The sequence below is a fragment of the Lepus europaeus genome, chromosome 18 (genome assembly GCF_033115175.1).
Source record: "Lepus europaeus isolate LE1 chromosome 18, mLepTim1.pri, whole genome shotgun sequence".
Lineage (NCBI taxonomy): Eukaryota > Metazoa > Chordata > Mammalia > Lagomorpha > Leporidae > Lepus > Lepus europaeus.
In genome coordinates, this window is record NC_084844.1 from 60,715,372 (window position 1) to 60,859,550 (window position 144,179).

General features: G+C 45.0%; 1 protein-coding gene across 1 annotated transcript; it reads left to right on the top strand.

Moving 5' to 3' along the window:
* Positions 1–10,036: 10,036 nt before the first annotated feature.
* On the top strand, positions 10,037–112,849 carry LOC133746885 (leucine-rich repeat-containing protein 37A-like). Its single transcript, XM_062175123.1, has 15 exons — positions 10,037–10,064; positions 17,415–17,485; positions 18,227–19,448; positions 22,131–22,284; positions 25,184–25,255; positions 26,956–27,027; positions 29,668–29,739; positions 30,348–30,428; positions 53,215–53,286; positions 53,814–53,888; positions 61,794–61,912; positions 62,728–64,493; positions 64,809–64,913; positions 111,079–111,128; positions 112,756–112,849. The coding sequence occupies exons 1-15, from the start codon at positions 10,037–10,039 to the stop codon at positions 112,847–112,849; spliced, it is 4,053 nt and encodes a 1,350-aa protein (XP_062031107.1).
* Positions 112,850–144,179: the final 31,330 nt, after the last annotated feature.

The window sequence follows — 144,179 nt, forward strand, 5'->3', positions numbered from 1 at the left end:
GACTCAAAATGCTTCCACAGCCTTGGCAGCTCATGTCAAGAGCCTCAGGTGATCGCTGACGTCATACGTAAGAGTGTTAATTATTAAGTGAACAACAGGAGTCACTGTGCACTTACTTTCTATGCAGGATCTCTGTCCTCAGTGAGTTGTATTATGAGAATTAACCATAAAACTTGTTCTCAAAAGGTTTGTATATTTTGTGTATATGTGTAAAATTGTTGGTCTTTGTGTATAAAGTTATTTGAAAATGAATCTTATTGAAGAGTAAGTTTGGGAATGGGAGAGGGAGAAGGAGGTGGGATGGGAGTGGTGGTGGGAGGGCACGTTTAGTGGGAAGAATTCTATATTCCTAAAGTTGTACTTATGAATTTGTACTCATTAAATAAAGGTTTCTTTGGGAAAAAAAGTTGTACTTATGAAATTTGTATTCCTTAAATAAAAGCTTTCTTTGGCGAGAAAAAGTTAGTGTCACCACAATTAGATGGTACTGGCATAGAAACAGACATGCTGAGCCATGTGACAGAACAGAAAACAGAAATAAATCTATGACTGAGAATCAAGCGGTCTTTGACAATTGTGCCAAGAACATCCAATGATCAAAGGATAACTTGTCAATGAAGCAGGTTGAGGAAACTGGATATCCACCTGCAACAAAATAAAATAAGCCCCATATCTCACACCATAAACAAAATCAAGACAAAATGGATGAAGGCTGAGGAGGAAGGTTTCAAACTGTAAACCTAAACCACCACCAGGAAGAAAAAATAGGGAAAAGGATTCTTGAATTCTTGATGTTGAAGTTGACTGGGATGTTTCTTGGATTTGGCCCTAAAACCAGAGAGAACAAAAATGAAAATACACCAATGTGATTTCCTCCAACCACAAAGCTTCTTGACAGCACAAGAAACAACCAACAGAGTGAAGAGACGATCTACAGAACAGGAGACAACAAGTGTGAATCACTCCTCTCATAAGGGGTTAATACTCAAAATATGCAAGGACCTCCAACAGCTGTAGAACAAGACACCATGTAATTTCCTTTATAAATGGAGCAAAGACATCCACACGCGTATCTCAAAGAGTACATACACAAGTACAAAAGATACATGGAAATGCGCTCAACATCACGAATCCCCCCAGGAAATGTAAATAAAAACTTCTATTATATATCACTGTGCCTTTTTAATATGACTATGGTGAACATTACTGGGAACATAAACTGGTACAGCCATAATGGAAACCAATAAGAGCTTTCTCAAATACTAAAAACAACAATCCAAATAGGATAAAGCAATCCCTGTTTTGGGTACATACAGGTAGAGCCAAGGAAAATTAAATCAGCATGTCAAACATAGCTGTGCTCCCAAGTTCATAACAGTATTATTCACAATAACCATGATGTGAAAACAAACTAATTACTGCCAGAGCATTAAGAATTATCCATCTATCCATGAATATTTATAGACACATGATTTAGTATGTGACCATCATAGTACATTTTTTCAGTGTAGAAAATTGATATTTCTGCCAGTTGGAATAGTATTAAGAGTCTAGAATATACAATAGGGTAAGTGAAGTAACCTAGATACAGAAAGACAAGTATTGTATCACATCAGACACAAAAAATGTCAACTACATAGAAACTAAAGAGTAGATTGGGGCTTCTAGAGGCTTGAGTTTAAGGATATTGGGAGATGTTGGTCAAAGTGTACAGAGTTTCACTTAAATAGAATGAATGAGTTCTGAGATTTAACATAGAACTTGACTACAGTTACTAATAGCATAGTGTTAGAATTTGCTAAATGAAGGACTAGATCTTAAGAGTCCTTAGCACACAAAAACTTTCAGTATGGAAGTTGTTAGGTCAATTAGCTTCACTGCAGCCCTCATTTCACAATATATATGTGTATTTATGCATATACATTTTATATAGACATGTATATTTAGTACATTGTACTCACTAAATGTAGACTGGGAAGGAATCTAGTCTAGGAGTTAAGACACCAGTTATGTGACCAACGTCTCACACAGGAGTGACCGGGTGTATCTCAGCTCTGGCTCCCAATTCCACCTTCCGTCTCATGTGGACTCTGGGACACAGCAGATGAGGACCCAAGTAACCAGGTTTCTATGACCCTGGATTGAGTTTCCAGCTCCTGGCTTCAGCTCTGATCCACCCCAGCCTCGGCAGGCCTTGAGGAGTTACCAAGGGGAGGGGGACATTCACTCCCCATCCCCATTCTCTCTCTCTGCATGGCAATAAATACTTTTTAAAAAAATGTTTAAGATAGATACTCTGGAGGAGATTTCAGATGGCTGAATAGGGAAAAGCCATACTGCTTTAGAAGAGGGGAAAACAGCAAACACCAAAAACAAAACAACAGAGGAAGTGCATTTGCAGGGGAGAGTTGGAGCCAAGTTTGCTCTGGGAATCCTACTGAAGGAGAGGGACGCCGTGGATCAGCGTGGAAGACGCCGGCACGCGGCAGTGAGTGCAGACACCACCACAACCCCGCAGCTGAGAGCTGGGGATTTGCCCGCTTTGGAGAGTGGGGTGACAGGAGACGGGGGCAGCCTGTGCCCCCGGTGCCACTGCCACAGGGAGAACCTTGAGGACCACATTGTCCTCCACTGGCCTGGAGCCCTACCAGGGGGCAGGCACCTGCCTAATCCAGCAGAAGAAAAGCACATTTCTTTCTCCCCGCCTCCCCACAGGGCGCCTGGCTACTGGCGGGGAGAAGGTGCCATCTGACACCTTCAGCAGCTGCACGTGTGCGGTCAGGGGACTTCATGAGGGAGAAAACTTTGTGTTCCCCATCGACTTTGATTCAGGCTGGGAGGGTTGACAGGGCCTGGGCACCCACGTAGGACTGTGAGGTGACCCATCATCTCAACATGTCACAGGCTCTAGAGCTCAAACTGCCTAAGTGGAGCACCCACAGGCAGCTGGCTCTGGAAATATCTCTGCTCTCTCTGTGGACAGAACAGGCTAGCGGGGTGGAACTGATCCTCTGCACCTCCACACTCCATGTGGGAGCCTCGCGTGCTGTGACTCAGAATTTTCTAAGATAGGGCACAGGGTGTAGCTGGGTCTCTGGACAATAACTATGTCTGGACCAGAGGCTCAGAGCTCCCCCACTGCCTGGAGTGGGTCATTGCAGCAGGATCCGTGCTCACATTAAGGACTGCACAGATCCGCTGCATGGTTCATGGGGTAGTGCAGATGAGTATTACATCCACTGGGCGAGGCCTGGAGTGTGATCATTTTGGAAGAGAGGTGGTGAGAGTGTGATTACACCAAGAGAGGTGACCACACACCTCCCCCTGCTGACAATAGAGGAGATCTACCACGCCCAACTTGGGTGCCAATCTGGATATTAGCCCTACCCTAGAGCACTGTCCCGAGCTCCCTGGACACACCTATAGCTGAAAGAGCAGTCACATCACTGAGCCAAAGGGGGTATAGTTCAGAGATAAAACCCATCAGGATAGAAAACCAAGTATTTCCACAAATGCCAGAAGCAAAATCCATCTCTTGGGTAAGCCAGAGCTCAGATTCCCCCGTACTGACGGTGTGGTGGAGCTGGTCCTCTCCCCTAACAACATCCCCTCACACTGTGTTCTCAGTTCACCATGGAGGATACACACACGAATGGGATAACTGGGCACCAGGCTGCAGGGACAGCTCTGCCTGCATGAGAATCTTCTGGGGACTCACAAGGGCCAGGGAAAAGCCCCAGACCCTGAACACTAAGCCTATTAGAGAGCTGTCTGCCCGAAATTCCCTAGGCCGAGATAGGTCCACATAGCTACATGGAGAACCAGCTCACTGACTCCTTGGATCACACCCAGAAACTGTGTGTCTCAGGCCTCCCCACTTTTTAAGAGCACTCTGGACCAATGGCTTATTTACCAGCTCATATGGGAAACAGGCTGTGGGAATCCTACCTCACCAGGTCAGAGCCAGGACGCTGGGCTAGCACTGGCGGGTGCACATGGTGTGTGTAATCCAGGGCCATCCACTGCTGAATGAAAAAGGACCTCACAACTGCTAAGGGAGCGGGGATGTGGATGCCCAGGAACAAGGTCAGGAGTCAGTTGGACATTTCAAGGGTTTGCAGCAATTGTTCACATTTGTCCTGGTTCATCAAGGGGTGGTTGATTCCTGAATGATGTCCCCAGCAAAAATAATAACAATGGGCATATCCATTCCTGTGTCCATGTATGGAAAGGAATATCAATATTAAATGACTATCCAGTGACATCTACATGACTGCCTAAATATGTGTATGTGTCTATAAAATACAGAACATTTTCCTTTACCTATGCTTTTGTTGCCATGCACTGGGATGTTTCACCATCCTGGGAAGGAGGAAATCACGACTCCCATTAGTCCTTGAAATGCACACCTACAGAGGTACCTCCAAACATACATACCTGAGAAATCAATAAGAGAGAAAAGTCAACAAACCATTCCAAATACATGTGTTTATAACTAAGAACATGTGCATACAAAATGAATTCACACACAACACAAGAGAAAACACACAATCCAACTGACACCCAAATCCCTGGGGCGGGGGGCACTGGGTCTCCCTTCCCTGCTCCATGTGTGGGGGCCATAAGCAACCAAGGACACCCTTCACACCAGTCCCAGGGTTCCACCACTGACCATAATCCCCAGGGGTGTGCCCCTGCACTGCCCTAATAACAGTGACTTCACTCTACAGGGAGCTGGCCATTCTTGCCAGAGATTTTACCCAGAAGGAAAAAAACATTTTGAACAACCCAGGGCTCTCAGAGACTTGAGTGCAGATTGGAATGGATGAAGCTGGGCCTCTCCCCTGAGAACTTTGTCCCTGTGTCAGGATTTCTTTAAAGATTATTTGAAGGGCAGAGGCACAGAGAGAGATGGACAGAGAGATGGAGATGAGATAGAGATAGAGATAGAGAGAGAGAGAGAGCGAAAGCGGAGGGAGAGGAGAGAGGGATTTGAGAGCAAGAGATCTTCCATCTACTGACTTACTCCCCAAATGACTGCAATGGCCAGACCAAAGCCAAGAGCCTGGACTCCATCTGAGTCTTCTACGTGGGAACAGAGGATCAAGGACTTGAGCCATCTTCTGCTCCTTTCCCAGGCACATTAGTGGGCGGCTGGATTGGAAACGGAGCAGAAACTTGAATGGCACCCAAATGGGATGATGACACACAGGCAGTGGCTTAACCACTGGTGGCTTAACATCCTGTGCCACAATGCCAGCCCCTCACTCTGCATTTTAAGGCTTTCTATTTAAAAAAAAAAGATTTATTTATTTAATTGAGAGTCAAAGTCACATAGAGAGAGAAGGAGAGGCAGAGAGAGAGAGAGAGAGAGAGAGAGAGAGAGAGATCTTCCATCCATTGGTTCACTCCCCAACTGGACACAACAGCTGCAGCCGTGCCAATCCGAAGCCAGGAGCCAGGAGCTTCTTCCAGGTCTCCTACGTGGGTGCAAGGGCCCAAAGACTTGGGCCATCTTCTACTGCTTTCCCAGGCCATAGCAGAGAGCTGGGTTGAAGTAGAGCAGCCAAGACTCTAACTGCCGCCCATATGGGATGCTGGTACTGAAGGTGGCAGCTTTACCTGCTACACCACAGCACTGGCCCAATTAACGCTTTCTTACAAGCAATATGACACCTGGCCATACTGAATTTCTGTAAAAATCCAGTCTGAATGCAGACTAGGTTCTCAATTCTTTGTTGAGATGACCACCTGGTCTGTCAGGTGTACTCTCTTCATTGAACTTGACTAGTATACTGCCTGCTAATTTTTCATCCATCTTTAGAAAGAAATTTAACCAAATAAGTTAAAGAACTCTACAATAAAAACATAGAACAATGACAGAAGAGATCTTCAAGGACACAAAAAAGTGAAAACAAACTGCATGCCCATGGACTGTAATAACTAATGTAATTAAAATATCCATACTACCTAAATAATCCTACAGATTCAATGCAACGCAAATCAAAACACCAATGACATTCTTTACACAATTAGAAGAAACAACCAAAAAATTCATTTGGAATCACAAAAGACCCAGAAGAGCCAAGCAACCCTGAGCAAAACCAAACAAAAATGCTGATGGTGTCCCAATAGCTGATCTCAAAGCAAAGTGCAAAGGTACAGGACCTAAAACACCACAGAACTGGCACAATAGCCAACACACAGATCAATAAAGTGCAATAGAGAACTCAGAAATTAAGACATGTGAAAACAGCCCACTGATCTTTGACAAGGGAACCAAAAATATGGGGAAAGGACAGCCTTTTCAATAATGGTGCTGGCAAAACTTGATACATATATAGAAGAATAAAATTAAAGTCTTGTGGCCAGCGCTGTGACATAGCAGGTAAAGCTGCCGCCGGCAGTACTGACATTCCATATGGGACTGCTTCAAGTCCTGGATGCTCCACTTCTGATCCAGCTCTCTGCTATGGCCTGGGAAAGCAGTAGAAGATGGCTCAAGTCCTGGGGCCCCTGCACCCGTGTGGGAAGACTTGGAGGAAGCTCCTGGCTCCTAGCTTCAGATCAACAGAGCTCTGGCCTTTGCAGCAATCTGGGGAATGAACCCGTGGATGGAAGACCTCTCTCTGTCTCTCTCTGTCTCTCTCTATCTCTCTCTGCCTCTGCCTTTCTGTAATTCTGCCTTTCAAATAAATAAATAAATCTTTGAAAACATTAGAATCCTATCTCTCCAAATATACAAATCAACTCAACATGGATCAAAGATCTAAATGTTAGACATGAAAGTGTAAAATAGCTACTAGAAAACCAAGGGCAAGCACTTCAAGATGTTGAAGTAGGCTATGGTTTCTTGGATAGGACCCCAAAAGTGAGTGGATAAAAAAGATGTGGTATATACACACAATGGAACAGTATTCAGCCGTTAAAAGAGTGGAATCTTATCATTTTTAGCAAAATAGATGTAAATGCAGAGCAGCACACTGAGTGAAATAAGCCACAAAGAAAAATACCATATGTTCTCCCTCATTTGTGGAAACAAAATAAAATTCAATGTGAACACAGAATGTTGATTACTAGAGACTGGGAGCGGTGGGGAGGAGAGAAGGAATTTGGATAACAAATAGGGGAAGCTGGACGTGGTTCATTAATTGCAAAAACATACAATGCTAACATGAGATGTTAATAAAATAGAAATCTGGGTATTGGGTATACATAAACTCTTTGTACTACTTCACAAATTTTCTTTTGTAGATTAAAAACTGTTCTGGAACAAAAAGTTATTAAAACAAATAAGTAATACAGAAAAAAATACATGGCTCCCAAAATCATTATTGCTATCAAGAAAGTATCAAATATATGAATAACTATCCACCAAATACTTAGAAACACACATTATCCTCACACAGACACACGCACACACACACATACACACATACAGTCCATTTCTCCAGGGGTCACTGGTCCCACTGTACTCCTACTGGCAAATTTGAGGTCATAAACACCCAGGAAGGCCCTCCAATATACATATAATCCAAGAAAATACACAAAACCCATCTCCCAGGTCAAGGGCCATTGGGACCTCTACTCCCCTACAGGCAAGTGCATGGGGCATAAACACCCAGAGAGTCCCTTCATTGCCAGCCCCAGAGTCCCATGGCAGACACCACTCACTAGACACATTCCCATGCCATTGAACCATCCCTGACTAAAAGGATCTCACTCCAAGTGGTGATACTGCCTCTCTTCCCAACGGTATGCAACCATCTCTTCAATACATCTCTTCAATAAACCACCAAGGCTCCAACTTGAGAGCACGGGGAGGGGCTGGAGCTGGGGCTATCCCCTGAGAACTTTCCATTACTATGCACTGTCAGGTTCCTCTGGAGACAGGCAGTACATAAAAGCATGAGGTAACATGGTACCAGGCTACAGGAGTGTCATGCCAGGTAGGACAACAGTGGGGATGCTGGGGAATTCATATAGCCAGGCTAAGGCCACAGGCCTTAAATCATTTTGTCCTAAAGGCAGAGAACAGGTTACTTAAAAGACCAACTGACTACCTCTTTTAGTTATACTCCCAAGCCACATGCCACAGGCCTCCCCAAAGTCCTAGGTAAGAACAAGGGCCTGTATCAGCCCAGGTCACCGCTGATCTTAGCCCAACAAGGTATCCAGGTGTCTCTTTGTTCATCATTGAGAAGCTGAGACCTCTCTGTTGCCTATAACAACAATAACCCTCTTGGAAAATACTTGGCCACACACTCTTACAAACAATTAGATAAAGACAAGTACATAACTGGACAAAAAACTGCCTAAAAAACCTGGAAAATTGTTCCATTATCTGCGTAGCTACAGGATTCAAATGTGGTTGTACCACCATTCTGGGAAACACACCACATGAGACTCATCTCATGAGATCCAAGGCAGATCATTGGGCCTAATAGCCAGGTGGGCGCATAAGCACTGGGTCCAATCCAGAACCTCCACTGTTGGGCAAAGAGGAATATCTCAACTCCTGGAGGGTTTGAGGATGTCAATTGACAATGCACAAGCCAGGAGCTGGTTACAGCCTAGTGCTCAAGTCAACACAGGGTACCTGTGAGTTCAGGGTTGAACTGAAGAGCATCATCAATCACCTGCATCTGAGGAATACGTCTAGAATAATGCATTCCTCAACAGAACCATGTCAAACACTGATGCACTTAACACATTCAGTGTCAGAGTAACAATCTGTGCAAATATTAAATATCATAAATCCTACAGAGCATGTTCCCAGATCAAAATGCACACTCAACTGGCAATTCAAAATACAAGGGTGTCTGGAATATTCACAAACACCTTGAGACCAAGCAACAATTTGTGTTTTTTAAAAAGATTTACTTATTTATTTGTTTGAAAAGCAGAGTTACAGAGAGGTCTTCCATCCTGTTTCACTCGCAAAATGGCCACAATGGCCAGCGCTGATCTGATCTGAACAGGAGCCAGGAGCCTCTTCTGGGTCCCATGCAGGACTTGGACCATTTTCCACTGCTTTCCCAGGCCACAGCAGAGAGCTGGATCCGAAGTGGAGCAGCCAGCACTTGAACCAGTGCCCATACCGGATGCCAGCACTGCAAGGTGGTGGCTTTACCCACTGTGACACAGCGTCAGCCCAGCAACACTTATTTTTATTAAAAAATTCAAAACCAGGGCCTGTCAGAAATTAAAAGTATTATCCCAACAAATGAAGATGAATATACTACGCCAAAGTCACGATTTGGAAAGTGACTGCAGGTCTCCCGTGTGAATGGCCAGAACCCAACTACTCAAGTAGCCACTGTCTGCCACCAGGCTGCACCGTAGCAACAAGGCGGTCTCGGGTTGGACCCAGACTTTAGCTTAGGCCCTGATATGGAATGTGGGCAAACCAAGGGACACCTTAACTGCTGCCCAAATGCCTACTCTCATGAAGCTTTCTTTTTTACAATTTATGCAACCTCGGGTATTTTGTTAAAGCAATGAACATATGAAGAATTTGATCAAGAATGTGGGAGATTTTAAAGTGAAATTCCTAATAAATCAATTTTTAAGTTAATTTGGAACAATTATAAATTGCTTGATCTAGTCACCTGGTGACTTAAAAATGTCACAGGCTATTCATGGGATCTCAAATCAAGCATGGAATTAACCCCTCCTACTATCAACATGTTTGCCATGCCAGCCTCACACTGAAAATGCCATGATTGAAAACAGGTCATTTTCATTCATTCAAGTTACTGTCACAAGCAGAGAATGGAAGATGTGGGTCTTGGTTTCAGGTTTAGAAACAAATTTTGGGACTGTCCAATGTCACAAACAGTATAGCTGTGTAGACAGCAGCCCAGCATCACCTACAGTGGGTATGGCCTCACTCTGAAAACTATATGGTGGCTGTCACCACGGTAATGTGGTGAGTGGCATCGGCCTTCCGTTCCAACTGTCACTCTGTGAGCTGAGAGGCTCACATTTGAACACAGTTGTGCTGTCCCCATCTTCATGGCCAGAGTGGTCCGAGATGGGGAATCTCAACTGCTGCTCAGCAGGTAGGTCACACTGACCTCCACGGGGCTGCTTCTTCCACGGGGCCAGCACGTGCTGCGTGATACACTGTCCTCAGGGACGTTCACTTCCCCTACTCCAACCTGTCTACAGATCTATAAATCTGGAGGTTAGTATTACTTTCTACTTTCAGTGCTTCTATTTATTTGCTGTTGTAAATATTTCCTATATTTTGAAATAGACATTATTCCTAATGCCAAGTTTGCTCACAGCTATTGAGAGAATAGATGAGAGGGAAGAAACCACACTACTTTCATCAGGTCAGGAGAAATTTAGACCAATACTGTTGGGCACCAAAAAATATGTTGTGCCCAGATCATTAGATCCCCGCAGAGACCCCCAGAGAGTCGATCACACCGAACTGCAAAAGCAAGGTTTATTCGGGAGTATAAGCCACGACAGGGACCCCATCCAACCAACTGGCACAGCAGAGGAAGGAGTGAGGCCCCAGTCTTTGTTAGGGAGAGTTTTTAAAGGAAAAAAGGGCTACATCAGCAGGAAAAAAAGAGTTACATACAGCATGGAAGCTTTGGGCACAGGGAGTTACAGTGGGGGCTTACAGCACGGGAGCTTTGGGTGCAGGGAGTTACTTTGTTCAGCAATCTCTACTGTGCTGCCCTTGGTCTCCCGAGCTAGCTGTCCCTGGTAAGCTTTGATATCTCCGGAATGCCTGAATGCCTGCTTTTACAAGGACCCGGGTCTGGTATGGGAAATGGAGGCTGCTTTTTTTTTATTGTCTTAAAATGGAGTCACTTTGGTTCTTCATTCCTCCCTTGTTTTTTGTATATGTTTGAAAAACCCAATCTTGGGTTTTGGACTGACATTTTATAGATTTTACCAACATTTAAGGGTTTATATTGGGACTGTTGGACCGTTAATTGAATGGTACCCAATCTCTGTTTCATAAACTGCATGAGTTTTTTAACAATGTAAGAGCCAAACATTAAAATTAAAATTAGGCAAACAAGGGGCCCTATGAGTCCTGATAGTAGGGTGGCTTGCCATGGAGAAGAATTGAACCAAGACTCAAACCACCCCTGAGAGGCCTCCCATTCTCTTTTTCATTTTGTTAGCCCCTCCCTGACTTCAGCCAGCCATGTTATCTTTTATTAGGCCTGAGTGATTGGCGTAAAAGCAGCATTCTTTTCCAGAGTGGCGCACAGCCTACCACATCAGTCCCAGAAGTTCAAGATGTGCAGAGGGATGACTATCCATCTTTAGAGCCATCCCTGCTGATGTGGAGCAACGAGGCACTCTTCGCTGCCATGGGGCGATGTCTTAAGCCACTGTCTCCTGGATGGGGAGCGGAGCACGTTCCTGTAGTAGCATTTGGTTGACCGCCTGGTTGCCGAAGGCCTTGGTTCGCTCCATCATCAGCTGTAAACACTTAACCAGACACTGTAGTATACAGACAGGGTGAGAATAAAGCAGATTCCAGCCAAAACCAGGAGAAAAGTCACTCATTAGTGTGGGAGAGGATTACCAGTACACACATGTTGGGAGTATAAACAGCAATCTGCTACAGAGAACAAAGAATTTACAGAAATCCTCAGCATTTAATTTCTGCTCTACTTTTATACACAGAATAATGACTGTTATTTGTAGTATGTCTTTTAACTTTTTAACTTTGTGCTTTTCTTTTTCTGAACAAGGCGGAGCTGCTGCTGCTATGTGTAACTGAGACAGTAGTTGATATTTAATAGGAAACACTGCTCACAGAACTGTACTCCCTACTAGCCAAATTTACCGAATAATGAATTATCCTGATAACGGAGAGTAGGTACCATATGCACTAATTACACAGATGTTAAGGTCACAGTTTTAAACAAGGTAATTTACATTTTGAAGTACACTACTTATGGTAACACTGTTTAAAAGATACTACAGCTGCCCCCACAGGATATGTACAGAATGTCTGTATACCACTGACTTTAATAAGCAACAAAATTGCAAAGGAATGAGGCCCAGGAGTGGGCCAGACAGGGTCCAGAACAAAGGACAGAGTTGCTATTAGAGGAGTCAAGAAAGGTGTTGTCCAAGTTACAAATAAGTTTTCTGATTGAGAGGCAAAGAAAACCTGATAGAAGGGGCTTGATATTAACCTGGTGGGCTTTAGGCCTTGTAAGTTAAGGGACCTAGACCTATTTATCTTTTTATATAGAGTACATTTTAAGGGAGGTGTGAACCTCCTTGGGGAAGGCACCCTGTTGACTTTTATTACTTACCTGGCCTGGGAGGAGAGCTGGCCAGGTAAAGGCAGGTGGCATCTCCAATAGGAAATTTACTGCTCTGTCTGCAATGTTACTGACCCTACTTGGCCGTTCTCTTAACAGCGGTGGTCACTTTGGAGGCTGGGCTGAGTGAAGGGCTTTTCAGTTTAGAGCCAATAAGATCTGTGGCTCTGACCTGAAGTCCTTCGACTCCAGGGCAGGTCCATTTCCAGTGATCCAACTCTTGGCTGGCAGAGCTGCCAGGGCTCTTCATAAGCTGACTTCTGCTGAAGCCCAGGCTTACCACATTGAAAGCCACTGCAGTGGACTGGCCTATTGTGTCTCCCTGAGGGCAGATCACAGTACAGAACTGCCTGTAATAGGCCTGCTAGCCATCTTTACATTGCTTCTGATGCCCAGCTCTCTTTTCCTCCTGGTTCTTGTTAAATCAGACCAGAAAACGCAAGTCAAGGGAGTGCTCAGTCCCACCTCTAATTTTCGTTGCCTAGACTAGAAGTCTATAGTCATAGCATGGTTCTTATGAATATTTAGCTGGGCTGAGTTACTCTGATTTCTGAACATGGTTGACCTTTAACAGAACTGACTTATGTCCTTACCCAAATAGCTATGCAAGGATACTGCCAGATTGTCACTACAAAATTTTACCAGTTACCAGCCATGCTTAAAAAACCTTGCACCACCAGAGACAAAACAGATACATTACTCTGTGTGGTGTTGCCTGGCAGCGGCTTTAATTTTTTATACTAGTCTTTAATCCAAGTAATTAAGTAATCTTACAAGGAATAATCATATATGGCAATAGGGTCAAAAAGGTAGGGCAGCTCTTCCATGCACAAACATTTTAAGAGTAATATCAAATGAAAACTTAGCAAGTAGATTTAATTATTAGACAACAACTTAGGAAAACACTTACCAGAAGGTCCAATGTCCTTTACAAATGTTAAGAATACATGTACTTGGAAACATCTCTTAAATACCCAACATGGTGTAGCTTGTTCAACCAGCAAATTTAAGCGCGATATAATGTTTTCAGTTTTTTTTTAACAAGTTTACAGAGATTTAGGTTACACAAATTTTTTATTAACTTTAGCTGTTTAAACTTATGGGAAACATTTTGTTACAGATTACAATATAATCAAGCTCTACAGCAATATGAACACTTGAGATAACTTTCTTGTATACATAACATTTAGTATAGCAGAGACATTAGAAAAACATACATAAATGATACAGAAGAGTTGATTAGATAGATGCATTTAGTTTCACAGCAAACTATAGGGTCACATACATCAGAACAATAAAGCAGTTTCAGTGATAGTTGTTAGAATCTTTAACCTTTTTTATAAATTACCAATTGATTTGAATTACTTTCTGATCTTAGTAACCTCAGTTAACTATACTTTATCCCAGTTGGTACCTGTAATACATTATTGGCTTTATCAGTTTACAGAGTCATCCCAAGGTACTGAATACAATAGATGTAGCTGGAAAAAGTCCATTGCAACCTATAGGAGGACAGCTAAACACAGAACCAACAACGCTTTAGTTTTATGAGAGTAAATCTGATATACAAAACTGTGGATGACAAAAGACCTTAAGTTGTCATATTTAAAGTTACAAACTTGTTAACCAAGAAGAGACACTTGTTTACTTTACATAGCATTTTTGAAAGCACCTATAGGATTTTACAAGGCACACTTAACTTTTTTAGGCCTCTGGGGCCCCTTCACCAAGATGACCATTATGTTTAGTAACACTAGATTACCAGACTTTATAATTTTCAGATATTTGTATTAATACCATTTTATATTATAACATAATACAGACCAAATTTGATCATTGTTACAGGGTGATTATTTAAAGTTTGAAAATAAGCACATATTTAAATAACCCATAGTTCATAATAAAAACTCAGTTGTTTTTAAACAATTAGAATTTAACAAAGATATCAAGAGAACATAATAGATTAATTACTTTAACTTATTGCTTTAACAGAGAATCAGTAATAGCTTTCGTGTCCAAAAATTTTTTTCTTATAACTTTTTGTGACTTTTACACACTCTCTTTAACTTACTTGAAGCATTTTATTTTTATACTTGTCATGTTTTTTATCTGTCAATTTTCTTGCTTTACATTTGAAATAACCTATTAAAAATCTTTAAGACAACATTTTAAACAAGGTAACACATTAAATTTCAGCATTAATTACTTTTAAGTGATGTTGAACTATTTTTTATATAGACAATCTATGAAAACACGTTAGCAAATTTAAGTAGTTTTTCTGTAGAACATAAGGTGTAAGGTGTTGAAAGTACCAAAGTTTACATTTAGACACTTAACTCATTTGTCTTTACCCAATTTAAATTAGCAGTTACACCTAAATGACCTAAGATCCTGATATTATATATCTCTATCTGAATTTAATTAAAATTAAAATTGTGTTTATCTAAAACAAGTGCTAACTACCTATTACTGTTTCATTGAGTACTGACCACCCAGAAATTTTTAAAAACAAATTGCAAAATAAGTTCAGCAAGTTACAAAGCAATATTTTCTGGCTTGTACAAGATAAAACAGAAGAGCCATCAGAAGGGTGGGATACCCGATTTGTTTCATTGATAAGACAAGGAGAGTAGACTTTGGACCAGACCTGATTTTAAGATAGAGTTAGTTCAAATTCTGAGATAAGGCAAGGGGGAGGAGAGTTACCCAGTCCACGCCAGTCTCTAAGGCCAAATTCGAATTTTGCGCCAATCTTGCGCGCAGCACCGCTGCTTTGAGACCCGCCAACAGAGCCTGGCGATAGACATGGAGTCTCTCCTTTACAGACATTAACCCAATTGTAATTGTCCTTTTTAATATTTACATAGTTTTAACATGCCAGAGGCTGTTCACCTTGGAGACCTGTTGCAGATGTGGGTACGGCCCAGTGTGAAATTTACACCCTCTCCCCTGGATTTTTAAGGGCCAGCAAGAGCTCACTGGATGCCGCCGCCGGCCCCCCAGGGCTCCCGCTGGCTTTTCTGTGCTTTATTGAATTTTCTACTTTGACATTTAGAGCACTGGGCAGAAATCACATCACATCAACACATGCCACGGGCCCTCAGGATACTTTAACAACTGGATTCCGCTGGTTTGCATCAGTTCTAAGTTGGCTGTTAGGCGCTGGCCAAGGCGAGCCGCTGCACAGAACCAGGGCCGCAGGGCTGGGCCTGGTGCGGGGGAGGGGCCGTGCACCTGCGTGGTACCACGGGAAAAGGAGGGGGTCTCCTCCTGGCACCCCACCCCAGGAGCGTCTGCCAAACTCCCCAAAGGCAGACGCAACTCCCGTTGCAGCTGAGGCGATCCATGGGAAGGGCCCAGCTTTCGTCCAGAATCCCTGCCACCTGCTCCCCAGGTGCCTGGGAAGGGGAAGGAGGCGCCTTGTCCAGCAGTGGTGCACACCCAACTCCGCTTTGTGCTCCAGCCCAACTGACCCAGCCCTTAACCTACATTATTATGAGCCACTTTTTTTACATTTTTTTTTTACTGTGCAAGAGTTAGATCCAGTGGAGTCGCCCCCATGTTCTGTCCAGTTAAGTCAGTTGTCAACAGAAATAACACAAACACCACTTAACAAAAAGACGGACAAACACGGGGCCTGTACAGAATTTCTACAGACAGATTCAGATGGTCACATTACCGAAGGTCTCAACTGCTCCGAGGGCAAACTTCTAGGAGTCTGAAGAAGACCAAAGACCTTACAGATGGGATGAGAACTCTGCAGCAATCCATCTTCTCTTCGTCCCCAGATACAGATTGGACCTTCCCAGGTCCCAGACGAGGAATCGGGATGTCTCCCGTTTCCTCCATGGTGTGCCCTGTAAGCATGTCCACTTGGGCAGTGACCCTCCACAGATTTAGAATACAGATGCAACGGCTGATGCTACAGATTCATTGTCTAATGAACAAACAGACTAACAAACTCACCCAGTCGACTGGAGCAAACCTTCGGGGTCGAGGTCGCTGGGGGGCTTTTTGGGGATCACAATCCCGGACGAGCCCCCAAATTATGTTGTGCCCAGATCGTTAGATCCCCACAGAGACCCCCAGAGAGTCGATCACACCGAACTGCAAAAGCAAGGTTTATTCAGGAGTACAAGCCACAACAGGGACCCTGTCCAACCAACCGGCACAGCAGAGAAGGAGTGAGGCCCCAGTCTTTGTTAGGGAGAGTTTTTAAAGGAAAAAGGGGCTACATCAGCAGGAAAAATGAGTTACATACAGCATGGAAGCTTTGGGCACAGGGAGTTACAGTGGGGACTTACAGCATGGGAGCTTTGGGTGCAGGGAGTTACTTTGTTCAGCAATCTATACTGTGCTGTCCTTGGTCTACCGAGCTAGCTGTCCCTGGTAAGCTTTGATATCTCCGGAATGCCTGAATGCCTGCTTTTACAAGGACCCGGGTCTGGTATGGGAAATGGAGGCTGCTTTTTTTATTGTTTTAAAATGGAGTCACTTTGATTCTTCACCACCTGGGTCTGTGACCCAGATCCTGCCTTGTGATGAGGGATGATGAGGCTGTCAGGGAAGCAGCTGTCGCCTCTGCATGGGCAGTGGAGGCTGGGGCCCAGTGGCTGTAGAAAAAGGCTGCCCTGGCTCAAAGCAGAAGAGCCCTGGAGGCGGAGCCTAATAAAGAATGTGTAAATAAAGGTCAGGTGTCATAAAGGGTGGGGCGGGGTTCACAGTTGCTAAGGCATGCCCTCTAAGGGGCTGCCATAATTCATTAACTCATGCTCAGGGCATACTGTGTGTGCCCCAACAGCCTGAGTTACTGTATCCTGAAAATTCATTAGCTCATGCTCAGGGCATACTGCATGTGCCCCAGCAGCCTGAGTTACTGTATCCTGAAAACCCTGTCAATGACCCATTTGTGCCTGTGGGTCACATGGCTCCTCTTCAACTGGCAGCCTTTGTGGCTACCAGTCCAGGCGACTCAGCCTCTGGAGAGGGCCCAGGACCTGGTCCAGCTGACCTCCAGCCTCCCTTGGCTCTCTGAGCCCTGGTCTTCCCACTCCTCGAATGCCCCACCTGAATCACCTGACGCGCTCACACTCCTGGCAGACCCCGGCAGCTTTGATGACCTGCGGTCTTCTGCTCCCTCTCAGATGCTGGCCTCACCTCAAGAGTCCACTGTGAGTTTTGTTCCTTTTCTGGACATGGATTCAGCTCAAGGGCTGCCCTCAGAGTCAGAACAGCTTGCTGCTCCGTACCAGTATTTCAATAGGTTTCCTCGACAACAAAGGCTACCAGAGGCCATTCCCGTGCTAGACAGGGATCAGGATCAGCCCCTAGTTCTGCCTCCTCGACTGGAAGGAAAGGTTCACCAGTCATTTGAAGCACTCGTTCTGCCTCTAGACAGTCAGAGTTCACAAGGAAACAAGTTGATTGTTTCACGCCTGATCCCCAAGAAAGATCTAGCTCGGCTTAGACGACTTCCTAAGGTTGGTGTAGGAACTCCAGACAAAGCGGCCAAGCTTCAGGGTCAAAATCAAGTTTTGCCAGCTGACAATGTGGTCTATCCTGGTGGTTTTCCTACGGAATCCCAGGAGAACCCAGGGGAACCTGCACAGCCTTCTGAGCAGGCTGAACCATCTCAATTCCTGCTGGAGGGCCAGACTCCAAATCCAGAGACCCAGGAGCCCATCCAATCCTCCTCCCCACAGCAAGAAGAACAAGCTCTGCCTCCACAGCCCATTGAAACCGATGAGCCTGCTTCAACCCAGCAAGAGGTCCCAGTTCCAGAACTACAGCAGCCCGAGGAAGAAGCATCTCCATGGCAGCAGGAGGCCCCAGCTCAGAATCCATTTGCTACTGCAGAAGTAGTAGGGCAGGCATCAGTGCATCACCATCTTCACACTCCATCCTCACCTCAGATTGTAGCTCTCCAAACAAGCTTCCCCAGTGTCACACTGAAACCTGCAGACACGGAGCTGACAGCAGCCTCAGAGGCCGGTGAGGAAGTTCAATCTACTCCAAGCACGGAGCAGGCTCCAGCGCAGCCTCTGGAGCATCCTGAGGAAGTGGGACTCCCCTCAACCCAACAACAGGCCCCAGTGCAGACTCCAGAATTCCCTGGGAAGGTGGAATCTTGGACTCAAGAGGGTCTAGCTCAGACTTCAGAGCTCCCTGAGAACACTGGACCTTTCTCTACCCAAAATGATGCCACAGCTCAGCCTTTAGAGTATGCTGAGGAAGTCAGCCCATCTGTAGCCCAGCAGGGGGTCCCAGCTCAGCCTCCTGGCCTGCCGGTGACCACTGAATATTCCCCCAGCAATCAGGAGCAGCCTGTTCAGCCTTCTGAGTCTCCCGAGATTGAACCTCCTAGAAGCCAACTGGAAGCCCTGGAGAAGTCCTCGGAACTCCCTGTGGAAGTCAAATCTCCAGTACAGCAAGATTCCCGAGCTCAAGCACTAGACTCTCCTGAGGAGAACATCATAGCTCAGACAACACAGATTCAGAAGGGGACAGACTGGTCTCTAGATCAGAATCAAGTTCATGATTATAACCTGCCCAACGTTACCATCAAGCCTGCAGATGTGGCACTGACCATAACTCCGGAGCCTACTATGGAGCAGGACTCTTCTCCAGTGCAGCAGGAGGGCTCTGCTCAGACTCCAGCCCCTCCTGTGGAGACAGAACCTTCTAGTGAACAGGAGCAGCCCGCTCAGTATGTTGAGTCTTCTATAGAGAACAAACCCTCTCCAGCCCAGCAGGAGACCCCATATCAAACTCTGGGCCCTTCCCTGGAGACAGAAGCTTCTCCAGCCCAGCAGGAACCCCCAGAGCAGACTCCGGTCCCTTCTGCAGAGACAGAACCTTCTCCATTCCAGCAGGGATCCAGAGCTCACACCCCAGGCCCTTCCGTGGAGGCAGAACCTTCTCCCCGTGAACAGGAGCAGATAGCTCAGTATGCAGAGGCTCTGGTGGAGACTCAGCCTCCTCCAGGCCCTCCCGTGGAGACAGAGCCTTCTCTCAGAGAACAGGAGCAGATTGCTCAGTATGCGGAGGTTCTGGTGGAGACTCAAGCTCCTCCAGGCCAGCTGGAGGCCCTAGCTCTGACTCCAGTCCCACCTATGCAGACCGAACCTTATATCAGTGAGCAGGAGCAACCAATGCGGCCCTCTGAGTCTTCTGTCTTCTCTCCAGAAGATTCAACCTCTTCAGAAGTCCCAGCCCAGCATCCAAGTCCTCACGCAGTGACCATTTTACCTCCAGGTCACCATCAAGTTCAGCAGTACGACTTGCCCAGTGTGACTACTAAACCTCCAGACCTGCAGCTGACCCTAACACCAAAACCTGCAGCAGAAATGGAAACATTTCCAGTCAGCCATGAGGTCACAACAACTCAGGCCTCAGTCCCAGCTCTGCCTCCAAAACCTCTTGAAGAGGTTGAACCATTGCCAATTCAATCTCCAGAAGTTATTCAGGATGAGAAACCCTCTATGACCCAGCAGGAGGAAACAGCTGAAAATGTACAGACCCCCGAGGAGGCTGGACCTTCTCCAATCCATCAGGAAGCCCAAGATCAAGCCTCAGTGTTCCCTACAGAGCCTGAGCCTTTGAAAGACCAGGAGGCACACACAACTCAGCAGCCAAAGCCCCCGGAAGAGGATGAGTACTCCCCAGTTCCAGGGGTCCCAGCTCAGCCTGAAGAACTGAAGGAACCTTCACCAAGCCAGCAGGGGATTTCCGTTCCACCTCTAGAGCGCCCCATGAGTGCTTACCAATTACCGCTCCAACAGGGAGACACAAACCAGCCTTCAGTAATCTTCCCAGAGATTAGTGATGCTATTCCAATGAATATGACATTTTCACCTCTTATTCCGGAGGAAATACTCAGAACTCAGCATTTAAGGTTGTCTAAAACCACACCAAAACATGTGCATATTGACCTTACCAGAACCCTAAAGCCCACTCCAGAAGTTTATCCTTACCCCGGTCAGCAGGAAGGACCTGCCCAGCCTACAGTTCTCACCAAGCGAGTTGAATTTTTTCCAACCCAGCGTGGGCCTCCTCTTGCCCAGCCTCTGGAACTGCCTGAAAAAGTGGAACCTTCTCCAGCTGAGTCTCCAGAGCCCCTCAAGGAGGCAGAACATGCTCCAGTGCAAAACAAAGCCCCGGCCAAGCCACAAGACTTCCCTAACACTCAATCGTCTGCAACCCAGCAGGAGCTTCAAACTCAGCAACCAAACCTGACCAAAGTCACAGGTCAACCTGTGGATGTGGAGCTCACCATAACTACACAACCTGGAATGGAAGGCGGACTTTCTCCAATCATGCAGGAGGCCCCAGTTCAGCTTCCAGGGCCATCTAAGGGGGGTATAGCTCAAGCCCCAGGATATCAGGGGGTGACAGTTACAACACCAGCTCAGGATCAAGCTCAGTTTCCAAAATCGCCCCGCATCACATTTCAACCTTTTGATCTGGCGCTTACAATAACTCCACAGCCCATTACAGAGGCTGGACTTGCCACAAATGTGCAGGAGACTCCACCTAAAGGAACTGTAGCTCAGCCACCAGTGCATCATGGGATGACAGTTCCAACATTAGGTCCGGATCAAAATCAACCTCCACTATCACCCAATGTCATAAATCAACCTTTAGACCTGGCACTTACCATTACTACAGAACCTACTACAGAGGCTGAGCATCCTACAGAACTGAGCAAGACTACAGCTCCATCTCCAAACCTGACTCCAGTCACAACTCAACATTTGGACCTGGGACTTACCATAACTCCAGAAACCAGCAGTATGGTGACTGAACCCTCTACAGACATGCAGGAGACCTCAAGTCAACCTCCCAAGGAGGGTGTAACCCAATCTCCAACACATCAAGAGGTGACAGTTCCAGCGCTGGGTCATAATCAAGCTCAATTTCCAACATTGCCTAATATCACAGTTCAGCCTTTGGACACAGCACTTACCATAACTGCAAAGCGTACCAGGAAGGCTGAACATTCTACAGCCCTGAAGAAGACTAAAGTACCTCCTGTGCACCATGAGGAAGTACTTTCACAACCAGACCAGGTTCAGGCTCAGTATCCAACCCTGACAGAAGTCACAGTTCAACCTTTTGATGTAGAACTTACCCTAACTCCAGAATCCATTGTGGAGGGTGAACCACTCCCAACCATGCAGGAGACTTCAGGGCAGCCTCCAGGGCCACAAAATGAAGTGGTCTATCAGCCTCCAGTTTATTATGAGATGGTAGTTCCAAAACCAAGTCAAGATCCAACTCCGCAACTAATGTCACCCAGTGCCACAGCTGAACCTTCGAAGCTAGAGCCAACCATAACTCAGGTACCCACTATACAGGATGAACATTCTACAGCCTTGAAGTCTATATCTCCTCCTCCTTATCCAATGTACCCTGAGGTGACATTTTCACCTGCAGTCCAGATTCAGACTCAGCATACAAACCTACCTCATGTCACAGTTAAGCCTTGGGACCTGGAAATTACCCAAACTCCACAACGTACTACAGAGGTTAAACCTTCTACTACCATGCAAATAACCCCATCTCCATTTACAGAGCCACTAAAGGAGCTCGTACCTCAATCCCCAGGGGACAATTGGATGACAGTTCCAACAGCAGGTCAGCATCAAGCTCAGCACCCAACCTCACCCAGTGTCATAGCTCAGCCTTCCAAGATGGAGCTTACCAGAACTCTGGTACCCACTGCAAAAGCTGGCCATTCTCCATCCCTGAAGAAGACTACAGATCTACATCCAGGCCAGGTTCAGACTCAGCACTCAACCCTAACTGAAGTCACAGATCAGCCCCTGAATGTGGCTGCCACCATAAATGTATGTGAGCTCTGTTCCTGCAGAAATGAGACACTTTCATGCACTGGCCTCAGCCCAGTGCAGAAGCTTCACAAAGTTCCTGTACCAGAGCCCAAGAGCTACAACGGCACCTTCATCATATTGTAAGAATCTCCCTTCCTCATAGTTCCCTACAGCCTGCCTGTCTCAGCAGCTTTTCCTCAAGAGCATCCTGAGCCCTCCTCAAGTCCCCACTTCATGTTGACTGTATTTTGATGTTTTGCTTGTAAACTTTCCTGATCCTCCTCTTCTTAGTCTTGTGTGCCTTCTACAGTCTCATGTGATTGCCCTTACTCCTTTTCCTCATTCATTATTTATTGACATTCACCATATTATTACCTCATTGCTTTACTCCTATTCTTAAAGACAGCCCTCATCCCAACTTATTGGAGATGATACAGCAGTTTTAAGGATAGATTCTGGAGCCAGGTTGCCTGGCTTTGAACACAGGTCTCTCAGTGATTAGCTTTGTGACTTTGGACAAGGTATTTAGCTTGGATTCAATCTCCTTATCTGTAAAACTGGATTATGGCAGTGATCAGTTCATTAGACCATTGTGTATTTAGATGAGTGGATACATACAATACTTACATCCCTGCCAAGCATATGTGAACATAAGCTGGTAATAAATACTACTATTGCTCAGCCCCTCAGTTATAGCCTGACCTCACCTTTGTTCCTCTATATATAGTAGACATTTTGTGCCATTCCAGGGTACTGTAGGAACCACAGATAGAGCACAATTATTCTAAAACTTTACCTGAGGCTTACAACATGGCTATTATTTATTAAAATTAAGAAAAAAATGGGGAGGCTGTCTTAGGCAAAGATTTGTCTGATGGAATGAGCAAGATTTAGACAGTCTGGCTACAAGAGATTGACTTAGGAAGCAATGAAAGATAGGCAAACAAACTTGAATATTGGCTGTAGGGGTTTCAAAGTTACATAATGAGATATGGAGTGTCATTAAAAGCTTTGGAGCAAGAGAAAGATGATTAAAAATGGGGGGTATTTGAATCTATTATTTTCTTTTTAAAGGTTTTTATTTACTTACTTGAGAAGCAGTGCAACAGAGAGAGGTCTCATTCACTTATTCATTCTCTAAATGTGTGCAATGGGGCCGGCACCGTGGCTCAACAGGCTAATCCTCTGCCTAGCAGCGCTGGCACACCGGGTTCTAGTCCCGGTCGGGGCGCCGGATTCTGTCCTGGTTGCCCCTCTTCCAGGCCAGCTCTCTGCTGTGGCCAGGGAGTGCAGTGGAGGATGGCCCAAGTGCTTGGGCCCTGCACCCCATGGGAGACCAGGAGAAGCACCTGGCTCCTGGCTCCGGATCAGCGCAGTGCGCCGGCCGTGGCGGCCATTGGAGGGTGAACCAATGGCAAAGGAAGACCTTTCTCTCTGTCTCTCACTGTCCACTCTGCCTGTCAAAAATAAAAAAAAATAAATAAATGTGTGCAATGGCAGAGAGTGGGTAGGCCAGTGCGGGGAGCCCAGAACTCAAACCAGGTCTCATATGTGGGTGACAGGAACACAACTACTTGAGGCATCACCACTGCCTCCAGGGATCTGCACTGGCAGGAAGTTGAAGCCAGGAACTAACTGGAGCTGGGTATCAAACCCAGGCACTCGGATGTGGGCTGCATTACAGTGTCTTACCCAGTGTCTAACACTAGGCCAAATGCCCACCCAAGGAGGATTATTTTAGAACAAATATGTAGAGTGATCTAGACAGGATATTTTAATTCTGAGAGACAAAATAGAAATACTCTAGCAAAATCTAGGAGCATAGTGAGAATGGAGCCAGAGTGGCTGGGATAGAAGTGAGAGGAAATCCTGGGAGAATACAAAGAACAGACAGAATAAGTCACACTGGCTTAAAGTGTTGTGGGATCGACATAACAGAGAATAGAGACGGGTGACTCCACAGTCTTTACCTGGATGACAGCGAGAATGATGGTGGTCTATAAGGCAGAAGCACAGCAGTCAGAAAGAAGAGCCCATTTGCGGGAGATGTGTTCAGTGTTAGGCACTTTTTATTGGTGAGCATAAAGTAACCCGAGTGGACATATCCACCAGGCAGGTGAGCAGACAGGTATCTGTTTTATTGCTGCTCCTGCTTCCAGGAAAATGTGTACCTAAAACAAATAGGTTCATTGTTGCTGAGGACTGAGGACAGAGTGAAAGGTAAGCACTCACAGCAATTCAGAGTTGAAGCTAAATATAAGTCATTTAGCAGCTTCTTGTAAACATGTGTCAATTATGAGTACTTTCCCACTTTTTAAAAAGTGCACAGAAGAATGCAGGATAAAATATGAAAGTATGAACCCCACACACCCTCATCATCCCCTGGTCCCCACTCTATCACCCGTAACCCAGGTGTGTGTCTTTCCTTCCAACCTCCTCTCACTTTTTTCCTATGGAGGTAATGCTTGGCTCCTGGCTCAGTGATCGGCACTTTTACCCTATTCCATACTCCAAAAGGCTTTCCACATCAGCACGTTAGTCCTTCTGATTTTAAATTGTCTGTATCTATTCTGTACTTGGAAAGATTTCAGCAGAGGGTGCTTGGCTAAAGCACTGGTATTACCTGTCATAGGTTTTCATTATTCTTATTTGTGACAATACATTTTGCCCATTTTTTCTTGAATTATTTATCCTTTTCTCACTGATTTATAGAAGTCACTTTAGACACCTGAGTTATTTTGGTGAAAATACTTAATATTCAAAGTGATTGACTGTCTTTACTGTCAAAGAGACTGGACAGAGATGAAGTGAAGCTTCTGAGATGACGCCTCACTGTCTGTGTCAGTGGCCCCACATTATTTATTGAGTGAGCAAACCGGGAAGCAGAGAGCTATGGACCTCAAGAGCACTGGTGTTTATTAGAGAGCTGATAATATTTCTGTATTTCAGTTTTCCCCCATGAGGGTGCCATGATTTTTCCCTCGTTCTGTTCATTCTTTTCCAACCTAATTCAAGGATGTGAACTGTGTTCCTTTACAGAAATTTCCAAGGAAACTCTATTTCTTTCATTGATGAACATGTATGGAAAGCATACCGTTGGGCTGAGACACTGTGAGTACACGCTCCCAAAACATGAATACAAAAAACTAACTGCATTGTAAGAGCTTTCTTGTTCTACTATTTTGAGGTCAGTATGTCAGAAAAAGTATTCCCCTCCCCAGTCACACCAACATCTGTTGATTATAATTCTATGGTTATTTTAACCGGGCACAGAATTTGAAATAAGAAACTACTTATATTTACTTTCATTTATCAGTAATACCGATTATATTCTTAGTAGATAAAAAGTGATAGGGATAGTGAAAACCTTCGTTGTGTCCTAACTTCCTACCTATGAGGTAATAATCACTGCTCTGAGTTTGGCATATATCCTTCCAAAAACTTACCTACAAACATATTTACATAGAGCATAACAGGTTTGTTGTATGATTTCTTTCTTTTTTAACCTAAATAGTAACATCCTGCAACTTGGTTCTTTCACTTCATGGTTTCTCCTGGATTTCTTTCCCTCCTAGTACTCAGCTGGTCACCCTATTCATTTAAACTATTGCATGAAATTCTATAGTATGGATGGCCATTGCACAGTTTACTTGATAATCCCTCTATCGATGGATTTTGGATTATGTCCACTTCTCATGTATTGCTGCAAGGAATATCCTTGTGCACACTTGTGAACATGGACAAGCATTTTGCAAAATAGAAGTCTAGAAAGAAAATAGGGAGGCTAGCGCTGTGGCAGAGCGGGAAAAGCCTCTGCCTGCCGTGCCAGCATCCCATATGGGCGCTGGTTTGAGTCCTGGCTGCTCCACTTCTGATACAGCTCTCTGATGTGACCTGGGAAAGCAGTGAAAGGTGGCCCAAGTGCTTGGAACCCTGCACCCATGTGGGAGACCTGGAAGAAGCTCCTGGCTCCTGATCAGCACAGCTCCAGCCATTGTGGCCAACTGGGGAGTAAACCAGCAGATGGAAGACCTCTCTCTCTCTCTCTCTCTCTCTCTCTCTGCCTCTCCTTCTCTCTCTGTGTAACTCTTTCAAATAAATAAATAAATCTTTTTAAAAAGAATTTGGAAAAAGAAAAAATCAAAGTCATTTGACACAAAAGTAAATAACACTAGTTTCCTCTGAAGAGTGGAGAAGGGAGTAGGAAAGGCTAAGGGATAAGAGTAAGGGAAAGAAAATTTCATTTTACTTGTTTGAGAGACAAAGGCGGCATGCTCTAATACACTGTTCACTCCCCAGATGCCTGTAGTGGTGAGACTGGGTCAAACTCAGGAACCTCAAACTCACTCTTGTTCTCCTACATGGATGGCAGGGATTGAAATACTCAGCCATAATCACTGCTTCCCAGGTCTACGTTAACTTGTAGCCCTGGCATATCTCAAACATGGGGCTTCAGTAGTAGGGTTTGGGGAAAAAATAGAAGGAAATGGCAGTTCTGCCAATCTTGGTGCCTCCCAGTGTTAGGTTCTAACAGGGACACTGAGGCCTACAGAGCAGACATTCCATTTATGATTTGGTGGGAAGGATGAATAGGTGAGTAGGGGTGTGTAGAGATGGACAAAAAAGGGAGAGTGGGAGAAATGGTTTAAATTAAAATACAACAGACATTGCCACCCTAGAAGTAAATTAGAATCTGGGTATTTAAACAGCAGCATTACCAAAGTGTCCTCTACATACGGAGTTATTCCTATGAAGCAAACAGCTGCAGTTAGTTGTCATTTTGATTCAGAAGTACCTCTTTCATTTTCCAGAATCCTCAGTGAAAATGACTTGACTGAATTACATAAGGACTCATTTGAAGGCCTGCTATCCCTCCAACATTTGTAAGTCAGTTAATCATATTTATTTATGAGATTTTAGTTATATTATCTAGGAGATAAATATGGGTCCCAACTGGATAATCTTTAAGGTTTCTTCTGGAAGTCTGTACTGTAGGGTCTCATATCCCTAACGTGGAATACCTACTATGTGCTTTGTGTTTTAAAATTATATAGACAAGAAGCAGAAAAAACTTCACTTTTAGAGGAAAATGGTAATATCTGATTAGTTACTGATAACCATATGGTCTCTGTTTTATAATTATTCATATACTGATTGATTATATTTGTATTTAATTTACAAGCTATGGATGAAATTTGATCCAAGGGCTGTCTTCATACAGGTCCTAAGTTAAGAATGAGTTTTACATTTATAAAGGACTGTAAAGAAAAACAAAGAAACAAGAAAATGCAACAGAGACAATATGTGGCCCACCAAGTCTCAAACATTTATCATCTGGCCTTTACAAACAAGGTTTGAACAAGTTGGTTTAATACAACAAAGGGAAGAAAACATAAACCAACAACATTAATTTGAATGCCGTCAACTGAAAGTTGTTAGATGATCTAATCTTGATAAATTAACCTTTAGCCATTAAGTGACTTGCTAAAGAGGTGAATTGTATAAACGATATTATCAAGAATATTAAGCTACCAAGGGAACAGATTTGGCATTAATGATTTCAATGAAGGAACATTTATACCCATGTTGGAAATAGATAATTAAAACAATGGCTACATGGTATTAGGAAGTGTACATCATTGATCCTTATTAGGCTAATTACTGGGCCTCTTTAGCAAATAGATTCTTGTTTCAAATGTGCAAGGCTAAAGGAACATAGGATGTGATACTAACAACAATCCTTTGAATGATCAGAACTTCCAGGCCAAACAGGACAACCACATCTGTATGGTTCCTCTTGAGCACCTTTGCCATCTGGGCTCTGGAACCTTGCAAACATGGTTTGGAGAAAAAACAAATGAGACTACTGCCGGTAGAATAGGCCCTTCATGGTTTCTGCTGGAAAATCCCTTGTAGCCTAATTAGTTTATGCTAGCATATGTATTCACATCACTTTCAAAATGCCAATCAATAGTTTAAAGCTGAAAGAAAAAGCCAAACACTTTGCCTAGTATTGGAGACACATAAATGAGTAAGACAGGATCCCACTTTCCCAGGAGCTCACAATCTTGCAGGGGAAACAAATACACAAGCTCAAACCAAGACCCAACAAGCACTATGTAGCTGACAGAGTGCTGTGGAGGGGCTAGGGAATAATAAAACCACACTGCTTTTTAAAAATTCACTTTTCCTTCTTCTACCTACTCAACCATTCATTCATTTCATAAACACCTGAGTTTATTTCCATGAGTCAGTTTTAAACATAGGGGGCAATGTAGATGAGCAAGGCCAAATCCATGCTTTCAATTTTATGCTCTGGAGAAATGGAAGGCACAAGTAATGATATTAAAAGAAATGGACACAGAGTCCAGACGAGGGAGAAGAGACTTTGGGCTGGGTCAGGGTCGATGTTACTGGGAGCAATGCCAGTTGAACACGACTTCCAAGGGACACTGGGCATCATCAGACAGACATCTTGGAGAGAATATCGTGGGAGAAAGGGAAAACATGGGAGCTTCTGAGGAATGCCACGGGTATCCATAGGGAAGCAGGGAAAGCTGGAGACTGAAGCCATGTCTTCCAGGCCTTTGAATGCTGAGCAAGAGTCACCACAGGGAACCATGCTGTCACAGCAGTGCTATAAAACAGTCTTGAGCTTGCACCACAGTTTCCTGGGGCTCTGAACCCTACCCCTACAGTTACTGCCTGAGTCGGTCTAGAACAGGGCTGAGAATCTGCCTCTTCTGTAAGCACCTAGGTGATGCTGGCCTCGGAGAGTCACTTAGGGCAAGTCCTGCTGGTGACTGCAGGTGGGACAGGTGAGAGAAGGAGATTCTAGAGATGGAGCCACCAACAGATGAGTTGCAGGCGAAAAGCGAGGGACAAACTGTAATCAGTGGAAGTAAGAGTCCTCTACCACCAAGAATGTTTTCAAGTGAGAATCCAGTGTCGTGCCATTTTCTGATGTTTCTATCATGGTTTTCATGGAATATCAAGCAACAAGCAACAAATAAATTGCCTTTAGTATGACAGAAAGTGTAATTCTGAATCAGTTCAAAATCATGAATTAATTAGAGCACCAATTTCCTTTCAAATGATTTGAAAGGGCATCTTTTTTTCTGGTATTGAATGAAGTTAGAAAAATAGGACTAAACCAGGAAAGGTGTGAAAATGTGAGTGTTCTTTTGAATACTAGACATTAAAAATGGAGATGACAGCTTTGCTCCTTGTTTCAAATGGATGAAGACTATGAAAGTTCATCTAATCAATTCTCCCTCTCTCAGGGAAGTTTACCACCACAATCTATCAAGATCTGTAGTTGTATTTGTCATTTATGAAGATCCTAACACTGAGACTATTAGGAGAGGTTGTGAGAAGAGTTAGTATCTCCAAAAGGTCAAATATAAGTCCAAAGCTTTACAGTTTAGGCAAAAACTGCATATCCAACATTATCAAATGTAAATTTTATTATCCCACTGACTATATAGGTAATAGCTAACCAAGGCAATGTTTTCTTTCCCTAGAGATTTATCCTGCAATAAAATAGAGTCTATCGAAAGACGTGCATTTGAGTCACTCCCTTTTCTGCAGTCTGTGTAAGTTACAATCTCATCACAATTGGAATTTTAATAAATCTTCACTGTTCACCTTGAAATAGGGTTAAGCTTCTACTTTACATTTGTAGTAGAAGGTTACTAAATTCTGTGACAGGTCCTTTCCCTCTCTAGCACAGATGCTATCAGATACAAAGGTCAGAGTGAATCCCACAGAGCAGTGCTTCTCAGCCAACAGGAGTTTGCATTTAGGTAACATTTTACAGCCCTGCACGTGCTGCTGGCACCCAGTGGGCCAAGGCCAGCCTGCTGTTAAGCCACCTACTATGGACAGCACAAACCTCCACTAGAAAAGCATTATCGAATCCAAAATGTCAATAGCATTCAAGTTGTGAAACTGTTCCAGAGAAATAAAGATCACGCAGTACAAGTATGTCGTGTAATATGAAAATGATACGATGAAATTTATTGTAAATGTCCAAGTGTAATTCAGAACCAAATCTTCCAGTACCTGTAAATTCTTTAGTGTGTAGATAAAATGTGGAAGTATTGTTTCATCTATAAAAATTAGAATCCCTCCTGAGAGAAGAGTATTCTTAAAAAATATTTTTTTTGTTCTTCATTCTCTTTGATTGTGTCTTTTTTTGTAGAAATCTTGGTTGCAATTTACTGACAGAACTGAGCTTTGGGACATTTCAGGCGTGGCATGGAATGCAGTTTTTGCACAATGTGTAAGTGAAATAGATGATGAACACATATTTAAAAACCATTTATGTGTAAAAATTGTATATAGTTATGGTTATCTGGGTATTAAGCCCTGTATATAAACTCTGCAAAGAAGGTCTTCATTTCCATTCATTTTTTTCCAAAATCTAACACAAAGTACTCTGGGAGAAAAAGGTTCTGGTGCTTTCTCAGGGTTACCTGCTTTAAATCATAATGCAAAAATAATTCCTGGGACCCAGCAAAGGGCAAATCTCTCCATATCACCCAAATCATGAGCTTTTTCCAAAATGTATTTAGCTCTCAATTTATAAATTATCTGTGGATACTAAGAACCTTTGAAATAGGAAGAAGTGGTGTATATGTTAAATTGTAGTATAAAAAAAAAGAAAATACACTGCTCTAGCCTAATCCCACATGTTCTGTCCTGACTAAACTGCAACAGAAAGTGAGTTTTATTCCCTTTCAGCTCTATAATTCTGTGATGTTCAATGGCCTGAGGGAATTTTAGATTCAAGATAAAGATTCTTCACTAAACCTGACGTTGAAGGACTATCCACCTGTTCTGTGGTTCAGAATCCAAGTCAAACACAATTCATTTTGGTTATGATGGAAGGTTTTAGGATGTGTTGGGGATGGACCAACAGTGCCTGCAGATCTTGGGGAAGAACACTGAGAGTCTGTTTTTCCTTCACCCACACACCAGGGAGCTGGTTCCTGGAGCCCCTACACCAAGTGGTTTTGGTAGCATCAGTAAAAATGGCCTCAACACAAATCATTCCACAATAGATTCCCTCTTAAGGGGCCTCTTAAGTTTTCTGTAGACAACACAGGGAGAAAATCTGTGGAATCACAGCGGATGAAAAGTAATGAATTCATTTAAGAACATTCACTGAGTGCCAGGCCCACTGAGTGCCAAGTGCTGTATTAAGTGCTGAGGGTACAAATTGGAATGGGACAGAAGCTTTGTCTCCAGAGACTTTCATGCCAGAAGGGGGAAGTTGGACATTAATGGGAAAGTGAGTGACAGCCATGCTAGCATCTGTGCAGCAAGGCCAGAGAGGAGCTGAAAAAATAGGAGCACAGAGTTAGGGATGGCGCACAGTGGATGAGGCACCAGTTCATTTATCTCAAGATTCTGTGTCCATCTTAAGCAAAAGAAAAAAAGCATTTGCTTCATGGTGATGCAAAACCCAGAGCTAGCTGGTATTGGAAACTAATTCTCTTTTCATGCAATCTGAACATATCTAACTTGTGGTTACTTCAAAAATGGGCACAATGGTTGTAATACACCAAGTGTGTGTTGGGAGCTGGTCTTCTTTATTTGGGGACATATTCTTTTATTAGACAAAGCTAATCTGCTTCAAGGAAACATTTTCTATCCTGAGATGAAAGCCTACTGCCTCTCTTCTCAAAAGCCCATTGCCCCAGGAAGACACCAGTAATCTTGTGGCCAAAGACTAGGGTTTTTAAAGTGAAAACAATCCTGTTCACTGCATTACAGAGTCCAGAAAAGAATTCCAGCTGAGCTGGATTCATCATGAACTGGAGCCTAAGCTTCAAGGCTTTATGCTTGCACGTGCCCCTTCCAAGGTCCTGGGAGGGGCTGGAGCAATTTCTATATTCATAATTTTGCATGTTTCATTATTAAGGGATTCCCCAAATTAGGTAAGGCTCAGGCTCAGCAAAATCTGCATTCACCCTTACTTTGCACGTACTACATGCAGCCCAGTAAATATTCTTCTGAATGAAGCCTCTGTGTAACAACAGCAGTATGGTAGGATCAGTCTATTGTGAATATGAAATCTGCCTCAAAGACATGCCAAGAGCTTACCAGTGACATAACACTTTGAATAGTAATACTCATCAAATCTTTCAGCTGAAATCAGAAATGAAATATATTATGGAAAATCAGCAGTAATTGATAATTTAAACATTAAGCATATTTTATTTCTTCTGCTTCATTCATGTAAATTAAGTCTTAACCCAATGGCTTCTTTTTAAAAATTCTTTTAGGCCAGCGCTGGCTCACTTGGCTAGTGCTCTGCCTGTGGCGCTGGCACCCCAGGTTCTAGTCCCAGTCGGGGTGCCGAATTCTGTCCCGGTTGCTCCTCTTCCAGTCCAGCTCTCTGCTGTGGCCCGGGTAGGCAGTGGAGGATGGCCCAGGTCCTTGGGCCCTGCACCCAAATAGGATACCAGGAGAAAGCATCTGGTTCCTGGCATCAGAACAGTGCAGGGCGCCGGCTGCAGCGTGCCAGCCATAGCAGCCATTTGGGGGATGAACCAACGGCAAAGGAAGACCTTTCTCTCTCTCTCTCTTTCTCTCTCTCTCTCTCTCACTGTCTAACTCTGCCTGTCAAAAAAAAATTGTTTTAGGCACTTCATTGGTTCTCACAATACAAGTTTCATAGTTTAGTAATGGAAAGACTCTAGGGTGTAGAGAGCTGCAGCCTTATCCAGACAGAGCACATCCACATGCTCACTCATCTGTTACTCACAAGCACTGTGGGTGACTAGGAGGAGAGTCCAGGCTTTCTCCCTCCTCAGGTATTCGCCTCACTGTTGACACTGTAGGTGAGCTGGGTGTGGTCGTACACTGAAGGTCAGCCGTGGGCATCGCTTCCTTCAGGCAAGCTGTGGATGCACCTGCATTTGCACACTGCTGGCACGGTCATCCCTCTGTGGTGTGTCCTGGAATCCAAACAGCATCTCCCCAAACTCAGAGAGAGGCATAAACCTTACAGATGAAGAGAACAGGTCTGCCCTTTGGGGTGTTTTGTAAGGGTTCACAAGTTTTCACATTGTCACTTCCTGCAACTATTACACTTTTCTTCTCATAGTCTTTTCATCTGCACCATATTCTCATCTGTGTAGCAAGAGATCTTCTTTTCTCTTAAGGTAATTCTTCCTCTGCTCCATACGCTTTTCTTAAAGTATTCTCTTCATTGGCTTTAGTTTTTTTTCTTTTTTTTCCTTTAAGATTTATTCATTTATTTGAAAGCCAGAGATGGGGCTGGTGCTGTGGCACAGCAGGTTAATGCCCTGGCCTGAAGCACCAGCATCCCATATGAGCACCAGTTTGAGACCTGGCTGCTCCTCTTCCCATCCAGCTCTCTGCTATGGCCTGGGAAAGCCGTAGAAGATGGCCCAAGTCCTTGGGCCCCTGCACCCCCCTCCCTCTACCTCTCCTCTCTCTGTGTAACTCTGACTTTCAAATAAATAAATCTTGGAAGGAAGGAGGGATGGAAGGAAAATGTTACAGAGAGGTGATGGGGGGGGGTCTTCCATCCACTGGTTTACTCCCCAAATGGCCACAATGACTGGAGCTGAGCTAGCTGATCCAAAGCCAGGAGCCAAAAGCTTATTCCAGGTCTCCCACACGGGTGCAGGGGCCCAAGGACTTGAGCCATCCTCCACTGATTTTCCAGGCCATAGCAGAGAGCTGAATCGGAAGTGGAGGAACAGGGACTCAAACCGACATCCCTTATGGGATACCGGCACTGCAAGCAGTGGCTTTACTCACTACGCCACAGCACCAGCTCCACCATACACATCTTTAATTCCTCCTTTTATTAGGTTAGTACGTTTTAGGCACTATACTAAGTACTTACACAAGTGAGATAACATGAAGAACACACAACAGTGCTTGGCAAATGGTACATGATTACACATGTTGCTTCCATCTTCCCAACAACTCTTGCCATTTAGAAATGACGACCCCTATTGTGTGGGTGAGGGAGGTTAAACTGAGTAACTTGGTTACTTAGTTCACGCTGTTAATAAGTGACACAACTACTTAGGAGCTTTGTGAGAAATTTTCTGTGCAGCTCTTTGTTCCCTGGTGAACAAGAGCTGAAGGAGGGCAACTTGGCCTTTTTGTGCATTGTATCTTTTTTTTAAAGGATTATTTATTTATTTGAAAGTCAGAGTCACACACAGAGAGAAGGACAGGCAGAGAGAGAGAGAGAGAGAGAGAGAGAGCTATTCCATCCAATGGTTGACTCCCCAATTGGCCGCAGCAGCAGGAGCTGTGATGATCCGAAGCCAGGAGCCAGGAGATACTTCCAGGTCTCTCACACAGGTGCAGGGGCCCAAGGACTTGGGCCATCTTCTACTGCTTTCCCAGGACATAGTAGAGAGCTGGATCGGAAGTAGAGCAGCCAGGACTTGAACCAGCGCCCATGTGAGATGCTGGCACTGCAGGTGGTGGCTTTACCCACTATGCCACAGTGCCAGCCCTGTGCATTGTATCTTGAAGTTGACTTCTGCAATGAACAGAGCCCTCAGAGCAGAGAGTTCCATCTCCCTCTGGAATTCCACATTTTCAGAGCTCCAGGCCATGCTACCTCTCAGCTTCCCCAGGTCTCCAGTCCTCCCTCTTGGACTTAACCCTTACATCACCTGGTGAGGTAAATGCCACAAAGAAAGACTCAGAGATTTCCTTACCCAGTCACTTCACTAGAAAGTGACCTCTGCCACTTGCTGCTTCATTGCAGGGCCCTTGCCTCTTCCCCTGTTCCTCACACAGAGTCTTCTTCAAGACTTCTATTCTCAGAACTTTGATTAAAATTCAAGCAATTTCAGACTCCTCAGACTTTGCTCCTGAGAAAGGTTTATGTGATGGAGTCAGAGGTCTTCTACTGAGAAGCTTCACAGCTCATGGGGTAAAGGAAAAGGAGTCTATGTCCTCAGGCACGACAGACACCCTGGACCAAGGACAAGGCCACTCTGCTTATTCCTCTGCCTCCTTTCTCTGAGAAGCGAGGATTCCCTGCTTGCCTTGGGATTCTAGCATAGAGACTGTGTTTTCACGGCCCCATCTGTACATTCTTCAGTTAGAGCTGTGAGGATTTCAGCATATCCAGGTCAGAAGTTCTTCTGTTTCCTCAGTTAATACAAAAGAAATGTAGCCCATCTGCTGGGTCTGTGTAAACGAGTTTAGAGGAGAAATTGGCAGTAAAGAGATGTTCTACTTAATTTGTGAGCCAGTTTACTCCGTCCCATTGTTCTACATTGAAAAGCTAAAGCAAAAATATCTGTTTTCTCCTCTAATAAGGTAAATTTTACAAGATCATTTAGAACAAATATTTCTTTTATATATATATTTATATATTTATGTATAAAGTGAGGGAACTGGGCCAGAAATGGAAGTGACCTCCAGTGTGGAATCCACGTGAACCTCAATACATAATGGTTCACGGTAAAGAGCGTCTGTAGAGTCCACCTAGAGCTGTTGGGACAGTTCCTGCTCAGTCTCTCCACTGCCCATGCACAACCCTAATGAAGAAATGAATGCTCTGCAATGGGAGGAAGTGGTGGGAGAGTAGAGAGTGGCCTTGTAGTGTGACTTCACTGGAGACAAATGCAAGGCCCCTACGTCAACTGCAGAAGGGCTGCCTCATTAAAAGGAAAGGCTGAGCCATTTGGTACAAGGCCAGGGGTGCTCTTAAGGAAGAGTGAAGCAGTGGAGAACAACAAACGTGGCCAAATTGTCTGTGCTGCTTAATGCTCTACCATCATTCTTCACAGCTTGGGGAAAGGGTACCAAGGGGAGATGCAGAGGCCAAGGGTCCTTCTTGCACAAGGCCCCGTCGTGATCTCACAGAACAAAGAACAAAACAGAAGATAGTCAAAGTCCAGTCTGAGAAACCTTGCTTCACCAATCACGTGATACATTTTTGATCTAGCATCCTTACTGAATATTAAATAATTTTACGACTTGAACAAGTTCATAATACTAAAAATATCTGGGGGAATGCAGTTGAATGGGGGAGATCACTGGCAAGACAATGCATGGCTCTTGAACTCACCACTGACCCTGAACTTGACCACAGAAGAATCAGATGTTTCATTCTTTTCCCAGATAGCAGCATGTCTGGTTTTCTGGCGCCTGTGCTTTATATATTACAATATGGTTCTGTTTCAAAACTGAAATATAATCCACTTATCATGAAATGCATACAATCTAGTGGCGTCTAGTATAGCCATTCACAAGGCTCTACAATAATCTCCATTATCTGATTCTGTCACCAGAGAGAAGTCATGTGGGGTTCTTGTCTTCATGCAAGAAAGAATTCAGGCATGAGACAGAGAGCAAAGTAGCAAGGTTTCACTGGGGACAGGGCATCTGTCAGAATGGAAGGGACAGAGAGAGTGTGCCCAGTCACTCGGACTGGGGGAAAGCAAGGTGACGTGTTTGGAGAGAATACACCTGGCAGGCCAGGCGGGCAGCTCAGTGGAGAGCAGAGAGCTGAGCGTGCAGTCTTTGTCTAGACTGGGGCTTATAAGGAAAAAGAGGCCCAGGTTTTTCCTTCCCCTCCTCCCCTAGGACAAATGGTTTATTAAATGTTAATCAGGAAATGCCTCCCCAGGTTTGCTGGACAGAGGGGCTTGCCCCTAGGGTGCCTACCCTGGCAGAAGGATGTTTATCAGGCCAGGTAACCCATTTGGTGCTGAGGAGAGAGCTTTCCCATGGGGGAAGGGCTGGGACCACCTGGAAGGTCATCAGGGTCTGGGCAGAACTTTGAAGTGAGAATGCTGGGTTCCTGCAGATGCCGGCTTCCTCAGATCCTTCTCTCTCTCTCTCTCTCTCTCTCTCTCTCTCTCTCTCTCTCTCACACACACACACACACACACACACACAGGCTAATTTCTAGCTTCCTACCTAACAATTTCAGAACATTTTTATCACCCCAGAAAGAAACACTGTGCCAGTTAGAAATCGCTCCCCAGTTTTCTTCCCCATTCCTGGCCTAGGAAACCATTAATTTACTTCCTGTCCCTATGGATTTGCCTATTCTGAACATTTTATACAAATGCATCATACAGTATTGCGGCCTTTTGCATCTGACTTCTTGCACATAGCCTGCTGGTTTCAAGGTTCACCTATGTTGTAACAGTTACCAGTGCTTTAATTCCTTCCTAATGCTGATAAGGCTCCATGGTGTAGACAGACCACAATACCAATTCACATACTCATCCTTTAAGAGCCGCCTGGAAATCACTGTGGGGCTACTAAGAATAATGCTACTGTTGGCCAGCGCCATGGCTTAACAGGCTAATCCTCCGCCTTGCGGCGCTGGCACACCGGGTTCTAGTTCTGGTTGGGGTGCCAGATTCTATCCCAGTTGCCCCTCTTCCAGGCCAGCTCTCTGCTATGGCCCGGAAAGGCAGTGGAGGATGGCCCAAGTTCTTGGGCCCTGCACCAGCATGGGAGACCAGGATAAGCACCTGGCTCCTGGCTTCTGATCAGCGCGATGCACCGGCCACAGCGGCCATTGGAGGGTGAACCAACGGCAAAGGAAGACCTTTCTCTCTGTCTGTCTCTCTCACTATCCACTCTGCCTGTCAAAAAAAATAATAATAATGCTACTGTGAATATTCAGGAACAAGTTCTTATGCAACCATGTTTGTTTTTAATTCTTGAACATATAAGTAGGAATGATACTGCTGGGTCTTATGTTAATACATGTTTAACACACTTGAGGAACCACCAATCTCTTTTCCACATTGGTTACAGCATTTTACCTTCCCACTTGCCATGTATGAGAGTTCCCATTCTATCTATCTATGTCAACAACTGTCAGTGTATGTCTTATTTTATTATGACCATCCTAGTAAGTGGCTAAAATAGCATCTAATTGTGGTTTTCATTCACTTTTCCCTAATGACTTCAGATGTTGTGCATCATTTTATGACTGTTGGCCATTTATATAGCTTTATTTAGTAAATGTTTATTCAAATCCTTTTGCATTTTAAAATTAATTTCCCTTCTCCTTGAATTAGAAGAGTTCTTTATATATTCTGGACATTCTAGGAACTAGACTTTTATCAGATACAAGACTTGCAAATATTTTCTCCCATACTATGAGTTGTCCTTTAGCTTTGTTAAAACATTATTTACTTATGTTATTTGAAAGGGAGACAGAGACAGAAGACAGAGAAACTTCTTCCATTTGCTGGTTCAATCCCCAAAGTCTTGCAATAACCAAGGTGATTCAGGCCTAACCCAGGGGCCCAGAACTCAACTGAGACTCCCATAAGACTTGCAAGGACCCAGATACCTAAGCCATCACCGGCTGCCTCCCAGAGTACACACTAGCAGGAAGCTAGATTGGAAGCAGAGTAGCCAGGAATCAAATCAGGTACTCTGATCTAAGATTCAGACTTTCCAAGTAGCAACTCAACTGCTATGCCACACACCTGTCCCACCTTCTTGATAGTGTCCTTGGATGCACCAAAGTTTTTAATTTTGAAAACATATAGTCTATTTTTCAATTTAATTATATTTTGGTTGTTTAGACTATTAGTGTCATATCTAGGAAACTATTGCCCAATACCAGACCCTGAGTATTTCTTCCTATGTTTGTTTTCTTCCAAGAGTTTTATAGTATTTATGGTATTTTATATATGCATATTAACATATGCATTTACATATGTTGTGAAGTCTAGGGGCCCAACTTCAATATTTTGCATGTGAATATCCAATTGTCCCAGCACCATTTGAAAAGTCCATTTTTTTCACATTGGGTTGTTTTTCACCTCCTTGTCAAAAACACATTAACTATAAATGTGAGGGTTTATTTTGGGGGTGTCAAATTGATTCCAATGATTGTCACTCATTACTCCAGTACCATACAGAGATTACCATAGGTTTGAACTGGGTTTTGTTGTGGAGTTTTTGCTTGCAATAGCTGGGCCTACTCCAGACTGAAAGTAGAGCAGGAAGTTCAATCCAGGCCTCCCACATGGGTGTCAGGAACCAATTACTTGAGCTATCACTGCTGCCTCCCAGTGTCTGAATTACCAGGAAGTAGAACTCAGGAGCTGAAGCCAGACATCAAATCTAGGTACTTGGACATGGGATGCAGACATTTTAACCAGTATCTTAACTGTCAGGCCAAATGTCTGCCTCTGGGTTTTGAAATTGGCAAGTTTGAGTCCTCCCGATTTTTTCCTTTTTTAAGTATTGTTTTAGCTATTCTGCATCCCTTGCATTGTCATATGACCTTATGCCAATTTCTGGCAAGAAGCCAGCTTGGATTTTGCTAGGAATTGTGCTAAAATCATGGATAAATTTGGAGAACAGTCACATCTTCACTATGCTTTCTGATTCATAAACACAGAATGTCTTTCCATTTTCTTAGATCTTTAAAATTACTCAAAAATATGTTGTAGATTCAGATTACAGGTCTTTTCATTCTGATTAGATGTATTCCTAAGTATTTTTCTTTGGATGTGATTGTTTATGAGATTGTCATCTTATTAATTATTAATTGCTAGTCTGAAAATACAGCAATTTTTTTATTTTTCCTTTGTTTTCTTTTTTTTAACTTTTATTTAATGAATATAAATTTCCAAAGTACAGCTTATGGATTACAATGGCTTCCCCCCCATAACTTCCCTCCCACCCGCAACCCTCCCCTCTCCCGCTCCCTCTCCCCTTCCATTTGCATCAAGATTCATTTTCGATTCTCTATATATACAGAAAATCAGTTTAGTATATATAAAGATTTCAACAGTTTGAACCCACATAGCAACACAAAGTGAAAAATACTGTTGGAGTACTAGTTATGGCATTAAATAACAATGTACAGCACATTAAGGACAGAGATCCTACATGATATTTTTAAAAAATTGATTAATTATCTATGCAATTTCCAATTTAACACCAAGGGTTTTTTTTCATTTTCAATTATCTTTAAATACAGAAGATTGATTCAGTATATACTAAGTAAAGAATTCATCAGTTTGCACCCACACAGAAACACAAAGTGTAAAAGTACTGTTTTAGTACTAGTTATAGCATTACTTCACATTGGACAACACATTAAGGACAGATCCCACATGAGACATAAGTACACAGTGACTCCTGTTGTTGATTTAACAATTTGACACTCTTGTTTATGGTGTCAGTAATCTCCCTAGGCTCTAGTCATGAGTTGCCAAGGCTGTGGAAGCCTTTAGGGTTCGCCGACTTTGATCTTATTCTGACAGGGTCATAGTCAAAGTGGAAGTTCTCTCCTCCGTTCAGAGAAAGGTACCTCCTTCTTTGATGGCCCCATTCTTTCCACTGGGATTTCACTCGCAGAGATCTTTCATTTAGGTCTTGGTGTTTGTTTTTTTTTTTCCAGAGTGTCTTGGCTTTCCATGCCTAAAATACTCTCATGGGCTCTTCAGCCAGATCCGAATGCCTTAAGGGCTGATTCTGAGGCCAGAGTGCTATTTAGGACATCTGTCATTCTGAGTCTGCTGTGTATCCCACTTTCCATGTTGGATCGTTTTTCCCCTTTTTGATTCTATCAGTTAGTATTAGCAGACACTAGTCTTGTTTGTGTGATCCCTTTGACTCTTAGACCTATCAGTGTGATCAATTGTGAACTGAAATTGATCACTTGGACTAGTGAGATGGCATTGGTACATGCCACCTTGATGGGATTGTATTGGAATCCCCTGGCACGTGAAAATACAGCAAATTTTTGCAGATTGATCTGTGTCCCACAAACTATTGAACTTTTTATCTCTAGTAGATTTTTTTGTGCATAAATTCTTTATCATTTTCTACAGGTAAGATAATCATCTCATCTCCAAAAAGAGAATGTTTTCTCTCTTTCATTCAGAATAGATGTTTTTCTCACCTAATTTCCCTAGCTAGAACCTTCAGAACAACATGGAATAGGAATGGTAAGAGAAAGCACCCTTGCTTTGTTCTTGATCTTAGGATTAAAGCTTTCAGTCCATCATAATTCAGGATGAAGTTAGCCAGGGGATCTTCACTGTTGTCCTCTATTAGGTTATTGAGTTGCCTTCTACCCAAGTTCCATGTTTTTATGCTGAAAGGTTATTCTATCTTTTAAATACTTTTAAAACTGTATGTATTGAGATGATCACATATCTTTTCTTTCATTCTATTAATACAGCATATTACAGTGATTTATTTTGATATGTTTAATCAACTTTGCATCCCTGGGATAAATTCCAGTTGGTTAAGATATGGAGTCCTGGGCCAGCACCATGGCTCAATAGGCTAATCCTCCACCTGCGGCACCGGCACCCCGGGTTATAGTCCCAGTTGGGGCACCGGATTCTGTCCCAGTTGCCCCTCTTCCAGGCCAGCTCTCTGCTGTGGCCTGGGAGTGCAGTGGAGGATGGCCCAAGTCCTTGGGCCCTGCACCCACATGGGAGACCAGGAGAAGCACCTGGCTCCTGGCTTCAGATCAGCGTGATGCGCTGGCCGCAGCACGCTGGCCGCGGAGGCCATTGGAGGGTGAACCAACGGCAAAAGGAAGACCTTTCTCTCTTTCTCTCTCACTGTCCACTCTGCCTGTCCAAAAAAAAAAAGATATGGAGTCCTTTTATTATACTGTTGGATTATACTCGCTAGTATTTGCTGAGCATTTTTGAATCTGTATCATTAGTTACCAGTTTATAATTTTTCTTGTGATAATTTTGTCTGACTTTGGTATCAACATAAAACCAACCTCATACAATGCTAAGAAATGTTCTGCCCTATATTTTAGAAGACTTAATGAATTATTGATGTTAATTATTTAAATTTCAGATTTGCAATGAAGTCATGTGTCCTTGAGCTTTTCTTTGTGGAAGTTCTAATTACTGACTCAATCTCTTTTCTTTAAAAGAAAGCTTATCTATTATTTGAAAGGCAGAAAGAATCAGAATGAATGAATGAGTGAATATCTTCTATTTGCTAGTTTACTCACCACACACCTGAGGCTGGGCCAGACTGAAGCCAAGAGCCAGGAACTCCATCTGGGTCTTCCACATGGGCAGCCAAGAATCTGAACCCTCATCTGCTGCCTCCCAGGGAGCACATTAGCGAGAAGTTGTATCAGAAGTGGACGCAGGGCTTGATCCCAGCCAATCCAGTATGGGGTGTGGGCATTCTTAGTGGCAGCCTAACCTACCACACCACATCTGCCCCCTCAGTCTCTTCACCTGATATAGGTCTATCCAGATTTGTTAATTTGAAGTCAGGTTCAGCAGTTTGTATCCATCTAACAATGTGTCCGTTCCATCCATGTTTCCTAATTCACTGGCATATAGTCCTCAGTTTTCCTTTTTATCTTTTTGATGTTTATAATGTCAATAGGAATGTCCCCGTTCATTCCTGATTTTAATAATTTTATTGGTCAGTCTAACTTAAGTGTGTTGATCTTTTCAATGAACCAATTTTTATTATATTGACTTTTCTCTACTGTTTTTCTATATTTCTGCTCTGAACTTTATTTCATTCATTTTTGCTTTGCTTGTTTATTTGGGAGGAAGTTTGGGTACAGACATGAGACATAAACATTTGAATTTACATATATAAACTTCCCTCTGAGCACTGCTCCAGCTGCATCATGTAAGTATTGAGATCTGTGTTCACTTTCATTCCTACCAAAATAGTTTCTGGTTTCCTTTATGATTTCTTCTTTGGACCACTGGTTATGCATGGGTGCTGATTTCCACTTATATGTGAACTTCCCAGATGTTTTTCTGCTTTGATTTCTAATTTCATTCTACTTTAGTTGAAAACATACTCTGTATGATTTCAGTCCTTTTAAATGTATTGAGATAGGTCTTGTGATATAACATATGATCTTCCTAGAGAGTGTTCCATTTACACTAGAAAAGAATACATCTTTAGCATTTTTATGTTGGCATTGCTGGGAATTGCTTTGTAGATGTCTGGTACATCTAGATGGTTTATATTCATTCATTCCTTTTTAAAAATATTTTATTTATTTATTTGAGAGAGAGCATTACAGAGAGAGGGAGAGACAGACAGAGAGAAAGGTCTTCCACCCACTGGTTCACTATCCAAATGTCCACAACAGCCAGAGCTGAACCCATCCAAAGCCAGGAATCAGAAGCTTCCTCTGGGTCTTCCCATATGGGTACAGGGGCTTGTTTTCCCAGGCCATAGCAGAGAGCTGGATGGGAAGAGGAATGGCCGGGACACAAACCAGCACCCATATGGGGTGCCGCTGCCACAGCTCCCAGCCCTGGGTAAGGCAAAAGCCAGGAGCTGGCAACTCAGCCCATGTCTACCCAACATGGACAACTGGAAGCCAACCACTTGAACTACCACTTGCTGCCTCCTAAGGTCCACACTGGCAGGAACCTAGACTTAGGAGCAAAGCTGAGACTCCTTTGCAGACACTCTAATACAGGATGCAGGCATCCCAACCAGTAGTTTAACCACCAGACCAAATGGCCATCCCCTTTTTTTCTACAATATATTCAAGTTACTTCCTTAGTGGTTGTGCTAGAAATTATAATTAACATCTTAGTTTATAACATTTTTCTTCAGATTACTATCAAAATAACTTCTATAGTATTCAGAAACTTTGCTTCTCTAAAGCTCCATTCTCCTCCTACCTTTATACTGCTATTTTTTTATTTAATAAATGTAAATTTACCAAGTGCAACTCTTGCATTGTTGTGGCTTTCCCCCCCAACCTCCCTCCCACCCGCAGCCATCCCATCTCCCACTCCCTCTCCCATCCCACTCTTCATCACGTTTCATTTTCAATTGTCTCTATATACAGAAGATCAACTTAGTATATACTAAGCAAAGATCAAAACAGACTGCACCCACACAACCACACAAGATATATTGTTCGACTAGTAGTTTTATTGTTAATTCTCATAGTACAACACATTAAGGACAGACATCCTGCGTGGGGAGCATGTGCACAGTGATTCCCATTGTTGATTTAACAACTGACACTCTTATTTATGACGTCAGTAATCACCCGAGGCTCTTGCCATGAGCTGTCAAGGCTATGGAAGCCTCTTGAGATCACCAACTCTCAACTTACTTAGTCAAGGCCATATCACAGTGGAGGTTCCTTCCTCCCTTCAGAGAAAGGTGCCTCCTTCTTTGATGGCCCGTTCCTTCTGCTGGGATCTTGTTCACCGAGACCTTTCATTCAGGTTGTTTTTGCCACAGTGTCTTGGCTTTCCATGCCTGTGAGACTCTCATGGGCCTTTTAGCCAGATCCAAATGCCCCAAGGGTTGATTCTGAGGGCAGAGTGTTGTTTAGGGCATTTGCTATTCTATGAGCCTGCTGTGTGTCCTGCTTCCCCCGCTGGATCATTCTCTCCCTTTGAATTTTATCCTTCATTATTTGCAGACACTGGTCTTTTTTTGTGAAATCTCTTTGATACTTACCCTATCTTTTTGATCAATTATGTACTTAAACTTATCACTTTAACAAGTGAGATGGCATTGGTATGTGCCTCCTTGAGAAGATTGAATTGGAATCCCCTGGCACATTTCTAGCTCTACCATTGGAGGTAAGTCCGAGTGAGCATGTGCCGACCTGTACATCTCCTCCCTCTCTTATTCCCACTCTTCTATTTGACAGAGATCACTTTGCGGTCAACTTTAAACGCCTAAGAATAATTGTGTATTAATTACAGAGTTCAACCATATACTGCTATTGTTACCCATGAGGGTGACAAAAAGTTTGAGAAAGTGGAATTAAAACATATTAGAAATCCATGCATCTGATGAGTCTTCAAAAGTTTACAGAAATGTGTATTATGGAAAAACTATGCACTCCTTGGTTGACATTTCTTCCTTGCAGCACAATGAATGTGCCATCTCACTGCCTTGGGGCCTCTATTGTTTCTGATGATGCATCAGCTATTAATCTTATTGACGATTCCTAGTATATGAAGTTATTTTCTCTTGTTGCTTTCAAGATGTTCTGTGTTTGGCTTCTAATAGTTTGATTATGATATGTCTATATGTGGAACTCTTTCAGTTTATCCTACTGAAGAATTCCTTGAACTTCTTGCATGTACAGATCCATATTTTTTATTAGGTTTAGGAAGTCTGAGGCCACCATTTCTTCAAATATTCTTTCTCCTGTTTTCTCCTTCTGAAATTAGTAAGCTTGATGGTGTCCTACTCTCTAGGATTCCATCCATCTTTCTTCTTTCTTCTTTCTTTTTGTTCCTTCAACTCAACAATCTCAATTTGTTATCAAGTTCCTGATTCTTTCTTCTGCTTAGTCAGATCTGCCACTGACACTCACTGGTGAATTTTCCATATTAATTACTATGTTTTTCAACTCCTCAATTTCTATTTGGCTCCTTTTTATAATTTCTGTGGTTTTTTTTTATTTAAAAAGCATACAAAGATGGTGATCTTCCACCCACTGTTATACTTCCCAAGTATCTCTATCATGTGGGACTGGGGCAGGCTGAAACAGGAAATGGGGAACTCAGTCCAAGTCTCCTATGTGGGTGGCATTACCAGCTTCCTCCAATACTCTGCATTAGCAGGAAGCTGAAGTTGTGAGTGGAATCAGAACTTGAACCCGGGCACTCTGCTATGGGATGCAGATGTCCCAAACAGCATCTTGACTGCTGCACCAATCAGCTGTCCCTCTTTTTAAAGTAATTTCCATATTTAAATGGTCTATTTGATGAGGCATTGTTTTCATTAGTTCTTTACTAAACAAAACTAAATCGTTTCCTTTATATTTTTTTCAACAAGGGTGTCCTCACTCATCACTTCCATTTTAACATTTGTTTGAAAGGTAGGGACTGACAGAGAGGTCTTCCATTTGCTGGTTGATTCCCTAAATGCCTGCAAAAGCCAGAGCTTGGCCAGGCCAAAGCCAAAAGCTTGGAAAACCATCTGGGTCTCCCACATGGCTGGCAGGGGCTCCCATACTTGAGGCAGAATCTGCTGTCTCCCAGCACGTGAATCAGCAGGAGGCTGAAATCAGAAGCCAGGTAGGATGTGGACATCCCAAGTGACAGCTTACCCACTGCACCACAACACCCACCTCTGAACTTATTTTAAATAACTGAATCAAATCTTTGTCTAGTGAGTCCAATGTCTGGGTTTCCTCAGGGATAGTGTTTTACTGAAACTGGAATTTCTCCTGAGCATGAGCCATATTTTGTTTCCTTCTCACTCTCATAAAAAAAAATGGACATTTTAAATGATGTAGCAATTCCAAAAACTAGATTCCTGTCTCCACAGTTTGGTGTTACTAGTGCTTATTGTAGCAGTTGTTGTTATCTAGCCACTTTTTTTTTTTGACAGGCAGAGTGGACAGTGAGAGAGAAAGGTCTTCCTTTGCCGTTGGTTCACCCTCCAATGGCCGCTGCAGCCGGCGCACCACGCTGATCCGAAGGCAGGAGCCAGGTGCTTCTCCTGGTCTCCCATGGGGTGCAGGGCCCAAGCACTTGGGCCATCCTCCACTGCACTCCCCGGCCATAGCAGAGAGCTGGCCTGGAAGAGGGGCAACCGGGACAGAATCCAGTGCCCTGACCGGGACTAGATCCTGGTGTGCCAGTGCCGTGAAGCGGAGGCTTAGCCTATTGAGCCACGGCGCCAGCTCAGTTATCTAGCCACTTTTCTGAACCAATGCTATAAAGTTTGTATTACTTGTGATTTGTGGCCATTGAAGTCTCTACTTGGTTAGCCTGGGGGTCAGGACTGAATAGAGAATTCCCTACAAGTCTGGAATCAACAAATCTCCCAGCTTTTGTCAAAGAGCTCCATGTACACGTTGTACTGTGTCCTTTCTGTTCTTAACCAGGCAGTCCAGGGCTGTATTAGCTTTCACTTCCCGCATGCACAGAACCTCAGGATCAGCCAGTTATAAAGAAATCAGGGCCTCTTTAGGTCTTTCCTGGCAATGCTTATAGCCCTAGATATGTGTAAGGCCTTCCAAGTTCACAGGAATACATTCCACTGTCCTCCAGTGTCCTGAGGGTATCCTGGAGTGTTTCAAAGTTCTAATGAACATCTATTCCTTAGCTTCCCACTTAATGTGATTGGACTATTTTTTGGTCCCAACTGCTATCCAGTGTCTCACACAGCTTCCATGGTGAAGCACTTGCCTGTAGTTATTTCCCAAAAACAGCCTCTGAGAGAGGCTTTTAACACTAATCAGCCCTCAGACACACTAAAGACACAGCAGTCAAGTCAGGTCTTCCAGGGAATCACCAGGAAGATTCTGACAACTCACTGGGAATGCACTTTGGAGGAGCTCAGCTTCATTCTGCATGCTCATCCCCATTCATTTTCATTCTCTCTCTTTCTCTCTCTCTCTCTCTCCTTCCCTCCCTCTTCCTCCCTCCCTCCCTCTATCCCTCTCTCCCTCCCTCCCTCTCTCCCTCTCTCCCTCCTTCCCTCTTTCCCTCTCCCTCTTTCCATCTCTCTCTCTCCCTCTCTTCCTCACTCTCTCTGATACTGGGCATACAGGCTAATTTTTTTATTTTGGATAGAGTTCAGAGGGTTTTTTTTTTTTGCTCATTTTACACATACTTCTCTTTTCTCTCTTTATAATTCCTGATTTGGTTCAAATGTAGACAAAATAACTTAGACAAAGTTGAAACATTATCCAACATTCACGTGGTTACATATGACTTTGAGTATGCAAGTAATGCATCTCATAATTTTAAAAAAATTGAGAAGTAACAAATTAAAAATAAAATTCATCCACAATCCAAAAACCTAAACCCAAATATTACTAAGACATCAGTCTATTCCTAAAGCAGATGTTTCTTTTTTTAACTTTTATTTAATAAATATACATTTCCAATGTACAACTTCTGGATTATAGCGGATTTTTCCCCCTATAACCTCCCTCCCACCTGCAACCATCCCATCTCCCATTCCCTTTCTCATCCCATTCTTCATCAAGATTCATTTTCAATTATCTTTATATACAGAAGATCAACTTAGTATATACTAAGTAAAGATTTCAAGTTTGCACCCACACAGAAACACAAAGTATTAAGTACTGTTTGAGTACTAGTTATACCATTAATTCACATAGTACAACACATTAAGGACAGAGATCCTACATGGGGAGTAAGTGCACAGTGACTCCTGTTGTTGATTTAACAATTGACACTCTTATTTATGACGTCAGTAATCCCTCGAGGCTCTTGTCATAAGCTGCCAAGGCTATTTTTAAGGCTACCACTGAGCTCGCCAGGGAGGAACTGTCTAGGGCAAGTTAAATACACAAAACCCACACAAATCTCACTATTCTTACAGAAAGACAGCCAATTTTCTTGAATAAATGCCCCACAGGTTGCTGCAAGCCTTTGGTTAAATTTCCAGAATTATGAAAAACTTGATTCTGACCACTTTTACCATTTTGCTGTTCCTTTTATGAAGGGATAAATTTTCAAATGTTCTCACTCCACTGTTTACATAGGTTTCCACTGATGTCACCTACAACATGGTTTAAATCTCTAGTCTCAATGACTCTGAGCTAAATATTTAATCATGGGATATGATTAGGGAAAAGGAATAAAAAGAGAAACTAATTTTCATGAGAGCTATCCTGAAAAGGTTGATGAAATTTTCAAAGTACTTCTATATTTAGTCATCTCAAGCTTCAGATTAAAGTAACAAATATTTGGAACCCCTTTTCTTCACACATATTAGACACAGTCTGGAGGCAGGACTGAGTTCAAGCTCCAGCTTTGCTTCTTTTTTTTTAATTTCTTTTTTTAACTTTTATTTAATGAATATAAATTTCCAGTGTACAGCTTATGGATTACAATGGATTCCCCCTCCCATAACTTCCCTCCCACCCACAACCCTCCCCTCTCCCGCTCCCTCTCCCCTTCCATTTGCATCAAGATTCATTTTCAATTCTCTTTATATACAGAAGATCAATTTAGTATAAAGATTTCAACAGTTTGCACCCACATAGAAACACAAAGTGAAACATACTGTTTGAGTACTAGTTACAGCATCAAATCAAAATGTACAGCACATTAAGGACAGAGATCCCACATGAGGAGCAAGTGCACAGTGGCTCCTGTTGTTGACCCAACAAGTTGACTCTCTAGTTTATGGCGCCAGTAACCACCCTAGGCTGTCGTCATGAGTTGCCAAGGCTATGGAAGCCTTCCAAGTTTGCCGACTCTGATCATATTTAGACAAGGTCATAAAAGACAGAGTGAGGATAGTAACCAATGATCCTAAGAGTGGTGTTTACCAGGTCTGAACAATTATACAGCATTAAGTGGGGAAGAGGACCATCAGTACACACAGGTTGGAGTAGAGCCATTGGTGGTAGAGTAGAGGTTATGATTACAAAGGAATGAGGCCCAAGTACACTAGACAGGGTCTAGAACAAAGGACAGAGTCATTATTAGAGGAGCTAAGAAAGGTGCTATCTAAGCTACAATTAAGTTTTCTGATTTAGAGGCAAATAGAACTTGATAGAAGGGGCTTGATAATAATCTGTTGGGCTTTAGGCCTTGTAAGTTAAGAGGCCCAGACCTACCTATCTCTTCACATGGGGTATATCCTAAGGGAGGTGTGAACCTCCTAGGGGAAGGCACTATGTTGACTTTCATTACTTAGCTGGGCTGGGAGGAGAGCTGGCCAGGTAAAGGCAGGGGGCATCTCTAACAAGAAATTTACAGTTCTGCCTGCAATGTTGCTGACCCTACTTGACCATACCCTCAGCTGCAGTGGTCACTTTGGAAGTTGGGCTGAGTGAAGGGCTTTTCAGCTTAGAGCCAATAAGATCTGTGGCTCTGACCTGGGCATCCTTCGACTCCAGGGCAGGTCCATTTCCAGTGATCCAACTCTTGGCGGAGCTGCCAGGGCTCTTCACAAGTTGACTTCTGCTGAAGCCCAGGCTTACCACTTTGAAAGCCACTGCAGTGGACTGGCCTGTTGGGTCTCCTTGAGGGCAGATCACTGTACAGATCAGCCATTAATAGGCCTGCCACCCATTGCTTCTGATGCCTAGCTTTCTTTTCCTCCTGGTTTGTGTTAAAGCAGACCAGAAGATGGAAGTCAAGGGAGTGCCCGTGTCCCATCTCTAATCTTCGGTGGCCTGAACTACAAGTCTATAGTCACAGGCATGTTCTGTAGTAGTTTTTCTAAGGTAGACAATGCCCATGAGGAAAATTATATTCTCACTTTAAAACTTTCTTTCCCTTTGGTCTGAAATGGGGTTTTTTTCTACTTACTGTATACTTCGCTGATGGCGAAGTGAATCTAGCTATGAGATTATTATTTAAGTTCTTTTTTTTTTTTTGACAGGCAGAGTGGACAGTGAGAGAGAGAGACAGAGAGAAAGGTCTTCCTTTTTGCCGTTGGTTCACCCTCCAATGGCCGCCGCGGTAGCGCGCTGCGGCCGGCGCACCGCGCTGTTCCGATGGCAGGAGCCAGGTGCTTATCCTGGTCTCCCATGGGGTGCAGAGCCCAAGCACTTGGGCCATCCTCCACTGCACTCCCTGGCCACAGCAGAGAGCTGGCCTGGAAGAGGGGCAACCGGGACAGGATCGGTGCCCCGACCGGGACTAGAACCCGGTGTGCCGGCGCCGCAAGGCGGAGGATTAGCCTGTTGAGCCACGGCGCCGGCTATTATTTAAGTTCTTATTTTGGCTATGCTATTACAGAAAAATGTTAGCCATCTCTTTCATAAGGTCTAAAGATTAAATTGTGCGTCCTACAGATTCCTTCATAATAGAATTAGTTTCCTAACTTGAAGAGAATAGAGAAATGAAAGAACAAGTTGGGCTTAGAATAGAGAAATGAGGGAGCAAGTCCTAGATCGCTTGCTGACAAAAGCAATATTACATGAATACTTAGCAAACCGTTTCAACCATTAGATAACAACTTAAGAAAACATTTACCAGAGGGTCCAATGCCTTCTATAAATTGTAAGAATCATGTATTTGAAAACACCTCTTAAATATCTAACATGGTGTAGTTTGTTTAACCAGTAAACTTAAGCACAACCATATAAAATGTTTTTAGTTTCTTTCTACCAACAAGTTTAAAACATATGATACACAGATTCAGGTCACACAAATTAAAATGTATCTTTGATTGATTTTAGCAGCTGAAATTTATGGACAATCTTATCTATAAGCCATTTAAAATAAAACTCTTAATAAAATTTCTCCATGTGGACATACAATATGTACACACATATAACATAGCATAATGTTGGCCAGCTTTGCTTCTTAAAAGTTCAGCGACCTAGAACAAGTTGTATAACCTCTATGACTCAGCACAATACATATCACAATAGGCTACTGGGGTACAATATCTATCACATAGGTTATTGGGAACATTCAGTGTTAAATGCTGAACACAGATGCTTGGCAGCCCAATCAATATCATCTGTAAGAATTATTATTTTCACAGTCTGTAACAGTACAGTACGTTTTTGAGTAGAGTTAAACTAAAGGCAGTTTTTTTTAACCTGTTTTTGTTTTTGTTTGCTTGCTTTAAAAAATTAAAAATCTATTACAGCGTTTAGGAATGAAATTTCCATCATTATGAATTTATTCATTGTATTGGTATGGAAACAAAATGTGACTTCTTTACTCAACGAATATTTACTAACCATGCAGTAAATTTCAGGCACTGTGACACACTCAGGCATAACAAAGACAATAACAATATCCCTGCCCTCAAGGAGCTAACAGGCCAGGAGACTGATAGGCCAACGGGTGATGACAAGCAACGTAACAAAGACTGTGATGTGATGTGATGTGATGTGATGTGATGTGATGTGATGTGATAATGTGATATGATGTGATGTACTGTGATGTGACATGAGAACACCAGTGGAAGAACATGACAGGAGTATGGCTTTGACCTGGGTTCTTTTCCCATTAACAATGAATTAAGTCATGGATTGTTTAAAATTTCTAAAGATGAAAGGCAAGCACCTTGAATTATGGAGAACACAGGATTAGTGTTTCCTACAAAAAAAAAAAAAGAAAGAAAGAAAAAAAGGGCTTCCCTATCAGTGTGGTCACTTCTATATGTCTTTTTTTTTTAAGACACAGACAGCTCCCATCCACTAGTTCACTTCCCAAATACCTGCAATGGCTTGGGCGAGGCTAGGCCAGGCCCAGGCTGAAGTCCAGGTCTCCAAGTAGGCAGCAGAGACTCAACCAATTGAGCCACCACCACTGCCTCCCAGGGTCTGCATTAGCAGGAAGTTGCAATTAGAAGCTGGAACTGGGGCTGGCGCTGCAGCTCACTAGGCTAATCCTCTGCCTACGGCGCCAGCACCCAGAGTTCTAGTCCTGGTTGGGGCGCCGGAGTCTGTCCCGGTTGCTCCTTTTCCAGTCCAGCTCTCTGCTGTGGCCCAGGAAGGCAGTGGAGGATGGCCCAGGTCCTTGGGCCCTGCACCCACATGGGAGACCAGGGGGAAGCACCTGGCTCCTGGCTTCGGATCACCGCAGCACGCCGGCCACAAAGTGTCAGCCTAGTGGCCACTTTGGGGGTGAACCAACGGAAAAAGGAAGATCTTTCTCTCTCTCTCTCTCTCTCCCTCTCCCTCTCCCTCTCCCTCTCCCTCTCTCTCTCTCTCTCTCCCTCTCTCTCATTCTCTCTCTCTCACTGTCTTACTCTGCCTGTCAAAAAAAAAAAAAAGAAGAAGAAGAAGAAGAAGAAGCTGAAACTGGGAATCAAATCCAGGCATCTGATTTGAGAGGTAGGTATACCAATCTGGGTGTTAATTGCTAGGCAAAACACTGGCTCCACTTCTAAGGTTTTTGACCTAAAAAGGTTTTTTGCATATTTTTTGTTTATTATGCATTTTTTTTGTATCTTTTCTCTTTCTCTTCTCCATTCATCCTCTAAGAGACATAGGTAGTTCCCAAAGAACAAGTGCTTTTTGAATTCTAAGGGTGATTTATAAGTACACAGAAAGTAATTTTAAGCCTAAAATGTCTACACAAAAAATAACATAATTTCTCATACAGTCTTGTGCTTGTTGAAAAGGCCGATAACTTTAATTCCATTGCATTTTTCAGAAATCTCAATCGTAATCCTCTGACAAATGTTGAAGACTCATATCTTTTTAAACTGCCAGCATTAAAATATCTGTAAGTATTAAAATAGTCTTTTTATTTTCATCAAACATTAAATATTTGAGGTTGAGGCTAAAATGTCATAATTTTAAATTAGATTACTGAAAAAAGTTATTGACTGAGGCAAGAACTGAGAAAGAATTTATAATGGGAAAGACAGCTGGCAGGGGGAGACAGTGTTACATGCAAATACATGTTAGGAACACCATTTATCCCAAGCAAAGAGGTATAGATGTAAATTTTTTAAATAACAAATTAAGTAATTAAAAGAGGTAAATGTAGTATAAAATGAAAAATAAGACAATGGCATAAAAAGTTGTAGGTTCTACTCTTCAATGCCAAGGTCATTAATCTGATGATGCACATAGTAAAGTCATTTCAACCAGGGCTTTCTGGATCTGTCTCCATGACAAACTCTTGAGCTCTCTTTCTTTATAGAGAAGCCAAAACTGATGTAACCACATCTTCCTGAAACAATCTTTTTAAGGACAGATTTTTTTTATTGAGTTCCACACCATGAATGTTTGGGCTTTCTCCTTCAGAGACTTGGGAGCAACACAAGTACCACTAACCACAGTTGAGAACATCCTCATGATGACTCTTCAATTGGAAAAACTGTAAGTTATCTTTTTCTTAGGTTTATTTCCATGTAATTCTGTAGACACGTTTTCTTAAGTCAGGCTTATGGAGGTATAATTTTTATGTATTGAAATTCACACTGTAAAGTTTATTGAGTTTTGGCAAACATGTGGTTATGTAACCACCACCAAATTCCTGATGTAGAACATTTCTATCAACCCCAAAAGGTCCCTCATGGTCCTTTCCAATCAATTGTCTCCTCCTATCCCCAGACCCAGGCCCTGCAAACCACTCATCCTGTTTCTATTCTTGTAGTTTTTCTTTCCACAGTGTCTTATAAGCAAATTCACGTAGTAAGTGTAGCCTCCTGTGTCTGGCTCCTTTTACTCAGCATAATCCTTTAGAGATTAAACTACTATTCATGTTGCTGTGGCTACCTATTGCTGAGTAACATTCCAATTGTGTAGTTATACCATTTTGTTTATCCATTTCATCAGCTTATAGAACTGTGTTTTCCAACTTTTTGCAATTATAAATAAAGCCACTAGCAGCACTCACATGCAGGTCTGTGTGTGAATATGTGTCTTCATTTCTTTGGTGTAAAGATCTAGGGGTAGGACAGTTCATTACGTACTAAGTGTATATTGAACTGTTTAACACACAGCTAAACTGTTTGCCAAGTAGCTGCTGCAGTCTGCACTCTCACCAACACTGTTTGAGAGTGGCAGTTGCAACATGTGTTGTCCTAGTCCTCAGATTTCAACTTTTTAAACAAAAATTTAGAAACTGGACGTTGTGGCACAGCATTAAGATACCACTTGGGGGGCTGGCATTCATGGCTCACTTGGCTAATCCTCCATCTGTGGCACCGGCATCCCATATGGGCACCAGGTTCTAGTCCCGGTTGCTCCTCTTCTAGTCCAGCTCTCTGCTGTGGCCTGGGAGGGCAGTGGAAGATTGCCCAAGTGCTTGGGCCCTGCACCCACATGGGAGACCAGGAGGAAGCACCTGGCTCCTGGCTTCGGATGGGCACAGCTCTGGCTGTAGCGGCCATTTTCGGGGGTAATTGGGGGGTGAACCAATGGAAGGAAGACCTTTCTCTCTGTCTCTCTCTCTCACTGTCTAACTCTACCTGTCAAATAAATAAATAAATAAAAAGATACCACTTGGGATGCCTGCATCCCATATCAGAGTGCCCAGTTTGAGTCCCAGCTACTCTGCTTCCAGCTAATGTGCACCCTGGGAGGTAGCTGATGGTAACTCAAGTATTCTGGTCTCTGCCACCCATGTAGGAGACCCACACATTGACACCTATGTCCTTGGCATAGTCCTGGCCCAACCCTGGCTGTTATCAGCATTTGGGGAAGTGAACCAGCAGATGGAAGGTCAATCAATCAATCAATCAATATCTCTCTCTCTTTCTCTTTCTCTCTCTCCTTCTCTCTCTCGTTCTTTCGAATAAGTTAAAAAATAAAATTTTTTTAATGTAGCTCTTCTGCTAGTAGATATATAGTGGAATCTCTATTTTTTTTTTAGTATTTAAAAATAGATACTTGAAAGTCAATCAGTTCTCTCACCAAATGCCCACCATGACCAGCGCTGGGCTTAAGCTAGAGTTGACAGCTGGGAATTCAACCCAGACCTCCCATGTAGGTGGCAGGAACCCCAATTACTCAAGCCCAAGAAAGGCAGAAAAACATATTAGCAGGAAGCTGAAACCAGGAACCAGAGTGAAGAATCAAATGCAAGTGCTCAAATGTGGGACTCAGTCATCCTAACGCTGGCACCTTGGGTACACTCACTGCAGTTTAAACTTGCACTCTCTAATAATTGATGATACTGTTGTGCAAATATCTTTACAAAGTGTCTATTCAAATCTGTTCCCATGTAGTAATTTGATGTTAATCTTAGGGAGTTTTAAGAGTGTTTTGTATGCTCTGGGTATGAGTACTTTCTCTCAGATGTATGTTTACTAAATATCTTCTCTCTGGTTGTGAGTTATCCTTTCACTCTATTAACTGTATCTTCTGAAGAGTAGAAGTTAATTTTTTTAATTTTGATGAGCCTATAGCAACTTTTTATCTTGTATGGTTTGTCCTTTTATTGTGCCTTTCGTAAAAAAAACCTTTCAAATAACCCATCGTCTAATCTAAAGTTACAAAGATTTTCTCCTCTTTTCTTGTAGAAACTGTTGAGTTACATTTAGGTCCATGATCCATTCTAGTTAATTTTCATGTAGAGTTTGAAGTATCTCAAGTTTTGAAGTTTTAAAAAGTATTTCCTTAGAGCCCTATTGTGACATTTTATCATAAACTTACTGCAACTTCCACTGTGACCTCCTCCCTGCCAATTGGACAAGCTAAACAGAAACTATGATAAGGCTAGTTGAGTGGACTCCACAAGATAAGAATGGGGAAAGGCCTCTCATAGCATACCCTGCTCTAATCATTTCTTTCAGATCACCTCCTTGACTAACTTTCCTACATCATCAAATCCATTGGTTTCTGCTCTAGCCTCCTCTTCCTCAACCTTGGGCAGCATCTGCCACAGTGGATCCCTCCTAGGTTAGTGAGAGGCCTTCCTTTCCAAAGAGTCAGAGCTCTCATCATCAACAAGCTTTCTCGGTTAGCCAAGGGAGTGGTGTTCTAGCTGTTTTTTTTTTATACTTGACCATCAGTGGACAGGAAAAGTGCTAGCATTTTCTGGAGCCATTTGCAACCAAGGCTATAAAAACCTGAAAGCAATTGTTACACTGCAGTTCATTATTGGAAGTCCTCAGGAGTTTAGACAAAGCAGACCAGCTCATTTGTGTCATGATTCATAAGCGATGGTCTTGAATGCATTTTAAAGACTTATTTATTTATTTGAAAGGCAGAAATACAGAGAGAGAGAGAAAGATCTTCCATCTGCTAGTTCCTATCTCAAAACACTACAACAGCCAGGGCTTGCCCAGGCCAAAGTCAGGAGTCAGAGCTTATTCCGACTCACGTGGGTACAGGGGCCCAAGCACTTGGGCCTCTGCTCCTTTCCCAAGTGCATTAGCAGGGAGCTGGATCAGAAGCAGAGCAGCTGGGACTTGAACCAGTGCCTATAAGGGATGCTGGCACTGCAGGCAAAGGCTTAACCTGCTACACCACAGCGCTGACCCCTTTATTGCATATTAATGTGCAATGGTCTTTAATACTTAAATATTACCTAGTAAGAATAAGCTATACCTCAGGTCATTAGCAATTTCAAAACATTTTCCAATTTTTTTAAGATTTTATTTATTTATTTATTTGACAGATAGAGTTACAGACAGTGAGAGAGAGAGACAGAGAGAAAAGCCTTCTGTTGGTTCACTCCCCAAATGGCCACAATGGCAGGAGCTGCACTAGTTGAAGCCAGGAGCCAGGTGCTTCTTCCCAGTCTCCCATGCAAGTGCAGGGGCCCAAGGACTTGGGCCATCTGCCACTGATTTCCCAGGCCATAGAAGAGACCTGGATCAGAAGCAGAGCAGCTGGGACTAGAACCAGTGCCCCTATGGGATGCCGGCGCCGCAGGTGAAGGATTAACCTACTGCACCACAGTGCCGGCCCCAGAGTTGCCAATATTTTGAAAATAATGATTTGGGGGCCAGCACTGTGGTATAGTGGGCTGTCTCCACCTGCGGTGCCAGCATCCCATATGGGTACCAGTTCCAGTCCTGGCTGATCCTTTTCTGATCCAGCTCTCTGCTATGGCCTGGGAAAGCAGTAGAAGATGACCCAAGTGCTTGAGCCCCTGCACCTGCATGGGAGACCTGGAAGAAGCTCCTGGCTCCTGGCTTCAGATTGGACCAGCTCTGACCATTGAGGCCATTTGGGAAGTGAACCAGCTTAAGATGGAAGACCTTTGTCTCTGTCTCTCCCTTTCTGTGTTTGTAACTCTACCTCACAAATAAATATAAATCTTCTAAAAAATAAATATTTTAAGTTTATCACTGACATCATCCCTAGTGCATCCATGTTAGTAAGCAGCAAAACTACAACATTCCCTATGCAAGATGCAGTGTTCCTGCTAGAAATGGTCCCTGGTGGGGCTGGTGTTGTGACATAAGGTGAAGTTGTCTGTGATGCTGGCATCCCATATGGGAGTGCCAGTTCAAGTCCCAGCTGCTCCACTTCCCTCCCAGCTCCTTGCTAATGAACCTGGGAAAGCAGCATAGGATGACCAAAGTGCTTGACCCCCTGCCACCCAGCAGAGGCCTGAATATAGTTCCTGGCTCCTGGCTCCTGGCTCCTGACTTCAACCCAGTCCAACCCCAGCTCCTGTGGCCACTTGGGGCATGAACTAGTGGCTGAAGATTTATTCACATTCATTCATATTCTTTCTCTTTCTCTCTCTCTCTCTCCCTCCCTCCCTCCCTCTCTCTCTGTCCCTCCTCTCTCTCTCTCTCTCTCTCCCCTCTCTCTCCTTCTCCACCCAACCATCACTCTGCCTTTCAAATAAATAAAACTTTAAAAAAAAATCTCAGCCACATAAAAAAATAAATGATCCATGGTGATTATATTCAGTATTGGTCTTAGAAAGACAAATTGAGGTACATGCTGTAAAACAACTGATTTGAATGCCTCAAAAATGTCAATGTCTTGAAATACTGATAACCAGGAACAGTTCTACACTGAAGAAAATTAAAGAGCCATGAAAATAAAATGCAATGGCTGATTTAAAAATAGCCAAGACATGTTTGGAACAACTGAGAGCTCCTCTATGTGGACAATAGACGGTGATATTAATGTAAAGCTGACTGGGTGATAACAGTGTTGTGGATATACAGGAGAATGCCTTTGTTCGTAGGAGACACAGACTTCAGTTTTAGCAATAAAAGGTCATCATATCTACAGCTCATTCTCAAATGGTTTGTCCAAGAAGTGTATAGAGACACACACGTGGAAAGTGAATGTGGCAAAATGTTAGCAAGAGTTGAATCTAAGTGAAAGAATATGTAAATTCATGACACCAATCCTTCGGATATTTTTGTAGGCTTGAAAATTTTCAAAATACAAAGTTAGGGGTAGGAAAGGACTTAACAAAAATTTCGTGTTAGAATTGAAGTCTAGTAAAATGCTAGGTTACCATTCTGAGTACATTCTTTCTATATGAAGCTTTCCCTGGACCCAAAGAAGTAACATTAGTCATCTTTAACAACTCAACTATTGGTTAGAAAGATCCAGGCCCACTAAGTGTACCCAGTGTTAATCTAAACTCTATACATTGTGCTCCCAACCCACAGCCTTCATGTTTTCATGAAGCACACTTTCTGTTTTCCTAATAAAGTCATCCTTTTGCCTCAGAGAAGGCCCCCAAACAACCGGAGGTGGGAGAGCATCAGTACTGTGCAGGTAGTGGTTTGCAAGTGAATAACCACAGTGGCTAACTTGTGTTGCACACTCACATGTGTCAGGCACATTTCAAGCGCTGATTCATTTGATCCTCACATCTCAGTAGAGGTAGGTGCTATCAGAATGAGGTGGTTGAGACACAGAGTCTAAGCCATTTGCCCAAGATCATATTATTAGCAGAGCTAAGATGTGAACCTAATCTGGCGATGGAATCCGTATTCCTAAGTGATTATACTGCTTAAGTATCATCTTGAGGACTCACTCCTATTAAACAGGCTGTTTTTATCTCCCTGAAACAGCCTCCAATAATTCTTAGTAAGATAACCAACTAGCTTTGTTAGCATTTTTGCCAAATTTTAATTTTAGAAATATTCAAACCTACTAGGGACACGCCTTGTGGCACAGCAAGGTAAGTCACCACTTGTGATGCCAGCACTCCATATTGGAATGTCAGTTTGAATCCCAGCTACTCCACTCAGCTTTTGTGGCCATTTGGGGAGTGAAAAATAATAATAAATAATAGCATAAATAAATAAATCTTTTTAAAAATAATTCAATCCCCCAAGAAAAATAAAGAATAGTACAAAAAGTACACTGAGAACCCAGGCACTGCGATACAGGATGTGAGTATCACAAGCAGCATACTTCTCATGTGGACTCAATTATTAGCCTTCCTCCCCTCCTCTGCTCCCTCACTCCCACCCCTACTCCTTCCTCCTCCTCTCTCTTGCTTCCTCCCTTCCTTCTTTCCTCTGAGCAATTTCACAGTAGTTCCAGAGATGAAGAAACAATAGACACAGTGGACAATCTATGTGGATAGATGTATATACCATAGGCCATGACCACAGCAAAATACCCGCCACCTCAACTTGTCCTTATATCTTTTTATTATTCTTCCCTTCCATCCCTCCTTGCTCTCCCCAATCCAATTTCCACATAACCTTGACCTTCTTGTGTTACTTTGGGCTAATATGCATGTTCTACACTTTTATAGAAATGGAACCACACAGTATGCACTGTTTTCTAACCACTTTTTGTCACTCAACATGATTAAGACACTCTTGTTGTTGTGTGTACCAAGAGTTAATTTCCTTTTATTGCTGAATAGCATTTCATTATATGAACCTATCATAGTTTATCTATTCACCTATTTGTGAACACTTAGGTTGTTCCAATTTGGGGGTATTAAAAATTAAGCTGTTTGCACTTAGTCCCCATGTAGGACCTTTGTTCTTAATGAGTTGTACTATGAGAATTAACTGCAAAACTTGTTCTCAAACAGTACTTTTTATGTGGGGGGTGGGGGGTGCAAAGTGTTGAAATCTTTACTTAGTATAGAGTTGCTCTTTTGTATATAAAGTTAATCAAAAGTGAATCTTAATGAAGAATGGGATGGGAGAGGGAGTAGGAGGTAGGATAGAAGTGTGGGTGGGAGGGCAGGTATGGGGGAAGAAACACTATATTCCTAAAGTTGTACCTATGAAAATTACATTCATTAAATAAAAGCTTTAAAAAACAAAACAAATAAAAATTAAACTGTTTATGAGGGCAGGCATTTGGTGCAGCCGTTAAGCTGGGATACTCAAATCCCACATCAGAATGCCTGGATCCAAGTCCTGGCTCTGTTCCACCCCAGCTTCCTGCTAATGTGCACCCTGGAAGGCAGTGGGTGATGCCCCAAGGACTTGAGTTCTCGCTCCTCACATGGAAAACCAAACTAGTTTCTGAGCTCCTGGCTTTGGCCTGGACAAGCCCTGGATGTCACAGACATTTGGGGAGTAAACCACCTAATGAAAAGATGTGTGTGTGTTTGTGTCTGTTCTCTCTCTTCCTTCCACAGAAACTGCTAAAATGATAAATTTGAAAAAAAAATATAATGGAAATAGACTAACAGTTTCTTAAAAACTTAAAAACACACACCTACCATAAGTTGCAGCCTTTCCATTTCTGGGTATTTACTGAAGCACCACCTGACACATCCCAGGGCACTCACTTGCAGGAAACAGGGATCAGAAATGGAGCCATGCAATCCACAATGGCATGTGCTTGTCCCAAGCAGCATCTTCATCACTAGGCTAAACACCTGCCTGGTCCAATTACTTTCACTCATCAAACAGTAAACGAGTGTTCCTTTTTCTCCACATCTTTCCCAACAATTACTGTAGTCAGTCATTTTTCTGGGACCAGAGTAGTTTCTAATAGTGAACACTTCCAACAGGGATGGAGAAGGGGACTCCAGAGGTTGGGGGAAGTCCTCCTGTGCACTCCCAACCCACAGTGAGACTTGTGAACTGGAAGGAGACACCCCTGAGTCAAACTACAGAACTATGGTGCCCAATGCTCACCCTGTCGACTTTATTTTGGGCACACCATAACCACTTCCATGCCTATACCTCCTTTGGCCACCTCTCCCTCCTTCCTTTATTCTCATATTCAAGAGCAACAATTGGCCACCAGGCTCCTACCCAAATGTCCTGGCCACATACCTCAAGAACTCCTTTGCTGGCACCTTGGCTCACCTGTTTGACCTACCCAAGGAAACCCTTTACACGTAACTTAATTCTCTGTTTCTATTCATAGGATCTTACCTAGCCATATGGCCTGCTGCCTCTGCCAATTTAAACATACTATCGAGGTTGTCTGCAAGACCATCAAGCTTCATTGTGACAATGAATGCCTGGCAAATACCACACATTGCCGTGAGTCGGAACTACCTGATGATCTGTTTTAGATTTTTATTTGTTTTAAATTTCCTATTTTAAAATTTGAGGGTCAAGTTTAAAGTAACAATGTAATTGCTGTATTTTTATTCATTCATTTAGATCTAAACTCCCTAAATTGCTACACTGCTCCCTTGCTAAAAGTCAGGTTCCCAATTACCACTATGTAATTTAATAATGTAACTTACATATGCACTAAGGATCATGGAAAAGAGATAGAAGGGGAAGGAAGTAATATTGGGAACCACACACGTGGTGTTCTGTGCTCTTGGGTGCTTTGCTTTTCAATGATAACTCATTTGCACACAGTCTATAAACTGGTTTTCTATGTGTTGGGCCTCAAGGAAACTCTGTCTTACAGAACAGGTCTACACTGCTCACTGCGGTTGTTTGTTTTTGCACTTGTATAAAAGAGTACAAGTGATGCTGTTTTTTTGGAGCCTGGGAGTTTCTGGTTCCATAACCAGAAATGGCTGCCTGGCTCCTCTGATGCAGTCAGAATGCTGCAGTGGTCGGTCATTGGAAACCAATGAAATAATACTGATCATAGTTCCTGTTTTTTTTAACACTGTGAACTCTTCCGAATGCCTCTCTCAAAAATATTTTTTTCCTCCTCTTTTTGTTGAAATTTCATAGGTTTGAGTTTGGTTTTACTTTTCTCTCTACAGTTTCAATGGTACCCCAAATATTGGATTTGACTCCTAATTTAATTGATGAGTGTAGGGCTGTGGACTGACATAAAGCTGTCCCATCAGTCTTCTGTACCAAAAAGCAGTCTCTTCTTTTTTTGACAGTTGAAGAAGCATCCATAGGGAACCCAAAGGGGGCATTCATGAAGATATTGCAAGCCCGGAAGAACAACACCAGCAAGGAGCTGACTATTGAGCCAGAGAACCCAGTATCAGAGAGAAACAGCGTGGACTTCCCAGGTCGCATGAGTGAACAGCCGGACTTCAATGAAGAAAGTAACATTACTAGTGCACTGAATTACATATTGCCTTATTTCTCAGAGGAAAATCTGCAAAATGTAGAATCAACATTATTACCATTCATTAAACTGCTTTTTTCAAATGTGCAAGAGAGAGATAAGTCCCTGAGCTACGTGAAAACCCACATAAGAAGGGCCTCTCATCCTTACAGAAATAAGTTGAGAAAGCTCTATTTTCTAGAGAATTTGTTAGATGAAGAAATTCAAGAAAAAATCGATGAGGTTAAAAAGGAAGAAAAGGCCATGCTTATGCAGCCTATCCTGTTAGGTCCTCAATTTAACCCTCAAATCCTCCTAAAGAAATCAGAAACTGCCCCATCACAGGAGAACAGCCTGGCAACCATGCCCAGTGTGGGGTACAGGCTGCAGAGAGTGAAAAAAGTCATCAAGGGGCCAAAGGGCTTACGGAAAAGGCACCTCCAGGAGATGAGGAAGAGACTCGGGAGGAGACAGGGCACCTGGCCCTTTGCAGAGAGCATCGGGGGAAGAAGGCTTGGGAGAGCAGGCTCCAGGGAGCTGAAGGAGCTTCAAGTGGCTCAGAGGCCCAGGCAGTTGGTCGGAAACTCCTTGCACACGGAGCCCTTGCTCACAAAGGAACATGGGGCTGCAGCCTCCTCTTTCCTGAAGAGACACATCCTGGGCAGGTCTTCTACCTCCCCTGCAAAATCTCTCTCTGAGATCAAAAACAAAGGAAAAGACTTAACCTACACCATTTTTGTCTTAGAAGATGCCAATGCTAGAGCCAAAAATAAGGCGGCAGGGAAACCAATCTCGCATTCCAGACAAAATTACCGTTTTCATAAAACTCGCTCTCACCTGGCCCTCCGAACCCCCAAGGCCAAACTGAGTCAAATGTTCAGAAGGAAAAATTCCCTCAACAGGTGGATGGCTTTGAATAGGCCTCCCTTCCCTGCACTGCGGAGTCTCATAAATCCCCCCTCCGGAGAGGCTTTCTCATCCCCTGGAGACCTGCATTCTCAGGGAAGTCCTTCTCTGAGAGAACCTTCTATAGCCGACACTAGGGAGGAAAACCATTCTGGAGGGCGTGTTTTCGAAGAAAGCGTTTTGACAGAAAACACCACTGGGCCTGAAGAAACGCTCCCTGGAGACAAAATGCATATAGATCTTTCAGCTACAGATTCTGCTGGGACCGAGTTCAACCTAATGCCGACTGTGGACCAAACCAAGGAAACACAGTGGGAATACCCCAGTGAGGGCACTGAAGCCCCCACCATGCCCGCAGGCTTCACCTACCCCGTGATGCTGTCCCAGGGGGAGCAGTTTGAAATTCAGCTGAATCAGCAGCTACAGCCCCTCATCCCCAACACTGACGTGAGAAGGCTCATTTCTCACGTCATCCGCACTCTGAAAATGGACTGCTCTGAGGCCCAGGTGCAACTGCCCTGTGCCAAGCTCATCTCCAAAACAGGCATCCTGATGAAGCTCCTCAGTGAGCAGCAGGAAGAAAAGATAGCCAAGGAAGAATGGGATACAGAGCAGTGGAGGACTGAGACCTATATCAATGAGAGTACAGAAGCCCCGAGTGGACAGAAAGAGCGGGAGTCGAGTAAGGTGAGGACAGGAGACCTGCACCTTTCCATCATTTAGGAGAACCCACCCGGGAGGACCAGGGGCTCCCAGTCCAGATATTGTCTCGGTAATGTAACTTTAGCCAAGATGGTGACACTTGGTTCCTTTAGGGAAGGAGGCAGACCTAACACACTGTAGAAGAAAATGAGTAATACCCAGATTATAATACTACAGTAGATTTTGTATGGTCTTTTAAGATCTTTTAAGCCACTCACCTGGAAGAATGGGGTTCTGAATATTTAGCATTCATATTTTCCAGCTCTTTATTCTGTCTTTTTAAACTGTGCTCTTTCTTAGCTCGCAAAAGGAGCTCAAGATCATGGCTATCACAACAAGCTCATCGTGGCAATATCTGTGACGGCAGTGGTCACGATGCTGGTTATCATCTTCTGTCTCATTGAGGTAAGGACGACTCGTTCAGATTTCCAGAGTGCATCCTTCCTTTGTAATAGATTCGGAATCCACAGACTGAACATCAAAGCCACTTTCCACGTACCACAAGCTGACCTTCCTCTTTAGTCACCAAGACTGAGATGCGCTTTATTCTTTTCCTTGAAAAGCACATTCCACAGATTTTTAAAGGAACCCCACTCATGGGAAATCTCTGTGCAACTGGAACTGAGATAACAAGGGACTGGACATTTGGAGAGGTTAAGTGTAAGAAGGCCAGAGTAAAATGGCAGAAGTTCTCCAAAATTATGTCAGGGATTTGATGTACTCTCTTCTACCACTGAACTCTTTCCTCATTGCTGAAACAATGAGATTAGGAAGTGTCACTGCCCTTGGGAGAATGGACGCAGCCAAAAGACAAAAGTATTATCTTACAGAAACATTAGATCTACGTAGCATCCTACTGCTCCAATGTCTAAGACTTTGTCTAAATAAGTTCAGCTGATGCACTGCAGCTGATTCCTACATCCAGCTACTCTAAATATGTTCCCTCCATGGAGGTTGCCTGCACCCTCCCACACAGCCCAGTGTTTTCACAGTCCCACCACACAAGGCTCCCACAGTCACAAGCACCCAGCCCCCTGTCAATTCTCCCAGAGTCCAGCATCTCCTCTAGGTTGGTTGCTGGGTTCGCGGTCAGTAGCTCGAGCAGTTGTTATGTATCTCCAAAATGGTGCCTCTCTTGGCTAGTTACAGCATGCCAGTGCCTGTGGTCAGGGAGAGAGAAACGTGAGCCCCCCCTTTTTTTTGCTCTAGGTTGGCAGGTACACCACCCCCACAGGGCTCCAAGCCAGACCCATGCCAGGCTTTTCGCACAGCTTTATTGCCAGTGGCTTGAGCTGCTGCAGTATGGTCTCACCTCATTCCAAAGCTGGTGCTGAGGCTCTCAGCTGCTAGGGTCTCAAACTGTGCAAGTCCACACCCTCCATATAGGTCCACAGTGTCCATCCAATTTGCATGGAGTTTCCTCTACCATTTTCTCCCTAAACCTTCCCTGAGATTGCACTCCTTCCACTTTTTTTTAACTATCCACCCCTAGACTAGAGCAGCAAGCTGCCTCCCTATGCCACCATATTGAAAAATCCCTGACATGTGATGATTTTAAATAGCCCTTGTCTGGACTGTTGAAGAACAGTGAATTTTTTTCTTCATATTATTTGTTGAACATTTTACTTAGTGTAGGGTTAATCTAGGAGTATAATATTAACTGAAAATAGATCTTCATAAAAAATAAGAATGGAAATAGGGGGAAGAATAAGGGATGGGAGTGTGGGTGGGAGGGAGGGTAAGGTGGAAAGGATCACTATGTTCCTGAATCTGTATACATGAAATCTGTATATCTTCAATGAAAGTTTTTAAAAAGACATGTCTAGGCACAAGAAGTAAGTGATAACAGCACAGAGGAGATGAGAAAGAGACCAGCACGGGCAGTGCCCACCCTAACACTACACAGTTTCAGTGCAGGGCAAGCTCCTTCTCTCTAATCTGTTTCATAAATTTAGTAGTTTTTCTCATATATTTTTCCCTAAAGGATGGCAGCTTCTTGGTTTTTGTAAAAAGTTTTCTTGGGGTTTGAGTTAAGTTGCATTGAATTTGTAGATTAATTTGAGAACTGGCTTCTTTATGCTACCCTAGAAACATGACATTTTATGGGCTTCAGAAGAGCATCCTCATCACATAAATCTTATACAACTTTCGTTGAGTTTATTCCAAGACAGTTTATTACTTTCTATTGCTATTACAGAAGGGCTCTGTACTCCATTTTCCCTCTAGTCACTGGTGGAGCAAAACAAACAGGAGATCCACTGTACTGCTCTCCTGACTCAGCACCTAGTCACCTCCCCAAAACCACATGTTACATCCAACAAAATGTCAGCTGATTACCTTGGGCTTTTTTTTAGGTTGTCCACCATCTCCTATGCAAATGTTGACAGTTTTGTCTCTTCCTTTGCAGTAATTATACCTATTTTTCTTATTGCACTGATTTCAGCCTTTTCAACAATGATGACTAGTAGCAGTCTAATAAGTATCCTACTCCTGTTCTTGCCTTTAAAACACCATTGTTTAGGTTTCTGGTCCATACTTTCAGCAGGTTAAGGGTGTTTCCTTCTACTCCACTTTGTTTTCTTCCAGATTTTTTTTATTTTGTTTAAGGACTACAACTTCCATGTTCCCAAATTTGTATATATTAAATGCATGATGTTGCACTCCCATTCCACTTTTAAGAGGACTCATTGATGAATGGCTCTCAATAGAATGTATTAAGACCCAGAGGCATTCAAGACCAAGGACTGTGGAAGAGTGAGAACTATTAACAAGACAGAATTCCTGTCCTCAAAAAAAGTTATCTTATTGGGCAGGCAAGGCTTTTAGAGGAGGAAAGGGAAGGTAAACGATTTGGAAATAGTATCATTATGGTGAATAATGATTGCTTTTCCTTACAAAACAGATTTACTCTCATAGAGGAAGAGTAACAGAAGACATAGAAAAAGCTTCAACGTAAGTATCAGTCTGACAATTGTTACATTAGAATTTTAGAAGTAGAGGAGTATTTAGAACTCCTCTATTTAAACCTGCTCACTTTAGAATGAGGACGCTGCCAGAGGCAGAAGACTACCCATCCGAATGTTTTGCCTGATTCCAGCAAAACTGGTCCTCAGCCACGGCTGGGGAAACAGGACCAGCATGGAGACATGTGCTGTCAGGGGTCCTTCCGAGACACAGCAGCTAGGGAGGGGCTTTGGCTGTGCTGTTCCTGCTGCTGGTGGGCATCTGGCCAGTCCAGAGGCCTTCCCAGAGGCTCCGAGAAGGGCTATGGAAAGTCACATCACACTGGGGGAAGGGGGACAGTCACCCTCAAGGCTGCTGGAGAGTAAAACATATGAGGTGGCTGGAAAACTTACCTTGTCAACTTACTGTTTCCAGACCCCCACTGCCTATGCCTTTTATTCACACCTTCTCAGACCTTTTGTCTCTCCCTGTTATGGTAAGGAAACAAAAGGAGAAAGGGACAATACCTAGTCCCATAGTCACACTGCCACTGAGTATCACAGAGAGGATGGTTCCTCCCCAGTCAGGGACTTCTCCCTTGGTCATAGTGAGCTTGGGCTGTGCGCTACAATTTCTATTGCAAATCCATACCCACACACTCTGTAGACACAAGCAGTTGCTAAAACAATGCACTCTTTTTCTGTTTTAATCATATTCAAAAAGAGTACCTGTATTTCCACGCTGTTTTTGTACTTTAAAGTGGTTTCACAACTCCATCTTCCATCAGTGACAGACACCCTGCAGTGAGAAAAATCTATGAGCTGGGTAACGTTGCTATTGGACTCGGGCATTGCTTCATAGGATTCAATTTATAGGGGACTAGAGCAACTATGGAAACACAAGCACGTTCTCCCTACACCCCAGTGAATGATGCTTGTGAGGCTAAATCCTAAAGGGGCAGGTGTCAAATGCCTCTGGAGAGAGAAAATACTTCTGCCCGGGGTGGTGGTGCAGTGTGTCCATTGTGCAAGCATACTTGGGGAGGCGGGGAGAGCAGCAGGAGAGGAAGCCTTGCTCTGCTCTCTTCTCACAGGGAGCTCAGCGAGGGCCCCGCTGAGAAGACACCCCCTCCAGAGTCCTCGGCAGAAGGTGAAGAGAGCGAAGCCCCCGAGGAAAACACGGAGTGACCGTCCCACCTCTGTCACCTGCAAGTCCTATTTTCTGATATTGGCACCTCAGTGCTGCTTATAAAATACTTAATTTCTTACATTCATGGGTGTGATATTCATAAGCAATTTGAGCCAGGTGGCGAGAAATTAAAATGTTGTCAAATATTTACTATATGCAGTAACAGGGACCACAGGCAAGAAAAGCAGGACCACTTCTAGAAGCCTTGGAGGGAGTCAAGCCCTCCACAGGGGCACAACACCAGCAAGAACTCTCACCTCTCTTCCTCCATGAAGTAGAGGAGTATTGTGAACTCATCTATTTAAACCTGTCAGTCTCCAAGAACCCGAAAACACATCCTCAAGGCACAGACTTTTAAATCAAATACCAGGTGTTCTGGTGCTTTCTCTCCCCTGGATCACTGAGAACCAGTCAGCAGAGGGGGACTAGACCTCCGGCTCACAGAGGACCCGCTTCCTCCAGTCGGTCTTGGAGGGTCTTGGGGGTGGTCAGAATATTTGGATCATAATACCTCCCAAGTCACTGTCCAAAGTTCGTCACTGGGAGTGAGAAACACTTCAGCAAGCAACCAATATTCCTGAGACAAAATGGTACTAATAACAATGTGCAGAGGCCGGCACTGTGGCATAGCGGGTAAAGCTGCCACCTGCAGTGCTGGCCTCCCATATGGGAGCTGGTTCAAGGCCCAGCTGCTCCACTTCTGATCCAGCTCTCTGCTATGGCCTGGGAAAGCAGTGCAACATGGCCCAAGTCCTTGGGCCCCTGCTCCCATGTGGGAGACCCAGAAGAAGCTCCTGGCTCCTGCCTTTTGGATTGCAGCCAACTGGGGAGTGAACCAGTGGATGGAAAACCTCTCTCTCTCTCTCTCTCTCTCTCTCTCTCTCTCTCTCTCACTCTCTAACTCTCTAACTCTCTAACTCTCTAACTCTGTCTTTAAAATAAATAAATAAATCTTTTTAAAACAAAAACCAATGGGCAGTGGCAGCAGCCACTGCCATTCAGGATTTTCCTACTTTTTGCCAGGCTCTATGTCAGGCATTTTAAATTCTTGTATCACGTATCCCAGCAATCCATGGGAGCAAATGCCTTTATCATTATTTGACAGATAAAGAAACAGGGCTCAAGGCATGGCAGTGACCTGCCCAAAGTCACACATCCAAAAGTGCTAGGATTTTTTAAAAGATTTATTTATTTGAAAGTCAAGAGTTACACAGAAAGAGGAGAGGCAGAGAGAGAGAGAGAAGTCTTTCATCACTCCCCAATTGGCCTCAATGCCTGGAGCTGTGCCAGTCTGAAGCCAGGAGCCAGGAGAAAAGTTAGGATTTTAACCCAGGGGTGTTAGACTCCAAAGCCTCTGGGACCTGCTGTAGGGCACTAGATATAGAAAAAGAACAACCAGGGCCAGTGCTGTGGCATAGTAGGCTAAGCCTCCATCTGCGGTGCTGGCATCCCATATGGGTGCTGGTTCTAGTCCCAGCTGCTCCTCTTCCAATCCAGCTCTCTGCTATGGCCTGGGAAAGCAGTAGAAGATGGTCCAAGATGTCTCTGCACCCATGTGAGAGACCCGGAAAAAGCTCCTGACTGCTCACTCCTGGCTTTGGACTGGTCCAGCTCCAACCTTTGCAGCCATTTGGGGAGTAAGCCAGAGGATGGAAAAGCTCTCTCTCTCATTCTCTCCCTCGCTGTGTCTGTGACTTTGTCAAATAAATAATCTTTAAAAAAAAAAAAAGAAGAAGAAGAAGAAGAAGAAGAAAGAAAGAAAGAAAGAAAGAAAGAAAGAAAGAAAGGAAGGAAGGAAGGAAGGAAGGAAGGAAGGAAGGAACAAGCAGGGTTGCCACCAAAGTGGTGACAGCAGTGATGATCACACTGATGGGAAAAGACGGTGGCTGCTACTGTTCACTGAGCACCAGCTAGGCACAGGTACAATACTAGGCAGTAGGGTCAAAGAAATGCCCCCACGCTGGTCACATTTTATAACTGGGGGAGGGGGATGTTGATATGAATGCGAGTGTTGGATATAAACAGGGAGAAATCACAATAGAGACTTTTGGGCTTCCTGGAGTCTGGATGGGGATTCCAGACAGCTGCAGGTTCCTATTTTGGCTTACTTACAGCATTTACAACATGGTACACAATGTGAGGCTTAGATAATGTTTTTATGTAATACAGTCTCAAATTGAGTAATTCTTATTAGTCTCAATAATAAAAAATAAGCCCACCATATTTTTAATATAATAGCTTTTTCAATGTCATCAACATTACTTTTTTATTTACATATTACTTGATAATCTGAAGAACACACTTGAAGATAATTGGAAGAACACATATGAGGGTATACTACCTGTATTATTTTTGCTAAAGTTCCCATAATAAAGCAACTTAAAGCAGACATTGCTTTTCTCACAGATCTGGAGGCCAGAAGTCTGAGATCAAGATGCTGGTAGCATTTGGTTTCTTCTAAGCACTCTCTCCTCGATTTGGCTATTTTTTTTAACCAGCAGAGTGGACAGTGAGAGAGAGAGACAGAGAGAAAGGTCTTCCTTTACCATTGGTTCACTCTCCAATGGCCACTGCAGCCAGCGCACTGTGCTGATCCGAAGCCAGGAGCCAGGTGCTTCTCCCGGTCTCCCATGTGGGTGCAGGTCCCAAGCACTTGGGCCATCCTCCACTGCATTCCCGGCCACAGCAGAGAGCTGGACTGGAAGAGGAGCAACCGGGACAGAATCCGGTGTGCTGGCACCGCAGGTGGATGATTAGCATACTGAGGCGCAGCTCTGGCCTTCAATTTGGCTATTGTTATTCCTAAACAAAAACTCCCAAGAGTGAGAGTCTGCTTTGCCCAGCTTGTCCTGGATTGCTCAGTTTGTATCCTACCCTAGAGCCTGGCCAGCTGTTGATGACCTGTCACCCCTAGGGTCAGGTGCACACTGCTGGCTGTAACTGGGAAAGGAAAATGGGAACCCACGGCCAGGGGGCACAAAACCTGCTTCTACCTCCACCTTACTGACAGGCAAACTTCAGCTCAGAAGACCAATGCCACTACATCAATGAAGTTCTCACGGACTCCTATGAAACCTGCCAGAGAGAAATGAAGCACATTTAAAAAGACGGTGAAAAGCAGCAGCAGATGACTAGGGAAAAGGGATACAGAAAAGAAATGCAGTGGTTCAGAGAAGGAGATAGGTGGCCAGGGCAGTGTGAGAAAGAGGAACTTGTGCTGGGGAGGGAGCTGACTGGGGCAGAGTCCCTTTACTCATGGGGCTCCTACACTGAGAAGAAAGACAACCATCTGAATCCATGTTCTGTTGCACACGACAGTAGCTCAGTACCAACAAGTGGCCAGGCTCCTGGTTGAGTGGAAAGGGATGCAGGTGTGGAAGGAGTAAAGTAGCTGGGAAAGAAAGGCGTTGTTTTAGCTGCCAGGAGGAATCAAGAGCACTCTAAACAGAGGACGGCACATGGGCAGAGAAGCATCAAACTGTGTGAGTCTTCTAGAACATGGAGTGCAAGGAGTAGAAGACAGTTCATGAAGCTGTACATGTGACAGAGAACCATACCTGGTCATGAACTTGGCCAACAAGATGAACTACTGACAGTTTAAGCAGAGAGAAGACGTGACCAAGCTTCAGTCTTACAAGAGTGCTGATAGCCTAGAAATGGAGAGAGCAAGAGATCAACTGGGAGGTCCAGACTCAGCAGCAACCTTGGAGATTGCGTATCTAACAGGTGGGGCAATGCAGCAGGGCTTGGATTCCCCTTTCAGCTTGTTGGCAGAGAAATAGCTCAAGACACATGAGCACAATGGTTAAACAGGCTCCCCCTTTCTAGTGAGACGTTTCTACCATCAGACAGTTTCCATTGATGATGGCCTATGTGCCCTCTGCCTCGCCACATCTTTAAACATGTAGTACATTCCAGGGCAGATCTCCTCTATAGAACTCTATCCATGGCAGACACAGGCAAGCTAAGTCCAGCCTAACGCACCTTTGTCTGAAAACCAGGGAGACTGAGTCTGCTCTTGTATCGCTCTGCTTGTACATCTTCCCCAAAAACTCTAATTCCTCCCTGCTCAATGTGATGCTAGCATCCCCTTTATGGGACAAGGAGTCAAGGAATTTTATACCTAGGAAAAGCTATGAGTTTGGAGGCACAGCAAGTATTATGGTAGTGAGGAGACCTAGAGCCCATGGCCAAAGTCCCCAACCATGATCTAGACATCATTAATTAATACACCATCTCAGAGGCTTGTCTCAAGTCTGTCTGCCTTAACCCTGTGTCAGACAGTTATGGTTGATGCTCTGTAAGAACAATATAAATTTACCACTCAGATTTTCTCCAAGTCAAGAATTCAGGGGTAGCTTTGGCAGCTCTGGCTCTGGGTCACTCAAAAGTTTCTCAAGCTATTAGCCAGAGCTGCAGGCATCAGAGAGCTTAACTGAGGCTGGCGGATCTACCTCCCAAGTGGCTCACCCACTCATCATCAGGGGAAGTTGGTGCCGGCCAAGGAGGGATGCCTCAGTGTCTCCCATTAGGGGGCCTGTCCACATGCTATTTGGTGATGTGTCCTCACACCATGATGACTGGCTCCTTTTGGAGGGAGTGTTCTGAGGACACAGAGACGGATGATACTTTTTATAAACTAGCCTCAGAAGTACAGGGCATTATCTCCGCCAATAGTATGGTCAAGAAGTCAATGATTCGATCTCTTGAAGAGAGAAGGTTAAAGAATTTGTAAATATATAGTAAAACCTCTTGCACATAGGGTAAAAACAATTTTCCCCACTATTACTCTCACTCTTCAGTACTTCACTTCAGACCCCTGCTGGGGGGGGGGGGGTGGCCAGTTCCCACACTAAGCAGTTCTGCAATTCTCTGTGAATGCCAAGTAGGCATTCTATAATTCCATTCTATTATGACGCAGCTAGTGTCAGGTCACACAAGCACAGGCTGACCTTACTTCAGGTGCCAATCAAAAATCCAGTCTGCCACCTGTGCTTCTGAATGGGTAGCTGTAAATCTGGATTCCTATGACATCTCTCTTTGGGTACAATCACTTGCTAGAATCCAGAAAAATAATCACTTAGTCTTGCCAACTGTTCAGAAAGAATGATGTAAAGGATGCAAATAAGCAGCCAGATGGAGACACACATCCACATGGTCTGGAAGGCTCCCATGGAGTCAGGGTGATCCACCCTCCCAACACATGGACGTATGCCTCCACCTGGAGGATCCCCTATGCCAGCTGTCCTGAGTCAATCTGCAAGACACAGGCACCTACTTTAACAAGGCTCTGTGTGCTCTCTACACTCCTGAGGTGTTATAGGGAAGGCCAGGAGAAAGCAGAGGCCCTCTGGCTACTTCAAGGCTAGAGGTCACCAGGGAGATGAGGGTGGGAAAGACAGAGCAGGGTGAGGAGGACTGGTGTCTGGCAAAGTCTGGAAGGCAAAATGTTAACATTGCTTTGCAGCTTCCCACCCTGAAAGCCAGGGCCTCCCACCTCCAGGGCAACAGGCTCCACTGGCTCTGGCTCCCGACATCCTGGTGGGATTGGGATGCTGCAGAGACTTGGAGAATGCAGGAGAGAGCAGCACCCCCATTCAAGAAGAGGAAGATGCCCAAAGATGGAACAGAAGCGGAAACAGGGCTTCAAGCTGAAGCTTTAAGTGTTGGCGGGTACTGCTGGAAAGAGGGTTTGTCCCACGCTGTAGGTGTGTGGGCTTGCAGTGTGGAAGGAAATGAAGGGTACGAAATCTGCATGTGGATGAGAGCCACCCCCCCCCCCAAGGAAGGAAGAGCAATAAAAGGTACCTGGGTCCCTGACACATGAGCCAAAAATTGCTCTTTTATTTTAACCTACCCTTGTGTGGGTCTCTGTTGTAGCACCTGAACCTATAACCTCATCAATGTTAGCTATGGTCACAATAACGCTATGTCATACACCATCCAAAAACACAGAGTGGGTTACAATCACCATTCTTTCAGCTCTGTAGGTCGTGGTGATACAGGTAGTAAAAGCCAGCTAGGTTAGGTTGAACTTGGATGGAAAGTGAAGGCAGGTGGCTACAAGATGGGGAGAAGGGTTTCTAATGAACATTGAGCCTGCATGCTGTTAAAGCAGACTTTGCATAAAGGCCGACTGAAATTAAGTGCAGAGAGTAAGCCTTATACAAGCAAAGGGTTGCATTTAAGAGACATGCAATTGAGAATCAAAAAAGACTGGAACCTAAAAAATTTTAAGGAGATAAGAGTTTTGAGACTCTAAATGAACAAAACAAAGACACCTGGGATTGTAAATGAGCAGAGCTAAGCGGTAAAGCCAGGGATCGCAACCTAACAAGTCCAAGGCTATAAATAACAGGGACAGTGTTCAAGATGGGCCCAAAAATCATAAAGTACTAACCCAAAGGAATTTTGGGGAGGGAGAACACCTGGGCAGATTCTAGCCAAATGGGCAGAGTGAACTAAGCAAGATGGGATCTCAGCAAGATGACCATTAGTTTCTTGATTCACCCTGTCCCTTGTCCCTTGTTTTCATACTTCAGCTGCACGAGACAGTCAACCTGGGTGACTAAGGACAACTAGGACACGTGTGCCTGATCATTTCCACAGTTTTGCTCGAGTGCTGTGCTGGTAGGGTTGGCTCTGCTTCTCACATGGGTCTGCCAATCAGCCAGGGCGGCTCTGGTCCACGGGTATTCACTCTGGGGCCCAGGCTGGCCGAGGCAGCTGCTCCCCGAGAGCAGCTCTTCTCACAGTGAAGGCAGAAGCACATTGGGGCCACAGAAACTCACACGGCCCCTCCAGCCTAGGCTCAGAACCACTATGTCTTCGTTGCTTCTTCATTACATGGGCCAAAGCAAGCCACAGTCTTCCCACAATGAGACTATGGCAAGTGTGCGGATCAGGGAGGGGCGAGGAATTGGGGCCAATAAGTGCGTCTATTCCACTGTGCTGGACCCTGGTTTGAAGGTTACATGACCTGGGCCCACTCTTCTAGGGGTTGCCTGGAAATGAGTGTAGTAAAAGGCACTGTCCATCCCTCACCCCCAGTTTTCTATTAGGTCAGGAATCCTGAAAACTCAGCCTTCCTTCTCCACAAAGCCCCATGCCCTTCCCTCAATGCCTAACACCCAGTCTGTCCCTACGGATGACGCAGCAAGATTGCTGAGTGCGTTTTAGATGGCCCCTTCATTCTGCTCCACTGCACCCCACGATGTGATTCATTAGGAAATATAGCCTAAGATCCTAAAGTTCAGCAGATAGTGCACTAAGTATTCACCCAAAATGTTCTTAAGAGATTGTACCATTGAAGCTGAGTCTGTAGCCAGATCTGACACCAAATAGTGCATCTCTGCCTCATGGGGACCTCCAGAAGTAGGAGCTATGGGCCAGCACTGTGTTGTAGCAGGCTAAGCCACTTGTAGTGCCAGCATCCCATGTGGACACAGGTTCAAGTCCCAGCTGCTCCACTTCTGATCCCATTCCCTCCTAATGCACCTGGGAAGGCAGCAGAAAATTGTGCAGGTCCTTGTGCCCCTGCATCCACGTGGGAGACCCGGAAGCAGCTCCTGGCTTCAGCCTGGTACAACCCCAGCTGTTGTTTGTTGTTGCAGCCATTTGGGGAGTAGACTAGCAGATAGAAAATCTCTCTCTCGCTCTCGCTCTCTAACTCTGTCTTTCAAATAAATACATTAAATAAGGAAGAGGAAGCAGCAGCAACAACAACAACAAGAGAACAGAACAGGTTAGTGAAATTTCTTTCTCTAGAGGCCATTTGGACCTGGGAAATTTTATTCACTTTTATTTACTTATTTGAGAGGAAGAGTTACAGACAGTGAGAGGGAGAGGAGACAGAAAGAAAGGTCTTTCTTCCACTGGCTCATTCCCAAATAACAGCAAAGGCCAGAGCTGTGCCAATCCAATGCCAGGAGCCAGGAGCTTCTTCCAGGTCTCCCACACAGGTGCAGGGACCCAAGGATGTGGGCCATCTTCTACTGCTTTCCCAGGCCACAGCAGAGAACCAGATTGGAAGAAGAGCAGCTTGGACTCGAACTGGATGCTGATGCCGCAGAGGATTAAACTACTGCACCACAGTGCTGGCCCCTGGGACCTGGGAAATTTTAAAGTTTCTCACAAGCAGAAATATCCTAAGAGCAGGCTGTCTCAAGGCCCAAAATTAGCCAGAGATCCACAAGGCTTCAGGATAACTGAGAGGTAGTGAGAGTCACCACCAGTGCGCAGTCACCCCACTGCTGCACAGTGCCCCTTGGCCACATCAGGACAGGAGCAAGATCAGCCGCAGGTGCTCCACCTCAACTGCCGTCTTTCTCAGAAGACCTTGCTCTTTAAAGGAGAACCATTAAAAAAGACCAACCACCACTGAATTCAGGGCACAGGCCACATACACTGAATGTATTTTAGGGCAGTGGCTCATGATAAATTGTTTCCCAAGTTCCTCAAAGGTACTGTCAGTGTCAAGCTCTCTTGGGCCCAGGCTGATAACTATGGAAGTGTGGGGAATTGCAGTTGTTGTGAGGTACTTGTTTATGATACATGTGGACTCTTAGGGCTTATTATAAAAGTGAAGGCCTTCAGAATCAGCCCTCAAGGCATTCAGATCTGGCTGAAGAGCCCATGAGAGTATAGCAGGCATGGAAAGCCAAGATATCATGGGAAAAAAAAGACCTAAATGAATGATCTCTGTGAGTGAGATCCCAGTGGAAAGAACGGGGCCATCAAAGAAGGAGGTACCCTTCTCCGAAGGGAGGAGAGAACCTCCACTTTGACTATGACCCTATCGGAATAAGATCAAAGTCAGCGAACTCTAAAGGCTTCCATAGCCCTGGCAACTCATGACTAGAGCCTAGGGAGATTACTGACGCCATGAACAGGAGTGTCAAATTGTTAAGTCAGCAACAGGAGTCACTGTGTACTTACACCCCATGCGGGATCTGTCCCTAATGTGTCGTCTAAAGCCAAGTGATGCTATGACTGGTACTGAAACAGTATTTTTATACTTTGCGTTCCAGTGTGGGCGCAGACTGATGAGGTCTTTGCTAATTATATACTGAAGTGATCTTCTGTAAATAAAGAGAATTGGAAATGAAAAAAAAAAAAACAACAACCTGGTGTTAAAATGGAAATGGCATAGAAAATTAATTATTTTGAAAAAAAATTATGTAGGATCTCTGTCTTTAATGTGCTGTACATTGCTATTTAATGCTATAATTAGTAATCCAATGGTAGTTTTTTCACTTGATGTTGCTATATGGGCAAAATGTTGAAATCTTTACCTAATATATACTAAACTGATCTTCTGTATACAAAGAGAATTGAAAATGAATCTTTACATGAATGGAAGGGGAAAGGGAGCGGGAGGGGGGAGGGTTGCGGGCGGGAGGGAGGTTGTGGGAGGGGAGAAGCCATTGTAACCCATAAGCTATACTTTGGAAATTTATATTCATTAAATAAAAGTTTAATAAAAAAAATAAAAGTGAAGGCCTATGGCTCTCCAGACTGAGAAAGGATTGCCTCTGTGAATAATAAGAGGATGCAGCAGTTATAAAAAATTAAATAGACTGTGACAGTCTGTCTCCTAGATATATAGGTGTGTTAAGTGAACAAAGCCCTATGGTAGTGTGGGGGTAAAGCATGCTACTATCTTAGCTTTCTGTTGCTACAGCAAAATACCTAAGACTGGGTGATTTATAAAGAAGCTCATTTGGCTCATGGTTCTAGTACCTGGGAAGTCCAAGACCAGGGTGCAGACGTCTGCTCAGCATCCGCTGGGGGCCCTCTTACTGCATTAGAACACGACACAGAGCATCACATGCTGGGACATAGCATGTATGCTGGCGCAGGTCCCTCTTTCTAAAATGCTGCTAATGCCGATGGGGCTCCCTCTGTCCTGACCTCATCCAATCCTAAGTACCTCCCAAAGCCTCTACCTCCAAACACCATCAACACAGGAGTTTTGGAATTCAGTTTCTATTTTTTTTTTATTTTTTGACATGCAGAGTGGACAGTGAGAGACAGAGAGAAAGGTCTTCCTTTACCGTTAGTTCACCCTCCAATGGCCACTGCGGTCAGTGCGTTGCGGCCAGTGCACCGCACTGATCTGAAGCCGGGAGCCAGGTGCTTCTCCTGGTCTCCCATGCAGGTGCAGGGCCGAAAGACCTGGGCCATCCTCCACTGCACTCCCAGGCCATAGCAGAGAGCTGGACAGGAAGAGGGGCAACTGGGACAGAATCCGGCGCCCCAACCAGGACTAGAACCCGGTGTGCCAGCGCCGCAAGGCAGAGGATTAGCCTATTGAGCCGCAGCGCTGGCCTGGAATTCAGTTTCTAATATATGAACTTTGTGAGGACACAGTCCAACAACGGCAACTTCTGTATGCTCTGCATTATCTGTATAGAACTTTAGGATCCAATACAGCGGCCACTAGCCACATACGGCTGTTTCCGTGTGAATTTGAAAGTCAGTTCCAAAGTCACAATCAGCCATCTTTTTTTTAAACTTTTACTTAATTATTTTCATTTGAGGTGAAAGGCAGAGAAACAGAGACAGAAGGGACAGATCTTCCATCTGCTGGTTCACTTCCCCAAACGCCTGCAACAGCTGGGGCTGGGCCAGGCAGAACCCAGCAGCCCAGAATTCAGTCCAGGTCTCCCACATGGGTGGCAGGAACTAAGCACCTAAGCCATCATCTGCTGCCTCCCAGAGTCTGCGTTTGCAGGAAGCTGAAATCAGAAGCAGAACCATGGTCTGAACCAGGCATTCTGACCTGAGATGTGGTCATCCCAAGTGCCAGCTGTAACACTGAGCCCAAGGCTCACCCCAGAGGTAGGGGTTTCCAAAAGGAAAGTGCAGGGCCTTCTCAGATCAAACCAAAAGTTGAGGAGGCTCCCAGAACAACAGAGAAGAAAGAGAGAGAGAACAAGGAAGTGGCATAATCAGAACCTATATGCTCACGTGTAACCCTGTAACAACACTAACAACACTCTAGCAACCCTGTAGCCTTAATACCCCCATCAGAATGTAGGTAACCATATGAGGGGGACAAAGAAAGTAAGAGTGTGTGTAAGGCAATGACCCACTTTGCTCGGGGCTCAGCCTTTGACTGCTTTCCTGCTATGAGCTTCGGTGTCCTGCCTGTTCGAGAACCCCACAACATTTCTAGGGGCTTGTGTCCAGGATTCAGAGATGGGGTTTCCACCTCTTTTGTTGCTGGGGTATGATACCCCCACCCCAGGACGCTGATAGAGGTGACCTTGCCGGGTGCCAGTGGGCAGATTAATCCATACGTGACTCACCGTCCTGGTGTGCCGGGGTAGGGCCCTGGGAGCACAGAGGAACCCAATGTGGCACAAGGAACCAGCCAAGGGAAAGACAGCTGCCAAAGGCAAGGGGGCAGTTGGAATGGTGGGAGGGAAAAAGGTAACAACCCAGGTTCCTTCATTTTGGTTTTAGTGAGCCTGCCCCTAAGAGGCAGAAGGGCAGCTTGATGTCACCCACTCCCAGAGTTGCCAGAGTACTCTCCGTCACAGGAGACAGGAGACCAAACCGCAACTGGGGGCCGGCACTGTGGCTTAGCAGGTAAAGCCATTGCCTGCAGTGCCGGCATCCCACATAAACACCAGTTCGAGACCCAGCTGCTCCACTTCCAATCCAGCTCTCTGCTCTGGCCTGGGAAAGCAGTAGAAAATGGCCCAGGTCCTTGGGCCCCTGCACCTGCATGAGTTCCAGCTGTTGCAGCCAATTGGGGAGTGAACCAGAGGATAGAAGACCTCTCTCTCTCTTCCTCTCTCTCTCTCTCTCTCTCTCTCTCTCTGCCTCTCCTCCTCTCTGTAACTGACTTTCAAATAAATAAATCTTTTAAAAAAAAAAGAAAGAAAGAAAAGAAATTGCAACTGCACACCGCTGAGAGAGGAAAAAAATAGATGTGCTAGGCAGTGGAAGGAAAAAAAAAAAACAAGTGCCAGGCAAATGCACTGGGCGGTGGGTGGATTGGAGACGACAATTCTAAGGCACAGGGCATCGAGTAAACGGTCACTAAATGAGATGGACTGACTCTGAATTCTGACTGAAAACAAAGCCCGAGGCAGTTTAAACTTCTCTCTCTCTCTCTCTCTCTCTCTCTCTCTCTCTCTGGTTTGTAGCATGTTACCTCGCCCCTCTGCTGGGAGAGGGGACAAGGAAGGCCAGTTGTCTCTCGGCCAGGGCAGCAATACTCAAGTTGATAGAGGCAGGCGCATGGGATTAAACTGATTAGATTTACGAGCTGGAGACCACGCCTTCAGCCTGCCCCCTTTTGTGATCTCATGCCAATACCTGACCTCACCTGTACATCCACCTGCCAATAAGACTACGTAACCACTCCCCCTGTGAACGAAAGGCCTGGAGCACTGTGGGCCCTCCCTTGCCGTTCTTTACCTCTGGGCGTGGGACCTCTTAGCCGAGCTGGGCTACCTGTAGCTGCTCCCAATCACACACTTTGCTCCACGTGGCTCCCAGCCTGCTCTCTGCCTGGTATGGACCCAGCCTGTGCTTCCAGACTTCTTCTAAATAAAGCCCTCACTTTCTGTGTATGTCTTTCACTGAATAAATGTTAAAAACTTACCATGTCATCAGCGCAGCGCTGGTTGTAGCAGCCATTTGGGGAGTGAACCAATGGAAGGAAGACCTTTCTCTGTCTCTCTCACTATCAAATAAAAAAAATTTTTTTAAAAAAATACCGTGTCACCTGGATTATTGGAGTTGATATTCAGAATTCTTATCTGAATAGACAGCAAGAACTCTCAAAATATTAATACTAAATTTATTAATAAGGCTGTTCGATAATAAAGTCTCCCAGATGTAAGCTGACAATTTCCAGTGGGCTTGTCACCATAGCACACGGGCCCTGGCCCACAGTCACCCCTGGGAACTGTCTTGCAGCTGCCTGGATACATGTCTGTTTCAGAGACGGTCCCAAGTAGCTGACTGTTGACTAGGTGCCTATGTTTGCTGGGTGGGGAAAAAAACTTGCTTGTAAAACCCTTTCGTCCTAAAGTAAAATCGCTAGATTAGTTTAGACTGAAAAGGGAAAGATAAGACAGAAATACCTAAAGGCTTCAGTAAGTTACCAAAGGCATAAAAAGGCCCATAACATTAGAAAAAAAATTTTTGAGAAAAATACTGTTTACAGGGTTTTCTAAAAGTAAACATTGAGGCAGGCGCTGTGGCACAGTGGGTTAACACCCTGGCCTGAAGCGCCAGCATCCCATATAGGTGCTGGTTTGAGAGCCAGCTGCTCCACTTCCGATCCAGCTCTCTGCTATGGCCTGGAAATCAATAGAAGATGGCCCAAGTCCTTGGGCCCCTGCACTCACATGGGAGACCCAGAAGAAGTTCCTGGAACCTGGCTTTGGATCGGCACAGTTCCGACAATTGTGGCCAACTGGGAGGTGAACCGGCAGATGGAAGACCTCTCTCTCTCTGCCTCTCCTCTCTCCGTGTAACTCTGACTTTCAAATAAATAAATAAATCTTTAAATGTAAACATTAATGTCAAAGGTAAAGTTACATAAAATTAAAGTCTAATCTGCTAAAGCAATGAGGTTTTTAAAATATATGCATAAAAATATCAATATGTTAACAAATCTAAAAATTGTTTTTTAAAGATTTATTTATTTGAAAGTCAGAGTTAAACAGAGAGAGAAGGAGAGCTAGAAGAGAGAAAGGTCTTCCATCTGCTGGTTCATTCCCCAATTCACCGCAACAGCTGGGGCTGTGCTAATCTGAAGCCAGGAGCTTCTTCCAGGTCTCCCACGTGGGTGCAGGGATCCAAGGACTTGGGGCATCTTCTACTGCTTTCCTAGGCCACAGCAGAGAGCTGGATTGGAAGTGAAGCAGCCAGGACACAAACTAGTGCCTATATGGGATGCCAGCACTGCAGGTAGCAGCTTTACCTGCTACGCCACAGCACCAGCCCTAAAAATTGTCTTGATCTTAAACTTTAAAATGGTTTTTGCAAACAACTGCAATATCTCCTTTTAATAATTTTCTTCTTGATTGGTTATTCTGACAATTTTCCAGTCAGAGAGTTCTTTTCTGGTTCTGACTGAAAAGCGCTGAGTTTTATAAGAGTTAAAAGAGGAGGTGTCACTTTCGGCAGACACAGGGCGAGGGGGGATCTTCTATCCACTGTATCATTCCCTAGATGGCCACAATGGCTGGAACTGCGCCAATCCAAAGCCAGGAGCCAGGAGCTTCTTCTAGGTCTCTCACATGGATGCAGGGGCCCAAGGACTTGGGCCATCCTCTACTGCTTTCCCAGGCCATAACCAAGAGCTAGATTGGAAGTAGAGCAGCCAGGACTCACACCTGTGCACATATGGGATGTCAGCATTGCAGGCAGCAGCTTTACCCACTACACCACAGAGACGGCCCCCTCTTAGTGATTTTCTGTCTGGTTGATTGATCAAATAATGAAAGTGGAGTGCTGAAATCCCCATTACTAATGTATTGGAGTCTATGTTTCCCTTTTGATCCATTAACATTTCTTTTAAAAAGCCAGGTTACCTGTAGTCAGGTGCATATACATTTATAATAGTCACATCTTCCTGTTGAATTGATCCCTAAATCATTACATAGTGCCCTGCTTCATCTCTTTTCAGTTTTTGTATTAAAGTCTATTTTGTCTGATATTAGGATGGTTACACCAACTCTTTTTTGGTTTTTGTTAGCATAGACATTTTCCATCCTTTCACTTTCAGTCTGTGTGTATCTATGTTGGTGAGATGTGTTTCTTGCAGGCAGCAAATAGATGGGCCTTGTTTTTTAAACCATTCAGCCAATCTGTATCTTTTAATTGGAGAGTTGAGGCTAATTTTTCATTCAAGGTGACTATTGATAAGTAACAACTTGGCCCTCGTATTTTTCCAATAATATCCCTATTATTTACTTTGGATTTCCTTTTTACCTTTACTGGGGGGTTTTCTGCCTTCACCTGCTTTCATAGTGGTGACCATGTTTCTGTGTTTCTGTGCATAGCACATCCTTAAGCATCTTTTGTAAGGTGGGACAAGTGGTGACAATTTCAATTTGTTTGTTACGGAAGGTCTTTATTTCACCTTCATTCATAAATGAGAGCTTTGCAGGGTATAGTATTTGCAGGGTTAACAGTCTTTTTCTCCTAAGGCTTGTACTGTCTCTCCATTCTCTCCTCACATTCTCTCTGGGTGTGGTAGAACTTAATAGCCAGCTATTCCCTACACCTTCTCAAGTAGCCACCAAGTACCCAAGGTCTCAGCATACAAGGATCTCACAGTCGCCAAATCCAAAGGGCACTGCTGGTGCGGAAGCCCCTCTGTCCCTTGTAGCTGCCCAGTCACCTCCCAGCCAAGCTCTGAGGCAGTGGGGGCCGAGAGCTGTTCCCTCCACTGGAAGCTCTGGATCACATGCACACACTACAGCCACTGGCCCAACACCTGCCACTGCTGCCACCCGCACTGTGTTCAGGTGCCCCATCTCAGTGAACGCCTGCAGGCTTCCGCAGTTGTTGCCCTTTTGCAAAATAGCACCCGCCCTCTCCCAGCCAGACTGCACGTTCTGTTTTGGAGAGACTGATTTGAATCAAACGTCTCCCTCCACTTCCTCTGGGACCACAGGTGACGCCAGCAACCACAGCCCCCATGGCTCTAGTCCAGACCCGTGCCATGCTCTCTCTCCTGCTCTATGCCCACAGATCTGTGCAAACTGGCCTCCCGTCCATCTCTACAGTGTTGCCAGCTCCAGCTCACTGCCGCTGCCACTGCACAGGCTGCACATGTCAGCACTCCCCACACAGGTTCATGCCATTTCACCTCCTCCCCGGGACTTCCTAGGCACTTTTCCTTCCAATTCTCGGCCAGGAATGTACTTCCTACACTTTGCTCCTCACTGTTTACCCCTAGCCCTGCAGAGCACGCAGCTCCCTAACCCATCTCTATAATGGCTTTTACTTACACCTTGAAACCTGGAATCCTGGGGTTACCTTATTTATAGCTAAGCATTTATACACTGTCTACTACCATGAGGAAAAAACCATAGTGAGGAACAACAATAATTACAAATCTCCACTAGCTGTTCCACACACTGGCACAATCTGGTAGGATAATCTGAGGAAGGTTTTCAGTTGACAAAAGCAGTCTTGGACAATTCCGTCCTTTCCACTTCATTATACCACTTATCACTTCAGCCCTACGAATTATTCACTTCCTATCCCTACAGGAAACAGGATCTAATAATCCATCAGCAATCTCTTCCAATTCATATAAAATTGCATGTCACCCTTACAGTAAAATGTAATATATCCTAGCTCCTCTTATTGTTTTTCTCCCTCACCCTAGTCTTATTTTCTCTTGACCTGCTGAGAGACCCTGACAATAATACCCCAGCAAACCCCCATATACTCTTTCCCATACTAAACCAGACTATTCGATCCACCTATGCAATCCTATGATCAATCCCAAATAAACTAGGCAGTGCCCTAACCCTAGCAGCCTCAATCCTATTTCTACCCATTATTTGTATCTTCAACTATCAAAACAATGAAGCACAATATCCTTCCCTCTAAGCCAACGCTTATTCTAAATTATACTAGCAAAGCTCTTCACACCCAAGTGAATCAGAGGGCCCCTTCTTTTCAGACAAACAGAAGCGATTATGTAAGTCCTCTAGCTAAAGACAGGAGGAAACCCAGGATCGACCTGAAACTACACAGGGGTAAGGTTGTCTAGGGAAAGAATACCGGGGTGAATAAATTTCAAATCCTACCATGGGGTCATTTCAACTTCTGGGCTTCAACAAACAAAAGGGACTAAAAAGAAGAGCAAGACGGGATGAGGACGAATCATGAACATCGGGAGTAGCAAGGAGTTTCTTCTGAGCAGCTACTGAGAGGCAGGGAGACGAAGACCAAGGAACAGCCCAAGTTGCAGCCAGGAAGTCACAGCTGACTGACGGAGCTAAGGTTTAGTTTATCACATGTCTATGAGAGGACTGTGAAGAATATGACTCTGGACAGGGATTTGTTGTCTGACTCTTAAAACCAAAAATCACAAATGGAGATTTTTTTCCCATCCACTAACATATGTGAAAACCACTGCGAACAAGACTGGTGAAGAACAATGGTCCCTGTCCTCTGTCATATTTACTTGGCCCGAAAAGTACCACGACTAAAACTATTTCAAGATTTTAAAACATATTTTAAAGGAAAAAAATCAGGCTTATGGAGTCAGGCAAAGTCTTTACAATGTTGCAACCGTCTGCAAAAAGATACTATGTAATATCATTAATTCTTAAAATTTTGGAACTTCCTTAAAAAAATCAGGTTGCTTATTCTACCAACAGAATCCTGACAGTCCTGGAAACATGAATGAAATGGCAGCATAGAAACATGAATGAAAGGTCTAAAGATTTTTAGATGACCATTCTCTTTTTATAAAGCCACACTCACAATGAGAGTGGATTAGGAACCGACTCATGCAGTTAGGGGAATGCGGCGGACCTGAGACAGAATCCGAGGTCCATGGGTGACTGGCACCCAACCATCCATTTGGGGGGTCCCAGTAAAATGTACTGAGTAGGATGACCTTCAGGGAAAACTTAATTAGCTGAGGATGCCGGAAGAACCCTGAGACCAAGCAACGGCCGCGAGCAGGCACGTCCTGGCTGAGCAAGTGAGACTAGAACCATTTTTACAACTCTTGTCCACTAAGTACAACCATAACCCGCGGAAATACGACGGACACACCAAAATAAGAACACTGGAATGTGGTAGGACCCATAGTACAACGGTAGGGCACCTTGTTCCCACCCTACCAACAGGAGGAGACCAACTTGGGGGACCCCCAACTACCGCCACGTAGGTGCTTCCTCCAGGAGCCACCTGACCACACCAGGCACCCTCAGTGTGCACGCCCCGCGGGCACCGCCCGGACCCCGGGGCGGCCGCCCCGCTCCCTCCTCAGAGGCGAGGCCGCCTGGCGCCTTCTCCACAGGCGCCCTGCCCGGCCGGGGCTGCGCCGAGAGGAGCCACGCGGACGCCGGCACGACGCACGCACGCCCGGGGCCCTCGCTCTCCCTTCCCGGCTCCCGCTCCGGACGGCGTCAGGGCCGACGGCGCCGCTCCGGCCGCGGACACCGGGACTCGCCAGGCCTGAGGAGCCGGGAGGACGGCGCCGCGCGGACGCGGGAAAGCTCTGGGGCCCTGGGCCGCACCTGCGCCCTCACCTGGCGCACGACCGCGGGCCGCCCTTCCTGCCGGCCACACCCGCTGCCGCTCGCTCGCTCGCCGCCCTGTCCGGGGTCGGGGCTGGGGCTCCGGACGGCCCTCGGGCTGTAACTGAAAACAGCACCTGAACCGTTGCCCATTAGACAAAACGGCCGTTGCAACGCTAAGTAGCCTATTTGTAGACTCACTATTCAAATGACGGCTCAGAGAGGGAATCGGATTGGATGGAACGAAACAGTACCAACCAATCAGAAAGCAAAGATCGCGCCTATGCAAATATGAACCATCGCTGGTCTGCTCTGCTGCCCCTTGTGGCCAAGTGCAGAAATGCAGAGCTGAGCCCCTTGCGCCTGCGCCTTGTGGCCACCAGAGTCCTGCTCGCAGGTGCTGGCCCTTCCAGTAGAGTGCTGTGCAGAATCTTGCTGTCAGCATCACTGAGGATGTGCTGCCTTTCAAAGCACAAGGACACGGGGCCCTAGGCAGTGGCGTCACCCAGATCTTGTTTTAAGAGCCAGTTTTCCGTCCAGCACTGTGACGTGGCAGGTTCGAGTCCCGACTGCTCCACTTCCCATCCAGCTCGCTGCTAATGGCCCGAGAAAAACAGAGCGAGATATCCCAAATATTGGGGCCCCTGCCACCCACGTGGGAGACCCAGAAGCTCCTGGCTTCTGTCTGGCCCAGACCAGGGCCATTGCAGCCATTTTGGGAGTGAAGCAGAGGATGGAAGCTATCTCTCCCTCCTTCTCTCTCTCTCTCGCTCTCTCTCGCTCTCTCTCTCTCTCTCTTCCTTCCTCCCTCCCTCCCTCCCTCCCTCCTTTCTGTCTCTGCAACTCTTTTAAATAAATCTTTAGAAAAAAAAAAAGACACAGTTCCCAACTGAGCCAGAGGCTGGCGGACACCAGGTACAGAACAGTGTTTTTGGCTGGTGCCATGGCTCACAAGGCTAATCCTCCACCTGCGACGCCGGCACCCTGGATTCTATCCTGGTCGGGGTGCCGGATTCTGTCCCGGTTGCCCCTCTTCCAGGCCAGCTCTCTGAATGCAGTGGAGGATGGCCCAAGTGTTTGGGCCCTGCACCCGCATAGGAGACCAGGAGAAGCACTTGGCTCCTGGCTTCGGATCAGCGTGGTGTGCCAGCCGCAGCGGCCATTGAGGGGTGAACCAACGGAAAAGGAAGACCTTTCTCTCTGTCTCTCTCTCACTGTCCACTCTGCAAGTCAAATAAATAAATAAATAAATGAACCTGTTTTGACCTGGTGGTGTTCACAAGAGGGCGAGAGCGAGAGCAGAGGGCTGGAATGAAGAAGGTGGCGCTGCATGAGAGTAGCCCCCTAAAACAAGGTGGCTCCCACTTGGACAACAGGAGGACCTGGGCCTCTGTGTTGGAGAGAAAATCTGCCAGTGTGGCAGTCAGAGATCGTCAGATCCTCGACGTAGACCCATCATCCCGAGAGGCAGCCACCAGCGACCTCCCACCTGGCTTTGCGAGCTTACCCTGGGGCCCAGGAGACTGCAGGCACAGACAGGGCAGTGTCCAGCACACAAGAAATCACCATGAAGCTGATGGATGAATTCTACTCGCCCGAAATCAAGAGATCGCCATCAAAGAAGGGGGAGCCGGCTGAGGTGTCTGCAAAGACCACGGAGAAGCCTGGGAACAAGGATCTGAGCTGGCTGGAACAGAAGGAGCAGGAGGTTGTCAATGCCTTGCACTGCTTTCAGACCATTGTGGACAAAATGGCCATTGACAAGAAGATCCTGGAGATCCTTCTGGGGTCAGCCAGCAAGGAGCTGGGGGCCATCTTACCCCTGGTGCAGAGCGACCTTTGCGGTCAGCACAGCTCAGCCCTCTCCCCCTGCTATGGCCAAGGGTAACAAAGGCTCACCAACCTCATTCACTGGTCTGACGAAATGATACTGGAAGGCATGAACTCAGAAGATAAAGAGACGGTGATGACTGTGAAGGGGGGTCATCAAGGCTGTGCTGGACGGAGTGAAGGAGCTGGTCACACTGACCATGGAGGGACAGGGGTGGCCATCTCCAACAAGCCCAGTGAAGCCCAGTTCCCCAGCTGCCAAACCTGATGGCCAGTCTGAACTGCCCCTGACAGACCGAGAGATGGAGATTCTGAGCAAGACAAGTGGAGTGCTGCCGTCAGCTGAGCTGCTCCTGGATCCACAAAGAGGTCATGCCCCCAAGTCCCCTTTACCTGGCGTTCAGCTGGTTGATAATCCACAGCCTTGCTACCCAAGACAGTCAGCTCCATCCCCCACCCACATGGCTGTGGTCGCCCCCATGAGCCGAGCCACCAGCGGCTCCAGTTTGCCTGTTGGAATTAATAGGCAGGATTTTGATGTTGACTGTCATGCACAGAGGCGACTTTCAGGAGGCAGCCACTCCTATGGTGGGGGAGTCGCCCGCCTCTCCCCCCTGCAGCAGCATCGGCAAGCTCAACAAGTCGGATGAGCAGCTGAGCGGGGACAGTGGGCAGTGCTCCCGGAACACAAGCTGTGAAACACTAGATCATTACGATCCCGACTATGATTTCCTCCAGCAAGACCTCTCTAATGCAGACCAGATACCTCAGCAAGTGGCCTGTAACCTTAGCCCGTTGCCGGAGTCCTTGGGGGAGTCTGGGCCTCCGTTTCTTGGCCGTCCTTTCCAGCTGCCTCTTGGCAGCTGTCCCCAGATGGAGAGGCAGCAGACCAACACGCCACCCGCCCTGCCAGAGAAGAAGTGCCGGAGCACGGCCTCCCAGACCATGGTCAGCTCCGGCTGCAGGGTGTCCTATGACCCGCACTCCTAGCAGTACCCCCGGGGGCCAGCCTGCCCTCTGCACGCCCTTCGCTGCGATCCTCCCCTTTCAGCAAGTAGCGTCCTTAGCCCCTGAGGAATTTGTGGGTGATTTTGCTGCTCCTGAATCCGCGGGTGACCCAGAAAAACCACTTCCCCTGCCAGAGAAGAAAAACACAGTAAGCGTTTACAGAGCTGATGTCAGCAAATGCGTTTGTAACCTAAAGTAGTGGCACGTTTTCAGTAAGCCTCAGCCCAGAGCCAAATCGGTGGCCTCACTGTTTCAGAACAGACAGGACCACAGATTCATGGCCACTTGGGGGAGCCTGGTTCTGCCATGGGCTGTGGCCGGTGAATGTTGTCAAAGCTCAGTGAGAGCCGGCCTCGCTGTGCAGCCTCTGTGAAACATCCAGTCTCCACAGAGCCCGAGTGCTTCTCCCTTTAGAGGGCAGTCAGCTAACCTTATGGCCTGCACACACATGGCCCAGGGATGAGCACTGCGGTGTGCAGGCCAGCAGTGCAGTGACACCTGCAGGAAGTCAGATGGACATCTGAGCCCCTCAGAACAGCTTCCCCAGGCTCTCTGGCTGTCCCCCATCCCGTGTGTGTGTGTGTGGACCCTGCGCACGGAGTTCTTGCAGGGTGACTAAGGGCTGGAGGATGCCCGGCAGGAGTACTGAGGATGCCTCTTGGACCAGACACCTTAATATTAGGGCCTGAGGTAGAGCTGAAACTCTGAATATTTTGTGATTTAATTATTTTCCAACTATAAGTTTGCCATGTAAAAGAAAGAAAGAAATAAAAGGAAAGGAAAGAAGGAAGGAAGAAACAAACCACTGAGCCCCTGCCGGTGGCCACCAGTGTCTGGAGTGGAACCCTCTCATTGAGTGTCCTATGGGGGGCGCTCTGCCACCCAGAGGCCCAGAATCCTGCCCCTTGCACACAGAAGATCTGAGGTCATGTGGCCTGGGGAGAACTTGGCAGTGATCCTGGACCCAAGCATCAGGCAAGTGGGACATAAGAAAGTGTCCCCAACCTCAGTGTTTGCAGGTGTTTCCTGGGCTACCTGTGGATGCCACCCCCCTCCAGGCTTGGGAAGCCACAGGTAAAGGCAAGCAGAATTGGGGGGGTCTTCCATCCACCAGTTCACTCCCCAAATGGCTGCAATGGACAGAGGTGGGAGAATCCAAAGCCAGGAGCCAGGAGCTTCTTCCAGGTCTCCCACATGGGTTCAGGGGCCCAAGGACTTGGGCCGTCTCCTACTGCTTTCCCAGGCCATAGCAGAGAGCTGGATGGGAAGTGGAGCAGCAGAGACTTGAACCAGCGCCTGTATGGAATGCCAGTACCACAGGCAGAGGCTTAGTCCACAGCACCACAACATTGGACCCTGTCCTCCTTATTTTTGTTTCTTGAATTTCTGCATTTGTTTTTAGGCATTTGTGGATTTGGGGTTTTTGGGTTTTTTTTTTCCTCTCTGGCTTTCATCTTTCAGCTGTGCCTCTGTGGCTTAGTGGAATATCTGCACTTTCAGTGCACACCAAGAGGTGTGTGGTGGGTGTGGCCAGGGAGCTCTGGTCAGTGCTCCAGGGTAGGGTGAGTAGCCAGGGTAACACCCAAGTTGGGTGTGGTAGATCTCAGTGCCCAGGTGTTAGTCCCCAGTGTGTTCCACGCCACCATATGAACCACACAAATGATCTGCACAGTCCCCACTGTGAGCACAGTTCCCATTGGAATGACCGGCTCTAGGCAACCAAGGAGCTCTGAGCATGTGGAGCCGCACCCAGTAATTGCCCAGAGACCCAGCTGCACCCTGCACTGAGTCCCCATGGTCTCAGCGCACAAGGCTCTGCTGGGTACAGAGGTTTCTCTGCCCTGCCAGCCTGCCCAGACAACAGAGAGGCAGATGTTCCCCCAGACAGCTCTGCCTTGGCGTCTTGATTTTGGGAGGCTGCATCCTATGTAGTTGCCCAGCCACCTCCCAGCTAGGCTCAAAGTCAGTGGGGACTGTAGACTGTTCCCTGCGGCAGAATCCCTGGATCCACACATATACAAGAGCCACTGGCTGAATGTTGCTCTCTCTCTCTGGCTCTGCCACCAGTACTGCCGAGAAGATGGCATCCCGTCTCAGCCACTTGCTGTATGCGCACACAAAGTGTGCTGCAGATCCCACTCAAACCCAAAATGGCACCCGCCCTTTCTCAGCTGGGCAGCAGGCACTGTTGTGGGAAAGTTGGCGCCAGATCAATGTGCCCCCTCTACTTCTGCTGGGTCCTTGGGCGACCACTAGCAACCGCCAGCCACCAGGGCTCCTGTCTGGACTCAAGCAACGCTCTCCCTCTGGCTGTACGACCATGGGTTGCTGCAGTCAAGTCTCATTCCATCTCCAAGCTGCCACCTGCTCGGGCTCCAGGCTGTGGCAGTCGTTTGTAGTGACCGTGTTCATGCTGCGCATCTGCACCCCCCACACAGGTCCATGGCGTTCCTCTTCTTGAAGGATTTTGGGTGTGGTTTTCTCTCCAATTCTCCCCCTCCCCACGAGAGTGCACTTCCTACACTTTTTTTTAAATGTTTCTCCCTAATCTAGTGCGGTATGTCATTCCCTAACCTGCCACCTAGGAATCTCTGAAATTGCATTATGAAAAACATGCACAGACTTAGAAATTTGAGGGGCTGAAATAAACATACCTTTTAATTCTAATTTCTGTGAGTTTTTGAAAGGATTCCACACAGGCTTCATACCAGTCCCCTTTATATGAGGCACTCATTAACCCTATAAATATCAGATAAATTGCAGAATGTGCTATTTCTGGGTAGTTTTATGTTATTCAGAAAAAAAACCCTCTGTTAACAATTACTGTATCAAAATAAGATATTCTCCACATTCATCTGCTAAAAGTCAACATAAGTTTTGAGAAAACATCTTCTGTTATAATTGTAAACAGATCTAAAATATTTTAAATATACTATAATGTCTGAAGACATTAAAAATGACTAACTCATTTTGGATTAGTTCACATTGCCTATATTTTTAAAAGGTAAAATCTCACCAAAGTACAGAAAGTAAGTTAAATTCATAAGACTTCATAATTTAAAAGCCACATGCAATTCCAGCTGGCAAAGAACACAAATCTATAAAAGTCATCTATGTTTTTAAAAAAGATTTCATTTATTTACTTAAAAGTCAGAGTTACACAGAGAGAGAAGGAGAGGCGGGGGAGGGTCTACCATCCGCTAGTTCACTCCCCAGAAGGTTGCAATGACCAGAGCTGCGCCCATCCGAAGCCAGGAGCCAGGAGCTTCTTTCAGGTCTCCCAGGCAGGTGCAGGAGGCCAAGGATTTGGGCCATCTTCTACTGCTTTCCCAGGCCATAACAGAGAGCTGGATCAGAAGTGGAGCAGCTGGGACTAGAACTGGTGCCCATATGGGATGCTGGTAACCATCCACCTGTGCCAGCAGCAGCTGCTTATACTGGGACTGCACAGGTGGATTCCATGGGAACCCCCCAGAAGGGGGACAGTGGGAGGACCATGCCCACTTGCAGATGGCTGACATAAAGCAAGTGACTTCACGTCCCTGCATCCTGGTCACCACAGTTTGAGTTCGTAATTTTGAGGAGCTAGTCAAAAGGCAGAATGAACAAGATAGTCCCTATGATAAACACAAATTCACAAGGATTAAGGCCCAAGGTTACTCTTCTTCTGCTCGTTGCTACGGAAAACACACACCTGTGGGTTCTGATCATGTTTTCTATTAATTTAATTCAGTAACACGTTCTTTAAAGGGGGATATGTCCTCTTAACAGTTCCATGAGGGATTGCACCCTACATTACCTGATCTGATTAGTTTAGTTAATCTCCCTTTACATAGGTGGGCAAGAACACATTGAGGTGAGGAGCAAGGCCCCTTGGCTTGACCATCTCTGCCCTCACTCCCCTTACATGCCTATCTTTGGCCATAGACACCTGTGATGGCAGCAAGAACACAGGGCCACAGGGAGAGAGGTTAGCTGACTGCCCTCTAAAGGGAGAAGCACTCGGGCTCTGTGGAGACTGGATGTTTCACAGAGGCTGCACAGCGAGGCCGGCTCTCACTGAGCTTTGACAACATTCACCGGCCACAGCCCATGGCAGAACCAGGCTCCCCCAAGTGGCCATGAATCTGTGGTCCTGTCTGTTCTGAAACAGTGAGGCCACCGATTTGGCTCTGGGCTGAGGCTTACTGAAAACGTGCCACTACTTTAGGTTACAAACGCATTTGCTGACATCAGCTCTGTAAACGCTTACTGTGTTTTTCTTCTCTGGCAGGGGAAGTGGTTTTTCTGGGTCACCCGTGGATTCAGGAGCAGCAAAATCACCCACAAATTCCTCAGGGGCTAAGGACGCTACTTGCTGAAAGGGGAGGATCGCAGCGAAGGGCGTGCAGAGGGCAGGCTGGCCCCCGGGGGTACTGCTAGGAGTGTGGGTCATAGGACACCCTGCAGCCGGAGCTGACCATGGTCTGGGAGGCCGTGCTCCGGCACTTCTTCTCTGGCAGGGCGGGTGGCGTGTTGGTCTGCTGCCTCTCCATCTGGGGACAGCTGCCAAGAGGCAGCTGGAAAGGACGGCCAAGAAACGGAGGCCCAGACTCCCCCAAGGACTCCGGCAACGGGCTAAGGTTACAGGCCACTTGCTGAGGTATCTGGTCTGCATTAGAGAGGTCTTGCTGGAGGAAATCATAGTCGGGATCGTAATGATCTAGTGTTTCACAGCTTGTGTTCCGGGAGCACTGCCCACTGTCCCCGCTCAGCTGCTCATCCGACTTGTTGAGCTTGCCGATGCTGCTGCAGGGGGGAGAGGCGGGCGACTCCCCCACCATAGGAGTGGCTGCCTCCTGAAAGTCGCCTCTGTGCATGACAGTCAACATCAAAATCCTGCCTATTAATTCCAACAGGCAAACTGGAGCCGCTGGTGGCTCGGCTCATGGGGGCGACCACAGCCATGTGGGTGGGGGATGGAGCTGACTGTCTTGGGTAGCAAGGCTGTGGATTATCAACCAGCTGAACGCCAGGTAAAGGGGACTTGGGGGCATGACCTCTTTGTGGATCCAGGAGCAGCTCAGCTGACGGCAGCACTCCACTTGTCTTGCTCAGAATCTCCATCTCTCGGTCTGTCAGGGGCAGTTCAGACTGGCCATCAGGTTTGGCAGCTGGGGAACTGGGCTTCACTGGGCTTGTTGGAGATGGCCACCCCTGTCCCTCCATGGTCAGTGTGACCAGCTCCTTCACTCCGTCCAGCACAGCCTTGATGACCCCCCTTCACAGTCATCACCGTCTCTTTATCTTCTGAGTTCATGCCTTCCAGTATCATTTCGTCAGACCAGTGAATGAGGTTGGTGAGCCTTTGTTACCCTTGGCCATAGCAGGGGGAGAGGGCTGAGCTGTGCTGACCGCAAAGGTCGCTCTGCACCAGGGGTAAGATGGCCCCCAGCTCCTTGCTGGCTGACCCCAGAAGGATCTCCAGGATCTTCTTGTCAATGGCCATTTTGTCCACAATGGTCTGAAAGCAGTGCAAGGCATTGACAACCTCCTGCTCCTTCTGTTCCAGCCAGCTCAGATCCTTGTTCCCAGGCTTCTCCGTGGTCTTTGCAGACACCTCAGCCGGCTCCCCCTTCTTTGATGGCGATCTCTTGATTTCGGGCGAGTAGAATTCATCCATCAGCTTCATGGTGATTTCTTGTGTGCTGGACACTGCCCTGTCTGTGCCTGCAGTCTCCTGGGCCCCAGGGTAAGCTCGCAAAGCCAGGTGGGAGGTCGCTGGTGGCTGCCTCTCGGGATGATGGGTCTACGTCGAGGATCTGACGATCTCTGACTGCCACACTGGCAGATTTTCTCTCCAACACAGAGGCCCAGGTCCTCCTGTTGTCCAAGTGGGAGCCACCTTGTTTTAGGGGGCTACTCTCATGCAGCGCCACCTTCTTCATTCCAGCCCTCTGCTCTCGCTCTCGCCCTCTTGTGAACACCACCAGGTCAAAACAGGTTCTTTTATTTATTTATTTATTTGACTTGCAGAGTGGACAGTGAGAGAGAGAGACAGAGAGAAAGGTCTTCCTTTTCCGTTGGTTCACCCCTCAATGGCCGCTGCGGCTGGCACACCACGCTGATCCGAAGCCAGGAGCCAAGTGCTTCTCCTGGTCTCCTATGCGGGTGCAGGGCCCAAACACTTGGGCCATCCTCCACTGCATTCAGAGAGCTGGCCTGGAAGAGGGGCAACCGGGACAGAATCCGGCACCCCGACCGGGATAGAATCCAGGGTGCCGGCGTCGCAGGTGGAGGATTAGCCTTGTGAGCCATGGCGCCAGCCAAAAACACTGTTCTGTACCTGGTGTCCGCCAGCCTCTGGCTCAGTTGGGAACTTTGTCTTTTTTTTTCTAAAGATTTATTTAAAAGAGTTGCAGAGACAGAAAGGGGGGAGGGAGGGAGAGAGGGAGGAAGGAAGAGAGAGAGAGAGAGAGAGCAAGAGCGAGAGAGAGCGAGAGAGAGAGAGAAGGAGGGAGAGATAGCTTCCATCCTCTGCTTCACTCCCAAAATGGCTGCAATGGCCCTGGTCTGGGCCAGACAGAAGCCAGGAGCTTCTGGGTCTCCCACGTGGGTGGCAGGGGCCCCAATACTTGGGATCTCTTCCTCTGTTTTTCTCGGGCCATTAGCAGCGAGCTGGATGGGAAGTGGAGCAGTCGGGACTCGAACCTGCCACGTCACAGTGCTGGACGGAAAACTGGCTCTTAAAACAAGATCTGGGTGACGCCACTGCCTAGGGCCCCGTGTCCTTGTGCTTTGAAAGGCAGCACATCCTCAGTGATGCTGACAGCAAGATTCTGCACAGCACTCTACTGGAAGGGCCAGCACCTGGGAGCAGGACTCTGGTGGCCACAAGGCGCAGGCGCAAGGGGCTCAGCTCTGCATTTCTGCCCTTGGCCACAAGGGGCAGCAGAGCAGACCAGCGATGGTCCATATTTGCATAGGCGCGATCTTTGCTTTCTGATTGGTTGGTACTGTTTCGTTCCATCCAATCCGATTCCCTCTCTGAGCCGTCATTTGAATAGTGAGTCTATAAATAGGCTACTTAGCGTTGCAACGGCCGTTTTGTCTAATGGGCAACGGTTCAGGTGCTGTTTTCAGTTACAGCCCGAGGGCCGTCCGGAGCCCCAGCCCCGACCCCGGACAGGGCGGCGAGCGAGCGAGCGGCAGCGGGTGTGGCCGGCAGGAAGGGCGGCCCGCGGTCGTGCGCCAGGTGAGGGCGCAGGTGCGGCCCATGGCCCCAGAGCTTTCCCGCGTCCGCGCGGCGCCGTCCTCCCGGCTCCTCAGGCCTGGCGAGTCCCGGTGTCCGCGGCCGGAGCGGCGCCGTCGGCCCTGACGCCGTCCGGAGCGGGAGCCGGGAAGGGAGAGCGAGGGCCCCGGGCGTGCGTGCGTCGTGCCGGCGTCCGCGTGGCTCCTCTCGGCGCAGCCCCGGCCGGGCAGGGCGCCTGCGGAGATGGCGCCTGGCGGCCTCGGCCTCTGAGGAGGGAGCGGGGCGGCCGCCCCGGGGTCCGGGCGGTGCCCGCGGGGCGTGGACACTGAGGGTGCCTGGTGTGGTCAGGTGGCTCCTGGAGGAAGCACCTACGTGGCGGTAGTTGGGGGTCCCCCAAGTTGGTCTCCTCCTGTTGGTAGGGTGGGAACAAGGTGCCCTACCGTTGTACTATGGGTCCTACCACATTCCAGTGTTCTTATCTTGGTGTGTCCGTGGTATTTCCGCGGGTTATGGTTGTACTTAGTGGACAAGAGTTGTAAAAATGGTTCTAGTCTCACTTGCTCAGCCAGGACGTGCCTGCTCGCGGCCGTTGCTTGGTCTCAGGGTTCTTCCGGCATCCTCAGCTAATTAAGTTTTCCCTGAAGGTCATCCTACTCAGTACATTTTACTGGGACCCCCCAAATGGATGGTTGGGTGCCAGTCACCCATGGACCTCGGATTCTGTCTCAGGTCCGCCGCATTCCCCTAACTGCATGAGTCGGTTCCTAATCCACTCTCATTGTGAGTGTGGCTTTATAAAAAGAGAATGGTCATCTAAAAATCTTTAGACCTTTCATTCATGTTTCTATGCTGCCATTTCATTCATGTTTCCAGGACTGTCAGGATTCTGTTGGTAGAATAAGCAACCTGATTTTTTTAAGGAAGTTCCAAAATTTTAAGAATTAATGATATTACATAGTATCTTTTTGCAGACGGTTGCAACATTGTAAAGACTTTGCCTGACTCCATAAGCCTGATTTTTTTCCTTTAAAATATGTTTTAAAATCTTGAAATAGTTTTAGTCGTGGTACTTTTTGGGCCAAGTAAATATGACAGAGGACAGGGACCATTGTTCTTCACCAGTCTTGTTCGCAGTGGTTTTCACATATGTTAGTGGATGGGAAAAAAATCTCCATTTGTGATTTTTGGTTTTAAGAGTCAGACAACAAATCCCTGTCCAGAGTCATATTCTTCACAGTCCTCTCATAGACATGTGATAAACTAAACCTTAGCTCCGTCAGTCAGCTGTGACTTCCTGGCTGCAACTTGGGCTGTTCCTTGGTCTTCGTCTCCCTGCCTCTCAGTAGCTGCTCAGAAGAAACTCCTTGCTACTCCCGATGTTCATGATTCGTCCTCATCCCGTCTTGCTCTTCTTTTTAGTCCCTTTTGTTTGTTGAAGCCCAGAAGTTGAAATGACCCCATGGTAGGATTTGAAATTTATTCACCCTGGTATTCTTTCCCTAGACAACCTTACCCCTGTGTAGTTTCAGGTCGGTCCTGGGTTTCCTCCTGTCTTTAGCTAGAGGACTTACATAATCGCTTCTGTTTGTCTGAAAAGAAGGGGCCCTCTGATTCACTTGGGTGTGAAGAGCTTTGCTAGTATAATTTAGAATAAGCGTTGGCTTAGAGGGAAGGATATTGTGCTTCATTGTTTTGATAGTTGAAGATACGAATAATGGGTAGAAATAGGATTGAGGCTGCTAGGGTTAGGGCACTGCCTAGTTTATTTGGGATTGATCATAGGATTGCATAGGTGGATCGAATAGTCTGGTTTAGTATGGGAAAGAGTATATGGGGGTTTGCTGGGGTATTATTGTCAGGGTCTCTCAGCAGGTCAAGAGAAAATAAGACTAGGGTGAGGAAGAAAAACAATAAGAGGAGCTAGGATATATTACATTTTACTGTAAGGGTGACATGCAATTTTATATGAATTGGAAGAGATTGCTGATGGATTATTAGATCCTGTTTCCTGTAGGGATAGGAAGTGAATAATTCGTAGGGCTGAAGTGATAAGTGGTATAATGAAGTGGAAAGGACGGAATTGTCCAAGACTGCTTTTGTCAACTGAAAACCTTCCTCAGATTATCCTACCAGATTGTGCCAGTGTGGAACAGCTAGTGGAGATTTGTAATTATTGTTGTTCCTCACTATGGTTTTTTCCTCATGGTAGTAGACAGTGTATAAATGCTTAGCTATAAATAAGGTAACCCCAGGATTCCAGGTTTCAAGGTGTAAGTAAAAGCCATTATAGAGATGGGTTAGGGAGCTGCGTGCTCTGCAGGGCTAGGGGTAAACAGTGAGGAGCAAAGTGTAGGAAGTACATTCCTGGCCGAGAATTGGAAGGAAAAGTGCCTAGGAAGTCCCGGGGAGGAGGTGAAATGGCATGAACCTGTGTGGGGAGTGCTGACATGTGCAGCCTGTGCAGTGGCAGCGGCAGTGAGCTGGAGCTGGCAACACTGTAGAGATGGACGGGAGGCCAGTTTGCACAGATCTGTGGGCATAGAGCAGGAGAGAGAGCATGGCACGGGTCTGGACTAGAGCCATGGGGGCTGTGGTTGCTGGCGTCACCTGTGGTCCCAGAGGAAGTGGAGGGAGACGTTTGATTCAAATCAGTCTCTCCAAAACAGAACGTGCAGTCTGGCTGGGAGAGGGCGGGTGCTATTTTGCAAAAGGGCAACAACTGCGGAAGCCTGCAGGCGTTCACTGAGATGGGGCACCTGAACACAGTGCGGGTGGCAGCAGTGGCAGGTGTTGGGCCAGTGGCTGTAGTGTGTGCATGTGATCCAGAGCTTCCAGTGGAGGGAACAGCTCTCGGCCCCCACTGCCTCAGAGCTTGGCTGGGAGGTGACTGGGCAGCTACAAGGGACAGAGGGGCACCTGCACCAGCAGTGCCCTTTGGATTTGGCGACTGTGAGATCCTTGTATGCTGAGACCTTGGGGACTTGGTGGCTACTTGAGAAGGTGTAAGGAATAGCTGGCTATTAAGTTCTACCACACCCAGAGAGAATGTGAGGAGAGAATGGAGAGACAGTACAAGCCTTAGGAGAAAAAGACTGTTAACCCTGCAAATACTATACCCTGCAAAGCTCTCATTTATGAATGAAGGTGAAATAAAGACCTTCCGTAACAAACAAATTGAAATTGTCACCACTTGTCCCACCTTACAAAAGATGCTTAAGGATGTGCTATGCACAGAAACACAGAAACATGGTCACCACTATGAAAGCAGGTGAAGGCAGAAAACCCCCCAGTAAAGGTAAAAAGGAAATCCAAAGTAAATAATAGAGATATTATTGGAAAAATACGAGGGCCAAGTTGTTACTTATCAATAGTCACCTTGAATGAAAAATTAGCCTCAACTCTCCAATTAAAAGATACAGATTGGCTGAATGGTTTAAAAAACAAGGCCCATCTATTTGCTGCCTGCAAGAAACACATCTCACCAACATAGATACACACAGACTGAAAGTGAAAGGATGGAAAATGTCTATGCTAACAAAAACCAAAAAAGAGTTGGTGTAACCATCCTAATATCAGACAAAATAGACTTTAATACAAAAACTGAAAAGAGATGAAGCAGGGCACTTTGTAATGATTTAGGGATCAATTCAACAGGAAGATGTGACTATTATAAATGTATATGCACCTGACTACAGGTAACCTGGCTTTTTAAAGGAAATGTTAATGGATCAAAAGGGAAACATAGACTCCAATACATTAGTAATGGGGATTTCAGCACTCCACTTTCATTAATTGATCAATCAACCAGACAGAAAATCACTAAGAGGGGGCCGTCTCTGTGGTGTAGTGGGTAAAGCTGCTGCCTGCAATGCTGACATCCCATATGTGCACAGGTGTGAGTCCTGGCTGCTCTACTTCCAATCTAGCTCTTGGTTATGGCCTGGGAAAGCAGTAGAGGATGGCCCAAGTCCTTGGGCCCCTGCATCCATGTGAGAGACCTAGAAGAAGCTCCTGGCTCCTGGCTTTGGATTGGCGCAGTTCCAGCCATTGTGGCCATCTAGGGAATGATACAGTGGATAGAAGATCCCCCCTCGCCCTGTGTCTGCCGAAAGTGACACCTCCTCTTTTAACTCTTATAAAACTCAGCGCTTTTCAGTCAGAACCAGAAAAGAACTCTCTGACTGGAAAATTGTCAGAATAACCAATCAAGAAGAAAATTATTAAAAGGAGATATTGCAGTTGTTTGCAAAAACAGTTTTAAAGTTTAAGATCAAGACAATTTTTAGGGCTGGTGCTGTGGCGTAGCAGGTAAAGCCGCTACCTGCAGTGCTGGCATCCCATATAGGCACTAGTTTGTGTCCTGGCTGCTTCACTTCCAATCCAGCTCTCTGCTGTGGCCTAGGAAAGCAGTAGAAGATGCCCCAAGTCCTTGGATCCCTGCACCCACGTGGGAGACCTGGAAGAAGCTCCTGGCTTCAGATTAGCACAGCCCCAGCTGTTGCGGTGAATTGGGGAATGAACCAGCGGATGGAAGACCTTTCTCTCTTCTAGCTCTCCTTCTCTCTCTGTTTAACTCTGACTTTCAAATAAATAAATCTTTAAAAAACAATTTTTAGATTTGTTAACATATTGATATTTTTATGCATATATTTTAAAAACCTCATTGCTTTAGCAGATTAGACTTTAATTTTATGTAACTTTACCTTTGACATTAATGTTTACATTTAAAGATTTATTTATTTATTTGAAAGTCAGAGTTACACGGAGAGAGGAGAGGCAGAGAGAGGTCTTCCATCTGCCGGTTCACCTCCCAGTTGGCCACAATTGTCGGAACTGTGCCGATCCAAAGCCAGGTTCCAGGAACTTCTTCTGGGTCTCTCATGTGAGTGCAGGGGCCCAAGGACTTGGGCCATCTTCTATTGATTTCCAGGCCATAGCAGAGAGCTGGATCGGAAGTGGAGCAGCTGGCTCTCAAACCAGCACCTATATGGGATGCTGGCGCTTCAGGCCAGGGTGTTAACCCACTGTGCCACAGCGCCTGCCTCAATGTTTACTTTTAGAAAACCCTGTAAACAGTATTTTTCTCAAAAATTTTTTTTCTAATGTTATGGGCCTTTTTATGCCTTTGGTAACTTACTGAAGCCTTTAGGTATTTCTGTCTTATCTTTCCCTTTTCAGTCTAAACTAATCTAGCGATTTTACTTTAGGACGAAAGGGTTTTACAAGCAAGTTTTTTTCCCCACCCAGCAAACATAGGCACCTAGTCAACAGTCAGCTACTTGGGACCGTCTCTGAAACAGACATGTATCCAGGCAGCTGCAAGACAGTTCCCAAGGGTGACTGTGGGCCAGGGCCCGTGTGCTATGGTGACAAGCCCACTGGAAATTGTCAGCTTACATCTGGGAGACTTTATTATCGAACAGCCTTATTAATAAATTTAGTATTAATATTTTGAGAGTTCTTGCTGTCTATTCAGATAAGAATTCTGAATATCAACTCCAATAATCCAGGTGACATGGTATTTTTTTAAAAAAATTTTTTTTATTTGATAGTGAGAGAGACAGAGAAAGGTCTTCCTTCCATTGGTTCACTCCCCAAATGGCCACTACAACCAGCGCTGCGCTGATGACATGGTAAGTTTTTAACATTTATTCAGTGAAAGACATACACAGAAAGTGAGGGCTTTATTTAGAAGAAGTCTGGGAGCACAGGCTGGGTCCATACCAGGCAGAGAGCAGGCTGGGAGCCACGTGGAGCAAAGTGTGTGATTGGGAGCAGCTACAGGTAGCCCAGCTCGGCTAAGAGGTCCCACGCCCGGAGGTAAAGAACGGCAAGGGAGGGCCCACAGTGCTCCAGGCCTTTCGTTCTCAGGGGGAGTGGTTACGTAGTCTTATTGGCAGGTGGATGTACAGGTGAGGTCAGGTATTGGCATTAGATCACAAAAGGGGGCAGGCTGAAGGCGTGGTCTCCAGCTCGTAAATCTAATCAGTTTAATCCCATGCGCCTGCCTCTATCAACTTGAGTATTGCTGCCCTGGCCGAGAGACAACTGGCCTTCCTTGTCCCCTCTCCCAGCAGAGGGGCGAGGTAACATGCTACAAACCAGAGAGAGAGAGAGAGAGAGAGAGAGAGAGAGAGAGAGAGAGAGAGAGAAGATTAAACTACCTCGGGCTTTGTTTTCAGTCAGAATTCAGAGTCAGTCCAGCTCATTTAGTGACCGTTTACTCGATGCCCTGTGCCTTAGAATTGTCATCTCCAATCCACCCACCGCCCAGTGCTTTTGCCTGGCACTTTTTTTTTCCTTCCACTGCCTAGCACATCTATTTTTTTCCTCTCTCAGCGGTGTGCAGTTGCAATTTCTTTTCTTTCTTTCTTTTTTTTAAAGATTTATTTATTTGAAAGTCAGTTACAGAGAGGAGGAGAGGCAGAGAGAGAGAGAGAGAGAGAGAGAGAGAGAGAGGAAGAGAGAGAGAGGTTTTCTATCCACTGGTTCACTCCCCAATTGGCTGCAACAGCTGGAACTCATGCAGGTGCAGGGGCCCAAGGACCTGGGCCATTTTCTACTGCTTTCCCAGGCCAGAGCAGAGAGCTGGATTGGAAGTGGAGCAGCTGGGTCTCGAACTGGTGTTTATGTGGGATGCTGATACTGCAGGCAGCAGCTTTACCTGCTAAGCCACAGTGCCGGTCCCCAGTTGCGGTTTGGTCTCCTGTCTCCTGTGACGGAGAGTACTCTGGCAACTCTGGGAGTGGGTGACATCAAGCTGCCCTTCTGCCTCTTAGGGGCAGGCTCACTAAAACCAAAATGAAGGAACCCGGGTTGTTACCTTTTTCCCTCCCACCATTCCAACCGCCCCCTTGCCTTTGGCAGCTGTCTTTCCCTTGGCTGGTTCCTTGTGCCACATTGGGTTCCTCTGTGCTCCCAGGGCCCTACCCCGGCACACCAGGACGGTGAGTCACGTATGGATTAATCTGCCCACAGGCACCCGGCAAGGTCACCTCTATCAGCGTCCTGGGGTGGGGGTATCATACCCCAGCAACAAAAGAGGTGGAAACCCCATCTCTGAATCCTGGACACAAGCCCCTAGAAATGTTGTGGGGTTCTCGAACAGGCAGGACACCGAAGCTCATAGCAGGAAAGCAGTCAAAGGCTGAGCCCCGAGCAAAGTGGGTCATTGCTTTACTCTCTTACTTTCTTTGTCCCCCTCATACGGTTACCTACATTCTGATGGGGGTATTAAGGCTACAGGGTTGCTAGAGTGTTGTTACAGGGTTACACGTGAGCACATAGGTTCTCATTATGCCACTTCCTGGTTCTCTCTCTCTCTCGTTCTGGTAGCCTCCTCAACCTTTGGTTTGATCTGAGAAGGCCCTTCACTTTCCTTTTGGAAACCCCTACCTCTGGGGTGAGCCTTGGGCTCAGTGTTACAGCTGGCACTTGGGATGACCACATCTCAGGTCAGAATGCCTGGTTCAGACCATGGTTCTGCTTCTGATTTCAGCTTCCTGCAAACGCAGACTCTGGGAGGCAGCAGATGATGGCTTAGGTGCTTAGTTCCTGCCACCCATGTGGGAGACCTGGACTGAATTCTGGGCTGCTGGGTTCTGCCTGGCCCAGCCCCAGCTGTTGCAGGCGTTTGGGGAAGTGAACCAGCAGATGGAAGATCTGTCCCTTCTGTCTCTGTTTCTCTGCCTTTCACCTCAAATGAAAATAATTAAGTAAAAGTTAAAAAAAAGATGGCTGATTGTGACTTTGGAACTGACTTTCAAATTCACACTGAAACAGCCATATGTGGCTAGTGGCCGCTGTATTGGATCCTAAAGTTCTATACAGATAATGCAGAGCATACAGAAGTTGCCGTTGTTGGACTGTGTCCTCACAAAGTTCATATATTAGAAACTGAATTCCAGGCCAGCGCTGTGGCTCAATAGGCTAATCCTCTGCCTTGCGGCGCTGGCACACCGGGTTCTAGTCCTGGTTGGGGCGCCGGATTCTGTCCCAGTTGCCCCTCTTCCTGTCCAGCTCTCTGCTATGGCCTGGGAGTGTAGTGGAGGATGGCCCAGGTCTTTCGGCCCTGCACCTGCATGGGAGACCAGGAGAAGCACCTGGCTCCCGGCTTCGGATCAGTGCGGTGCACTGGCCGCAACGCACTGACCGCAGTGGCCATTGGAGGGTGAACTAACGGTAAAGGAAGACCTTTCTCTCTGTCTCTCACTGTCCACTCTGCATGTCAAAAAATAAAAAAAAAATAGAAACTGAATTCCAAAACTCCTGTGTTGATGGTGTTTGGAGGTAGAGGCTTTGGGAGGTACTTAGGATTGGATGAGGTCAGGACAGAGGGAGCCCCATCGGCATTAGCAGCATTTTAGAAAGAGGGACCTGCGCCAGCATATATGCTATGTCCCAGCATGTGATGCTCTGTGTCGTGTTCTAATGCAGTAAGAGGGCCCCCAGCGGATGCTGAGCAGACATCTGCACCATGGTCTTGGACTTCCCAGGTACTAGAACCATGAGCCAAATGAGCTTCTTTATAAATCACCCAGTCTTAGGTATTTTGCTGTAGCAACAGAAAGCTAAGATAGTAGCATGCTTTACCCCCACACTACCATAGGGCTTTGTTCACTTAACACACCTATATATCTAGGAGACAGACTGTCACAGTCTATTTAATTTTTTATAACTGCTGCATCCTCTTATTATTCACAGAGGCGATCCTTTCTCAGTCTGGAGAGCCATAGGCCTTCACTTTTATAATAAGCCCTAAGAGTCCACATGTATCATAAACAAGTACCTCACAACAACTGCAATTCCCCACACTTCCATAGTTATCAGCCTGGGCCCGAGAGAGCTTGACACTGACAGTACCTTTGAGGAACTTGGGAAACAATTTATCATGAGCCACTGCCCTAAAATACATTCAGTGTATGTGGCCTGTGCCCTGAATTCAGCAGTGATTGGTCTTTTTTAATGGTTCTCCTTTAAAGAGCAAGGTCTTCTGAGAAAGACGGCAGTTAAGGTGGAGCACCTGTGGCTGATCTTGCTCCTGTCCTGATGTGGCCAAGCGGCACTGTGCAGCAATGGGGTGACTGCTCACTGGTGGTGACTCTCACTACCTCTCAGTTATCCTGAAGCCTTGTGGATCTCTGGCTAATTTTGGGCCTTGAGACAGCCTGCTCTTAGGATATTTCTGCTTGTGAGAAACTTTAAAATTTCCCAGGTCCCAGGGGCCAGCACTGTGGTGCAGTAGTTTAATCCTCTGCGGCATCAGCATCCAGTTCGAGTCCCAGCTGCTCTTCTTCCAATATGGTTCTCTGCTGTGGCCTGGGAAAGCAGTAGAAGATGGCCCACGTCCTTGGGTCCCTGCACCTGTGTGGGAGACCTGGAAGAAGCTCCTGGCTCCTGGCATTGGATTGGCACAGCTCTGGCCTTTGCTGTTATTTGGGAATGAGCCAGTGGAAGAAAGACCTTTCTTTCTGTCTCCTCTCCCTCTCACTGTCTGTAACTCTTCCTCTCAAATAAGTAAATAAAAGTCTTTAAATAAAATTTCCCAGGTCCAAATGGCCTCTAGAGAAAGAAATTTCACTAACCTGTTCTGTTCTCTTGTTGTTGCTGCTGCTGCTTCTTCCTCTTCCTTATTTAATGTATTTATTTGAAAGACAGAGTTAGAGAGCAAGAGTGAGAGAGAGATTTTCTATCTGCTAGTCTACTCCCCAAATGGCTGCAACAACAAACAACAGCTGGGGTTGTACCAGGCTGAAACCAGGAGCTGCTTCCGGGTCTCCCACGTGGATGCAGGGGCACAAGGACCTGCACCATTTTCTGCTGCTTCCCAGGTGCATTAGGAGGGAATGGGATCAGAAGTGGAGCAGCTGGGACTTGAACCTGTGTCCACATGGGATGCTGGCACTACAGGTGGCTTAGCCTGCTACAACACAGTGCCTGCCCATAGCTCCTACTTCTGGAGGTCCCCATGAGGCAGAGATGCACTATTTGGTGTCAGATCTGGCTACAGACTCAGCTTCAATGGCACAATCTCTTAAGAGCATTTTGGGTGAACACTTAGTGCACTATCTGCTGAACTTTAGGATCTTAGGCTATATTTCCTAATGAATCACATCGTGGGGTGCAGTGGAGCAGAATGAAGGGGCCATCTAAAACGCACTCAGCAATCTTGCTGCATCATCCGTAGGGACAGACTGGGTGTTAGGCATTGAGGGAAGGGCACGGGGGCTTTGTGGAGAAGGAAGGCTGAGTTTTCAGGATTCCTGACCCAATAGAAAACTGGGGGTGAGGGATGGACAGTGCCTTTTACTACACTCATTTCCAGGCAACCCCTAGAAGAGTGGGCCCAGGTCATGTAACCTTCAAACCAGGGTCCAGCACAGTGGAATAGACGCACTTACTGGCCCAATTCCTTGCCCCTCCCTGATCCGCACACCTGCCATAGTCTCATTGTGGGAAGACTGTGGCTTGCTTTGGCCCATGTAATGAAGAAGCAACGAAGACATAGTGGTTCTGAGCCTAGGCTGGAGGGGCCGCGTGAGTTTCTGTGGCCCCAATGTGCTTCTGCCTTCACTGTGAGAAGAAGTTTATAATAAACAAGAATAACAAGTAATAAACAAAAAGTTTATTACTCCCACTCAGTAGTTCCCGGGGGCTTTGATGTTAAGTCATACATAATTTGAGAAATACCAGGAATCTTCTTAATCTCAGTGACCATCTTTAACACCACCTCCACAGAGATTTCACTGCCAGGCGTTGCAGGGACACCCATCATAAAGTCACTAGTAATAAAGGTTCGAATAACCACAGATCTCTGGCATGAAGGCTGCTTCTGAAGTGGGTCCCGATCAAAATGCAGTGGTGTCAAAATCACTGGCATCTGGCTGATTTTCCCAGCATATCCAGACTCCCTGAGAATGTTATGGGCCTCAAAATCAGCCTGGCGTAAAGTACTGAGCACCCCTGTTGTCAAAAAGGTGGGAGTAACATCTGTAGGAGGTTCTTTAACTGGTGGTTCTTTAACTGGCCTCGGCCAGCCTGGGCCCCAGAGTGAATACCCGTGGACCAGAGCCACCCTGGCTGATTGGCAGACCCATGTGAGAAGCAGAGCCAACCCTGCCAGCACAGCACTCGAGCAAAACTGTGGAAATGATCAGGCACACGTGTCCTAGTTGTCCTTAGTCACCCGGGTTGACTGTCTCGTGCAGCTGAAGTATGAAAACAAGGGACAGGGGACAGGGTGAATCAAGAAACTAATGGTCATCTTGCTGAGATCCCATCTTGCTTAGTTCACTCTGCCCATTTGGCTAGAATCTGCCCAGGTGTTCTCCCTCCCCAAAATTCCTTTGGGTTAGTACTTTATGATTTTTGGGCCCATCTTGAACACTGTCCCTGTTATTTATAGCCTTGGACTTGTTAGGTTGCGATCCCTGGCTTTACCGCTTAGCTCTGCTCATTTACAATCCCAGGTGTCTTTGTTTTGTTCATTTAGAGTCTCAAAACTCTTATCTCCTTAATATTTTTTAGGTTCCAGTCTTTTTTGATTCTCAATTGCATGTCTCTTAAATGCAACCCTTTGCTTGTATAAGGCTTACTCTCTGCACTTAATTTCAGTCGGCCTTTATGCAAAGTCTGCTTTAACAGCATGCAGGCTCAATGTTCATTAGAAACCCTTCTCCCCATCTTGTAGCCACCTGCCTTCACTTTCCATCCAAGTTCAACCTAACCTAGCTGGCTTTTTCCTACCTGTATCACCACGACCTACAGAGCTGAAAGAATGATGATTGTAACCCACTCTGTGTTTTTGGATGGTGTATGGAAAATCTCTGTGCAACTGGAACCAAGATAACAAGGGACTGGACATTTGGAGAGGTTAAGTGTAAGAAGGCCGGAGTAAAATGGCAGAAGTTCTCCAAAATTATGTCAGGGATTTGATGTACTCTCTTCTACCACTGATTTCTTTCCTCATTGCTGAAACAATGAGATTAGGAACTGTCACTGCCCTTGGGAGAATGGACGCAGCCAAAAGACAAAAGTATTATCTTACAGAAACATTAGATCTACGTAGCATCCTACTGCTTCAATGTCTAAGACTTTGTCTAAATAAGTTCAGCTGATGCACTGCAGCTGATTCCTGCATCCAGCTACTCTAAATATGTTCCCTCCATGGAGGTTGCCTGCACCCTCCCACACAGCCCAGTGTTTTCACAGTCCCACCACACAAGGCTCCCACAGTCACAAGCACCCAGCCCCCTGTCAATTCTCCCAGAGTCCGGCATCTCCTCTAGGTTGGTTGCTGGGTTCGCGGTCAGTAGCTCGAGCAGTTGTTACGTATCTCCAAAATGGTGCCTCTCTTGGCTAGTTACAGCATGCCAGTGCCTGTGGTCAGGGATAGAGAAACGTGAAACCCCCCTCTTTTTTTTTGCTCTAGGTTGGCAGGTACACCACCTCCACAGGGCTCCAAGCCAGACCCATGCCTGGCTTTTCACACAGCTTTATTGCCAGTGGCTTGAGCTGCTGCAGTATGGTCTCACCACATTCCAAAGCTGGTGCTGAGGCTCTCAGCTGCTTGGATCTCAAACTGTGCAAGTCCACACCCTCCACATAGGTCCACAGTGTCCATCCAATTTGCATGGAGTTTCCTCTACCATTTTCTCCCTAAACCTTCCCTGAGATTGCCCTCCTTCCACTTTTTTTTAACTATCCACCCCTAGACTAGAGCAGCAAGCTGCCTCCCTATGCCACCATACTGAAAAATCCCTGAGATGGATGATTTTAAATAGCCCTTGTCTGGACTGTTGAAGAACAGTGAATTTTTTTCTTCATATTATTTGTTGAACATTTTACTTAGTGTAGGGTTAATCTTAGGAGTATAATATTAACTGAAAATAGATCTTCATAAAAAATAAGAATGGAAATAGGGGGAAGAATAAGGGATGGGAGTGTGGGTGGGAGGGAGGGTAAGGTGGAAAGGATCACTATGTTCCTGAATCTGTATCCATGAAATCTGTATATCTTCAATGAAAGTTTCTTAAAAGACATGTCTAGGCACAAGAAGTAAGTGATAACAGCACAGAGGAGATGAGAAAGAGACCAGCACGGGCAGTGCCCACCCTAACACTACACAGTTTCAGTGCAGGGCAAGCTCCTTCTCTCTAATCTGTTTCATAAATTTAGTAGTTTTTCTCATATATTTTTCCCTAAAGGATGGCAGCTTCTTGGTTTTTGTAAAAAGTTTTCTTGGGGTTTGAGTTAAGTTGCATTGAATTTGTAGATTAATTTGAGAACTGGCTTCTTTATGCTACCCTAGAAACATGACATTTTATGGGCTTCAGAAGAGCATCCTCATCACATAAATCTTATACAACTTTCGTTGAGTTTATTCCAAGACAGTTTATTACTTTCTATTGCTATTACAGAAGGGCTCTGTACTCCATTTTCCCTCTAGTCACTGGTGGAGCAAAACAAACAGGAGATCCACTGTACTGCTCTCCTGACTCAGCACCTAGTCACCTCCCCAGACCCACATGTTTTGTCCAACAAAATGCCAGCTGATTATCTTGGGCTTTTTTTTAGGTTGTCCACCATCTCCTATGCAAATGTTGACAGTTTTGTCTCTTCCTTTGCAGTAATTATACCCCATTTATTTTTCTTATTGCACTGATTTCAGCCTTTTCAACAATGATGACTAGTAGCAGTCTAATAAGTATCCTACTCCTGTTCTTGCCTTTAAAACACCATTGTTTAGGTTTCTGGTCCATACTTTCAGCAGGTTAAGGGTGTTTCCTTCTACTCCACTTTGTTTTCTTCCAGATTTTTTTTATTTTGTTTAAGGACTACAACTTCCATGTTCCCAAATTTGTATATATTAAATGCATGATGTTGCACTCCCATTCCACTTTTAAGAGGACTCATTGATGAATGGCTCTCAATAGAATGTATTAAGACCCAGAGGCATTCAAGACCAAGGACTGTGGAAGAGTGAGAACTATTAACAAGACAGAATTCCTGTCCTCAAAAAAAGTTATCTTATTGGGCAGGCAAGAGTTTTAGAGAAAGAAAGGGAAGGTAAACGATTTGGAGATAGTATCATTATGGTGAATAATGATTGCTTTTCCTTACAAAACAGATTTACTCTCATAGAGGAAGAGGAAGAGAAGACATAGAAAAAGCTTCAACGTAAGTATCAGTCTGACAATTGTTACATTAGAATTTTAGAAGTAGAGGAGTACTTAGAACTCCTCTATTTAAACCTGCTCACTTTAGAATGAGGACGCTGCCAGAGGCAGACTACCCATCCGAATGTTTTGTCTGATTCCAGCAAAACTGGTCCTCAGCCACGGCTGGGGAGACGGGACCCACATGGAGACATGTGCTGTCAGGGGTCCTTCTGAGACACAGCAGCTAGGGAGGGGCTTTGGCTGTGCTGTTCCTGCTGCTGGTGGGCATCTGGCCAGTCCAGAGGCCTTCCCAGAGGCTCCGAGAAGGGCTATGGAAAGTCACATCACACTGGGGGAAGGGGGACAGTCACCCTCAAGGCTGCTGGAGAGTAAAACATATGAGGTGGCTGGAAAACTTACCTTGTCAACTTACTGTTTCCAGACCCCCGCTGCCTATGCCTTTTATTCACACCTTCTCAGACCTTTTGTCTCTCCCTGTTATGGTAAGGAAACAAAAGGAGAAAGGGACAATACCTAGTCCCATAGTCACACTGCCACTGAGTATCACAGAGAGGATGGTTCCTCCCCAGCCAGGGACTTCTCCCTTGGTCATAGTGAGCTTGGGCTGTGCGCTATAATTTCTATTGCAAATCCATACCCACACACTCTGTAGACACAAACAGTTGCTAAAACAATGCACTCTTTTTCTGTTTTAATCATATTCAAAAAGGGTACCTGTATTTCCACGCTGGTTTTGTCCTTTAAAGTGGTTCCACAACTCCATCTTCCATCAGTGACAGACACCCTGCAGTGAGAAAAATCTATGAGCTGGGTAACGTTGCTATTGGACTCGGGCATTGCTTCATAGGATTCAATTTATAGGGGACTAGAGCAGCTATGGAAACACAGCATGTTGTCCATACACCCCAGTGAATGATGCTTGTGAGGCTCAATCCTAAAGGGGCAGGTGTCAAATGCCTCTGGGGAGAGAAAATACTTCTGCCCGGAGTGGTGGTGCAGTGTGTCCACTGCACAAGCATACTTGGCTAAGAAAGGCACTGGGACTGATGACAGACAAAAGTCTTCCCAGAGACACTACAGGTCTGTGCAGGCAGTGGGCTCCTGGAAGCCCAGCACCCTGGGAATTGTGTCTGAGACCCCGGCTTGTAGTGAGTGCTCACTGCAGTGATGGCTGAGGTGCATGTGTCGTCCCAGGAAGACCGGAGAGGCACACTGTGAGAAGTGAACAATGGCACTAGTCTCTAATGGTCTTGTGTGTTTTTTCCCCAAGGAGCTTTTACAAATGAGAGCCTAAAAAGTGTTCGGAAGATGAGACTCAGGTAAATGGGAGGAGGCTGCAGTCTGTGGCCAGAGACAGCAGGGAAAATGCGCAATTCACATGTCTTTTTCTCTTTCCTAGGGCTTTTTCTGGCTGAGGTGGCCACTCTGGCTGAGGCGTCTGCTCAGTCCTTTCGGTGGCACACGCAAAAAAGCCGAGGACTTGCCCCTGTACAAGGAGCCTTCCGTAAAGGAAGAGCTTTTCGACAAGGACGCAGGGTACATGACAGGGCCACTTCACCGTACTGAGCTTGGGGAGGCGGGGAGAGCAGCAGGAGAGGAAGCCTTGCTCTGCTCTCTTCTCACAGGGAGCTCAGCGAGGGCCTCGCTGAGAAGACGCCCCCTCCAGAGTCCTTGGCAGAAGGTGAAGAGAGCGAAGCCCCCGAGGAAAACATGGAGTGACCCGCCTCTGTCACCTGCAAGTCCTATTTTCTGATATTGGCACCTCAGTGGTGCTTATAAAATACTTATTTTCTTACATTCATGGGTGTGATATTCATAAGCAATTCGAGCCAGGTGGCGAGAAATTAAAATGTTGTCAAATATTTACTATATGCAGTAACAGAGGCCACAGGCAAGAAAAGCAGGACCACTTCTAGAAGCCTTGGAGGGGGTCAAGCCCTCCACAGGGGCACAGCACCAGCAAGAACTCTCACCTCTCTTCCTCCATGAAGTAGAGGAGTATTGAGAACTCATCTATTTATTTATTTATTTTTTTCAATTTTTAAAGGAATTCATTAATGTGATACACACACACATACATATAATGGAATACTATTCAGTTGTAAAAAAAGGAATGAAATTGTGCCATTTGCATCAAAATGGATACAACTGGAATACAGCATATTGAGTGAAATAAGCCAGACACAGAAAGACAAATATTGCATGTTTTCCCTTGTGTGTGGGAGCTAAAAAGGAAAAAGAAAAAATAAAAAAAGACATAATTTTATCCCATATACCATGGTGTTGATTGTTTTTCTGTTTTAGGAACTCAATTACAACTCAGCAACAACTATAATTATTGTAATAACAACACCAATAATAGGAGTACTTATGTTTACAATGTATAAAGCAGGCATTCTTATTAAATGTTTATTTACATATGACAAATATATTCATATTTATTTATACAGATATACACATGAGATTACTTCAAAAAGCTCACAGACAATGGAATTAAAAAGTAAATCTAATTGTGATACTATCGAAAGCAGACAGTCTGATTAGAAGACTCCAAGTAATGCATTGAGAGGACGGGACCTCTCAACCCCAATGTATAATGCATCGCACAGAAACTCTTGTGTGAATAAGTTTCTAATCTGTTCTGGCATCAGGATTGTTTACTTGTTTCTGATAAAATGCATATTGGGCTATACTTTCAAAGACTTGTAAATATCATTGATTAAGTAAAAAGTAAGTCTAGGGGCTGGTGCTGTGGCATAGTAGGTTGATTCTTTGCCTGCGTGCTGGCATCCCATATGGGCACAGGTTCGTGTCCTGGCTTTTCTTCTTCCCATCCAGCTCTCTGCTAATGGCCTGGAAAGGAAGTAGAAGATGCCCCAAATGAATAGACCCCTGTACCCACATGGGAAACCCAGAAGAAGCTCCTGGCTCCTGGCATCAGATTGGTGTAGCTCTTGCCATTGCAGCCAGTTGGAGAGTAAACCAGTAGATGGAAGACCTCTCTCTCCTTCTGTTTCTCACTTCCTCTGACTATAATACTGTCTCTCAAATAAATCTTTTATTTTTTTAAAGTAAGGCTATTTGGTATAAATTCATGCTGTTTTTTCATGATATATATATTTCCTATGAACTTTTTGAAGAACCCACCTGTGAATAGGTTTCAAAACATTTTTGCAGCAAGATAAACTAATCTTTTAATTTCATTTTTCACAAATAGTTGATAAGTGTCTTCATACACACACATTTGTATATATATTTTTCTCTCTCTTTTTGGAAATTTATATTCATTAAATAAAAGTTTAATAAAAATAAATAAATAAATAAATAAAGAAAAGAAAACTCATCTATTTAAACCTGTCAGTCTCCAAGAACCTGAAAACACATCCTCAAGGCACAGACTTTTAAATCAAATACCAGGTGTTCTGGTGCTTTCTCTCCCCTGGATCACTGAGAACCAGTCAGCAGAGGGGGACTAGACCTCCGGCTCACAGAGGACCCCCTTCCTCTGGTCGGTCTCGGAGGGTCTTGGGGGTGGTCAGAATATTTGGATCATAATACCTCCCAAGTCACTGTCCAAAGTTCGTCACTGGGAGTGAGAAACACTTCAGCAAGCAACCAATATTCCTGAGACAAAATGGTACTAATAACAATGTGCAGAGGCTGGCGCTGTGGCATAGCGGGTAAAGCTGCCACCTGCAGTGCTGGCCTCCCATATGGGAGCTGGTTCAAGGCCCAGCTGCTCCACTTCTGATCGAGCTCTCTGCTATGTCCTGGGAAAGCAGTGCAACATGGCCCAAGTCCTCGGGCCCCTGCTCCCATGTGGGAGACCCAGAAGAAGCTCCTGGCTCCTGGCTTTGGATTGGCTCAGCTCGGGCCATTGCAGCCAACTGGGGAGTGAACCAGTGGATGGAAAACCTCTCTCTCCCTCCCTCCCTCCCTCTCTCTCTCTCTCTCTCTCTCTCTCTCTGCCTTTAAAATAAATAAATAAATCTTTTTAAAACAAAAACCAATGGGCAGTGGCAGCAGCCACTGCCATTCAGGATTTTCCTACTTTTTGCCAGGCTCTATGTCAAGCATTTTAAATTTTTGTATCACGTATCCCAGCAATCCATGGGAGCAAATGCCTTTAACATTATTTGACAGATAAAGAAACAGGGCTCAAGGCATGGCAGTGACCTGCCCAAAGTCACACATCCAAAACTGCTAGTATTTTTTTAAAGATTTATTTATTTGAAAGTTTAGAGTTACGAGCTTCCTGTACTAGGATGTCTCTGTCCTTCTCCAAACCTGGGAAATTTTCTGCTAGTATCTCACTAAAAAGGCCTTCTAATCCTTTCTCCCTCTCCATGCCTTCAGGAACTCCTAGAACCCGAATGTTGGGTTTTTTAATAGTATCCTGTAGATTCCTGACAGTATTTTTTAGATTTCTGATTTCTTCTTCTTTTCTTTGATTTTACTGTTTCCTTTCCTGTTCTCTGTCTTCTAATTCCGATATTCTCTCTTCTGCTTCACCCATTCTGTTTTTAAGGCTCTCTAATGTGTTTGCCATTTGATCTATTGAGTTCTTCATTTCATTGTGGTTTTTTGTCACTATCACTGTTTCATGTTCTACTAGTTGTTTCATTTCATTTTGATTCCTCCTTAATATTTCATTTTCACGAGAGAGATTTTCTATCTTGTCCATTAAGGATTTCTGTAGTTCAAGAATTTGTTTTTGAGAACTTCTTAATGTTCTTATCATTTTTTTGAGATCCGCTTCTTGCATTTCCTCTATCTCTTCATCTTCATAATCTTGCATTGGCGTGTCTTGTTCATTTGGGGGCGTCATAGTGTCTATGTTTGTTTTTTGGCATGTTGGAGATAATTTATGGTTTGGTTTTTTTTTTTTTTTTGCTCTGGTGTTTTTTTTTCTCATTATACTATGCCTCTAAGTGAGCTGTCTGCTTTGTTGGATCCTTAGAGGCTGTGATGGGTGTGGCCAGAGAGCTATGCTTGATTCTTCAGGTTTAAGCCTTGTAAAGACCGACTCTCCCAGATTGTTCACTCCCTTGCTCCTTGCTGGATCGCTCTCTCTCTCTCTTTTTTTTGACTCAGTTGGGAGTGGAATTGAGGGTAGTTGAAATCTGGCCTCTGTGAGTATTCGTTTGATCTACCCCTGGGACCACACAAAGAGTTTATGCAGCCCTCAATGTGTTCTGTTTTGCTAAAGTTACTGAGTTTGGCTGTGCTTTACATATGTAAAATGGCGGTGCTCTTTGTTTTGCTTGGTGAGTGAAGAGAGAGTGCCCAGTCCCTCAGACTGGGGGGGGGGCTGCATGGGTGAGTGGAGAGTACACCTGGCCAGGCCAGGCCAGGCCAGGCGGGCAACTCAGCAAAGATGCAGAGAGCTGAGCGCGCAGTCCAGTTGAGGCTGGGGGTTTTAAGGAGATGGGTCTTGCTTCCCCACCTCTGCTCCTCTTGGAACAAAGGGCTTTTGGGATGTAAATAGAAAAACTTCTCTTGAAGGTCTGAAACAAAGGACTTTATGGATGCAAATGTTATCAGACCTGAGGAAGGGAGCAGGGTGTTTGAGATGCAGATACTGGGCTGCACCTGGGAGATTGTGGAAGATTTATCAGGCAGGAAGCAGGAGGGGTGAGGGCCTCCACCTGGCAGGTTATCAGGTAGAAGGGGGCAGGGCAGGCAGGATGGGAAATCTGGGCTTCCCCTGAAACATTGTTAGGATGACTTTGAGATGCAGATGCATATAGATGTCTTCTGTTTAGGCCTGTCACACACACATAAGCTCATAACTGACTTCCTACCTAACATTCCCCCCTCAAGAGGTAATACCCAAAATTCTTTTTGGGATTATGGATGAAGTTCCGTCTTCTGTAACTTCTTCAAAGCTGGCATGTGGGCGTCGAGGGAGATTTGGGTATTTCCTCTTGCTATCTGTCTTATGGTGTGTGACAGTGGCCTTGGAAAGACTGTCCTGCTCAGTCCAGAGGGCTGCTCAGGTCATCCAATGGAATGGGCTGGAAGCCTTGTCTGACGACCATTTGGAGTTTGACAGCCTTTAGTCTGTTAGAGACAAAAGGAACAAGGGCATTAAAAACACACAGTCCAAAGAGAAGCAGCAAGATTACAGAAGTTATTGGGCCAAGGAGAGGAAATAGCCAAGATTTCCATGACCAGATGTTAGGCCAGAAATCCCAGCCCTGCTTGGCCTGGTCCTGGAGCTGTTTGGAATTGTCCAGGAAAAGTACAAATTTGGGTTTGTACCTGTCCAGTCTGACCCAGAAACAACATTCTTCCTGGAGCATGGCACAGAGACCCCCTGGAGCAGCAGTTAGCATGTTTAATACTTCTTTTTCTTATAACCTTTTGTGACTTCCACACACCCTCTTCAACTTACTTTAAACATTTCACCATTTCCATTCCAGTCTAGAGTAAACTAGCCATCAGGATAAAGTCATTCTTACAAACCATGTCCTTTCCTTATATAAAAAGCTCTTTCCTTTTTAGCCCTTCTTACCAACAACACTCTTTCCTTCTGAACCTTTCTTACCAAGCACACATTTCTATACTTGATGTTTTCCATAGAGCCTGGTTGGCTCTTCTTACCTTACCAGAAGACTAAGGTCTCCATGCAGAGTGAAGATGCCTTAAAAATCCCTTGTGTGATCTAGAGCTCTGGTTAAGGCAATTAGTTCTGCTAGCTGAGCAAAAGTTCCTGGGGGCAGAGCACGTTTCAATAACGTGCCATGCTGTAACTGTTGCATACCCTGAGAAGCAGGTCCTGTCTGACAAAACTGTTTCTGTCTGTGAACCAAACTTCATCTGCGTTAGTCAGGGGGCTGTCTTTTAGGTCCCTTCTGCTGGCATAGATCAAGTCTATAGTCTCAGTACAGGAGTGGAGGGGACCAATTTCCCCCGGAACTGGCATTAAGGTAGCTGGGTTTAGGGTAGAGCAATGCCTTATTTTTACCTGGGGGTTTTCTAGAAGGAGGACCTGATATTTTAGTATTCTACTATCTGTGAGCCAGTGAGAGCCCTTTTGCTCTAATAGAGAATTTATTTGATGTGAGGTATAAAGGGCGATATCTTGCCCCAGTGTAATTCTAGATACCTCCTCTGTCAGCAAGGCAGCTGCTGCCATTGTCTTTAGGCACTGAGGCCATCCTTGTGCAACCATGTCTAAGGTTTTAGAAAAGTAGCCCACTGGTTGCTTAACAGGTCCCAGATCCTGAATTAACCCTCCTAAGGTGACTCCCTGCCTCCCAGTGATGTACAGCTGGGAGGGTTTCTCTGGGCTTGGCAGTCCTAGCACAGGGGCTTTATCATAGTATCCTTTAGCTGAGCAAAGGCTGTGGTTTGCTCTTTCCCACAAAGCAGGGGGCTCTGCTTTGGCTGCCTGTTAAGAGCCTGGTTTAGGAACTGTGCTATTTCCCTGTATCTAGGAACCTGTAACCTGATAGAGAAAAGCTGGGACTGCCTGAAGTTTGCAGAAGCAGGAATTTGCTGCTCTAATGGACTAGCAATGCTTTGTTTTCCTCCAGATACCTAGTAGCTAGTTTTGCTAGGAAGTTAAGCCAATGTACAAGACTAAAGTCTCAGGCTGGGAAAGGAGACAGACTAACAAATCATTTACATTTAATCATCTACATTATGGATTATTGTGCACCCCCCTCAAGAGATAGGCCCTTTAAGTCCTCAGTGAGGACCTGTCCAAATAGGTGCAGGACTATCTGAGTGAGTTAGCTGTTACTAAAAAATCCCTGTTTTTAGGAACTGGCAGGGAGGACTTTCTCTAAGCTTAATACTATTGGATAGACATTTAAGGCCTGGCTGGGTGTGTGAGGCCCAGACCTATCCAGGGGTGCTGGAAGAGAATTGCAAGAGATGTGAATCTCCTTTAAGGGAGGCACCCTGTTGACTTGCATTACCTGGCTGGACTAGGAGGAGAGCTTTAATAGGAGGCTGGTAGAAATAGGCAACTTGTGTTTCACTGACCCTAGGCCATCCCCTCAATAGCAGTGGCTGGAGCTAGAAGCTGGGCAGAGGCTGGGCAGAGCTAAAGGCTTTTTAGCTCGGGGCCACAGGGTCTGCGGTTCTGAACCAGGAGTCCTTCGACACCCAGGGCAGTTCCGTGTCCAGTGGCCATGCTCTTGGCAGAGCTGACAGAAGGCAGTTTCTGTTGCGGCAGCTGCTTGCCCAATGCCCTGGCTCCTTATATCAGCAACAGGTGCTGTTTGGGGTGCACTGGCCTTGCTGGGTCTCCTTGACGGCAGATCACCATGCAGAAAGCCATAGATTGGCCTGTTGCCTATCCTCATATCGCTCCTGCTGCTAGCTTGCTCCTCGTTCTCCTGGTCTCTAATAAAGTAGACCAAGGAGGCAGCCTCTATGTCAGTCAAGGGGGTGCTCAACCCAACCCTGATTTCTTTAATATCAGGGTGAGCTAAAAAAAACTATGGTCATGGGCAAATTCTGACACTTAGTATTTTTCTGCGAGTTAAGACCATGCCCATGAGGAGAACTATGACCTTTTAGGTAAGATCAACTGTGGTGACCTGCTTGCATACTTTGAGGTCATCAGTACAACTTTCTATTTATCCCTCAATTTGGTTTAAAAGGGGAGTTCTGCCCATTTACCGCGTACACTGAAAAATTGATCTAGCTGTCACATTATTTCATAGTTTAACCTCTTATTTTGGCTATGCTGTTTGGCCAGGCATTATTACAGAGAAGGTCAACCATTCCTTACATAAGGTCTGGGGATCAAACCGTACATCACAGTGGAGAGTCCTGCAGAACTGTAGTAACTTCCCTTCTGGAAGAGAAAAGAGGAGAAGTGAGGCAACTGAGTCGGGTCTCTAGACTGACTTCCTGGGCTTTCAGATTTAACTGGCGGTTTAACCAGTGCTTACTGCGTAGCCTGACTTAGAGGAGAAATTGTGGCAGACGTCTCTGCCATCCTTTGGCTTCCGGATTATTTACCGTGTAGCCAGTGGGCTATGGGCCTGGGTTTCCGGGTTTAACTAGTCTTACCGTGTAACCCATAAGTTTTTGGGCTTCCGGGCTTTCACCGTGTAGCCTGTGGACACTAGAGTTTTCTTGGGCTCCTGGAACCTGGTTCTCTAGCACCTGCCGCATAACCATCTCCCATCGTCTCTAAGTCTCTTCTGGAACACTTTCTCCCTTTTGGCTAGACCTCCCGTTTGATCCACATTTGAACTAGTAATACTTGAACTATCAATGCCTGGTTGTTTAGTATTAGCTGGACGGAGACTTTGTCTGTCCCTCTTTAAAGGATCTGGCTTCTGAGCCAGAGACTGGAGCAGCTAGAAAGAAACATGTTTATAGCTGAAGTTTAGCATTATTTATTTATTTATTATTATTTATTTATTTATTATTTAGCATCTTGGCACCACTTTTAATCTAAACAGCCGATTGGTTATTATCTCTGCAAGATGAGAGATATCTCTTTTGACATCTCCAGGGGCCCTCTGGGGATGTCAAAAGTCCGGATAATTTAGAACTTGGATTTTCAGAAAGTCTGCTAAAGGTGCCAAGAGAACTTAGAGTATCTGGTCAAAATAGAATTCCTTAACATCCTGAAATGATAGCCATTCATTAGTCAGGGTGATTTTTACACTTTTAAACCAGATCTGATCATAATACTTAACAATGCTTTTCTTCATCAATCTGAACTTAACAGAGACAGTAGAGTACACAATAGATTACTTTGGCAGAACATGAATTCTATGTCTCTGTTGAATAAACCAGAAATAAAAACCTTGAACATAAGGGTTCACATAATTCAGAACTATTTAACAGAGTCAAAAAGAGCTTACAGGACCTAACTCTAGAAATGGCAGAGCAACCGATTAAGCAGACACTGTTAAAATAGACATTACAGTTTTTGCAAAAACAGATTCCAAGATTTACGACTTAGACCATTTCCAGATATTTACTAACATTAGTGCACATTTTTTAAAAACCTCATTGTTGTAACAGAAGATCAGACTTCAACTTTAGGTCAATGTAATTTTGGCATTAGCACTCAAAGAAAACTCTGTAAACAATTTTAAAGTTGTAAACCTTTTAAAACTTTTCATGACTTGCTCACACCTTCTGAAACTTTATACCTGTAGTTACTTTTACATAGTCTTGAATTGTCATGTATGGACAACCTATGAGAATACATGCTAACAAACTCAAACAGTCTCTCTTATCGAATTTAAGATGTGAAAAGTACAATATATTTTCCCACATTTTGCTTACCATTGATGCCTAGATGGCTTAAGACACTGAGTTATTAATGAATACCACACCATTATCTGAATTAAAAGTCAAAATTACATTTCCATGCTTTTAAGTAACATAAGAATAACTCCTCCTGGACAGCAAACATGGACACAACTTTGAAAAGATCTTCATCATTAAGAGAAACATGTTTAAAGCATATCAAAGACATGTAAAACTGAGCAAGTGAGCTACCAGGCAAACCGAAGGGCTTTGGCATTAACTTAATTCTCTGAACCAATGTTAACAACATAAAGGCTTGTATACACACAAATTTACTCTTATTTTTATAAGACCACTCTAGCTGGAAAGCAAGAACATGAATACAACATATGTCTGACATCATTTACATTTTAATATATTTCACATAATCTGAATTGACTCAAGCAGCTGTTACTTTAACAAATTTTAGAGTCTCATCCTTTGAGAGTTCCAGGGATCCGACTGGAAGCCCAAAGTTGGAAGACTCGGTTTAGAATTTAAGCTGTCAGAGTCAAGCGGTTTAGCCAACAATTAGTACATTCCTGATCAGTTGGGTAATCACTCAAACACTGAAAACAGATAAACAACATAAACAACTTTGCGTTGCAGTTTTCCCAATCAAGACTCATAATGGCAATAGAAAAATGCAAAACCTTCAAGGCACGTGAAGGAACACTCTCATCAGATAAGTCAGGGACAGCAGCACAGAAAAGAACTAGACATCAGCATATGAACCATTGCTTAGGCTTCCATAAACTGCAAAGAGAAAAACCCATCAGGTTGGAAAGGGTTAATGGATTAAGGTTCTGGCTCCCTTAGGTAAGGCCAGCAGTAGTATTGAATTGGAAATTCCTCCAGGAGAGGAAAAAAAAGCAGCCCTGGGGGGGCGCTTTCCATAGGGATATCTGGCTATGCCTGCCTGGGTGCAGCAGGCCACGTGGACTGGAATAGAGTGCAGAGAAAGGCTGTGGTCCCCCATTTACAGGGAAGACTGCGCACACCGGGGCCTGGCAGGACTGGCCGTGGGGTTGGGTAGGTGCGCCATTTCACCAAGAGTGCTGGGAACCTCCTATAATTCAGCCAAAGCCAGATCAATCAGGACTACTGCAAACACTCAGTTAATTAAAACAGATAGTTAACTTTAGCTCCTTTCCAGATTCAGTCCTCAGACAATCAAAGCTTAGCAACAGTAATAGCTCACAAAAACTTCAAGACGCACCAAAGCTACCATAAGCTGCAAAGACGGAAAACCTTCTACCAGGTTGGAAAGGGTTAACTGGTAACAGCTTATCCCTAGGTGGAATTCCCTCTTACTTTCTCCTGGCCAGCGGTATAGGAATGGAGATGAAGAGAGCAAAGAGTGGGGGAGGGAGCCCCGGGGGAAGGGTGGAAAGTGACAGAGGACAAGATGCGAGCGACTGCCCTCACCTTCCACTACGAATCTCAGCCGGAGGAGAGCAAAGGGAAAAGGCCCTGGTGTCTGGGGGCTGAGTGGGGTTCGAAATCTCCTATCGCTCAAGAGTGCCCACTACCTAGTTGTCTGAGTTTACCTGGAGGGCCAATATTAGCCTCGACCGAAGCTAAGCCCTGCTCGCGTAGCAGTAGGCAGCGTGACCGGGCGTACCTCCAAGAGAGAGACCTGGTCCTCGGGTCGCGGTCCGGCCGCCGGGAAGCCAAAGCGAGCTCAGGGGGTCTCCACGCTCTCAGGCAACTGCCCTTCCTAATCGCCCTCCCGTTCCTTACAATCCCTCTGGAGTTTCGGCCGTAGCTAAGCCGTGGCCGGGGGAACTCCGCGTTATCGGAGAGCTGTGGGGTGCCGGACACTCAACGGTCACTTCCACAGATCCGGTCCCGCTTGAGGGAAGGAATACTGACCTCCGATGTCTTCTCAAAATCCCTTCGTGGTTGCCAAAAATGTTACCGGAGAAACTGCAGGGTTCTTGTCTTCGCGCAAGAAAGAATTCAGGCGTGAGACAGAGAGTAGTGGGAGGTAAAATAGCAAGGTTTATTAAGAAGGAACATCTGTAAGGGTGGATGGGCACCTCTCCAGACAGGACCTGAGAGAGAGTGCCCAGTCCCTCAGACTGGGGGAGGGGGGGGCTGCATGGGTGAATGGAGAGTACACCTGGCCAGGCCAGGCCAGGCCAGGCGGGCAACTCAGCAAAGATGCAGAGAGCTGAGCGCGCAATGTCTCGGGTTTCTGAGGTCTTTGTCTTACCCTCCGTTGGTTCCCGCGCTGGCGAGATTCTGTGGCTCGTCTCCCGCGGCTCGGCTCATCTCCCGCAGTTGGTTTTCCACGCGGTGGGCTCCCTGTAGGTCCTCTGTGTCACATCCACTAGATCCGGAAGCATTTCCTCTGCAGTTTTTTTCTTGAGTCTTTTCCTGAGGCTACAGTAATTCCACTTTTATGAAACTTTATTTTCCCAAACTAAGGCGCACGTCCTCACTATCCGCCATCTTGGCTCTGCCCCCCTGCTCTACTTCTGATCCAGCTCTCTACTATGTCCTGGGAAAGCAGTAGAAGGTGGCCCAAGTCCTTGGGCCCCTGCATCTGCGTGGGAGATCTGGAAGTATCTCCTGGCTCCTGGCTTCAGGTCAGCACAGCTCCCACCATTGTGGCCAGTTTGGGAGTGAACCATCGATGGAAGGTCTCTCTCTCTCTCTCTCTCTCTCTCTCTCTCTCTGCCTTTCCTTTGCTCTTTTTGTAACTCTGACTTTCTAATAAATAAATAAATCTTTAAAAAAAAGATAGAATGCACAAAAAGGCCAAGTTGCCCTCCTTCAGCTCTTGTTCACCAGGGAACAAAGAGCTGCACAGAAAATTTCTCACAAAGTTCCTAAGTAGTTGTATCACTTGTTAACAGCATGAACTAAGTAACCAAGTTACTCAGTTTAATCTCCCTCATCTACACAATAGGGGTCATCATTTCTAAATGGCAAGAGTTGTTGGGAAGATGGAAGCACCTGTATAATCATGTACCATTTTCCAAGCAATGTTGTGCGGTCTTCATGTTATCTCACTTGTGTAAGTACTTAGTATAGTGCCTAAAATGTAAAAGGAGGAATTAAAGATGTATATGGTGGGGGCCAGCGCTGTGGTGTAGCGGGTAAAGGTACTGCCTGCAGTGCCAGCATCCCATATGGGATGTTGGTTTGAGTCCCCATTCCTCCACTTCTGATACAGCTCTCTGCTATGGCCTGGAAAATCAGTGGAAGATGGCCCAAGTCCTTGGACCCCTGCACCCATGTGGGAGACCTGGAATAAGCTCCTGGCTCCTGGCTTTGGATCAGCTAGCTCAGCTCCAGTTATTCTGGCCACTTGGGGAGTAAACCAGTGGATGGAAGACCCCCCTTATCACCTCTCTGTAATTCCTTCCTTCCTTCCTTCCTTCCTTCCTTGATTTATTTATTTGAAGGTCAGAGTTACACAGAGAGAGAATAGGTAGAGAGAGGGAGAGAGGTGCAGGGGCCCAAGGACTTGGGCCATCTTCCACTGCTTTCCCAGGCCATAGCAGAGAGCTGGATGGGAAGTGGAGCATCCAGGTCTCAAACCGGCACCCATATGGGATGCTGGTGCTTCAGGCCAGGGATTAACCTGCTGTGCCGCAGCACCAGCCTTGCCTCTGACTTTCAAATAAATGAATAAATCTTAAAGAAAAAAGTAAAAGAAAAAAAAACTAAAGCCAATGAAGAGAAACCTTAAGAAAAGCGTATGGAGCAGAGGAAGAATTACCTTAAGAGAAAAGAAGATCTCTTGCTACACAGATGAGAATATGGTGCAGATGAAAAGACTATGAGAAGAAAAGTGTAATAGTTGCAGGAAATGACAATGTGAAAACTTGTGAACCCTTACAAAATACCCCAAAGGGCAGGCCTGAGTTGTTCTCTTCATCTGTAAGGTTTATGCCTCTCTCTGAGTTTGGGGAGATGCTGTTTGGATTCCAGGACACCTCACAGAGGGATGACCGTGCCAGCAGTGTGCAAATGCAGGTGCATCCACAGCTTGCCTGAAGGAAGCGATGCCCATGGCTGACCTTCAGTGTACGACCACACCCGGCTCACCTACAGTGTCAACAGTGGGGCGAATACCCGAGGAGGGAGAAAGCCTGGACTCTCCTCCTAGTTACCCACAGTGCTTGTGAGTAACAGACGAGTGAGCATGTGGATGTGCTCTGTCCGGATAAGGCTGCAGCTCTCTACACTCCAGAGTCCTTCCATTACTAAACTATGAAACTTGTATTGTGAGAACCAATGAAGTAACTAAAACAATTTTTAGAAAGAAGCCATTGGGTTAAGACTTAATGTACATGAATGAAGCAGAAGAAATAAAGTGTACTTAATGTTTAGAATTATCAATTACTGCTGATTTTCCATAATATATTTCATTTCTGATTTCAGCTGAAAGATTGATGAGTATTACTATTCAAAGAGTGTTATGTCACTGGTAAGCTCTTGGCATGTCTTTGAGGTAGATTTCATATTCACAATAGACTGATCCTACCACACTGCTGTTGTTACACAGAGGCTTCATTCAGAAGACTATTTACTGGACTGCCTGTAGTACGTGCAAACTAAGGGTGAATGCAGATTTTGCTGAGCCTGAGCCTTACCTAATTTGTGGAATCCCTTATAATGAAACATGCAAAATTATGAATATAAAAATTGCTCCAGCCCCTCCCAGGACCTTGGAAGGGGCACGTGCAAGCGTAAAGCCTTGAAGCTTAGGCTGCAGTTCATGATGAATCCAGCTCAGCTGGAACTCTTTTCTGGACTCTGTAATGCAGTGAACAGGATTGTTTTCACTTTAAAAACTCTAGTCTTTGGTCATAAGATTACAGGTGTCTTCCTGGGACAACGGGTCTTTGAGAAGAGAGGCAGTAGGCTTTCATCTCAGGATAGCAAAAGTTTCCTTGAAGCAGATTAGCTTTGTCTAATAAAAGAATATGTTCCCAAATAAAGAAGACCAGCTCCCAACACACACTTGGTGTATTACAGCCATTATGCCCATTTTTGAAGTAACCATGAGTTAGATATGTTCAGATTGCATGATAAGAGAATTAGTTTCCAATACCAGCTAGCTCTGGGTTTTGCATCACCATGAAGCAAATGCTTTTTTTCTTTTGCTTAAGATGGACACAGAATCTTGAGATAAATGAACAGGTGCCTCGTCCACTGTGCGCCATCCCTAACTCTGTGCTCCTACTTTTTCAACTCCTCTCTGGCCTTGCTGTGAAGATGCTAGCATGGCTGTCACTCATTTTTCCATCAATGTCCAACTTCCCCCTACCTGCATGAAAGTCTCTTGGAGACAAAACTTCTGTCCCATTCCAATTTGTACCCCCAGCACTTAATACAGCACTTGGCACTCGGTGGGCCTGGCACTCAGTGAATGTTCTTAAATGAATTCATTACTTTTCATCCACTGTGATTCCACAGATTTTCTCCATGTGTTGTCTACAGAAAACTGTACTGGAACTCAGCCCCTTAGGAGGGAATCTAACGCAATGACATATGTTGAGGCCATTTTTACTGATGCTACCAAAACCACTTGGTGTGGGGGCTCCAGGAACCAGCTCCCCGGTGTGTGGGTGAAGGAAAAACAGACTCTCAGTGTTCTTCCTCAAGATCTGCAGGCACTGTTGGTCCATCCCCAACACATCCTAAAACCTTCCATCATAACCAAAATGTATTGTGTTTGACTTGGATTCTGAACCACAGAACAGGTGGATAGTCTTTCAATGTCAGGTTTAGTGGAGAATCTTTATCTTGAATCTAAAATTCCCTCAGGCCATTGAACATCACAGAATTATAGAGCTGAAAGGGAATAAAACTCACTTTCTGTTGCAGTTTAGTCAGGACAGAACATGTGGGATTAGGCTAGAGCAGTGCTTTTTCTTATTTTTTATACTACAATTTAACATATACACCACCCCCTTCCTATTTCAAAGGTTCTTAGTATCCACAGATAATTTATAAATTGAGAACTAAATACATTTCGGAAAAAGCTCATGATCTGGGTGATGGGGAGAGACATGCCCTTTGCTGGGTCCCAGGAATTATTTTTGCATTATGATTTAAAAGCAGGTAACCCTGAGAAAGCACAAGAATGTTTTTCTCCCAGAGTACTTGGTGTTAGATTTTTGAAAAAAAAAATGAATGGAAATGAAGACCTTCTTTGCAGAGTTTATAATACAGGGCTTAATACCCAGATAACCATAACTGTATACAATTTCTACACATAAATGGTTTTTAAATATATATTCATCATCTATTTCACTTACACATTGTTGAAAAACTGCATTCCATGCCATGCCTGAAATGTCCCAAAGCTCAGTTCTGTCAGTAAATTGCAACCAAGATTTCTGCAAAGAAGGACATAAGGCAAAGAAGATGAAGAAGAAAAAAAGATATATTTTAAGAATACTCTTCTTTCAGGAGTGATTCTAATTTTTATAGATGAAACAATACTTCCGCATTTTATCTACACACTAAAGAATTTACTGGTACTGGAAGATTTGGCTTCTGAATTATACTTGCACATTTATATTAAATTGCATCATATCATTTTCATATTACATGACATACTTGTACTGTGTGATCTTTATTTCTCTGGAACAGAGTTTCACAACTTGAATGCTATTGACATTTTGGACTCGATAATGCTTTTCTTATGGAGGTTGTTATGTCCATAGTAGGTGGCTTAACAGCAGGCTGGCCTTGGCCCACTGGGTGCCAACAGCACGTGCAGGGCTGCAAAATGTTACCTAAATGCAAACTCCTGTTGGCTGAGAAGCACTGCTCTGTGGGATTCACTCTGACCTTTGTATCTGATAGTATTTTTGCTAGAGAGGAAAAGGACCTGTTACAGAATTTTAGTAACCTTCTACTACAAATGTAAAGTGGAATCTTAACCCTATTTCAAGGTGAACAGTGAATATTTATTAAAATTCCAAATGTGATGAAATTGTAACTTACATAGACTGCAAAAAAGGGAGTGACTCAAATGCACGTCTTTCGATAGACTCTATTTTATGGCAGGATAAATCTCTAGGAAAGGAAAACATTCCCTGGTTAGCTATTACCTATATAGTCAGTGGGGATAATAAAATTTGCATTTGATAATGTCTGATATTCAGTTTTTACCTAAACTGTAAAGCTTTGGACTTGTATTTGACCTTCTGGAGATACTAACCCTTCTTGCAACCTCTCCTAATAGTCTCACTGTTAGAACCTTCATAAATGACATACACAACTATAGATCTTGATAGATTGTGGTGGTAAACTTCCCTGGGAGTAGAAGAATTGATTAGATGAATGTTCATAGTCTTCATCCATTTGAAACAAGGAGCAAAGCTGTCATCTCCATTTTTAATGTCTAATATTCAAAAGAACACTCACATTTTCACACCTTCCCTGGTTTAGTCCTATTTTTTTTCATTTTCAATTCTCTTTATATACAGAAGATCAGTTTAGTATATATTAAGTAAAGATTTCAACAGTTTGCCCCCACATAGCAACACAAAGTGAAAAAATACTGTTGGAGTACTAGTTATAGTATTAAATAACAGTGTACAGCACATTAAAGACAGAGATCTTACATGATATTTTTTTAAAAAATTGATTATTTTTCTATGTAATTTCCAATTTAACACCAGGTTGTTTTTTTTTTGCATTTTCAATTATCTTTATATACAGACAATCGATTCAGTATATACTAAGTAAAGATTTCATCAGCTTGCACCCACACAGAAACACAAAGTGTAAAAATACTATTTTAGTACTAGTTATAGCATCACTTCACATTGGACCATAAATTAAGGACAGATCCCACATGAGAAGTAAGTACACAGTGACTCCTGTGGCTGACTTAACAATTTGACACTCTTGTTTATGGCGTCCGTAATCTCCCTAGGCTCTAGTCATGAGTTTCCAAGGCTATGGAAGCCTTTAGGGTTCGCCGACTTTGATCTTATTCTGACAGGGTCATAGTCAAAGTGGAAGTTCTCTCCTCCCTTCAGAGAAAGGTACCTCCTTCTTTGATGGCCCCGTTCTTTCCACTAGGAACTCACTCGCAGAGATCTTTCATTTAGGTCTTCTTCTTCTTCTTCTTTTTTTGTTTTGCCACAGTGTCTTGGCTTTTTATGCCTAAAATACTCTCATGGGCTCTTCAGCCAGATCCGAATGCCTTAAGGGCTGATTCTGAGGCCAGAGTGTTGTTTAGGACGTCTGCCATCCTTGAGTCTGCTGTGTATCCCGCTTCCCATGTTGGATCATTTTTTCCCTTTTTGATTCTATCAGTTAGTATTAGCAGACACTAGAGTTGTTTGTGTGATCCCTTTGACTCTTAGACCTATCAGTGTGATCAATTGTGAACTGAAACTGATCACTTGGACTAGTGAGATGGCATTGGTACATGCCACCTTGATGGGGTTGTATTGGAATCCCCTGGTACGTTTCTAACTCCATCATTTGGTTCAAGTCCGATTGAGCACGTCCCCAATTGTACATCTCCTCCCTCTCTTTTTCCCACTCTCATATTTAACCGGGATCACTTTTCAGTTAAAATTTAAACACCTAAGAATAATTGTGTGTTAATTACTTAGTCCCATTTTTCTAACTTCATTCAATACCAGAAAAAAAGATGCCCTTTCAAACCATTTGAAAGGAAATTGGTGCTCTAATTAATTCATGATTTTGAACTGATTCAGAATTACACTTTCTGTCATACTAAAGGAAATTTATTTGTTACTTGTTGCTTGATATTCCATGAAAGCCATGATAGCCCTGGCAACTCATGACTAGAGCCTAGGGAGATTACTGACGCCATGAACAGGAGTGTCAAATTGTTAACTCAGCAACAGGAGTCACTGTGTACTTACATCCCATGCGGGATCTGTCCTTAATGTGTTGTCTAATGTGCAGTGATGCTATAACTAGTACTGAAACAGTATTTTTACACTTTGTGTTTCTGCGTGGGTAAAAACTGATGAGATCTTTACTAATTATATACTGAATCGATCTTCTGTATATAAAGATAATTGGAAATGAAAAAAAAAACCTGGTGTTAAATTGGAAATGGCCTAGAAAATTAATTAATTTTTAAAAAAATATTATGTAGGATCTCTGCCTTTAATGTGCTGTACACTCTTATTTAATGCTATAACTAGTACTCCAACAGTATTTTTTTTTCACTTTGTGTTGCTATATGGGGGCAAACTGTTGAAATCGTTACCTAATTTATACTAAACTGATCTTTTGTATATAAAGAGAATTGAAAATGAATCATGATGTGATTGGAAGGGGAGAGGGAGCGGGAAAGCGGAGGGTTGTGGGTGGGAGGGAAGTTTTGGGAGGGGGAAGCCATTGTAACCCATAAGCTGTACTTTGGAAATTTATATTAATTAAATAAAAGTTTAATAAAAAAAAGAAAGTTTAGAGTTACACAGAAAGAGGAGAGGCAGAGAGAGAGAGACAGAGAGAGAGAGAGGTCTTTCATCACTCCCCAATTGGCCTCAATGCCTGGAGCTATGCCAATCTGAAGCCAGGAACCAGGAGAAAAGTTAGGATTTTAACCCAGGGCTGTTAGACTCCAAAGCCTCTGGGACCTGGCTGCAGGGCACAGGGATAGAGAAAAAGAACAACCAGGGCCAGTGCTGTGGCATAGTAGGCTAAGCCTCCATCTGCGGTGCTGGCATCCCATATGGGTGCTGGTTCTAGTCCCAGCTGCTCCTCTTCCAATCCAGCTCTCTGCTATGGCCTGGGAAAGCAGTAGAAGATGGTCCAAGATGCCTCTGCACCCATGTGAGAGACCCGGAAAAAGCTCCTGACTGCTCACTCCTGGCTTTGGACTGGCCCAGCTCTAACCTTTTTAGCCATTTGGGGAGTAAGCCAGAGGATGGGAGAGCTCTCTCTCTCATTCTCTCCCTCGCTCTGTCTGTGACTTTGTCAAATAAATAATCTTTAAAAAAAAGAAGAAGAAAAAGAAAGAAAGGAACAACCAGGGTTGCCACCAAAGTGGTGACAGCAGCAATGATCACACTGATGGGAAAAGACGGTGGCTGCTACTGTTCACTGAGCACCAGCTAGGCACAGGTACAATACTAGGCAGTAGGGTCACAGAAATGCCCCCACGCTGGTCACATTTTATAACTGGGGGAGGGGGATGTTGATATGAATGCGAGTGTTGGATATAAACAGGGAGAAATCACAATAGAGACTTTTGGGCTTCCTGGAGTCTGGATGGGGATTCCAGACAGCTGCAGGTTCCTATTTTGGCTTACTTACAGCATTTACAACATGGTACACAATGTGAGGCTTAGATAATGTTTTTATGTAATACAGTCTCAAATTGAGTAATTCTTATTAGTCTCAATAATAAAAAATAAGCCCACCATATTTTTAATATAATAGCTTTTTCAATGTCATCAACATTACTTTTTTATTTACATATTACTTGATAATCTGAAGAACACACTTGAAGATAATTGGAAGAACACATATGAGGGTATACTACCTGTATTATTTTTACTAAAGTTCCCATAATAAAGCAACTTAAGCAGACATTGCTTTTCTCACAGTTCTGGAGGCCAGAAGTCTGAGATCAAGATGCTGGTAGCATTTGGTTTCTTCTAAGCACTCTCTCCTCGATTTGGCTATTTTTTTTTTTAACCGGCAGAGTGGACAGTGAGAGAGAGAGACAGAGAGAAAGGTCTTCCTTTACCATTGGTTCACTCTGCAATGGCCACTGCAGCCAGCGCACTGTGCTGATCCGAAGCCAGGAGCCAGGTGCTTCTCCTGCTCTCCCATGCGGGTGCAGGTCCCAAGCACTTGGGCCATCCTCCACTGCATTCCCGGCCACAGCAGAGAGCTGGACTGGAAGAGGAGCAACCGGGACAGAATCCGGTGTGCTGGCACAGCAGGTGGATGATTAGCATACTGAGGCACAGCTCTGGCCTTCAATTTGGCTATTGTTATTCCTAAACAAAAACTCCCAAGAGTGAGAGTCTGCTTTGCCCAGCTTGTCCTGGATTGCTCAGTTTGTATCCTACCCTAGAGCCTGGCCAGCTGTTGATGACCTGTCATCACCCCTAGGGTCAGGTGCACACCGCTGGCTGTAACCGGGAAGGGAAAATGGGAACCCACGGCCAGGGGGCACAAAACCTGCTTCTACCTCCACCTTACTGACAGGCAAACTTCAGCTCAGAAGACCAATGCCACTACATCAATGAAGTTCTCACAGATTCCTATGAAACCTGCCAGAGAGAAATGAAGCACATTTAAAAAGACGGTGAAAAGCAGCAGCAGATGACTAGGGAAAGGGGATACAGAAAAGAAATGCAGTGGTTCAGAGGAGGAGATAGGTGGCCAGGGCAGTGTGAGAAAGAGGAACTTGTGCTGGGGAGGGAGCAGACTGGGGTAGGGTCCCTTTACTCATGGGGCTCCTACACTGAGAAGAAAGACAACCATCTGAATCCATGTTCTGTTGCACACGACAGTAGCTCAGTACCAACAAGTAGTCAGGCTCCTGGTTGAGTGGAAAGGGATGCAGGTGTGGAAGGAGTAAAGTAGCTGGGAAAGAAAGGCGTTGTTTTAGCTGCCAGGAGGAATCAAAAGCACTCTAAACAGAGGACGGCACATGGGCAGAGAAGCATCAAACTGTGTGAGTCTTCTAGAACATGGAGTGCAAGGAGTAGAAGACAGTTCATGAAGCTGTACATGTGACAGAGAACCATACCTGGTCATGAACTTGGCCAAACAAGATGAACTAGTGACAGTTTTAAGCAGAGAGAAGACGTGACCAAGCTTCAGTCTTACAAGAGTGCTGATAGCCTAGAAATGGAGAGAGCGAGAGATCAACTGGGAGGTCCAGACTCAGCAGCAACCTTGGGGATTGCGTATCTAACAGGTGGGGCAATGCAGCAGGGCTTGGATTCCCCTTTCAGCTTGTTGGCAGAGAAATAGCTCAAGACACATGAGCACAATGGGAAAACAGGCTCCCCCTTTCTAGTGAGTCAGTTTCTACCATCAGACAGTTTCCATTGACGATGGCATATGTGCCCTCTGCCTCGCCACATCTTTAAACATGTAGTACATTCCAGGGCAGGTCTCCTCTATAGAACTCTATCCATGGCAGACACAGGCAAGCTAAGTCCAGCCTAACGCACCTTTGAGAACCTGAGAGACTGAGTCTGCTCTTGTATCGCTCTGGTTGTACATCTTCCCCCAAAACTCTAATTCCTCTCTGCTCAATGTGATGCTAGCATCCCCTTTATGGGACAGGGAGTCAAGGAATTTTATACCTAGGAAAACCTATGAGTTTGTAGGCACGGCATGTCTTGTGGTAGTGAGGAGACTTAGAGCCTAGGGCCAAAGTCCCCAACCATGATCTAGGCATCATGAATTAATATGCCATCTCAGAGGCTTGTCTCAAGTCTGTCTGCCTTAACCCCGTGTCAGACAGTTATGGTTTATCAGATGCTCTGTAAGAACAATATAAATTTACCACTCAGATTTTCTCCAAGTCAAGAATTCAGGGGTAGCTTTGGCAGCTCTGGCTCTGGGTCACTCAAAATGTTAAGCTATTAGCCAGAGCTGCAGGCATCAGAGAGCTTAACTGAGGCTGGCGGATCTACCTCCCAAGTGGCTCACCCACTCATCTTCAGGGGAAGTTGGTGCCGGCCAAGGAGGGATGCCTCAGTGTCTCCCATTAGGGGGCCTGTCCACATGCTATTTGGTGACGTGTCCTCACACCATGATGACTGGCTCCTTTTGGAGGGAGTGTTCTGAGGACAAAGAGATGGATGATACTTTTTATGAACTAGCCTCAGAAGTACAGGGCATTATCTCCACCAATAGTATGGTCAAGAAGTCAATGATTCGATCTCTTGAAGAGAGAAGGGTTAAAGAATTTGGAAATATATAGTAAAACCTCTTGCACATAGGGTAAAAAAAAAAATTTTCACCACTATTACTCTCACTCTTCAGTACTTCACTTCAGAACCCTGCTGGGGGGGGGGGTGGCCAGTTCCCACACTAAGCAGTTCTGCAATTCTCTGTGAATGCCAAGTAGGCATTCTATAATTCCATTCTATTATGACGCAGCTAGTGTCAGGTCACACAAGCACAGGCTGACCTTACTTCAGGTGCCAATCAAAAATCCAGTCTGCCACCTGTGCTTCTGAATGGGTAGCTGTAAATCTGGATTCCTGTGACATCCCTCTTTGGGTACAATCACATGCTAGAATCCAGAAAAATAATCACTTAGTCTTGCCAACTGATCAGAAAGGATGATGTTAAGGATGTAAAGGAGCAGCCAGATGAAGACACACATCCGCATGGTCTGGAAGGCTCCCATGAAGTCAGGGGGATCCACCCCCCCAACACATGGACGTATGCCTCCACCTGGAGGATCCCCTATGCCAGCTGTCCTGAGTCAATCTGCAAGACACAGGCACCTACTTTAACAAGGCTCTGTGTGCTCTCTACACTCCTGAGGTGTTATAGGGAAGGCCGGGAGAAAGCAGAGGCCCTCTGGCTACTTCAAGGCTAGAGGTCAGCAGGGAGATGAGGGTGGGAAAGACAGAGCAGGGTGAGGAGGACTGGTGTCTGGCAAAGTCTGGAAGGCAAAATGTTAACATTGCTTTGTAGCTTCCCACCCTGAAAGCCAGGGCCTCCCACCTCCAGGGCAACAGGCTCCACTGGCTCTGGCTCCCGACATCCTGGTGGGATTGGGATGCTGCAGAGACTTGGAGAATGCAGGAGAGAGCAGCACCCCCATTCAAGAAGAGGAAGATGCCCAAGGATGGAACAGAAGCGGAAACAGGGCTTCAAGTTGAAGCTTTAAGTGTTGGAGGGTACTGCTGGAAAGAGGGTTTGCCCCAAGCATAGGTGTGTGGGCTTGCAGGCTGGTAGGAAATGAAGAGTACGAAATCTGCATGTGGATGAGAGCCACCCCCCCCCAAGGAAGGAAGAGCAATAAAAGGTACCTGGGTCCCTGACACATGAGCCAAAAATTGCTCTTTTATTTTAACCTACCCTTGTGTGGGTCTCTGTTGTAGCACCTGAACCTATAACCTCATCAATGTTAGCTATGGTCACAATAACGCTATGTCATACACCATCCAAAAACACAGAGTGGGTTACAAGCACTATTCTTTCAGCACTGTAGGTCGTGGTGATACAGGTAGGAAAAAGCCAGCTAGGTTAGGTTGAACTTGGATGGAAAGTGAAGGCAGGTGGCTACAAGATGGGGAGAAGGGTTTCTAATGAACATTGAGCCTGCATGCTGTTAAAGCAGACTTTGCATAAAGGCCGACTGAAATTAAGTGCAGAGAGCAAGCCTTATACAAGCAAAGGGTTGCATTTAAGAGACATGCAATTGAGAATCAAAAAAGCCTGGAACCTAAAAAATATTAAGGAGATAAGAGTTTTGAGACTCTAAATGAACAAAACAAAGACACCTGGGATTGTAAATGAGCAGAGCTAAGCGGTAAAGCCAGGGATTGCAACCTAACAAGTCCAAGGCTATAAATAACAGGGACAGTGTTCAAGATGGGCCCAAAAATCATAAAGTACTAACCCAAAGGAATTTTGGGGAGGGAGAACACCTGGGCAGATTCTAGCCAAATGGGCAGAGTGAACTAAGCAAGATGGGATCTCAACAAGATGACCATTAGTTTCTTGATTCACCCTGTCCCCTGTCCCCTGTTTTCATACTTCAGCTGCACGAGACAGTCAACCCGGGTGACTAAGGACAACTAGGACACGTGTGCCTGATCATTTCCACAGTTTTGCTCGAGTGCTGTGCTGGCAGGGTTGGCTCTGCTTCTCACATGGGTCTGCCAATCAGCCAGGGTGGCTCTGGTCCACGGGTATTCACTCTGGGGCCCAGGCTGACCGGGGCAGCTGCTCCCCGAGAGCAGCTCTACTCACAGTGAAGGCAGAAGCACATTAGGGCCACAGAAACTCACGCGGCCCCTCCAGCCTAGGCTCAGAACCACTATGTCTTCATTGCTCCTTCATTATATGGGCCAAAGTAAGCCACAGTCTTCCCACAATGAGACTATGGCAAGTGTGCGGATCAGGGAGGGGCGAGGAATTGGGGCCAATAAGTGCATCTATTCCACTGTGATGGACCCTGGTTTGAAGGTTATATGATCTGGGCCCACTCTTCTAGGGGTTGCCTGGAAATGAGTGTAGTAAAAGGCACTGTCCATCCCTCACCCCCAGTTTTCTATTAGGTCAGGAATCCTGAAAACTCAGCCTTCCTTCTCCACAAAGCCCCCGTGCCCTTCTCTCAATGCCTAACACCCAGTCTGCCCCTACGGATGATGCAGCAAGATTGCTGAGTGCGTTTTAGATGGCCCCTTCATTCTGCTCCACTGCACCCCACGATGTGATTCATTAGGAAATATAGCCTAAGATCCTAAAGCTCAGCAGATAGTGCACTAAGTGTTCACCCAAAATGCTCTTAATAGATTGTGCCATTGAAGCTGAGTCTGTAGCCAGATGTGACACCAAATAGTACATCTACTGCCTCGTGGGGACCTCCAGAAGGAGGAGCAAGGGGCCAGCACTGTGTTGTAGCAGGCTAAGCCACCTGTAGTGCCAGCATCCCATGTGGACACAGGTTCAAGTCCCAGCTGCTCCACTTCTGATCCCATTCCCTCCTAATGCACCTGGGAAGCAGCAGAAAATGGTGCAGGTCCTTGTGCCCCTGCATCCACGTGGGAGACCCGGAAGCAGCTCCTGGTTTCAGCCTGGTACAACCCCAGCTGTTGTTTGTTGTTGCAGCCATTTGGGGAGTAGACTAGCAGATAGAAAATCTCTCTCTCTCACTCTAGCTCTCGCTCTCGCTCTCTAACTGTCTTTCAAATTAATACTTAAATCAGGAGGAAGTAGAAGCAGCTTCTGCAGGAGCAACAATAAGAGATCGGAACAGGTTAGTGAAATTTCTTTCTCTAGAGGCCATGTGGACCTGTGAAATTTTATTTTTTTTAAAGATTTTTATTTACTTATTTGAGAGGAAGAGTTACAGACAGTGAGAGGGAGAAGAGACAGAAAGAAAGGTCTTTCTTCCACTGGCTCATTCCCAAATAACAGCAAAGGCTACAGATGTGCCAATCCAAAGCCAGGAGCCAGGAGCTTCTTCCAGGTCTCCCACACAGGTGCAGGGATCCAAGGATGTGGGCCATCTTCTACTGCTTTCACAGGCCACAGCAGAGAACCAGATTGGAAGCAGAGCAGCTGGGACTCGAACTGGCGCCCATATGGGATGCTGATGCCGCAATGGATTAACCTACTGCACCACAGTGCCGGCCCCTGGGACCTGGGAAATTTTAAAGTTTCTCACAAGCAGAAATATCCTAAGAGCAGACTGTCTTAAGGCCCAAAATTAGCCAGAGATCCACAAGGCTTCAGGACAACTGAGAGGTAGTGAGAGTCACCACCAGTGCGCAGCCACCCCACTGCTGCACAGTGCCCCTTGGCCACATCAGGACAGGAGCAAGATCAGCCGCAGGTGCTCCACCTTAACTGCCGTCTTTCTCAGAAGACCTTGCTCTTTAAAGGAGAACCATTAAAAAAGACCAACCACCACTGAATTCAGGGCACAGGCCACATACACTGAATGTATTTTAGGGCAGTGGCTCATGATAAATTGTTTCCCAAGTTCCTCAAAGGTACTGTCAGTGTCAAGCTCTCTTGGGCCCAGGCTGATAACTATGGAAGTGTGGGGAATTTCAGTTATTGTGAGGTACTTGGTTAAGATACATGTGGACTCTTAGGGCTTATTATAAAAGTGAAGGCATATGGCTCTCCAGACTGAGAAAGGATCGCCTTTGTGAATAATAAGAGGATACAGCAGTTATAAAAAATTAAATAGACCTTGGCAATCTCTCTCCTAGATATATAGGTGTGTTAAGTGAACAAAGCCCTAGGGTAGTGTGGGGGTAAAGCATGCTACTATCTTAGTTTTCTGTTGCTACAGCAAAATACCTAAGACTGGGTGATTTATAAAGAAGCTCATTTGGCTCATTGTTCTGGTACCTGGGAAGTCCAAGACCATGGTGCAGATGACTGCCCAGCATCCGCTGGGGGCCCCCTTACTGCATTATAACATGACACAGAGCATCACATGCTGGGACACAGCACGTATGCTGGGACACAGCACGTATGCTGGTGCAGGTCCCTCTTTCTAAAGTGCTGCTAATGCCGATGGGGCTCCCTCTGTCCTGACCTCATCCAATCCTAAGTACCTCCCAAAGCCTCTACACTCAAACACCATCAACACAGAAGTTTTGGAATTCAGATGTTGGGTTTTTTAATAGTATCCTGTAGATTCCTGACAGTATTTTTTAGATTTCTGATTTCTTCTTCTTTTCTTTGGTTTGCCTGTTTCCTTTCCTGTTCTGTCTTCTAATTCCGATATTCTCTCTTCTGCTTCACCCATTCTGTTTTTAAGGCTTTCTAATGTGTTTGTCATTTGATCTATTGAGTTCTTCATTTCATTATGGTTTCTTGTCACTATCACAGTTTCATGTTCTGCTAGTTGTTTCATTTCATTTTGATTCCTCCTTAATATTTCATTTTCACGAGAGAGATTTTCTATCTTGTCCATTAAGGATTTCTGTAGTTCAAGAATTTGTTTTTGAGAACTTCTTAATGTTCTTATCAATGTTTTGAGATCTGCTTCTTGCATTTCCAATATCTCTTCATCTTCATAATCTTGGATTGGGGTGTCTTGTTCATTTGGGGGCATCATAGTGTCTTCTGTGCTCTTGTTACCTCGGTTGCTACGTTTGTTGTTTGGCATGTTGGAGATAATTTATGGTTTTTTTTTTTTTTTTTGCTGTGGTGATTTTTTCTCGTTATACTATGCCTCTAAGTGGGCTGTCTGCTTTGATGGATCCTTAGAGGCTGTGATGGTTGTGGCCAGAGAGCTCTGCTTGATTCCTCAGGTTTAAGGCTGTGCAAAAAGTGACTCACCTTGCTCCTTGCTGGATCTCTCTCTCTCTCTCTCTCTCTCTCTCTCTCGCTCGCTCGCTCTCTTTTTTTTTTTTTTTTTGACTCAGTTGGGAAGTAATTCCGAATGGCTGAGTGGAATTGAGGGTAGTTGAAATCTGGCCTCTGTGAGTATTCATTTGAACTACCCCTGGGACCACACACAGAGTTTATGCAGCCCTCAATGTGTTCTCAAGTTTCACCTTAGACCCAAAGTTACTGTGTTTGTGTACTCATTGCCGCTTTACATATGTAAAATTGTGCCTGCTCTTTGTTTTGCTCAAGTGAAGGGAGGGGCCTCTGCCTTTCCCCACTAATGTCTCGCGTTTCTGAGGCTTTTGTCTTACCTCCCGTTGGTTCCCGTGCTGGGGAGATTCTGCGGCTCTGGTCCCGCGGTTGGATTTCCACGCGGTGGGCTCCCTGTAGGTCCTCTGTGTCGCATCCACTAGATCCGGAAACGTTTCCTCTGCAGTTTTTTTCTTGAATCTTTTCCTGAGGCTACAGTAATTCCACTTTTATGAAACTTTATTTTCCAGACTATCGGCACACGTCCTCACTATCCGCCATCTTGGCTCCGCCCCTTGATGATATTGATTCTTCCAATCCATGAACATGGAATATTTTTCTACTTTTTGGTATCCTCCTCTATTTCTCTTTTAAGATTTTTAAATTCTCATCGTAGAGATCTTTGACATCCTTGGTTAAGTTTATTCCAAGGTATTTGTTTTTGTAGCTGTTGTGAATGGGATTGATCATAGAAGTTCTTTCTCAGCCATGGCATTACCTGTGTATACAAATGCTATTGATTTTTGAGCATTGATTTTGAATTCTGCTACTTTGCTCAACTCTCCTATGAGTTCCAATCATCTCTTAGTAGAGTTCTTTGGATCCCCTAAATAAAGAATCATATCATCTGCAAAGAGGGATAGTTTTACTTCTTCCTTCCCAGTTTGTATCCTTTTCATTTCTTTTTCTTGCCTAATGGCTCTGGCTAAAACTTCCAGTACTATATTGAATAGCAATGGTGAGAGTGGGCATCCCTGTCTGGTACCAGATCTCAGTGGAAATGTTTCCAACTTTACCCCATTCAATAGGATGCTGGCCATGGGTTTTTCATAGATTGCTTTGATTGTGTTGAGGAATGTTCCTTCTGTACCCAATTTGCTTAGAGTTTTCATCATTTAAGGGTGTTGTATTTTATCAAATGCAGTTATGGAAATGATTATCTATGACTTATGGAACATTTGACATGAGCTAATTCTGTGCTTAGTGTTTCATTTTCTTATTTCAGTTACTGTGCACAATAACCTTCTTAGACACGTACTGATTATTGTCTGTTTTTCACTGTACAGAACTGACACTGAGAGAGAACAAGTTGCTCAGAATCACTTGTATGTTCCTTGTAGCATTTGGCCCTAAATTGTCTGGGAGCTCTATTCTGAGGCCTCTCCTATACAATGTATGTTGCATAATACTGATTATGGTATGTGTGTTCTATGGTCATTTCTAGTGACATCTTTCATTGAAATGGAGACAATTTTCCTTGTTCTTTTCATTAGGAAACAGAAAGCCTCTTCATAAGTAGCATGTTTGCAAAAGTTTCTCCATTTGCATCAAGCCAGATCTCTTAAACAGAATCATTGAAAAGAGAACTTTTTGGGCTAATTAATCTCAAAGGTATTTATTCCTATGTTATACTTGTCATGCTCATTATGAATGACTTTTTTGTCCTCTAATTTTTGATCCCCATGTGTGAGCTGTGTCTATGGACAAACTGGATTAGTAAGACTGGAGATTAGTTTAGAAATTGCAAGAAAATTTGTTGGAGTGTTTATGCCTTGGATTCTCTCTGGGATAGTTGTCTGAGGAGAAACCAGTCCTAAGTGTATCACATACATGTAACATTCAACCTCCTTTTCACACACAAGTACATGGAAAATCATTCAGATCTACTTGTTCAATATTTCAAAAATGAAGCCAATTCTTGCTAAATCATTATATGAAGAAGAAAATTAAAGTTTTCTGTAACATTACCTCTTTGTGGAAATTAGTGATAATACTACTTAGCAATCATCAAAATGTCCATACAACCGAAAACTATTTACAAATTCCATGCAATCCCAATCAAAATGCCAATGACATTCTTCTCAGATCTAGAAAAAATTATGCTAAAATTCATATGGAAAACACAAGAAGAGACTCCCAAATAGCTAAAGCAATCTTAAACAGCAAAAACAAACCCAGGGGGCCAGCACTGTGCCACAGTGGGAAGACCTACAGGAAACTCCTGGCTCCTGGCTTCGGATTGGCGCAGCTCTCACCATTGTGACCAGTTGAGGAATGAACCAGAGGATGGAAGACATATATATATATATATATATATATATATATATATATATATATATATATATCTTTCTGCCTCTCCTTCTCTCTCTGTGTAAATCTGACTTTCAAATAAATAAATAAATCTTTTAAAAAAAGAGAGCCATTCAAACAGGGGTGAGGTGGAATCTCATTGTGGTTTGATTTGCATTTTCTTGAGCCACCCCACTTTTTAAAAAGATTCATATATTTATTTGAAAGTGTTACAGAGAAAGGGAGAGACAGAGAAAGAGAGATCTTCCATCTGCTGGTTCACTCCCCAGTTGACCATACTAGCCAAGATTGGGCCAGGCCAAAGCCAGGAGCCAGGAGCTTCATCTGATCTCCCATGTGGGTGGCAGGGGCTCAAACACTTGGTCCATCTTCTGCTGCTTTTCCTAGACCATTAGCAAGAAGCTGGATCAGAATTGGCACAGCAGGAAATGAACCTGAAACTGTGTCCATGTGGGATGCTGGTGTTACAGATGGTGGCTTTACCCACTACACCACAATGCCACCCCTCACCCCCTGCCAAATTCCCTCCTTAAAAAATTAAGTAAACAATCATTAGTGATAACATCCTACCAGAAATACTAGATCTCTATAAATATTATATAACTTCTGGAATATTTACATCAATAACTCATTTATCCATATGTAAATTAAAACAGAGCTTTTAAGAAGTTTGTACTATGTAGACACAACATACTACATGCATACACATAAACACCTATATAATATATATTATGAGACAGAAATCTGCTGCAGTATTATAGCAGCTTGGTTTTTTTTTTAATCTTTATCTTCTTTTTGAAAAATTACCATCAATCAGTTAGAATTACTTCTTGCTCTTGATGACCTTAATTACTAAATTTTTTAGTGAAAATCTAGTAAACAATTTTAAATTTTTCTGTATCATCATCTCAATTGGAATATGCAGGGAAAAAAAGTTACTTGAGCATTTGTTTTGCAAAATTACTGTAGTACCAGCAACACTTTCACACTTATGAAAATTATGTCTTCATTTCAGATCCTAATAGGGTTCAGAGGGTTTTTAGATGGAATTAAAACTGTCACTCATATTTTAGGACAGAGAAAGAAATCCTAACACAAAGAGAGCTCTCTTCCAAAGCAAATGCTCCTTGTAGAGGCACTGACAGAATACTCTTAGAGTTTTAACACCCACCAAATGCTTCCAGAAAATTCAACCTAAGCTAGGTCCAAATGGCATGAAGTCCAGACAGTGGAGAAAGAGGGTTCCCAGGGTGCATCCGGTTTGACTTCCCCACAGAGTCGGTACACTTCTCAAAGTACTGTGTCCCTGCATCAACAAGTATTACAGGTATCCTATGCCAAGGCAGGAAGAGAAGAGAGATTTTCCCCAAAAAAGGTTTTTCAGCATCTGCTTGGACCATCCCTGAAATCCTGCCATGGGGTCTGCTAACCTCCAGCAGCCTGTGCACTGAGTCTTCTCCTTCCCAGTGGAGGTGGCTGAGGTCGCTTGACAGATGCACTTAATATGCTTTTCTATCCCTTGCAATTTAACTAGAGATCCTTTTAAAGGGAAAAACAGGAGCTGGGGAAGATGGTTAAACAGATTTCTGGGGGTCTGATGGAGTCTTCTCTGATATGAAATTTGACAGAGACCTGTGTTCCATCATAAATTTTCTTAACTGGAATCTGTTGTTTGTGCATCTCTTTGATCATCTGTTGTTTGTGCTTTTGTTAATTAGAAGCTGAAAAGAAGAGGAAGATGTATTCCCCCCCTCCACCCCCACAATTGCAAATGAATGGATATTCTCAAGGTTAGATTGTAAATGGGGAAGGGGAAGTATCGTATAGTTAAACTGGGACTTGAACCCAGGCTCTACAATATGGGATGTGGGCATCCCAAGCATCATTAATATATATACACACACATATATATACATATATATATTCACATATATATGCATATAATTATGTATATATACATATATACATGCATATATATGTATATATAATTATATTATATATAATTATATTATATATAATATAATTAATTATATGTATATAATTAATATTTATACATATATACACACACATATATATACATGTATATATATATATATTCAATTTGAGAGACAGAGCAACACAGAGAGAGCAAGATACAGAGAAATGGATCTTCATCCACTGGTTCACTCCTCAAATGGCTGCAATGGCTGGTACTTGTTCAGAATGAAGTCTGGAGCCTGGAACCCCATCTGTATCTCCCAAGTGGGTGGTAGAGGCCCAGTACTTGGGCTATCCTTTGCTCTTTTCCCAGTGGCATTAGCAGAGAGCTGGATTGGTAGCAGAGCAACTGAGACTCAAACTGGCTCCTGGGTTTATTGATGCAGGTGTCCCAGGCAGTGGTTCGAGTTGCTCTGCCACAATA

What these genes read in the sequence shown, in the direction of transcription:
- LOC133746885 (XM_062175123.1), top strand. Translation starts at nt 10,037, where the DNA reads ATGGGGAATCTCAACTGCTGCTCAGCAG. An exon ending in TCTCAACTGCTGCTCAGCAG is followed by an intron (nt 10,065 to 17,414) that starts GTAGGTCACACT and finishes CACTCCTGGCAG; the next exon opens with ACCCCGGCAGCTTTGATGAC. An exon ending in GCAGACCGAACCTTATATCA is followed by an intron (nt 19,449 to 22,130) that starts GTGAGCAGGAGC and finishes CTGAAGTCACAG; the next exon opens with ATCAGCCCCTGAATGTGGCT.